Source organism: Lepisma saccharinum, chromosome 1, assembly GCF_977018435.1.
Source record: "Lepisma saccharinum chromosome 1, izLepSacc3.1, whole genome shotgun sequence".
NCBI lineage: Eukaryota > Metazoa > Arthropoda > Insecta > Zygentoma > Lepismatidae > Lepisma > Lepisma saccharinum.
Genome location: NC_139229.1, coordinates 16,029,493 through 16,144,706, shown reverse-complemented (window position 1 = coordinate 16,144,706; position 115,214 = coordinate 16,029,493). Strand labels below are relative to the sequence as shown.

The 115,214-nt window shown below is 39.7% G+C and overlaps 1 protein-coding gene across 1 annotated transcript; it reads right to left on the bottom strand.

The window, feature by feature from the left end:
* Positions 1 to 8,855: 8,855 nt before the first annotated feature.
* HLH54F (basic helix-loop-helix domain-containing transcription factor HLH54F) lies at positions 8,856 to 66,679 on the bottom strand. Its single transcript, XM_083119454.1, has 3 exons — positions 66,447 to 66,679; positions 50,670 to 51,031; positions 8,856 to 9,981 (listed from the first exon to the last, which is right to left on the bottom strand). The coding sequence occupies exons 2-3, from the start codon at positions 50,955 to 50,957 to the stop codon at positions 9,820 to 9,822; spliced, it is 450 nt and encodes a 149-aa protein (XP_082975580.1). The 5' UTR covers positions 50,958 to 51,031; positions 66,447 to 66,679; the 3' UTR covers positions 8,856 to 9,819.
* Positions 66,680 to 115,214: the final 48,535 nt, after the last annotated feature.

Genomic DNA, 115,214 nt, shown 5'->3' with positions numbered 1-115,214 from the left:
TAATAATCCGTCGCGCAACAGCCCATGAAGGGCCTAGGCATACCTACCTACCGACTGGCGGTCTCCCTCCCACGCTTTCCTTCGTCACCTCTAAGCGTGGAGATCTTCAACCAGTACTGGAATAGTCGGGGGGTCGGCCCGACGTATCCCCAGCCGTTATAGTAGGTCTCCGTGACCGGGTTACGCTCACTCACTCGGAGCTCACGATGGTGGGTTGCCACCGGCCCTATACGTAGGCCGAATAAATTCGACCAGAGCCGGATTCGAACCTACGGCGTCCCACAGCGAACGATCTCTAGACGAGTGAAAGCCTTAACCCGCTCGGCTACGGAGGAGGACATATGACATACATAGTCACCATAAATACAAGAGATGAGCAAGGAAAATAGAAGGTAAATTTTTTTTAGAATATTTTCTTTGTATATAAGATTTACCATAGTGCGGGGGCAAAACTGAGGAAAAGTGGGGGACTGCCCCCTTCGTCCCCCCTAATCGCCGCCACTGCAATTTCAGATTTGAAAGACTTTCGGAACCTATATGAAGGGACATCATCGTAAGAAGAAGGTCGTCTGTGTCTGTCAAGTCGGTGTCCGGACTTGTTTTGGGAAAGCACAACCTCCATCATCATTACTTGGCCAATTTATACTGTAATTAAAATTCATATATTTAAAAAAAAAGAAACTCCCTAATTGTTGGAAACACACTGTTCCAGCAACATAAGAGAAGGAGATACACCTGGATATGTCCAAGAGATAGCAAAAGATGCCAGATAGATTACATACTGGTACAAGAAAGATTTCGAAATTGTTTGAAAAATGCGAAGACATTGCCAGGAGCTGACATTAATTCAGACCACATCTTGCTAATAGCAGAAGTCAATCTTAGATTGAAGAAGATAACACAAAATCAGGTGAGCAAGAAATCCCACTTAGAGGAAGCTAAGGGAAGAAGAAAGACAAAAATTTGCAAAAAATTTCCAAGAAAACTATACTAAGTTTAAAGCTAGTTGTAAGAATAAGAATGAGATGTGGGATGGAATGAAAAGTTGCTTACAGAAGGCAGTGGATGAAACAATAGGCTACATGCAAAGAAACCATGGATTACTGAAAGTATGCTGGAAAATTGGAGGAACGGAGAAAATGGAAGAATGTAAATACAGAAGATGGGAAGGCATAATTACAGGATACTGAATAACCAGCTAAGAAGAGAAACTGACAGGGCAAAATAACAATGGATGAAACAAAAAATATGAAGAAATTGAAGAACTGGAAAAAAGAGGAAGGTATGACTTGTGTATCGTGAAGTAAACTGCCTGGGCTTCCAAAAGAAGAAACGGAAAACTATGTTGATGATAGAAGACGAGGGAGGATGTGAAATCACAGACAAAAAAGGAATATCGAATGTGTGGGGAAAGTACGTTGAAGAGCTCTACCAGAAAGAGAATCGCCCAGACAGTCTGAATGTAGAAAATGAAGACGACGTGCCTGATGATGGGAAAGGATACTATATCCTGAATGAAGAATTTGAGCAAGCACTCATAGAAATGAGGAATGGGAAAGCAACGGGCACTGATGAAATTCCTGTTGAACTTATCAAATGCGTGGGAGATGGATAAAGATAAATACTACACTTATGCAATGAAATCTATGAGAAAGGGGATTGGCCACAAGATTTCACGGAGACTGTTTTGGTACCTCTGCAGAAGAAAAGCAATGCCAGAAAATGTTGTGAGTACAGGACAATCAGCTTGATATCTCACTCGGTAAAAATTCTTCTAAAAATTCTGAACAGACGCCTATACTCGAAGGTCAGTGGTGTGTTAGAGGAAGAACAGTTTGGTTTCAGGAAAGGAAGAGGTACAAGGGATGCAATTGGTTTACTGAGGACCATTGGGGAAAGATATTTAGAGAAAGGAATGGAGGTGTTTGTAGTATTTGTAGACTTGGAGAAAGCCTTTGATAAAGTGAATTGGGTTAAACTTTCAGAAATTCTGAAGAAAATTGGTGTAGATTGGAAAGTGAGAATACTTCTAATCAACTTATACATGAATCAACGAGTTAAAGTGAGAATAGGAGACGAAATGACAGAAGGCTGTGAAATTGGAAGAGGAGTACGACAAGGATGCTGCCTATCACCTACTTTGTTTAATATCTATTTAGAAGATATAGTGAAAAATTGTTTCCAGGGCACAGGAGGTGTCAAATTGGGAGGAAGAAGAATAAACTGCATAAAATTTGCTGATGACATGGCATTATTCGCTGAGGATGAGAGAACCATACATAGTATGTTAGAAGAGTTAAACAAGAGCTGTGAGCAGTATGGGATGAAGATTAATGTAAACAAGAGAAAGGCAAAGGTTATAGAACGGAAACCAAGAAATATTAATGTGAGAGCAAACAGTGAAATAATCCAGCAAGTGGATAGCTTCAAGTACCTCGGATGCACTATAAGCAGTGACATGAGCTGCAACCAAGAAGTGAAAATGAGAATCTCAATAGCAAAAGAAGCTTTCAATAGAAGAAAAAATGTTTTTCTTGTGTACCCATGGACATAGGTCTAAAAAAGAGATTAGTGAAATGTTTTGTGTGGAGTGTAGAACTATATGGTGCAGAAATCTGGAAGAAATAAAGTAAAACGACTCAAAGCTTTTGAAACTTGGACATAGCGAAAAATGGAGCATGTAAAATGGACGAACAAAGTAAGAAGCGAAGCCGTACTGAAAAAAGTTGGTGAAAAAAGATCTATACTGGAGACCATCAAGAAGAGGAAAAGAAACTGGTTAGGACACTGTCTAAGAAGGAACTGCCTCCTAAGGGATGCCTTGGAGGGATTGGTTGAAGGAGGAAAAGTCCGTGGAAGAAAGAGGTAAGTAAAAAACCTGTCAATTAGGCAGTAAACAATCAATGAATGAATGAATATTTAAAATACATTTCAAACTCTTTTGTGAATGTAATATTTAAAAAAAAAAAAAAAACTATAGCCCTACAGCCCAATATTGGGCCAAAGCTTACCTACCGACTGCTGGCCTCCGTCCCACGCGGGCCACCAAGGGGCTTGGAGTTCTGCAGCCAGACTAGGGTGACGGGTGGTCGGCCCGACAGATCCCCAGCCGTTGTAGGACTTCGCGACCGGATTAGCTAAGCTCACTCACTCGGAGATCCCCAATTTCCTCACGATGGTGGGTTGCCACCGGCCCTATACACAGGCCGAACATTTCCGGAGACTGAACCAGGGATCAAGCCCATGCTGTCTTGATATTTTAAAGGTATGATTCTATTACAATAGCAACACAACCCTATTATATAGTTTTATTCAAATGATATAAGCTGATTTAAGCATTATTAATAACTGAAACTTCTTATTTGTAGAACTTCTTATAACGGCTGGGGATACGTCGGGCTGACCCCCCGACTATTCCAATACTGGTTGAAGATCTCCACGCTTAGAGGTGACGAAGGAAAGCGTGGGAGGGAGACCGGCAGTCGGTAGGTAAGCCTAGGCCCTTCAGGGCTGTTGCGCAAAGGATTATTATTATTATTATTAGATCGGTATTTATATGTTTTGAGTGACTTTGTCAGATTATCGAATGCTGAATTACATACTGCACAATAACATCGCTCTTCTCGTGATTGGCTGGATAATGTCCGAAATATTTGAAATTTGTAAAAAGATTAGTGTGAAAAAAAATCATGAAATACGTATAACTATGTCATAGCCCCATTTTCAGTGAAAGGTGATCAAAACTCTGATTGCCAATATATTAAGCTTCATTATGTACGCAAAAGCGGGTGTATTTCACAGGGGTTGTATAACACTTCTAGACTGAAGTGCACACCCATAGAGCCAGACCACGAGCCGCCACTGAGTCGAAGTAGTGGCAAGTATTTAGAAGATTCTCTAGACTATTCGCGATTAAAATTATCCGATATGCCATCTGGCGAGATTTTCAAAAATCACTCCACGTAGGACACCTCGCTGTCGTGTGACGCCGTTCAAAGCATGGGGAACATGCGAAAAAGTAGCGTAGCGTATACTGTTCCGTTTCTTGCTCTAAATCGTTTTGTGGTTCAGGACAAGTGAAAAGCTTACATGTGTTTCCCATCCCGTGGAATCAACAAAATGAAATGTTTAAATACATCAGAGAAAACAACCGATTCACAAGATTGGCATAACTGAAATGCGGCAAGGAAATTACGAATCTGTTCACTCTATTTTCCGAAATAATTTTTCGGAATGATGATTTTATTGCCATGAAAGTAAGCTTTAAATTGTTCTTTCTGAATATAACATTTTTTTCGAAAACAATGTATTATGTATGTAATTTGGAACACTTGCAAGTCGATTAAGTGCAAAGATGAAAATAGTTTGAGAATTAATTAATGTCCGTAATCATAAAGGTAAGTCAGAAAAACATAATTGACATGCTAATGTTGCTGTTTCATTCAGTATGTCAATTTTCAGTGAAGACTGAAAATAGCCTCAATGAAATTGTTGTTATTATTATTATCACTATCCAGTGTTGTTATTAAACCAGCCTGACTCTTTGAGGAAAAAAAACTGCAACAGCATGTTTTCATTTATTTTCTCCCAAGCTTTGCAATACAGGTGAATTGCTTTATTTTCAAATCATTTCTGAGAGCCCCAGTTAGGCAGTTACAACCGAGGTGCAGTGCAGATGAAACAGCACCGCTTTCAAAAACCAGTGCGTATACATTAGTTTCGTGTGCGTTTCCTGTGTTATTTTTATTTACTAATTAAATGCTTCGCTCTCAGCACAGCTTCACCTTCGTTATAGTTCCTGGAATTCACATCGCATTCGCAATCTTTAAATATAACGCGTAATTTATACGTTTCTTCCATACCAGAAATGACAACACGCTGCTATTACGTACTACTACTGAATGTAAACATAGATCTATCCTACGTAGAGCGGCCATATTGGAAGCGACACTAGCGCTCAGGTGGTAATTTTAATCGCGAATAGAATGTCCTTTCTTTATCCGTACCTTTGCTGCCCCTGTTGCGGTCTCCTGTTTAGACAGAAATCTGTGACTTTGACGTCATCATCCACATTCATTCCATATCTGCATCAAAGGTCAACAGTTCCTAAGTTTTGGGAACGAAGGGAAGTTTTATTCCTTCAGCTGGGGGTGGAATGTACGGTAGGCACTATGATTGAATATTGTGCATTCTTTTGTACGATATAAATATCTGTATCATTAAAAGTAGTGTGTAGTATGTAATAAGGGATGATGACAATAGCAATTAACACTTCAAGAGATGTTTTAGAAGATACCTATAGAAAAATGTACTATTTGTGTGATATTTCTAAACTTTATATTAACTTAATGACCCCCCCCCCCCCACACACACACACAAATAATTTACCCTTTAACACTTTTAAACTTTTGAAAAATGGACTTGGTTTATACAAAGCACCCCCTGATAACCCGTGAGCCCCCCCCCCCCCCCGGAGATCAATTCTAGCTACAGGCCTGGAGGAAAGGGAGAGGTAACGTACACAAGTAGACAGCTTCTACGTTGTTGCGCATGTAACCAGAAATACGCATAAGCGTCTTCGCCTTCAATTTGCACAAAACAAAACGCAGTCTATCTCTAGCTTCCCACTTACCAAACCAAGTTTCAATATGCGTTGAACTATAGGGTTTACTTAGCAGTCAAGTGGCCATTCATCCACCCCCACCTCTCAAATCTATTCCTGAATCACCGAATCGCTGCCCCAGTCAGCCAGCTTTGTAGACATGAATACAGACTGCTCCCCATAATATTTTCCCGTCTTCCCTCTACCGCCCCTCCACTCACTGGTGCTACAAGTCGGCGAGAGAAAATTGCAATTTTGAGGCAAAACAATGTTTTAAAACCCTTCCTCCAGTACATGCACGAAAACTTGCTGCTGTCAAATGATAACAAAGGATAGAAGAATAAAAGTTATTTACCTTGTTTCAGTTCAGTCTGTGACGCCTTGCTTCCCTGTTTTCGTCCGTTGGGCATGACAGTCCATTTGACCTAGCAATGAAGTTTGGACACTGCTGTAGTTACGTTAATAATGGATCATCTTTCGTTGTGGATGATGGTAGGTGAGCGGATAAAAGTGCAATGATTCTACCTCAAATTCTTTCTTTCTTGGAACAACAACGAAATAAAAATATCAAAACATAAACAATCCATGAACAATCATAACAAAAATGCCACAAATTATGGGCACAGAAAGTCTTTGGACACTTAGTAAAGAACATTAAAAAGGTCCTCTGTGAAACACGATCAATAAACCTGGACTGTCATACACGTAACACTGACCCATTCAACCTCTGCGCTCACAGCTATTAGTTCGGAAGTCTCAGTACTGGCAGTAGATCCGCCTCATTGAATACGATAGTGCAACATGGGTCCCGGAAGGAGAGAGTTCACCGTTTGCAAGTTATCCGGCTACACAACCAGTGCAAATCGTTAAGGGAAATATCACGCTTGTTCGGAATTCCTAAATCAACAGTGCACGTGATCATATATCGCTTTGGCGAAAGAAAAACAGTAGAAAATAAGCCGAGGTGTGGACGACCAAGAGTGCTATCTGTGCAAGACGAACGGTTTATTTTGCGAACTATCAAAAAGGACTCCAAAACTAGTGCTCCGACGTTGGCTGCAAGCCTTCAAGACCGAGGTAAGCAAGTTTCCTCCAGTGCAGTTCGTAACGTATGCAGACGAAATGCCTACCATGGACGCGTGGCAAGGAAGAAATTTTGTGATAGTGCAATAAACAGAAAGAAGCGCCTCGAATTTGCCCTATACCACCGCAATTACGATGCAGACTTCTGGAACAAGGTCATTTTTTCGGATGAAAGCAAATTCAACTTATTTTGGTCGGATGGTAGGCATATGGTATGGCGGCAAAGAAATACAGAGTTGGAGCCGCGAATCTTAATCCCAACTGTCAAACACGGTGGCGGTTCACTCTTAGTAGGGGGTTGGTTGAGTGCTCCCGGGGTCAGCAAGTTGCATTTCATAGAGGGGACGATGGACCAGTACATTGATATATTGAAGAATAATTTGAGCGTTAGTGCGGCTCAATTGAACTTGGGTAATGATTACTTGTTTTAACAGGACAACGATCCTAAGCATACCGCCCTTAATACAAAAGTGTTGCTGTTACATAACACCCCAAAATAACTTCACACACCCCCTCAATCCCCAGATCTGAATCCCATAGAAAATTTATGGAGTGTATTAGAGAAATAGATAAGAAAAAGAAACTTATCCAACAAATCCGACCTAAAATTAGTATTGCAGGAAGAATGGAACGCCATTTCACCTCAGATTACTGCAGATCTGGTTAAATCTGTATCAGACAGGCTCCGGGCAGTGATTCGTGCCAAAGGAAATCCAACAAAATATTAAATGCTTGTGTTTTTTGCAGAAAATATGGACAAGAATGGCAAGTGTCCAAAGACTTTTTGTGTTCAAAATATGTGACATTTTTGTTATTGTTTATAGGTGGTTTCTTTTTTACATTTTGTATTTTCCTGTTGTATCAGATAAACAAGTAGATATGAGGTAGAATGATGTGGTTTTCATTCCACTCGCCTACCTGCACCCACAACCCTGAGCGGATCCCCTGTTTACGTGCCATCAATGATGTCCAAACAGTTTTTACACTCACTGTAGATATGCTGCACTGGCAAGGAGCCGTACGTAACACGACGCTACATTCATCAAACATTACGCCACAACATACACAGAATGCACATTACTCGTACACCAGTCATTTCCTGCTAAGATAAACAATAGCAAATATAACGCTTGAAATTAACAACACAAGAACTTCGATTACGCTGCTACGTTCGTTCAATCCCCGCACAAATTAGCAAAGTGCTTTCTCATTCTGCCACCAGATCGAGCTACGTACTTCAGTAACTAGCTTTATTACGTGTGTTCAGAAATGTCCACTCTGTAAAGATTTAGCATTTGTTCCAGAATTAATTAATAATTTTCTACTTAAAAACTTTTTCACGAATTATATTATAAGAACAGCAATATATTTCAAGTAATCGTGAATCACCTTACAGAAAATAGACACAATTGAAAACATTATATTTGTCGAAATTCACATTCTACATAGTGCTTCAAAGAAAGTTACCCCAGTGTTGCCACATAAAAAGAAATTCAAGTAAAAAATACCAAAATTTCAGAGAAAATGTAAAGAGATTAACTCAGTATTAGTTCACATTACATCAAGTTTCAAATTCATATCGATATATATATATATATATATATATTACTGTTTCGTGTTATTTTCACTCCTTGGAGTATACGTCTATTTATATTCCCTTTGGTTTACGTCGCTTTTCTACAACTTTAATTAATAGCAACGACGAGGATAATTAATGATGAACTTATGAAATGGGGATAGAACAAACACAAATGTGCAATCATTCGTGACCATGGTTCGATTCTGGACAGCGAAGACTGTGATTAATTTGTTTAACATTCTTCATATATACAAACATGGCCAGCATAAAATTGCAGACCAGTAAAGTAGCATATGTTCGTAAGAAAGACTTAATGTTATTAATCACAATATGATGGAACAAACAAGGGCTTACACAAAACAGTATATGCAAATCACCTATTACTAATAAAATGTAAATTGAACCGTTATAGTTAACCATTGTGTATTAGCATAAAATTCTGTAATAAAAGGGAGGGGGGGAAATCCCGGCTTTGGCATGGGTGTTCCTTGTGAGTGTATCTGCATCGATATTATCATATCACTCATCCTCATCGTCGCGATTAGCCAAAAGTGGCAGAAAAGTGATGCTAAATTTCAAGAAATCAAATCAAAGCCAAAGTATACTAGGGTTGGTTTCACTGCTTTTGTGTAACAAAGCAACGGATTCTTTCTGCACACCTTTCCATTTCAACTTGCAATAGAGGAACAAGGAAATCCAGTGACGTGGACATGGAAGGTTTTTTGTTCAGAGCTATTATGCTTCTTAAAGACTCAACTATTTTAGGGAATTCGTTCACACACTGCTGAGGAAAGGAAAGATGTTCTGATTTTATGTACTATCAGTCGCTCGTTTATTATTAAGGAAAGTAGAGATATTTGTAGTTTGCTAATAGCATATTTGTACATGTAACATACAAAAAACAACAATATTACAACTGAATTTCGCTACACATTACATGAATTCGTTTCACTTATGTTTCATTTTGTGAAAAATCTTTAACTCTTAACAAGAATTGATTTGTTAGTGATACATTATCATTGTAAACTAATATGAACTTTGCTTTTAAATGACACTTCTACTTTTAATTATATTTTAACTTTATTATTTTTCATTCTTAAATTTTATCAACACATTAAGCTGCTCTCAATAAACGAACCAATCTGGTAGTTACCTAAGTTAATGCATTACCTTTATTTATTATGCTAATTTCTTTTACCTTCACAAAAATATTTGTATGAAATAAGGTTCGAACAAGTACATGAAACAACATGAAAAGTATTATCGCCAAGATATTTTATCGTTTATAGATTAAAATGATAGTCAGTGAGGCTTATGCATTCTTTAAGCACAGCGCTTTTCAAATAATTAAGCAACATTACATTTTATTGTTGTTGTTACAAAACAAATTACACACACGCACACTCACACAAGAATTGGCACTAGCATCAGTCTCTTTCTTCATTGTTACAAGTCTTAAAGATATTATTTGTAATAAATTAACTGTTAAATACTTTCCAAGGCACTACATAATGTCTCTTGTTATTAAAGTCTGATTTTCTTTTGTTTGGAAGATCTAGCTCATTTGCAGCAGAGCGTCGGAATATTGTGTTTCAAGGAAATGCTGCGCAGAAGCACAGTGCGCAGGATCGGTCATTTGAGGGCAGCACTGTGACGAATCCTGATTGGTGGACGGTGACCATTCCCCAGATGACCTCTGGAACGTGAACGGCCATGTCTGAAAAGAAAGAAAAACAGAATTTTTTGGAAGTTAATATGACTCAGGTTAATGTCTGAAAAGTTAGAACACAAATTTTATGAATTAATGTGACTTAATTTAATCTGAAATTTTAAATGAGAATTTTTAGACTTAGTGTGACTCAGGTTGATGTCTAAAAAGTTGAAACACAATTTTTGGGAGTTGATATGACTCAAGTTAATGTTGACGACCGTAAAACATATTTTGGGTCTTTCAAATTTCACAACAGTTGAACAGAAAGGTACTCGCTGGAACAAATATTTTATTAGCAACCAATAATACAACCGTAAATCATTCGTAACTTATCTTATTAATAAAAAAATCAAAACAGGATTTACCTCCATAAATAATTTATGGTGGGGCTACATTTACAAGCATAACTGCATCGAAACCAGCTTGTAAATATGCTCTGAGTGGTCAATTAGTTTAATCGAGAAGAGATGGTAACACTATGATACAAGGTTAAGTGACAAGAAATTGGAAACAGGCACCAGTGGCCTTCACTGAAGGCACCAATCCAGAATTCGCAAGGATGGATTGACGAAACCACGGAAAAGACTCAATCTGAAAAGTCGACAATGGGATTCGAACTCAAGACCTGGTAAAAACAATAACTAAATCAGATTTTTTTTTAAAAAAATCATCCCTGATTATTCACTACCCAAAAGTTGAAATACGGAGTCGGTGAGAATCATTATGAGGAGGGAAAATTTTTCATGAAACTGTTTCTAATTATGGTTTAATTTAGTATAATATAGTTAATAGGAAAAATTGTACCTCTCTTTTTAATTTTAGTAAAAGTTTTATTCTGGCTTATAATGTCTTAATTAGACATTACACATGTAGCTATAGCAGACTCTTGTAGATTTTAAAAAGGCTATTAAAGTTAGACAAGCCGTAATGGTTTGAATAATTAACGTAACTCCTATTGATAGTGGGTGCTTTAGTTGTAATATTGTTAGTGATAGTAATAATATGGTGATGATGATTATGAGTTCTATTTTAATATCAAAATAAGGTAAAGTGCTCCCTTGTGCTTTGCACCACGCCATGAAGGCGTATGGAGTTAGGGACCCACACTTTCTTGATTAAGGCCGAAGGTGGGGGTGATGTGATCACCACCACGCCCCGGCCGCCTTTACCCCCGCAGTTTCCTCCAGGTATCCAATTTTTACTACTCCTCCAAGTTTATTTGGAATTGATCGTAGAATGGCGTATGCATGCTGTGTGGGCGCCGGAGTAGCTTGAACAGGTGGGAAAATATTTCGGTTCTCCCCCGCCCGGGATAGAACCCGGGTCTCTCGCATGGTAGTCAGACACATTTTTTCTTTTTTAAAAGGAATACCCCTATGCGGAAGTATTACCAATCAGTCACACGACTTTCACTCATATCAATTGGACTATTTTCTCGATTTTCCTCAGGACAGACAAACACAAATACCCATGACTTACTCGGGACTCGAACCCGGAACCCCTGGCGTTGTAGCGCGCTGCGCTAACCACTCAGCTACGGAGGTCGACTAACGACTGAGATACCGCGGCTACAATCTACTGGCTTCTGTAATATCCTTTAATATGAAAGGATAGTTTGAATGTTAATTCTGGGAATTAAATTAAACCATAATTAGAAAAAGTTTCACAAAAATCCCCCCCCCCTCATAATGATTCTCATCAATTCCCTATATAGAAACAAGAAACTATGTTTTCACATCAATTTATTTGTTAATTTTATGTACTACGTAACTTTTGCATATTTTTTTTACATTTTTTCTTGCACTCACTGGTAAAATAAAGTTGAGTGTTGCTGGTAATTTTCTGTTCTTTTTTAGTGGAAAAAAATTCTAAATGCATAAGTGTGTTTGAAATGTGTAGCGAAAAGTTCAAGCAACAGTGAATCGTGGCACCGTTGAAGAATGCACTGTATCATATCCAAAGTCTACAGATCCTCCTTTGAGGCTGTGGTACGAGAGCGTTATTCGTTTGTGGTCACATGCTGAGGGTGTAACACTGTCCTTTGATGCCTCAACCACCAACTCGTACTCTTGTGGCAAACTGAGGACTTTGTAAAGTTCATCTAATTCGTTGTCATCGCAGGGAGATGAAGGAAACTTGAGATGTAGGTAGAGATCCAGAGGTTTGTCACCAACATCATAGTTCCTGTTCACCACATGTTGCAGTATGTAGAGTATTCCGGTGATGGTTTCGCTGTCTATTATCCTCGAGTCGAATGAAAAGTATCTTCCTTTTGCCTTGTCGGATGTGGTCGACATGAGGTACTGCAGATAGTCCCTGTTATCTATCATGACAAGAAGGGACAATATCCTCACGAACCCCTTAAACATTTCCATGAGCTTCACTTTTTTCAAGTCAGAGCATGCACTCCAGTTCATCTGCGCATGTTTCAACGTGCAGCGTGCGGATAGATGGAACTCCTTTCCTACAAGCTCTCGGACGAGGATTGTTTTTCCAAAGATGGAGCAGTTTAAGATTTCCAGAACGTCCCAAGCAAGATTTCTGTTGGGTATGTTGACGAAGGAGTCGAACTTGAACACAAACTTTCGGATGTAGCTGAAGAGAACGCCGAAGAACTTCTCAAAGTTGAACAACTCCCCACCTCCCCTTTGAGCTTGAATGAAGTCAAGCATGTAGATGAACTGCTCCAGGATTTGCCAGGCAAAGAAGTGACACACATTGCCTTTGATGTATCTCCAGCACAAGGCCCTAAGTACCTTGTACTCGGACTGTAGAGTCTTGAGAAGTATGGATCGCCGGAGCTTGAACTTATTTGAGGACTCTGGTTCAGTACGAATATCGGTCACCAGCGTCATTAAATTATTGTCTATGGTCGACTCCAAACTGTCGAACACAAGGTTCAAGATGTTGTTGCTGACGTCACGAAACCGCGTGCACACCAATCTAGAACCTGCGATTTCAGCCAATGAGAGATACCTGATTATCTCTTCTAGCATCTCATTGGGTAGACTCATGATGTTGGTTGTGACAATCCTCCTTGCTATCTTGAACAGGCGTCTTGGTGATGGCTCGACCTTCGTTTCGACGTGGTTTGCATCAACGGCTTGTTCTTCCTGTTTTGGTGCTTCAAGAGGTATCTCGAACCACTCTGTGGTATTATTCCTTTCCACAGCGCACTTGGCGGTAACCTTTGAACTCTTTGACGAGCTTTTGTCTCCATGTTTCCGCGAAAATAGTTTCGTCCATTTCTTACCCATGTTTGCATTTATCTGTTTCTATGATCACCCTGTGCGCTGAATAGATATCAACAATCAATTTATCAAGTGTTCGATACGATAACAATCTTAACGTTAAACAACAATGCAGAAAGGCGTGTGCAATTGTTATTTCTTTTTTTAAAAAAAAGCTGTTAAATGGTGACATTTTTTAACTGTAATCATAGGCGCCGACTCCATGGGGCTTGGGAGGCCTCGAGCCCCCCCCCCCATGTTAACGATGTGGGGCAGAGCCCCCCAAATAATTTATCTTAAGAGGATCTAATGTATTATTTTGCTTCTCTTGTAAAGTTTACTCTGATTTGTGCCACATAAACTTAACTTTAAATACACATTTGAAATATTCTAGGCCATCAACTTTTTTTGGGGGGGGGGCTATGGTCATAGACAGCAAAACACATCACTTATTACTATATACTAAGTATGTAATTATGAGTATTGTTAACATTTTTAGTAAAAAGAGTTTCAAAAGACGATGTGCATGAACTAGGGTAGTGGATGAGACGTTCGAGCTACAAATGGCTCTCACATGACAATCACAACGAGATGATTGAGATCTATTTTGCGCTCCGTGGTAGCAGATATTAAAAGTCGGGAATATTTTGCTATTATGGTTGACAAAACTTGTGACATATCCATCCGTGGACAATTAATATTCGAACTTTCAAAAAAATTGATATTTTTGAGGAATTCATGGGCTTTTATGAGATTCCGAACACTGAGACCAAAACTTAAAAAAGGGATCAGAGCCCCCCAATAATTTTGACAAGTCGGCGCCCCTGACTGTATTGTTGTTTTGTAAAGATAGACTCGAGCAGTGTCGAAAGTATAGGGATTTATTTTGCATTTTCTGGTTACTTTACGTCACTTCTCTATCTAAGTTAATCTAGACGATAAAATGAATGATGAGTCTTGAAAATAGATGAACAATGAAATGTTATGTTCACTCCACTGTGAACCGTATTTATAGGGAAATAAAGGGAGAGATTCAAATTTCAGTAGTCTGAGGATAATAACATTTAAATGTCTATAGTATTATTAATAACTATCGATTATGGATATTATTCACTAACGGTAAACTGATAATTACATTAGTTGCGAAGTAATACAACCTTGGTGACAATGAAGTTCGACCAGAAAGGAATATGTAGATTAAATGCACAGAGGCATAGGCGGTGGAATGGGTGACCCGCAGAAGTGACGCATGTGTGTAAGAGGAGGCGTGTGAGCAGGCAAGAATCGTGATCCCAGCATGTTGCACCCAAGGTCACGTAAAGAACGAAAACGGGGAACTATACGCGTGACATTGAACTTCGACCAGGCACCGGACCCATACGGTAAATTCCGGATAGTGGCGCATTCGACGGAAGCATGACGTCACGGACACGATAAGGGAGTCCGCCGTATATAAGCGCGTGCTGTGCACCGAGGAACCGCAGTGCATCATCACCATGGCCAGGGGCAAACCTATTGACAACACCGTGAGGAGAAGAGTGGTGGAGTTGCAACGGGATGGACTCAGTGAACGGGAAATAGGGCGCCAACTGAACTTACCCAAGTCAACCGTCCACCGCATCATCGAACACCACCAAAATACGAGTACTACAGAGCCAGGTAAGACCCCCGGTCGAAAACGCCTGCTGAGCGTGCGTGACCTACGGATATTTAGGCGCTATATCCAGACCAACAATCATGTTTCTGTGGCCGAATTACGACTGTGGACTCGAGAACGCTTTCACATTGAAGTGTCAACCAGAACCATTGGCCGTTACCTACAGCGATGCGGTTACCAAGTGTACAAGGCGAAACGTAAACCCTTCCTTTCCATGTTGAACAAAGGCAATCGACTACGGTGGGCACGAATGTACCGGGGATGGACATTTCGGCAGTGGAACAGGGTTTTGTGGACGGACGAATCCATTTTCAATGTTGTGTACGGGAAAATACGGAAAACAGTCATTTGTCGGAAGGAGGAACAGAATGAAGGAAAATGTTATGCACGTCGGTACAGAAAGCTGCGTCAGTGATGGTATGGGGATGCATGACGGCATCTGGGGTTGGCCCACTACACGTCTGTGAGGGCATTGTGAATGCACACGCCTATACACGCATACTGGAGCGGCATCTTCCCACGGTGCGAAGGCACCTGTTCCACAGGCGGCGTCTCATCTTTCAACACGACAATGCCAGGCCTCATACAGCGCGGCTGACAAGAGAATGGTTTACTCGCCATCACGTGCGAACTCTGCCATGGCCACCATCGGGTCCCGACCTCTCGCCCATTGAGAATGTGTGGCGTGTTCTTAAGCGACGTGTGCAACAGAGGGGACCCACGACAGTGGCTGCTCTTATCGCCTGCCTGCAGGAGGAATGGCACCGCATCGATGTAGAATACCTTGAACGACTCGTCCGCAGCATGCCCCGACGCATTGCCACAGTTATTCGCCGACGGGGCGGCGTCACACCATGGTAAACAGGATCCCCTCTAACAGTGGTCGAACTTCAATGTCACGTGTAGATGGACGAAAATGTTTTATTTTGTGTGGACACCATACATTGCTGCGTTGCAGCGGAAATTTATGTCTTCCTTTGTTCCATGTAGCCTGCTGAATAAAATATGTTCAGCATATGCATGTGTTCTCCTTCTTTCACAACGCACTCCTATATTTGTGACTGGTCGAACTTCATTGTCACTAAGGTTGTATTTATAAGATATGACTGTACATATCTACGTGTACTCATTATATTAGCAGTTACAATCTTATTTTATATTATGTACATTTAGATTTTCGTTTTATGTAAAAATATATTTGTCCGTTTTTATTTATTTTATAACTTTTTACGGGTTAATGTCATTTTACAGTTTATTTTGAACACAATGAACGCTGCTACATATCTGAAGATATTAATAAAATTATCGTACATGAGGAATATCGGTGGTGCAAAATGCGTTGAATTTTCAAGATGATTTCAAATATTATAGTCAGTGGCGGCAATTGGGTGCCAAAACTTCGGGGGAGGTATGAACAGTTTACTTTCTCTTGATAGACAATGCTTAGCATTAAGATGCTATGGTGAAGAGGAGAAAGTGGCATTATCATTTGATCAAATGATGCGATTATTCAATTAAAGCATAATGTTTATTAAACCAATGGAAGGGTAGGGCTCTGGACCCATTAAACCCTCCCCTTATGATGAGATAAACGCCAGATCCCCGTTAGCCTGCAATTGAGCATTGCCGACAGTCAATTTATCTTTCAGAAGATAGCCCCGGAAACCCAAGATTAAGGAAGCAAGGTATAATAGGGCCCAGTGGCGGCGATTGGCTTCCAAAACCGGGGGGGCAAGGTGCCAAAACTGGGGGGGGGGGCATAGACAGTATATTTCCCTTTGTAGAAAAAAAATTAGCATAGTGTGGTGGCAAAAGTGGCAAACAGTAGGGGGGCATCTGCTCCTGGTTCTGAATCCAGTCGCAAGATCCTCGATAGGTTTTAAATGTAAGTTCCTTCGGCTTGGTCACCCTGTATAGAATTTTCTACATGCACCACCGTGCCTTTATAGTTTAACACAAAGAACTGAGTCCAGAGAAAATAACAGTGACGCATAGAAACCCATGAAACTATTTTTTTATCCTCCACACTCACAAAAATATATATAGATGGTGTCTCAAATCTAATGGACCATCTAATCTCTGGCGCTTTAACTGTCACTGTTCACACTCCACTGTGTAACGGTATCTACAAGCTCCTATAATGCGAAGAAACAAATTACAATAAAAAAACCAACAGGCGCCAAGCCACAAAACGTCGCACATTCATCCAACTTGCGGTTACGCAGAAAATTCCGACGTGACAGTGATGCCATATCACGAGACTTTGCTAAGCCCAAGTTTACACCAAAGCTGGTTATGAATTTGTGTGTTAGGAAATAGTATGGAAGAAGCAATTGAAGACATCAGCAGTGTGCAAGGTCAAATGGCGTGATGACGTAGCGAGATGAATGAACGAAGGTTTAGGATGAAGGTAGGAGAGTGTTGTGTTGGAGGGAACATTCCCAGAGATGAGAAGGTTGCTTTGTAGGTAAAGTCCTGACAGCCTAGCACCGAATTCCGTGACATCTGGGCAGTGATGTGCCGTAGACTATAAGTTTACGTCTACATGCGTTGTCTACACGTAATCTACGCGTAGATTACATTGGGTTGTAGTTTACATAGACTACGTAGACAATCTAAAGTACAATAAAATTAATTTTCAAGGGTTTCATAAAAGGAAAGTGACATTTTCAACTATATTGGTTCCTAACGAAATGAAAAGAATCCTATTTACAACAAAATTTCTCTTCTCTTCGTATCAACTATGGAAGAAGATAAATAGTATGCAAAACACAACAACAGATGGCAGTCGTGATGCAAGAGTAGTCTTTTTCTCATAAAACACTAGAATATTTCCTATATTAGGTATTTTTCCTAGGTGAGAAATTGTTCGAATTTGGAAGAAAGAGTATGAAAAGTTTTCCTCACACATCAGCAACTGATACGCAGTATAATTTTCTTTTAATTCCACGGCGCCCTTTGCTAAGTTATCACCTTTCGCCATGTTGCTTACATACATTACGTAATCTACGTGTATAAAAAAGTCTACGTGTAGAATGTAGACTATCGTTGTTTACGCGTAGACGCACATCACTGCATCTGGGTGATGGGGTTAATAAAGGGTTAATTAACTAATAAAGGTATGTTATTTCTGTTTCTGCCATGATATTCATCGGCGCTCCCTTACTTCTCTACGATGAACTATCGTGGAGAAACATCCCAATTTGTGACAACCATTTCCTATCCCTTCCAAACTTTGGGTCTCCCTTTTTGGCTAGGTTACGTTACCTAGGTTTAGTTTAGCATAAACAATAAATTTTCTGTGTATATGTGCTAAGAGGACGAAACCTTACCACTTTGGCATTCCTCGTCTGACGTCAGAATACAATGTTGCTCTAGTGTTGGGCGATAAGGGAGACCCCCGAAAACTTTGGGCATCCCTGATGGCGCAGTGGCAACGTCGTCGCAACGAAAGGAGTCGAACCTAGGAATTTCGAACACGGCTGCCGATCTGGCATTGCAAATAGGATTCAGCATTGTGTGTGATTGTTGGGATAAGGCTTATCTGAGTATCCGTCAAGACACTCGCTCGTTGGGACTCAAGCTCAAGGCGAGGTATCAGGTTTCAATCCGTCACACGTGATGAAAGAAGACGTCCAAACAAACCCGAGAAGCTTGTGGTCTGGCCGCTTTCCGACAAATTGAGGATGAAAGGAACAAAAAGTGGGGAAGAGAGACGCGAGACGTGGATGGAAGAAGAAAAAAAAGCAGTCAGAAGACGGAAATTCTGACAATGAAACACGAGTCAAGCATATGCAGATGTCAATTTCGAGGCAGGAGTCTTAATGCATTCGCTTCTGAAACTGCCTGGTTGTCGCAATGCATGCTGGGATTTTTTTTAACGTATCCCTACGACCAGAGCCCGGAAGTTCAGGCATTTATTTTGGTTAAAATTGGCACCCAAAAAGGCATTTGTAATGTGGAAAATAGGCAAAAAAGGCAGAATAAATAGTACAAAATTGTCAAATTCCAAGTAAATTATATATTCATAATTTCATTCAAAAAGTTAAAATCTACATCTACGTTTTTACTTTTCTTTGTTGCCATGATTTCACATCCACTAGATTTTTTTAAGAAAACATTCATAGATGGCCTACTATCATAAAGAATGCTTCTTCATAACAGAGAATGATATTTCTTCTTCGACAGAAGTAATTGGAACATTCGTGAAACACGTTATTGTAACCTGATTCATATCGTCAAGAAAAGAATTTCCACCATTCAGAATATCACAAATTGTTTTCATGTTTTCCAAGTCTACATTTGCACTCATTGCACGTTTGCACTTTTCTGCAGCAAACCATTTTCTCCTGAAACTTCAATCAGATGGATGCAATGAGTTTCACCCTGTTTTCCCAGCTTTTCAATTGACTCTGGCAGCCCCTCCCCAAATGTTCTTATAAATAACGTTTTTAAAATAAAAATAAGTTACGTACATTTAAAAAAAAAATCATTGAAAATTGCAAAAAAAGGGCATTAAAATTAAAAATAGGCAAAATTAATGAAAAAGGTTTTGAAACATTAGCAAACTACATAAAAAATGTATATCAAGAAAATTTCTTATCAATAAATGCAGCAGGAAAATATGGCGGTTTTGCAAGACTCTATCTCTACCTATGACAAATAGTGTTGCTCACGAGACGAGACGAGTCAAACCAAATTCTCGTCTCATGGGAAACGCAAGTGTTGCTTACGAGACGGGACGAGATATTTCCCATTTTCAAGACAACACAAGAGACAGAGCAAACGAATGTTTTAGAGACTCGTCTCGTTTCGTCTCGTATGCAACACTTTGATAGCTATCAACTGGAAATTATACACTAGCCACATTAATTGATTGATTGATTGATTTGGTTTATTTTACTTGGCTAATCGCGAAGACAGTGGTGTGTCCAATGGGGGTTGAATATACCCCCCCCCTTTTATTCCTTAAATAAACGCCAAAGGCTGGAAAAGAAGGTAAAATGAGAGATGACTACTAAAAGACGTACACGTAACTCTCCTTTCGAAAATCCTGGACACACAACTGCGCATGTTATGGCATTTCAGATGCTATAGCATATTTCATGGCTTTTCTCAAGGATAGGCTCGGTCCGTAGCATTTTTCGTAGCGTAACCAATCAGAAGCGACCTCTAGGTCACGTGTGCAGTTGTAATGGCGGTCGCGTGAGATGTAAACAACGTATCACTTCACACTTTTAAACGACGATAACTATTCAACAGAGAGGAATGTCGCTCCGTATTAAATGGTTTTAGGTAGAGAAGAATGGCGCTGATTAAATACATACCTTACAACGTTTACTGTGCACGTAGGAAGAATAGTTTAGCTTTTTTTCAATTGTGAACACCGTGCACACAGCATTGATGGTGTAACTCGACGTGCCTTTCGTGCTGTATGTATTGTATATTGTAATTGAAACAGCTAACCGGAATGTTCCATAAAATGCTTTCGTGTAAAGTACTACAGTATCTGTTATAAGATTTTTGGAAGCATTTTCGTAGGATTTATGCTAGCAAAAATGTTAAAGGAAATGCTTTCGTCTACAGCCGGCTTAAGCGAGATAACAGCTCTTCTTGGATGTACAGTTTAAAGTGAAATCCGATCCCTGTGCTTATGTTATTGAATTTCCTTACAACATAATAATGATTCAACAGTTAATAAATAAGAAACTAATTTCTTTTAGCAGGCACCCTGTAGCAGTTTAAGGAACCAATGACTTTCGAACTGTCTCAGAGTCAACCGATTTGTCTCCTTCACTGCCCCCCTTTTTTTACAACTTTCTGGAAACGCCTATCCGAAGTCAAACACCATCACAAACAAACACAGACCTTTGTGTCTCGTGTTTTCCTCTAACACCAAAGCGGATGTTATCCCCGTTCATTTGTTTTCATTGTTCCTGTTCCTCTTTGGGCCCCTCTTTCCTCAGCGCCCCCTCTTCCCGTGGAATCCGAACATGGCGAATTTGGCATGCGCCACACTTCGCTTGAGATGATACACCTGGTGTCGAGACTACCAAAATGGCTGCAAGCCAGATTTAACAGTGCTGCCAGCTTTTCCTGCGAGAGACGGCTCTTGCTATATATGTTTCTGAGTGTATATTTGCAAAAGTTAATCCAGGACTCAGAAGTTGATGAAATATCATTTTTTTTCTGGGCTTTGAAAACATTTCTAAACCTGATATGAGTCCGTTTCACTCCAGTTAGAACCAAAAAATATTGTTTATATTTTCTATTTTCGGGCCTTTTTTTACCTTTAGGTCATTTTTCAGAATTGTTTGCCGCTTTGATGCATTTTTAAAATCACTTTTGGAGTTTCTTTTTCTCCTTCCTTGTTGTTTCGTGAATTTTGAATGCATTTGCTAGCATAATTTACGCATTTAAATTCCCTAACATGGTCTTTGTACGTACAAGCACAATATTATTTTTAACTGAAATCTTTTGCAATGGATTAAGTAATTAATTGTGGTAAGTTTACTTTAACTACAGCAAACTTAAAATACACTTTGAGTAAAGCGTATAGTTTGAGGTTCCCTTGCTAGCCACTATTGTCGCTCTAATATGTGGTTTTAAAGTAAAATGAGTCACAACATTAAAAAAAATGTGATCTGATGCATGCGAAACAAAACTATTTTCAGATGCTGTCCGAGTACTATACCTATCGTGCTAAGCCCACTCTGAAAGAAGGTGAATGACTTACACAAGTGGCGGCGATTATGGGGGAGGAGGGGGGCAGTTGCTCCCCCCCCCCACTTTTCGCCACTTTTGTCCCCGCACCATGCTAAACCTATCTACCAAGGAAAATATACTCTCCTTGCCCCCCAGTTTTGACACCTTGCCCCCCCCCCCCGGTATTGGAACCCAGTTGTCGCCACTGACACACAGAAAAAAAACATTGCGGTGTATTTTACGTAATCTTGAAGTAAAAATATAGAAAACTATATTAGCACTTTATTGTCTTTTCCTTTGCTTAGGTTTAAACCACCAAACAATAATTCATCAAGTCTCTTGTATCAAACATTCATTTTAAAAGCGAAAATTATTTTAAGGTAATTTTTTAAAATGTCTAGGTCATTCTTTAAGGTTTAAGGTCATTCCATGGATTATATTTTTAAAATTATCAGGTCATCAACTTCCGAGCCGTATAACAAACTACAATAACTATGAATTTCAGTACACTAACTGCATAAAATGAAAAAAAAAAAACATGCATGAAAAACAGTTATTCTGGATATTCACTCATCGAGTAGTAAAGTTTTTCCATTTTTGTAATAATAGCTGAATATAAATTGTTTGCTCTTAATAGTTTATAATAGTTATTATTATGTAATAACAATTATAACCGTGGTAATAATAATTATTATTGTTATTACTTCTACTAATCAAGTTTCATCAATTTCCTGACCCCTCCCTACAAATATTTCTGGCAAAGCTAATGCTGAGATGTGTACGTGACACCGCGTATTTCTATGTTTGTCCTCCTCGCCCCCCCCCCCCCCCCTTTTCTCCTCCCGGCTCATTAGTCGCGATCGAGGATCCACGGTGAGTCAAGAGGGCTCTCTGCAGGGTTGCCCGGTCAACCGAAGTGAAAAAAAGAATACGATATTTCAAGAGTAAAATTTATTTATTTATTTTCGGGACGTTTGTTCAGCAAATGAAAATATCAATCAGTGGTTCTCTAGAAACACCCTTTCTCAGTGTTCTGTTGAAATTTTAAAATTTTCTTTCGACTGGTTCTCGAGAGAATCGTGACCAAAGTTTACATAAACTTACATGGAAAATGCTCAAATCTTATCCGGAGTAGAAAATGGCCTTAAGTCTACGTTATGCTCATCGAGATTGGGTCTTGTAAGACCACTACTCTGAGAAATAGTGCACCGACTAGTGACACAGTTCGGACTAAGTACATTATTCACACCTTCTTACCGGACATGTGGCGTATTATATCATTGCAATAATACAATAATTATAATTGTTATTGTATTATATATTCGAAAAACATTAAACGAGAGTCTTCTTATTGCCCGTGAGAGTGTAAGAAAGTATAACCATTTTTATAGTCTCAATGAAAATATAACGTACTCATTAATTTTAAAAAATATCTAAACTTCAAAACAAGTATGTTGTTTGAGTAATTTTTTTTTAGAAGTATAGATATATTACAATATTCACAGTGGCATCTAGGTAGCGACTTTCAACTATCTAAATTATATGTTAAGTTTATCAAGAAATTAACAACAAATATTGCTGTTGCAATTTTGTACAAAGTAAAGCCTGAATCACACGGAACTGGAAATCCAGTAGGAATTCCCTACAGTTGGCGCTGGACTGGCAATCCATTTGCTAGTTTTCGCCTCACACGATACTTGTTACCGTACTTGTCGATAGACTTTTGTTCCCATAAGACATTGCGCAGAGCAGACAATCTGTAAAGGTGTGGGAGCAATTTGAAGAATGTTGTAGGATTGTGATTTGATTTTATTAAAGATTTAAAAAGAAAAGTATGGACTAGAGATTGGCTCGAAAAAAATATAGTAATCAATGCGTAATTAAAAAGTTTTTTAATAAACTCGGGTATGCATATTCATGCATGAGATTCGCATGATTCATTCTCGAATAAAAAGAAAAATCAAACATTTAATTTAATACATTTGTAATAAAGGAAGGAAAAGAGGGAAGACACTTCAAGAAAGCGTAAACAACGATAGTTTACATTCTACACGTAGACTTTTTTATACACGTAGATTACGTAATGTATGTAAACAACATGGCGAAAGGTGATAACTTAGCAAAGGGCGCCGTGGAATTAAAAGAAAATAATACTGCGTATCAGTTACTGATGTGTGAGGAGAACTTTTCATACTCTTTCTTCCAAATTTGAACAATTTCTCACCTAGGAAAAGACCTAACATAGGAAATATTCTAGTGTTTTATGGGAAAAAGACTACTCTTGCATCACGACTGCCATCTGTTGTTGTTTTCTGCATACTATTTATCTTCTTCCATAGTTGACAAGAAGAGAAGAGAAATTTCGTTGTAAATAGGATTCTTTTCATTTCGTTAGGAACCAATATAGTTGAAAATGTCACTTTCCTTTCATGAAACCCTTGAAAATTAATTTTAATGTACTTTAGATTGTCTACGTAGTCTATGTAAATTACAACCCAATGTAATCTACGCGTAGATTACGTGTAGACAACGCATGTAGACGTAAACTTATAGTCTACGGCACATCACTGCAGCCAGGTAGCCAGTTCAGCGCCAACTAACTGGATATTCAGTTCCGTGTGGTTCGGCCACATGTATGTGCGTGTGTGTGTAAGGAAAGACAAAGTTCCCCATGCTTATAGCACACACAGGAGGAAGTTGATTTTTTTAATTTTTATAGTTTTTATAGTGTGGTGTGGGCACAGGTAGTGACGGTGACACAAATCACACCATTCATTAAGCATTAGGATTACTTTGTTTGACGAATTATCACTCAAATTCTGTAATATCTTTACGAATAGTACTATTTGTAGTGATTTAAGACACACTTTATTGTCAATATTTTTCCATATTTCTAACTTTAATACATACTTTTACATATTTAAGAAAAACATACTTAATTTTACAGGTTTATTTCACACATTGTTCATATTTCATAATTTCAGAATTGTTCAAAAGAAATAAATTATGTGGCTATATGAGCATTTCAACTCTCGGTTCCGGCACGTGTTTTTGTAGGAATTGTATAAAGGAGGCTGTCGTTTCTGCTACTTATTGCGGTGCATATTGTTTTCTTTGTTAAAACTGCCATGCTTTGATAGATGACAAGTTCATAGCAAAGGAAAAAGCCACGCTGCTTATCGACTGGTGCAGTGGCGGCAATTGGGTTCCAAAACCGTGGGCAAGATGCCAAAACTAGGGGCGGGGGCATATTTCCCTTTGTAGATAAGGTTTAGCATAGTACAGGGGAAAAATTGGCAAAAAGTGGGGGGCAACTGCCCCCTCGCACCCCTAATCGCCGTCACTGGTCTGGTGGTATATATACTTGTTTTCGGTATTGTTGTGTAGGCATCGTTTGTAAATGTACAACAAAGGCAGGCGACTATCTACCATCACAGCGAGGCAACAATACTGCTGAAGGAGGAGTGTTGTGGTCTAATTGTCGAGGATTAACACATTCGCATTGTATTAAAAGTATTTAAAAATGAATAAAATTAATGACTATATCAAGAAGTATATTCTATCAAGAATGTTTCCCTAAATTGTTTATTAAACTATCATTTAATAAAAACTCTGTAAAAATACTTCTTATTGAAATTATTATTATTATTTTGTTAAATACATATCTTAAATTTGCAACAAGCTGGTTTTTACAATCTTACTTATGATAAGTTTCGTTTTCTGGGATTTGTCATTTTTAAGCTTTAGTTGAAATCTCTTGACATTAATGTATGAAGTGCCGTTTCCTTGACTTCTATATCCATTTTCCCCATTTTCATCAATTTTATGCGATCTTCTTTTGTTTCCCTCTGCAACTGTCGCTCGAGGGCTCTATCTTCTTTTATGGTTAATTTCAGCTTACTCTGGCCGTGGGGTGCGGTGAGTATTATGCCTCTAGTAGTTCATATGCGATCCGAGTATTTTGGTCCTTAGAAGGGCCGAAAATATTTTGGTCCTTAGAAGGGCCGAAAATATTTGGTCCTTACAAGGGCCTATCATAATTTTGGTCCTAAAAGGACCGTTTTGCTATGACATTTCGTGTTTTATCTGAGTTGTTTTGGTTGTCTGTTTAGTTTATTGCTGTGGCGATGTCGACTAGTGCCTGTAGGACTATGCGTAGTCTATCTGTTTCGGTCTTTGCGTTTTCTATCTTGTCTTTTACCGTTTTGATGATCGTTCTTATTTTCTCGTCTTGTAGTTTTTCCAGTAACCATTTGATGTTTCCATTTGCCTCCTCTTGCTCTTCAGTTGGAGTCTGGAGTATCTGGCTATAATTCATGGTTGTCGGTGTTATAGTTTTCGCAGGTGGCTTTTCTCGTGGAAATCTGAATGGTAGTTGTTTCTGTTGTTCCTTCCCATCAACTGGCTTTGGTTTTGGTTTCATCTGATGTACTGATTGGAACATTTTGCAGCCCCTGTAGTTGGCCGGATGGCTTCCTCCGCAATTGCAGCATTTTGCAGGAAGTTTTCTGTCTTTCTTTTGGCATTCTGCTGTGAAATGATTATTTGCACATTTCACACATCTTGGTTGAGCCTTGCATTGGCTCTGGGAATGCCCTATCCTCTGACATCTATGGCATTGCAGTACTCCTGGAGAGCGGTAAGGTTCCACTTTCATCTCGTAATTCATGATGTGGTCTTGGCTGTAGATTTTTCTTGTTGTCTCGCTTTTGCTCAATGAGACTAAGTACAGTGGCATCGGTGTCTTAATGAAGGTCTTTGGATCTCGTTTCTTCATCTGCTGTACTTGTTGTACTTTGTAGTTTTGCGCTGCTAGCTCTGTCTGTATTTCTTTTGTTGATAGGTCAATCGGCAAGTGTCGGAGTACTACTTTGACCGGCCTCTCTCGGCGTGGTTTGTCGGTGGCGTAGCTGAGCGAATGGTCTTTGCAGTGATTGATAAGCTTGTTGTAAGCTGGTCTGTTGTTGGCTTGTATCTTCATTCCATCATGTAGAATTCGGATCTTAGCTTGTTTATCTTCTATTATCTTTGTCACCGAAGTGACAAATTGATGGCTTCTATCTGTGTTGTAAATGTAGACTGCTGGTAACTTATCAGTCAGTCGATCAATTGTCTCTTCATCATTGTCTGAGAACGTTTGATACGTGTTGGATGTGCCAATTGGCTTGGCTATCGGTGGTGATCTAGCACGTACTGGCTTTTTAGGATGAATGAATGGCTCGTCTATGAATTCTTCATCATCGAAAGAATTGCAGGGGTATTCCCTTTTCTTGGTTTGCATCTCGCATGGAGTTTCTGAATTTGGCTGTTCTTCCATGGGCTGTGGCATGAAATTTACTTCCTTCCCTCCGGTAGGCTGGCCAGGTCTGGATGTTGATTGTGCCTGTTCTTCTTCTTCTTTTCGCTTCCTCTCCTCCTCCTTCTCTCGGTCTCTCACTTTCTTCATTTCCTGCTTCCGGAGTTCAAAGGCTTCTCTTTCTTTTCTGGTCTTTGGCCTTCTTGGTTGAGTGAATGGCGTTCCGCCTCCTCGGCGTTGCTCGTAGATGTTTCTTTGCATCTGGTTTCCTTTCTTCTTGCTGCCCTTGGCAAACAATACGTCTGTCAGGATCAGAATCCCAAAGAAGAATCCAAGCTTTAATGCAATGGAAAATAATAAATTGTTTATTTTATTTAAATCACACAAGTGATGAATCAATATGAAGAAGTCTTCTTTGCATCGTTTTGGGTCATTTTATGCATGTGTTAGTCCATATTTTAGTCCATATTTAGTCAATTTTAATTCATATGTATGCACGTACGCCACTTGTTAGTACATATTAATCGCAGCCCTGAGCATGACTAATATGGCAGTTCCTCCCTCTATTATTATTATTTATTAGTCGAAATTAGTTTGTTAAATAGTGTTATTGCGTGGTCATATTTTAGTATCGTTGGTGTTAGCATTCTTTCCTTCTTGAGTGCTGCTTATAATTTATATTTATAATCTTATGCTCAGCATGGGATATATTATTCTGGTGTATTTTCTTATTGAACTGGTAATGCATGTGAATATTTTAATATTATTTTGTCATTTATTTCTATTGAATTTTTTGTTTCTTGTCTCCTGTATTCTCTTGAATTGAAAGTTGCATGGGTAGTTTAAATTGAACATTAAGTTGTGGGCTTAGAAGTGGAAACCTCAGACCAATGATTTTTAATTTTTCTATCACGGTTGTAAGTTCAGAAGGACTATTAATTAGTAGATTTATTTCATTATTATTTGGAATAATATTTTTAATAAAAAAATATTAGGATTTTTGTTGAATGAAATGTTATTAGTCTAAATAGTTATAATATTATTACAACAATAATATTTGATTTAATGTCTATAATTTTTTATAGAGGTAGTTAGTCATATATTTGAATCGGTGGGGTGTTTGTTCTTGTGACACAAATTGGATATAAAAGTGTCATCTTTCAGCGTGATGGTACTCCTCCTCATTATTGAAATATCATTCGTGAGTTTTTGGACATGACATTTCTACAGCGATGAATTGGAAGGGGTGATGGAAAGTATGGCCACCACGATCGCCGGACCTCATGCCTTTAGATTTCTTTAATCTGGGACTACATCAATCAAATCGTGTACAGTGTTCGCGTTGAAAGGTTTTGAGTACTTGAAGTAGAGAATTAGAGAAGCTGTTCAATCTGTCACGGCTGATGTGCTTAATGTTTGCACACAATTAACCCACAATTAAGATGGAAATTTCTGGATGAATCTCTGAAAATAATTATCTAGTTGCAACTATAGTGTTGACAAATTCTTATAGCCCTACGTCATCCTCGCCCTCATAGTAGCACAAATATCCCGCGCGCGGCACTCAGTGCCGTCCTATCGAAACCAAAGTTATTTACTTCAATCATTGATGCAAATCGATATTGAATTACACTAGCACTTACTGGAAATCAGAAGAAATATATATGAACGCAAGCACGTTCATTTTTGACATTTTTATTAGCTAATAAAGGAAACAAACTAATAAAAATGAGAGAAAGTGTCTCATAGAATTACAAGCTTATACTCTTGTAGCAAATGCACCAAAGTATTATTCTAAAAATAATGAAGGAACTAAGAAATGATCTCACCATTTACAAAACTTTCAACCTATTCTTCAAAAATTCTCAACGCATTTTTCAAAAAATATTCAATGTAATTTTCAAAACGAATTGAAATCGTACAACTTATATGGGCTTAGAAAGGAGCTATTTGTTCCAAAATTCTCAGTCAAGATCTTACTGACTCGTAGAAAGAAGCAATAAAATGTATGAAACATAACTCGACGAAAGTTACAAAATATTTTGAAAATGCACAAATCTCAATACGTTTCTCCTACTTTTACGAGATATACGTAAAAAAGTCACTCTGACTCAAATAAAAGGGACCAAATTTTATCACTTTTCAATATCGTAATTTTGACAACTCTGACATTTCGTATGGGTGTTCCAATGGTTTCTGCATACAACAGTGGCGTATGTTGAGTGCAAGCCCTGGACTAGCTCACTATGACACGTGGTTCTAGGCAGAAGAATAAGCTCATAAATAGTTAGACACATCCATTTTGCTAGTTCTTGACGTCTTCAAGGAATTCACGTTGCCATCCCAAGGACAGCCAGGTTGCCAACTTTTAATAATTCAGGTTGCCAACTGCTAATAATTCAGGTTGCCAACTCCTAATAATTCAGATTTCCAACTCCTAATAATTCAGGTTGCCAACTCCTAATAATTCAGGTTGCCAACTCCTAATAATTCAGGTTGCCAACTCCTAATAATTCAGGTTGCCAACTCCTAATAATTCAGGTTGCCAACTTCAGAATCACCATTACCTGTATTTTCTTATTAAAATGAGAAAATTTTTTCAGAGTTTCCAATGTTTGTAATGGTTGCTCCTGTATTTTACTTTCTAGGCTTCAGGCTTCGCAGGTAGCCTAGGTAGCCTAGAATATACGCTCATGGCATACAAATAATTTGCATTCTGAACAATGTACCGTCGTTTCATTCTTCTTATTTCCGCCAAATTTATGGCTGACATGCTATGATTTAAGGTAGGAAACACTCCCCCGCGCGGTACTGAGTGCCGCCAAAGGGGGACCGGTCACTTCAGAGGCGTGTAACTAAGCAACTGAAAGAACTCCAGAAATTAGGCGCGAACGCCTCTATGTTTAAGTGGGAATAGTGTAGATATGTTATGATTTCCCAGCCATTATTGCACTGGTAAGGAAAAATGAATCAAAATATATATAGATATACAGAGTGTCCCACTCGTTAGGGGCCCCGGAAAAATCTTAATAAAAGAGGATATGAAACCAAATGTGTACATGACATACCTTGATGGTTGAGAAATGAAGGTACATTACAAGAAGTGCTGGAAGTGACCCCCCCCCCCCACCTGTATACACAGTTCAACACGGCGCTGCATGTTCGTGAATGTTCGCACGTAACTCGTACACGTGGTACAGTGATGAAGCGTGGTTCCACTTGTCAGGATACGTGAACTCACAAAACACACGTTTATGGAGTAGAGACAACCAGCATGCAATCATTGAGGAACCCCCTCATTCACAGAAGGTGGGCGTGTTCTGTGAATTATCACAGCGGCGCATCATCGGGCCAATTTTTTTTTGACACTAGTGTCAACGGTGATGTGTACCAGGTATTGTTTCATGAATTCGTGAACCAGTTGGATGACGAGGAACTGACACGTGGCTGGTACCAGCAAGATGAGGCAACATGCCACACGTCTGACGCGAGTATGGCTGCGGTGGAATCATTTTTCCCTGACCGACTGATTTCGAAAGGATTATGGCCCCCAAGGTCACCGGACTTGTACCCCTTACTTTTTTCTATGGGGTCACCTTCAAGGTAGTGTGTACAAGAACAAACCACGCACCATCGACGAGTTAGGTGAGAACTTCCGCCGTGAAATCCAGGCAGTCAAGCCGAATACTCTGGCAGCAACATTCACGAACATGCAGCGCCGTGTTGAACTGTGTATACAGGTTGGGGGAGGTGACTTCCAGCACTTCTTGTAATGTACCTTCATTTCTCAACCATAAAGGTATGTCCTGTACAAATTGGTTTCATTTCCTCTTTTATTAAGATTTTTCCGGGGCCCCTTACGCGTAGGACACCTGTATATTGTGAACTAGAATCAAATCTGGTTTCTAGTTAGAAAATACATTTTAACTTAGCATAAGACATCCAAATGTTTCTCCCACGTAGGCGACCTTGGAAGGTACTCTGAGACAATGGACCCAAAATCCTCTCTCTCGGCACGCACTTGATATTACACTTTGACAATAACCGAGACTTGGTGGTATTCTTTGGTAGTTTGCAACACTGCATCAGCCCCAACAATTTGACTGCCAAACTGCCGCTGAGATGCTAAGAGACGCCTGACGCCGTTCACAAAGCAATCGCCGACTGCAACACCGTCAATCCGAAAGCCCTCTAAAATAAACAGACTAATTTGAATCATTAAAACTGCTGCCTGAGATAAGATGTGGGAGTTTCTTGGCAAAAGCCTGGAAGGTTGAGCGCCTGGGGCAGCGGTTGGGATGAGAGATCCCCCCTCTTTCCCTCCCCTCCGATCTCCCCACCCCCTCCATGTCTTCTACCCTGTACCCGTCTCCTTACGTGAATGTATCCAGCTGTTGTATGTTTACACGCTTGTCGTAAATTCCAAACTGAGAATAGAGTTAGAAGAGGTTGGAGATGAAGGGGAAGCGGGGAAAGGGGTGAGAGAGATTTCGGAAGGATGAGCAAGAATATACTCTGAAGATTTTGTTCTCCAGATCAGATTTTTTCATGAATTGAAACAATGAAAAAAGGAAAAAGAGACAACGAGCGAATGATAGAGGGGGAGAAAAATGTAAGGAGGGAGAGGAAAAGATGGAGAAAGAGAAGGAAAGAGACAAGAGATAGGGAAAGGGAAGAGAGAGGGGGCGAGAAGAGAGGGAGAAAATGTGAGTGAGAGACAGAGAGAGAAAGAGAGATGGAGACAAGAAGAAAGAAGAGGAAGAAAGAGAGAGGGGAAAGGAAGATAAGAGGGGAGAGGGAGAGAGAAAGACAGAGGACAAAGAGAAAAGAGACAGAGATAGAGAGAGAGAGAGAAAATAATGGTAAAGGCGAAGAGAAGGCGAGGGAGAGATAGAGTGAGAAAAGAGAGGAGATATAAGAAGAGAGATAGAAAGAAGGGAAGGGAGAAAAAGAGAAAAATAGAGAGAAGGAGGAAGTAAGAGAGAGAGAGGAGAGAGAGAAACCTATTTATAATCACTGGAAGGAAAGTACCCAATCTCTTTATAAATGTAAATAATAAATCATTCATTATACACGCCAATCCCAAGTAGTCACGGTTGAAGGCTGTACTGAAGGCAACTGAAGTTAACTTTTCGATAGCAATTAGCGGCACCATTGATGTTCATTTCTCGTATACATTACTAATTTTGATTGTTAAATCAATAAATTACCGTTTGCTGGATTTTTGCATGAATATCAAGAAGAAGTTTGTCGCAATAGAATGAATACCCTGCCCAAACTTTAGTTTCGCCAATAAGTGCATGGATGGGTAACTAAGTGAAGCGTGATTATTATTGACGTCTGCAGTAAACTTTACAACCCACATTTAACGAAACCATAAAATCACCCCTCTTTTACACACATCCTCGTTACAATTTAATTGCACGCTCATCTCTTTACACAATGGTCTTGAGTGCTACCAGCTTCTTTCAAGACTTGAGACGATTGTGCTTCCATCTCGTGTTACAATTGTTACCCATATGAAATCATTTTCCAACAAAGTTTGGCCTCGAACTTGCCACACAATGGTTCATCCAATCGTGGAATAGCGAAAATTGCGTTCTTTCCCAATACCTTTAACTTCAAGTTCTTTTCTTCTGATCTTCTCTTTTAGTTTTCAATGTTCCATTCTCAGTTTTAACATATCTTTGTTCGTGCTTACTTGTTCTCTGCCAGATAATTTATTTTCCTGAGTTCTTCCTCCCTTTCGCTTATTTTCTTATTCATTCTTTCTATTGTCCCTGTTTTTCTCTCTTTCTCTCTTTTTCTCGCTTCATTACTTCTCTTTTCTCTCTCTCCTTTTCTCTCTGCCGTTTTATATTTCTTTTCGTTTTTATTTGTTTGTCAGTGTATGTCTTCTTTATCTGTCTTGTCTCTGGCTTCATAATTTCTTTTCTCTTTCTCTCTGTTTCTTCTATATTTCCCTTCTTTATTCTTTCTCTCTCTGTGCCTATCTTGTGTAATTTTCCTTCTTCTCTCTTATTATTTCTCTTCTCTTTCATCTGTCTAATCTATATTACTTTTCCCCTTCTTTTCATCATGTCTTTCTTTTCTCGCTTCAGTATTCCTCACGTATTTCTTGTCTCTCGCTCGCTCTGTGTATGTTTGTGGGAGGGGGTGTCTGATTTCTTGTCATTCCACATTCCTAAAGATTTCTTACCATTAGGTTTCCCTGATAAGGTTCCACCAAACTCGACCTAGATATTATATTGCTTGCTCCTTCATTTATTCTTAATTTAATTATTGTAATAATATTAATAGATTAACATCTACAATTCCCGTTTCGTATAATGGCTTACCTGACCACAAATGAAACGGCTAAAAGGGAAACATTCAAGATCGAAATGTGTGTCTATATATCTCTTTATCTTAGTAAAATAGGCTTACGTAACCACGCAACTATTGTGAATTAGGCAACAGCCAAGGACGTATGTAGGGGGAGGGTTCAGGGGGTCCGGACCCCTCAATGAAATAATTATCAAGTGCATAAATTAAATAATCAAAATGTATTTGTTTAGCATTTGTTGTATAATCCTTTCAACTTACTGGAAGGCATATAATGTGATCATATGGTTTTCAAGAGCAGTACCAAAGTTAAAAAAAATAACAAAGAGATTAATACTCTATTCTTAATACTATATTAATATTTTAGTTTAAACATTATTATTTCTGAGGCATAGATCCGAAATATATTTCTAGATATGTGCCTGGCAACAGCGAATGCAAATCATACGAGGATTCAAGTGAATGGTCTAGAAGAAATTCTATGCAGATGATATTTTCCAGATTTTCGAAAATCATAGCGAATTTTCAAGAACGGCTCGGCCCAAGGGCCAGCGCCATCTTAAGTCGAATTTATGCACAATAGCGTAACTGACGTACAGTTTAAAGTAGGGCCACTATGTGCCTACGGCGGGTAATGAACCTGGGAGCCCTTTAATACAAGTGGGTAGCGTTACCACAACGGGGAGACATGTGACATTGATGTGGCATATAAGTAGACGTCGGATTTTAGGTTTTTAATCTATTTTTTCCTTTGCAGGTAAATAAGAAATAACAAGTTATGTCAGCGTTTCATTAAAAAAAACGCAACAACTGATCAAGTTTTATAGAGCCTAAAATAACCTATTTTGCTTGTTAGAACCTATTTTAGGTTTTTGTGCCTAAATCAAACGTTGTTTTAGGTTTTAATATATATTTTTTAAGGTTTAACATTATTTTTACATCACACAGAGGTATTTGTTTTGTTTGGTAATAATAAAATCCAATGACCAACTTGTTTGAAACATACTCTCTGCCGATTTCCCTCCAAGTTCATAATGTTTTTCGAAGCTCTAAACAAAGTCTGGTGCCACTGTTTCCTGCACAGTCCAAAGTGAAACCTTCTGATCCACTTGCTTCTTGTGCTTTCTAGCATTCAAATTAGCATCATTGACTAAGCATCCGTTTAAGATCATTTTCAGCATATAAGATGATCCTCATAGATAAAAGGCGGGGTTTTGTCTGAGAATAATGTGAAAAATATTGTTATGTATTGTGCAAGAAATTATACATAATTCATTTATCATATCCATTAGTAACTTTTGCTAACAGTACAAGTATTAGTATTACAATAATTTGTGGATCGTTTTGAAAAAGATGCATAGAAATGAAAATTTGGTTAGAAAATTAATATTTTTGATGGTTACATATTAACATTTCTCACGGTTCCTTTGGAATTTTGTTTTTTTAATAATTGTACCTAATAAGTATTTTTCAGGATCTTTGAACCATTTTAAGTTTTTTGGAACGTACTTCAGGATTTTTAAAGGCTAATTTAATATTTTTAGAACCTATTTTAGAATTTTTAGAACCTATTTTAGGATTTTTAGAACCAATTTTATGAACCTAGAAAAAAATCCGAGGTCTACATATAACACATCTAGTTTTTGCTCGAATTCCCGGAACGAGTCATTTCTCTCCGGGTACCACGTTCAATAGTTATAATAAATAGCTATGAATGTCCTCTTTATTACAGTTTCGTCTACTGCAAGAAAATATTTTTGGCAACGCTCCTGTTTCTTTCGACCACGTCATTGAGCAATTAACTTTGGCGCATGGAGTCGACGCTCACGAGGTGTTGGAGGAGAGGATCCACCTGGTGAGAACCGCATGTAAACAGAACAGGCATTTAGTCGCACAGCAACACTCACAAGAATGTCTCTATAACGTGATCTTGATCCGCAGTGATTCGGAAGAACTAGCTAGCATTGTGACCATGGGACAATCACCCTTCCTGAACACGACAAGCCAGTTGTAATTTTCATCAACCCTTTGGCAATATAATGCAGACAACGGTGCACGTAGGAAGGGGAAAATTGCAAAAAATGCCTATTTATTCTTCCCTTCCCCTTTTTACGTATATATCTATTCCGTTTCTCTTTTCTTGTATCCCTCTCTAGCTTTCGATATTCTATTCTCAGTTTTAACATATCTTTGTTCCTAGTTAATCCCTCTCTACTACCAATTTCCTTCTCTATGCTCCCCCCTCGTATTTTCTACTCACTTCCTTCTCTATTCTCTGCCTTTGTCACCCTCTTGCTTCGTTATTTCCCTCCCTTTTCACTTATTCCTTGCTTCTTCTCCCTCTCTCTGTCTGTCGTTTGTATATTTCACTTCTTTTCCTAACTCTCCCAGTTTCAATCTCATTTATCTCTCTTTCTTCTTTCGCTATTTCATCTCTCTGTCACTTCCATTTTCTTTTTTCTTTTCTATCTCTCCCCCTTTCTATCTTTGACTCTTTTTCTTCCTTCTTGATTATATCTCTGTCTTCTTTCGCTTTTTCATCTCTCTATGTCACTTCCATGTTCCTCTTATCTTTCCTTTCTCTCCCCCTATCTATCTTATTTATCTCTGTTTCTACTTTCGCTCTATTTTCTCATCTCTCTCTGTCGCTTTCATGTTTCTTTTATCTTTCCTCCTTCCTCCTTATCTCTCTTTGCTCATTTTTTCATCTCCCTCTGTCGCTTCCATGTTTCTCTTCTCTCCCCGTGCCTATCTTCTTTCTCTCTTTTTGTTCTCTCGCTTCATATTTATCCCCATCTCTCTCTGTCACTTCTACATTTTCTTCTTTCCTTTCTCTTTGTGTCTAACTTCTCTTCTCTCACGTTATTATGTCTCTTGTCTTTCTGTTCTCTCTCTTCTTGTAACAGTTGGGCTGAAAAGTTCGTAGGCTAACATAGTAAAAAATATTTTTTTGACAAAATTCGATTTTATTATTCAATATAGTTGCCTTTGAGGGCGATACAACGATTATAGCGGTCATACAATTTTTCGATGCCATTTTTATAGTACGATTTCTCTTTAGCCTCAAAATAGGCCTCAGTTTCGGCGATTACCTCTTCATCAGTGCTAAATTTCTTTCCAGCGAGCATTCTTTTAAGGTCTGCAAACAGGAAAAAGTCACTGGGGGCCAGATCTGGAGAATATGGTGGATGGGGAAGCAATTCGTAGTCTAATTCATATAATTTTGCCATCGTTTTCATTGATTTGTGACACGGTGCATTGTCTTGATGAAACAGCACTTTTTTCTTCTTCAAATGGGGCCGTTTCTTCGTGATTTCATCCTTTAAACGCTCCAACAACGCTATGTAATAATCTCAGCTATCTCGATCAACTTCACTTTACGATCATTTAAAATTATTTTGTGGACTTTTTTGATGTTTTCGTCGGTAACAGCCTCTTTGGGGCGTCCACTGCGTGCATCGTCTTCGATGCTCATTTCGCCTCGTTTAAATTTAGCAAACCACTTCTCAACGGTTGATTTTCCTGGTGCAGAGTCCGAATAATGTTTATCAAGCCAAGCCTTGGCTTCAACAGTATTTTTTTTCGCCAAAAAGCAATGCTTTATTAACACACGAAATTCTTTTTTATCCATTTTTTCACAATAACAAAAGCTGCTTCACTCACAATGCTATATCTCACGAACTAATTATCCGGCAGCTGTGAAATTTATACACGTATCTTTTGAAGGTTAGTACTAAGTAAAAATCACATGGATTTAATTCTAGTAACGCCATCTATGAGTCAGCCTACGAACTTTTCAGCCCAACTGTTATGTGTGTGTGTCTTGTTTCTTTAATTGTTCTTCTTCCGTCTTTCCTGAATTAACACTTTGTACCATGAATTGAAATGTTTCATTTTAACGAGAAAGTACATTTCAATCTATTCCATATACCCGACTGTAGCGTACTAAATTCCCTTAGGAATTTCTCTCGTATTGGAAATGAGAATATCCAAACATGGGAAAGATTTAAGTACGGTTCATGCACAAATAGAATAGAATATAATGTAGGTTTATTTCAGTATGAGCCTTTGCGGCTGTACACACATTCCCATACATCAATGAAGTTTTTCTGTTCCATATCTCCTCTGCTCATATGTTCAACTTTACCTTTCATATTAGTTAAGGGTTTTTTCTTCACTACAATCTATCAACCTAAGTTTTTTACACTGATAGCAATAGTTATTATATTGTCAGCAAGAAGCTTTCTGCACACCGCCCTGAGGCGCTTTCACTACCGTCCCTCATCTTATTCGACCTCTTTGTCCAGACGTAACGTAAGAAGGTTCTCAGGTCCCTTATTTGAGTCATTTCCCTCCCCGTAATGGCCCTCATTAGCCCCTCAATTTTAGATTCGTTCACATCCCTTATGTATTTCCGTCTAGCCTCTGCTGTTTTTTTGCACTAGAGGAGAATATGGAATTTCGTCTCGGTCCTCCCCACACATTGGACATTCGGCACTCCCGAACGCGCTTGAATTGTGCCCACCCCCCTAGCCTGAACCATGCCGAACCCGTCAAGTCACTCGCTCCACACACGTTTACTTACTGTCGCCTTCCCCATTGCCTACCCCCATCCACGATTTGTGCCGAAGTTAAAGATACTTTCCCCGCACATTCTTCCAAAATGTTTTGTTTGCTATCTGTCTCGAATGATCCCCATTTCCTGCATGCCCGCCCTCCCCTTGCCTCCTTCTTCCCATATCCACCCCAGCTCTATGGTGTATAGTTCCTTCTTTATCATTGTTACCCATTGGCGTTCCTGGGGTGTAAGGGGTGACCTTCCACGTAGGCGCCCAGAAGTCAACCTCACTTCCATGTAGTACACCCAATTGTCAACCTCGCTTCCACGCAGTACACCCAATTGTCAACCTCACTTCCACGCAGTACACACAATTGTCAACCTCACTTCCACGCAGTACACCCAATTGTCAACCTCACTTCCACGTAGTACACCCTGGACTGCATTTTGCAGACAAACGAGGCTCTGGCGACTGGCACTATGGCCAGTATAATTTTATGTGTGTTGTCCTTATTTTTGTCCTTGTGTGTGCTGAGAGCCCCTTTACAGCCTCAGCTTTTAACGAAATTCAGAATATTTTAGGTTTATTTATGCAACGCTAAATCTCACTTCCACGCAGTACACCCAATTGTCAACCTCACTTCCACGCAGTACACCCAATTGTCATCCTCACTTCCACGTAGTACACTCAATTGTGAACCTCACTTCCACGCAGTACACCCAATTGTCAACCTCACTTCCACGCAGTACACCCAATTGTCAACCTCACTTCCACGTAGTACACCCAATTGTCAACCTCGCTTCCACGCAGTACACCCAATTGTCAACCTCACTTCCACGCAGTACACACAATTGTCAACCACACTTCCACGCAGTACACCCAATTGTCAACCTCACTTCCACGTAGTACACCCAATTGTCAACCTCACTTCCACGTAGTACACCCTGGACTGCATTTTGCAGACAAACGAGGCTCTGGCGACTGGCACTATGGCCAGTATAATTTTATGTGTGTTGTCCTTATTTTTGTCCTTGTGTGTGCTGAGAGCCCCTTTACAGCCTCAGCTTTTAACGAAATTCAGAATATTTTAGGTTTATTTATGCAACGCTAGAGTTGTTACCAGGCTGGCCCAGAAGTCCTGCACCATACAAAGGGGAAAATGAGACACAGAAGTACAGGCCTCCATGTTCAATTACCTTCACCCATCTCTGCGAAAACAGTTCAATCTGATGGCGATACCAGGTGGCAGGTTTAGAATTGAAAAACTCGCGACAGGCAGAATTTACCTCATCATATGAATTGAACTGCCGACCACACAGGAAATGTGAGAGAGAGCAAAACAAACCGTAAACGATGGTGCAACGTCTGGACTATAGGCAGGATGAGGTAACAACTCAAACCCGTCAAGCTCAGTCAGGGTGTTGGTCACTCTTCGAGACCGGTGACTCGGAGCATTGTCAATTTGCAGCAGCAACCTCTTCCTCCTCGTTAATGCCGGGTATATCTTGTTCAGAATGGTATACACTCGGCGTAATTGTTCAGAATACAGTTCACCTGTTACAGCACGCCCTTCTGGAACAAACTGGACAATCCCGTCAATATTCCACCACACACTCAGCATGAGCTTTTCCCAAATCTGTCCTGTTTCACACGGGCGATGGCCTTCTATCCTCTTTTCACCCACTGTTTACGTGTATCAGAATTTTTCAGAAACAGCCACTTGTCATCTCCTGTCACAATTCTCCTTCAAAAACCAAGATCACGCGGTTTTTGTAGCAATGTCTGGCAAATTGCAACTCTGCACTGGGCCTGCACCTCTGTCAGCTCATGCGGACTTTGTCGGGGCTGTTTATTGGTGTAATCCATGTCATGCAAGCGACGGTTTATGGTCGATTTGGATGCTCCAAACACTCTTGCCAACACACGTGTGCTGGGTTGTGGTGCAGCATTCACAGCATCCTGCAGACTCGGTAATGTCCATCGGAGGTCGTCCCGTGCGGGACTTGTCCGCGAGGCGTAGATCACCTGAAGCGAATTTTTTAAACCAACGGGAAGCTGTCAATCGATTCACCACTTCTTCGTTCTCCACACGACAAATTTCCTCCGCTGCCGCTTTTGCTGTTAGTTCTTTTTTCCATTAAAAAAAACGTAGCACTGCACGAAGTGCAATTTGGTCCTCACTCATCGTGACCACTTTAACTTCACGGGAACACTCGCTACACATGCAGTGCGTGCCTTCACTTCATCCCACGAACCTGTCCTCTATGCCTGGCAACAGCTTTTCATCGGTGGCGCCACCTACCCTCGCAAACCTCACCTCGTGGAGCTCAGTGTGCTGATGGTGCTGGACTTCTGGGACACCCTGGTATTTGTAACGATAAGGGGCTAGCCTAAGTGCTGACGCACCCAAAATTTTAAAATCAAAATTAAACCATTGGCGTTCCTTTGGGTCATTGTTCTGCGCTTGTATCGCAAGTTTTTTTTAGATTTCCATCCCACATATTTAGCAGTCTTGATGCGCAAATAAGCTAATTGGACATACTGACCCAACAGCCGTTTGAGACCTAAAGCTGCGTTTACACCGAATGTTACCAACAAATGTTATCAACTTTTTGTTACCAAAACGGTTAACAACAGATAGATGTTGTCAACAAATGTTGGTAACCAGAACACTAGTTTGACTTTATTTTTGTTAATAACATTTGTTAACATTTTGGCTGCAAGATGCCGACTGTGGAGGATGTTGTATGCTCTCTGTGGCAGCATGTGTCATTTTGGCGCAAGGTAGACGACCAAGAAGATTCTGGGTGAGACCTTCACTGCGGCAAGAGCTAATTATAGCGGAAGTGACCTGCTGGTTTTTGTCTTTAAATTGTGGATAAGTTTGGTCCCAAAGGACATGCTTCTCGCGGATCAATTCAACAAAGTTCAGCACTTGATCCTTTGACCACTCCATCTCACTCAAAAGATTTTCCATGATAAATAAATTACAAAACAAAACGCACCTCGCCCGAAACGACGCTTTCGCACTCGCTGGCTGGCTGTCACTGGCGTGATGGTGGCGGGAGGGGAAGCGGGGGAAATGTTGCTAACATCGAAGTTGGTAACAAATGTTGCTAAAATTCTTTGATCTTTATCAACTTCTTGCGGATAACAACATTTCCTGTGCCAACACGGAAAATCTGTTGCTAACCTGAGATGTTGATAACAAATTCACAAGCGTTTTTCGAAATGTTACCAACATTTGTTGGTAACATGTGTTACCAACATTTGTTGGTAACATGTGTTACCAACCCCAATGTAAATGCGGCTTAAGACTATCAAACGGATTTTCGTTGGGTGACGCGTGGTCAGCACATCGGGTTTTTTCACCGGGCAGAAATAATGTAATCCAATTAACCATCGAAATGACAAAGCACTACACAGACAAGTACGAAGGGAATAAATGAGAACATAAAAGTAATTGGAGAAGGGCAAGACCGTTGCAAAGGTCACAGATTACGGACTGGAGTAATTACGAGAAGATATAGACTTGATAAATTATATTCTTTCTCTTTATTAATCCGTAAATAAATAGTTCCAATAATATAAATAAATCTACAAAGACTTTAAATAGATTACATTTTTATGCAAGTTTTACATGTCATTGTTATTTCGTGAACGAAGTTGCACGGTATGATCTTGATAACTTGGCAGAGAAGTTGCAAGTCTGATGTTTTAGTTGCTGGAACAACTAGTGACACCTGTGGTGAAATTATGGAAGTTCCTTGTATTGTGCTTCTGTTCAGGTGTGCGAGTTCGATGTGCCTCAGCTACGGTTGAATTGTTTTTTGTGAGTGTTTCAACTGTTTCAAAGAATTTAAACTTGCGTGATTATTTCCTAAGACATATACGAATGTGTCTGAACTAGATAATGTTTGTTTTTTCGTTCCACTTACTACGGAAAACATCACTAGATGGGGCAATTCAAAGAAATAAGGTAAGATATCAATTTCTTGTTACGTTATTAATATCTCACAACTCGTTTGGTCTGCGTTTATGTTGCTTAACTTTTTAATTATTTATATTGCAATGAAAATTGGTAAACAAAAGGAATTTCAGTTTTGAGTTCTGTTTGTAGTACACAGCAACGTATGAGATATGTAAACTTATCAAGTGATGACTGTGAAGTTTCATTATATATTCTATTAACGTTGACCTGGTGAATGCCTTGTTAAGTAACTGTTTTATACGAGAACTGATGGGTAATTCTAAATAAACACGCTTCCAAAAGTTAAGCACGCGATGGTAAAATCAATAAAAATGGAAAAGTAAAGCTTTGATTAACACAAAATTGCACATGAAGGTAGCAAATGTGTTTATGCATTAAAGAAAACAAGAATTGTGTACAAAGATGAAAAAAAAAATTACTTTTCGTAAGTTATATGATGACGTCACGTTAGGGTCATTAACATAATGATGTTTAAAGGCAAACAAACCAGACAAAACTTACAGTAATATGGTAAGTGACCAAAACAAAACTTACATTAATATAGTATGTGACCACTCCGGACCTTCACACAAACTTTACAACGATTTCCCATGCTTTCAATGAGGTGATCAACCATCGAAGATGCGAGCAATGGCCATTCCTCCATCAGGGCAGTTTCCAACTCAGAGGAGACTGGCTGGAGGAGGTAAACGTGCAGAGACAGCACGCCAGAGGGCACCCCAAAGGTTTTCAATGGGATCATGGTCGGGGGAGTACGCCGGCCACTCCATACGAGAAATGCCCTCACTTTCCAGGTATTCGTTAACGATGATGGTTCGATGGGGACGGGCATTATCGTCCATAAGGGGGAAATCAGGACCAACTGCTGCAGCGTAGGACTCACAATGTGGTATAGGACTTCATCCCGATACCACACAGCCGTCACAGAACCGCCTTTAAAGATGTGCAGCTCGGTGCGATATCCCATTGAAATTTCCAGCCCACACCATGACGCTGCCACCTCTGAATGCGTGATGTTCGATGATGTTCTTGGCCTGATTGCGCGTGCTTCGTTCTCTCCAGACCCTTACACGCTTATCACCTGATTCAAGAGCAAATCTGGACTCGTCCGTGAACAGGACGTTGCACCAATCTGAGACAGTCCAATTGACATGTTGACGACAATACTTTAATCTTGACCTTCTGGCTTGGACGGTTAGTGCAACACAAATACGTGGTACTTGGGAGTACAATCCCTTCATGTTGAGCCTTCGGCGCACAGTACTGGCAGGTATTTTCTTACCAAGTGCCGCAGCAACCATGGATGGAAGGCGCTCGTCGATTCCGCTTGGCTACTATAGCAACATTTCGATCATCAGAGGGGACGGTAACCCTTGGACGACCGGGCACAGGGCAACTGTTTGACTTGTTTGGAATTGTTTCCATAATCGAGAAATTACTGAAGATCAACGCAAAAGAAAATAGCTACATCTTTGATTGACTGTCCTGCTTCAATGCGTCCGACAGCACGCCAGCGATGACTATCTGCCATTCGTCTTCTTTCAGCCATAGAAACACGAATATTATCAAAAATAATCCACAAAAGCTATAAATACTTCGTATCCGCACCTCAAACCCTTCAGAACGCTGGCGTCTTCAAAGAAAGTGTGATGATTCTTGCACGAAATCTTCGCTTTTATGCTATTTCAAGAGCACAGATTAAGCACCAGGTACAGATGATTCACTCTCTACTTACAAAAAGGAAGCTACACATAAAACTGACATCTACATCAGCAGCGATTTTCAACCACTCAAATTAAAATACGCTTTCGAAAATTTGCATTGCGTGCTTAACTTTTGGAAGGCAGTGTATATTCTAATAAGAAAGTGTACAACGCGAGGTGCGTGCAGAAAGTGACTATTTTTTTTTCTTTCACTTAACGAACCTTCCGTGTTTAAAACTAACCTATTTCTATCTTTCCCTTTTCTTTCTTCTACGAAAATGACTTAGTATGGGATCTCTAAGTACAAGTGCTCTTTAGTACTCTTTAGATCTGACCCTAAATATTATGCTCTTGTTAAAATGTCTGGGGAGATAATTGAAAATTGATTAGTGTAAGGAAGTGCGCCGAATTTACACACACTGCAAAAAAAAAATTAACGTTCGCTTCATGTAGAGGGAAATATGCTTTATTCGATTTTAGAAAGTCGAAACCAATACCCTTACGTCAATCGCGACCACGAGAATTTATTCATTTATTTCGATTACATGATCTAATTGTTAGCATAACACGTCACGAATGCATAGGTCACAGGTAAAAATGATTGTCCAGGTATTGATATTTCGTTCTCGTCCTCTTTGTATATTTGATAAATTCTCTTCATTCTAATTTTTATGATTATACATATTTTACGTCGTTTTCGTGCCACTTTTGGCTAATCTTGACGAGAATGAATGACGATAATATGAAATTGATGAAGAACAGGTAAACACATTGTCCAGATATTATTACAATAATAAAATCAAGAAGACTTAGGTGGGCAGGCATGTGGCACGAATGGGAGAGGAAAAGAGTTTACAGGATGCTTGTTGGGAAACCTGATGGTAAGAGTCTCGTATCAAGACGAAGATGGAGGGATAACGTTGAGATGGGCCTAAAAGAAATCGGTAAAGATGGAAAAGATTGGATTGATCTTGCCCAGGATAGGGACAGATGGAAGGCTTGTGTTGCTGCAGCCGTAAACCTTCTGGTTTGAGAAGGCTAGAGAGTTAATTAGTTAGTTTACAGTTAAACACACAACTCGAACCCGGAACATTCGTATCATGTAAGATTTGACCATCACGTAACATTGAACTGGTACATTCAACTGTCTGTCAGCCTAACAGGTAGAAAGAGGTAGGAACGTTCGCCGCACGAAACTGCTTACGTATCGTAAGCTGTGGAGTTGGAGGAAGTCGTTGGGTCTCGAAATTCCACTTCAATTGCCATTCATTCTCTTAAAATCTTACACATTTTCTTCCATCTGCTTTCACCCCCTTTACACATTCTTTTTATTTCTTCCTATCCTCCATTTACTCAGTTCTGTTTAATATTTTCCACCTTTCAAGTTTTCCTTTTCTGCATCTTCTCTTTGCACATTCACTTTCGTTTCTTATTTTCCACATTCATCCTTTTTGCTCAACTTGTTAATTGCTGCTTGTTCTGCGTCTTCCTTCCTTGATTCTTTTGTTTCTATTCCCTCGTCTCTCTTTTACTCTTTCTTCATCTTGCTTGATTATTTTCTTTTTCTCATTTTCGATTATTTTCTCTTCTTCTGTCGATTACTTTTGCTTCCTCTCCCTTGATTATTTTCTCTTTCTCTTCTTCGATTATTTTATCTTCCTCTTTCGATTACTGGGCATCCCCGATGGCGCAGTAGTAGCGTTGTTGCCTTGTAATCAAGGGGTACCGGGTTCGATACCCGGTGGAGGCACATGGCACAGTGGTTCGGATCGCACTTTAAACTGTAGGTCCAGTCCCGATTAGCCTTACTGTGCATAAAGTGGACTTAAAACAACAATTCAATCATTCAATTAAATCTTTCGATTACTTTTCTTCATCTCACTTGATTATCTTCTTTTACTCTTCTTCGATTATTTTCTCTTCCTCTTTCGATTACTTTTCTTCATCTCACCCGAATATTTTATTTTTCTCTTCTTCGAATATTTTCTCTTCCTCTGTCAATTACCTACTTTTGCTTCCTCTTCCTTGATAATTATTTCTCTCTTCTTCGATTATTTTCTCTTCCTCTTTCGATTACTTTTCTTCATCTCACTCGATTATTTTCTTTTGCTCGTTCTCGATTATTTTCTCATCCTCTGTCGATTACTTTTGCTTCCTCTCCATCGATTATTTTCTGTTCTTCTCTCGATTACCTTCTCTTTCTCGATTATTTTATTTGGCATTTTTGGTGGCTAGAAATCCGGGCTGCATAACTTATCTTCTTTTCTTTAAAACCTACCAGCCTCCTGGTGAAGTGGTCAGCGTAATTGTTCACGAAGCCAGAGATCGTCGGTTCGAATCCCGGATAGGGAATGGGCGTATTCAGTGGTACAGGGGTGCACTGTACCCCCAGAATATACCTGCATTAAAATGAATAGATGAATCTTTATTCTCAATTTTCATATTACAAATTTCTGATTTTTCGTTCCACCAAGTTCGAAATGAGCCAAGAATGCAGATTTCGAATAAAAGATAGGACATTCATTTGTACTGTTCTAAAATCCCATCCCCCCACATTACACACGCACACGGACACACGCCCACACACACACATATACGTACGTACGTGTGTGTGCCAGAGTTTCCAGGTTCGAATCCCGGTCTGGGCATGAGTGTTCTATGTTTGAGTCCCATCATGGATTTCATCGTCACTCATCCTTATCTTCGCAATTAGCCATAAGTGGCAGAAAAATCAAAGTAGAATAGATCAAATAAAACAATCATACACACACACACACACACACACACACACATAAATATATATATATAGGGTAAGTGGGTGAAAATGGGCACGTGGGGAATATGGGTACACGTAAGGTTTTTACGTCACAGCACCAGCTGGGTGTGGTGAAAAAAAAATCTACTGCAGGTTGGCAACATCAGTGGAGACCTAGTTGTCGTCTGTGTTGGTTGTCACGTCGCAGCTGAAGACAAGGAAGATTGTGTGCCTATTGAAAGGTAAGTGCTGTTCTAAATTATAGTCAAAAATGCACGTGAAGTTATTGTAGAGTAGTTGAAGTTAAGATCTGAACAGAACATAACGTAAAATAGCGGGAAACTGACATAACAACAACGAAACTACAACAAAGGAGCATGCAATGCAAATGGCATCACCCGGTGTCCCGCGTTCTGAATGCAGTAGTATACAAACTTACGTAAAATGTTGCAATTTGTGGAAATATGAGCACAGCAAGTCGGGGTAAAATGGGCATAGGAATTCTGATAAGGGGAAGATGGGCATTTCATATACAAATAATTCAGAGACATGGAATATATTTCCAAACCTCAGAAATCTCATTACGCTGTAAACAAAAACTGCATCCTATGATATGTTGCTGCTTCTAGTATAGATTCTGTGTAAATCGTTTGAATTGAAAACTTTAAAAAAAACTGTGGACTGCTAACGGAAGTGTATCGAAATGCAATCTCGCTCGCGGTGGGCACGTTCGTATCAAGCCTACGTATGTAGTTATTCTTTGCTGATTCTTCATCCTAGTGACCTCCTGGCATAGATATTTTCTTGCCCTTGCTAAGAGTTGTGTTACATTCATCCACGTCTCGTGTTCCTTAGTTTTGTATGTTAGTCATTGTTTCATTCTTGCATTCCAGATGCCACGAACGTACAGACGAACGTCCAATAGGCAAACCTGGCAAGCAGAGCACATGGAGAACACATGATGAAAGATCCTTATTGCAAGACGACACAGCCTCGTTCAACCAAGAAGATAGAACTACACCGGCCCAACCAATTCCAAGCGGAAGCTCTCAAGTGGTCGTGGAACAGTCTGTCAACAGTCCATCCTGCTCAGGATCTCAGAGGTGCGAATCTACAGTTCCTGGATCGCTCAATGACGCTGCTTCTACATCTTCACATGCAGTAAGATCAACGTGTGCAAACACGCTTGCACGCACAAGATATTCACCTCGGAAACTTGTGCGCACATTGTCACCAATTTCTGTTCTTTACAAGCCACCTGTGACCCAAGAGAAGCAAGGGAGCTTACCTCATCAGAAACTATTTCTGCAGTCAAAAAGTAGCGTCTCACTCATGTGTGTGCACGATCCATGGAAAATTCAGGTACTATTCCATCTACAGTTGCATCTAGCGGCGAAGATAGCGAGTGCCGTATATGCAATGGTTGGTATCATTGAGACAATGAAGGTGAAGAGTGGATACGTTGTGAACACTGTTCCGTGTGATATCATAATAATTGCGTTGGCATAGAGAAGGAGGAAGTTGAAGAATCATTCAGTGTTATATCGTGACTTTCCTTTAGTGTATATTTTGTAATATTTACTTTCAAACTCATCATGCTCATATTCCCCAATAGTGTGCTCATATTACCCCCACCGTTCGGGGTAAAATGGGTTTTGTAGTCGTTTTGTTTTTTTATTGTTTCTCATTTGCATGAAGAGAGTTTCGCTCATGTGTACTACTATGTATTGCGGTAAGACTGTTCTAAATTTTGCAATATGTAATTTTTCTGTATTTCAATACATCTCTGAAATATTATAAATTTTGTCTTAAGGTGGTCATATTCCCCCACTTACCCTATAGGCTATATATATATGGCGTTCACTCGTCTTGAGATCGTTCGCTGTGGGAAATTGGGAAGCTCCGAGTGAGTGAACGTAACCTGGTCAAGAAGACCTACAATAACGGCTGGGGGTTCGTCGGGCTGATCACCCGTCACCCCAACACTGGTCTGAGACCTCCACGCTATAACAGGTGACGGAGGAACAGTGTGGGAGGGAGACCAGCAGTCGGTAGGTAAGCCAAGGCCCTCCAAGGTGCTGTAGAGCTCTGGGTTATATATATATATATATATATATATATATATATATATATATATATATATATATATATCCTATATAAGACATACATATAACCTATGTGTATATATTTGTGTGTGTGTAGAAATATACATATGTATGAGTATGGAAGTCGAATTTTGTACCCCCCCCCAAAATTAAAAACTTTGTGTTGGTTTCATTGTATCATTTACTGTTAGTGTTGCCCACGAGACGAGACTTTGGCCTGTCTCGTCTCGTGGAGTCTCGTGGAAATGCTGTCTCGTCTCGAAAATATTCGTTTGTCTTATGACACATGGTCAATCTCGTCTCGTCTCGAATTTTTAAAAGCCTGTCCCGTCTCGTCCCGTGGGCAACACTATTTACTGTCGTCCTCATGATTAATTCAAGACGTAGAAGGCATAAAACTACCGAAACAGAAAGAAAGCGATTATGCACTTGGAGTCAACACCACAGCTCCCAGCTTTCACTCCACTCTTCTGTGTCGGGGACGCAAGATTCGCTGAAGTGATAAACTGCTCTCATAGGAGGTCCAAGTGCCAAGCAGTCTAGCGCGTGGTTAATTCCAAGAAACTGTCTCCAACTCGACCTCTTCCCCCCTAATTGTGTTACCCATTAATTGTCCACTCTCCTCCCCCCTTCGCTCAAGGCATACGAAATGACGTGTTACACGGTGTAATTTTCTAATCGGATCGCAACGCCGCTTGTGGGAAGTGCACGTGACCGCGATCACGTGTGTGTTTCCCCGCTTTGTAAGGAGAAAAAGACGCGTGCTCTAATAGAAAGATTATACTGCATTAAGAGGCAACTTCAAAGTGAGGGTACCGAGCCGCCACTAATGCCTTTGTTTTAGATAGCGGTTGCTCAAATGGCGGTGTGTGAGTGTGTGGGCGATAAATGGGCATCGAACGTCCTGCTGTGTGTTTTAGTGTGTGTGTACGTGTGTGATTTAATAGCGCCCACCTCAGACTTACCGAGGAGCTGGGACTATCAACAACCTAGAAATGGAAGATTGTTTTACTTTGAATGTTCAATCAAGGGAACTTCGGATTGGATCAGATTTGCCAGATGGCGTAGTGGTAACGTCGTCGACTTGTAATCAAGGGTTTCCGGGTTCGATACCCGTGGAGGCATATTTTGGTTCGGTCCCACTTTAAACTGTAGGTCCAGTCCCGATCATGGACGTCAGCAGGCTTTTTTCCAGGGAGGGGCAAGGAAGGTATTTTTTCCAGGGCGGGCAAACAACTCACATTTTCTACCAAAAGAGTGTAGTTCCCTAAAAAAAACATTGCTTAAATTTGAATTTATGGTGTTAATGCAATAATTAACACATATTATTGTGGCTAAAATGAAATTATATGTATGAAATACATAATTTTTGATTGACTTTTATTTTCCAGGGGAGCCACGCCCCCCCCCCCCTTGCCCCCCTTCCGGACGCCCATGGTCCCGATTAGCTTATATGTGCATAAAATGGACTTAAAACACATATCAATCAATCAATCAGATTCGCTAGGCGTCCCAGATTTTAAGGGACAGTCGGTTGTCAATTGTCCCTTATTTGAAAATTGTATTTTTCTCGGCTGTGTCCATATTTCTGAACGCCTAGATCATCTATGGTAGCACTAGACAATTGATAATGTCAAATTGGAGAAATTGTTCATCTGAAAACGAGAGAAGAGGTACTTTGTCTGTATATGTATTACAGAGTCTAGGCAATGGATAGTATTCACTTAAAATTACATGAATATTCAAGCTCTACATATGCTACAGAATATCCGGAGGTTCTTATACAGGATGTTTCATAATTCCCTCCGGGGTTTCAAACGTTTATAGTACAAGAACTACAACAGATACAGCAAATATCAGTACATAAAAAATCTCTCCAAGTTTGGTACGTCCCTCGTTGCACGGCAATCACTCGCCCAATATATTACGATCAATACCAGCAATTGCTTGCGTGATCCTTTCTTACAGATGCGTTAAATCACGTGACAAAAAAAGCACGAACACACGATGTAATCCCACAAGATAAAATATAACTGACTCACATTCAGCGAAATCTAGAACGCAGAAAGTTTTGTGTTCACAGTCCAGGTCATGTTTATGTTAACTGCGCTATTCTGCCACCTAGCGGCTAAATCTACAATGACGATGTGCCGTATTACGAATGCAAACTTGGAGATATTCTTTATGTTCTGATATGAACCTTTTTGCTGTATGTGTTATAGTTTTTGTACCATAACATTGGAAACCCAGGATGGAAGTGTGAATCACCCTGTAGATGAAATTACAACCCAAGTTAATTTCTTCTTCCCCAACGATACGATAACAAGCACTCTCTGCAAAGAAAAAGAATAAACAGTGTCGGCACTTACCAAGTTCAAAGGATGGATTGCAGGTACTTCCGAGGCCTCGTCGGTGAGTATCGCTCGTAGATGGGCGATGTAGCTAGTCGCCAGCCTCAAGGTGTCTAGCTTGGACAGCTTCGTGTCGGGAGGCACCCAGGGAAGGGTCGTCTTGAGGCGGCAGAACGCCTTGCTGAGGACCCTCATCCGCGCCCTCTCCCTCGCATTGGCGGCGTTCCTCTGCTGCGGTTTCTCCTTCATCCCTCCACTCGAATAGCCCCTGGGTCCGTCGCCGCTGTCCTTCCGTCGGCGAGGCATCGGCCGTCAAGCTGGGTCCCAATTGCTTGCCCCGCGGTTCCGCCACTGAAGCTGGGGTCTTGATTTCGAAGCAACTAGAATATAACCCCAAAAAATGTAGATTTAGTTACTACAATTGGAAAGTTAAATACAGGGTGACCCAAAGGAGGAACCGAAAATTATAATAGAGTTTCGGTTACTTTTTTGGAGGACACCCTGTATTTCTAACATTACTGAATATTGCGTATACACTTTGAATATCTGTTAAAAACAAATTCTACTTTCATTATTACATCGAAAATGCTTCGGTGACCAGGCAATGGGATACCTGTTGGGCAGGCACGTAGTCATGGGGGCTGAATACCCCCGAAATGCTGCAAATATCTAATTTAATCCTTAGCAGGATTAAACATCTTGTTGATTGATTGATTTTTCTTAAGTTCACTTTATGCACAGATAGGCTAATCGATACTGTACCTACAGTTTAAAGTGCGCTCCGAACGACTATGAGCCTCCACCGGGTGTCAAGCCCGGGACCCATTGATTACAAGGCGACAACGTTATTTAAACATATTGTATAAGTTGTAATATACTGATAAATTCATCTTCAGAGCTTCTACCCCCTACTTTTTCGGCTTTATATTGCGACTGCTGATAAGGGATGAGCCCCCTTCCCCCTCCGAAATAAAATTCTGTCTCCGGGACTGTGCTAACCAGTGGTAAGAAGACCAAGACAAAACTAACATGAGGGAACTGATATGAATTGTAAAGATTGGATTGTTCTTGCCCAGATTAGGGACAGGCACAAGACATATCTTCGGGTTTATGTTATCAGAATGCTAATTACTTTAATATTATGATAATTGGAGTATTTCAGCAGAACAAAAGATATCGGCGTTGCAACATTTCGAGATAAAGGCTATGTTCTAACCTCTCCGATTGTGTACTGGGTAATTTTATCAATCTGCCACTATCTCTGTGCATAGGGTGTAATTTTCTAGGAGGCGCATTTCATTTCTAGTTTAATATGTTATCCGATTTGGGAGACTACAAAGAACGTTTTGGAAGTATTATTGATTTGGTTATCTTAAACCCTCCCTTTGTTTCCTTTCTCTTTCTCTCTTTTATCTTTTCCCTCTATCCCTATTCATCCTCTCCCTCTATTTCTCAGCTTTCTATCTTTCATTCATCCCTCACATTTTTCCATTCTCTCTCCCGTTCTATCTACCGTTTCATTTATCTTTTTTTTCCTTTTCCTCTCTTTCTCTGCTTTCTACCTTTCTTTCATCCCTCTCTTTTTCCATTCTCTCTTCCGTTCTATCTACCCTTTTCTCTTTATCTTTTCCTCCTATCCCTTTTTCTTCCGTTCCCTCTCTTTTCCTCATCTTTCTACATTTCTTTCATCCCTCTCTCTTTCATTCTCTCTTCCGTTCCATCTAACTTTTTCTATTTATTTTTTCTTCCTATCCCTTTTTCTTCCGTTCCCTCTCTTTCTCATCTTTCTTTCATCCCTCTCTTTTTCCATTCTCTCTCCCGCCTCTTTCCACCGTTCTCTTTCTATCCTTTCCCTCTCCTTCTCATCTTTTTATCTTTCTTTCATCCCTCTCTTTTCCATTCTCTCTCCCGCCTCTTTCCACCGTTTTCTTTCTATCCTTTCCCTCTCTTTCTCATCTTTTTATCTTTCTTTAATCCCTCTTTTTCCATTCTCTCTCCCGTTCTATCTACCATTTTCTTTGTATCTTTTCCCTCTATCTAACTTTTTTAATGTTATATTAATAGTAGAATGGGTTGAGTATTTCACGATAGGGGATAGGCTAGAGCTCACTATCGCTCATCTATTGGCCATTCTTGGTTTGCATGTATCGGTATAACTTCTGAACTATTTTACTACAAAAAAATTGGGCTCCGGTACCCCATTCTACACCCTTGATTTCAGGCACATTTCAAATATTTTCGTGAAAATATTTAGTTCCTCATAACAAACAGTGTTTGCAAATAGCATGGAAGTTAATTTTTTAGGTCTGCCGGCTACGAAACTTACGTCTTTTATAAAATTAAAATTCCTTGCGTAACGTCAAAAATGTTTTTCAGAACTTCTATGATGGCGGATCATGGATTCATGTCACAGGCGCACGTCTGATTTTTTTTTCTTTTTCTTCTTATGATTGACTTGTGCAATAGGAACATTTGCGATTGCGATATGTTATTTGTGTGATATATTGGCGGGTTGGACATATCAGACATTGGATTTCATTTATGCGACTTCAGAAATTGGAATTAATTATTTTTTTTGGCAACTGCAGGCCGTAAGGGGGAGGGTTGTTTTTTTCTAAATGACTTGTGGGATGGGATAATTTGCGACTTCTTATTTTTATATGGGAAGGGAGTGGAGGGTGGTATTCTGTGGAAAAGGACAACAAGGACTTTCAACGTAGCAGTTACTTCATTTTTGGACTAACAAATTTTACTTCGACCCGCAATTCAGTAAAAAGAGGTAAGTTACCTTCTTAGGTTTAATTTTAGCCTTCATTTTTGGTATCTTCATGTGTCAATGCGGAAAACAGTGAGAAATAGTGTTGGGGGCAGGTGGCTCCAGCCAATTTCTAACATGCCTTTAAAAGGGACTCTATAGATAAAGGCGGGGCCGCGGTAACGGTAGGGGCCGTTAAGTCAATTACACCAGGGGCGGAGCCCGGAATCGGTGGGAAATTTGGACTCAACAATTTCAAACGACAAAATCTCAACTTTAAACGGCTGTACAGTCGTAAATACTTGTTTCGCGCTCCAATTGTTTTAAATTCATAATTAGGATCACATAATCTTCATAGAGAAAAAAAAATGAAAATTCGAGGGTGTAGAATAGGGTACCCGACCCAACATTTGTTATTGGATTTGAATATTATCTTATGTCCCATCTGTATATACCGATACTCTACAGCTTCGTGTAGACATTTTATATAATGTTGCATGTGCAGCTAAAGAGAGGGCACTGTAAACTGAAAGACAAATTATCTTAACGTTTCGAATCGTTCAAAAATTGTAAGAAGTCTTGTACTTTGGAATGTTAACCAGCTATTATTCTTCTCCTGTCTTACATAGCAATTACCATGCGTAAAACATTACTCTTACTAAAGTATACGTGGTCTGTTAGGAAATAATGAGACTGATTTTCTGTAGCTAAACGATGAATTTTATTATTTTTACAAATCAAGGTTATCCCCTTCAAAATAGTTTCCTTGGGCAGCAACACAGCGATGGAGGTGTTGCTACCCCTGTTCGTAGCAGTGCTGGAAGGCTTCTGCTGGAATATCTTTTAGCTCGTCGGTTACGCTCTTCTGGATATTATCCAAAGTATCAAAATGGCGTCCTTTCAAGTGGTTTTTGAGCAAGGGGAATAAAAAAGTCACAGGGACTGAGATCCGGCGAATAAGGGGGCTGAGGAACCACAGGAATGCTTTTTTTTGGAAAAAATTCATTGACGGAGACTGCCGTGTGACATGCTGCATTGTCGTGGTGCAGCATCCAAGTGCGTGCAATGTCTGGTCACCCTTTCCTGGTTCTTGCAAGGACTTCATTCGGTACACACGTTCAAATTTAACTCACTACTGATCATTCTCACCGTCAGTCGACGATCTGACCTCACAAGAGACCTCACTCTTTCCACATTGTCATCCGTTTTTTAGGTTGAAGGTCTTCCTGCCCGAGGTTCGTCTTCCACTTGTTCTCGGCCTTCTAAAAAGGACTTCTGCCATCTGAACACTTGTGCCCTAGATAGTGCATGTTCTCCATAAGCCCTTTGTAACTTTTCATAAGTCACAGTGGCGGATTCGCCAAGCTTAACACAAAATTTGATGGCAGAACGTTGTTCAAACTTTTGCCAGTCCATTTTCGTAACGCACCTCACAAACACAACTACACGTCAGACGCTCTCAACAATCGTGTAGCAACTGTAGCAAGTTGAAACTTGTACTGAGTCAACGGCAAACATTCACCTACCTGCCGTGTGAAGGTGGGGGCAGCAGCGTTGCCGGTTCGTGCACAGTGTTGCCAGTCTCATTACTTTCCTAACAGACCACGTATACACGATCTTTGTTTCGTGCAAATGCTTACAAGAAATCTAACTTCATATGTAGGGTTAATGCCAATTTCCTTTCACACATAAAGGTTGTACTGAGATTTTTTCACTTTTACGTTGGAATATATATTACAGTGTCAATATAGGCAAATTCAAGATTAGATTTTTCAAAGTCATGACGATTTCGCCACCAAAGGTTCTGAATTCCAATCCCGGGCTGAGTATGGATGAATGTCATATCCAATCGCCCACCAGGGGTCCCGGGTTCGATCCTGGGCACGGGTGTTTCTTGTGAGAGTCCCTTCATCAATTTCATCATATCATCTTCGCGATTAGCCAAAAGTGGAAGAAAAGCTATGTTTAACAAAACATACAATCACAGATAAACGTAGAATAGTTTATATGTGATACAATCGTTCTGATGATAGTAAGACCCAGTTCGTGGATTTTCATTGTTCTCGTGCGACGTACGGGATGCGTGATGAGTGATGGCAGCTCATCAAGCGTCAGCCTGCAATCCTCGTTCAAGTGGAATCCTACTTGGAGACTTCACGCGAAGCGACCGGCCTCCGTTTGACGGCAAGAACCCTCCCACGCCGCCGCACTCGGCCCATCATCGCCTCTCCCCTCTTGATGCACTTAACTGGAAGATGAAGCGACACCCGGCGCAATGATACATGTGCATCTGTGCTCGCAATACACCCACGGGTGTGGATTTGCACGCCACGAAGAAATAGCGGGGAGAATAAAAGAGAAAGAAAGAGACTAGAGAAGAAAAGAGAAAGCGGATGACTGAGAGAAAAGGAAATAGAGAAGGTGCAAGAAAAGAGGAAGAGGAGAAGAAAGCGAGAACGAGAAGGAAAAGAGATAGAAGAAGAATGAGAACAAGCGAATGAGAAGAGAGAGAAAGAAGGGGAAAGTGTAGGAAAATCCTTGTCGTGTCGCTTGTCACTTTGGTCTGCAATCTCCTTAGGGCAGTCAACTTCCGCTGCCTATCCAACTACTGTAAAAATATGATCATGACAGTTTTCTAAACATTAACGGCCATTTCAAATCCAAATTAATGTATGTATGTTCATCATGCATTCAACTGTAATTTACGAGTATAATCATTATCTATCTGTATACATGACAAAAATACTAACTTAAAATTAAAAACTGTTGCGTCCTGTATTTTAAATTTACAGGACTGTTTAAAATTGAACTGTAAAATATTGTACAGGTAACTTCAAACAGTGGTCCACTGTAAAAGCATCCCTTGAAGATTAAAAAACCACTAGCAACTCACTTCTTAATTTTGCGCCCTGACTCAAACTCGGCATTTTACACTTCTCTTGCAGGAAAGGAAGTATTTCTCGTAAGTCACGTGATCTTGTTTACATAAACTTCGTTCTTACGGTGGATGGAGAATATGTTTGTTTTTTATAACAGTACTTGCCCAAAAAATGCTCCTCCGTGGCTGTGCGGGACGACATGGGTTCGAGTCCGCCTGGGTTCAGTCTCTGGGTTCTCGGCCTGTGTATAGGACCGGTGGCAACCCACCATCGTGAGGAAAGTGGGGAGCTACGAGTGAGTAGCGTAACCCGGTCTGGTAAATCTCCTATAACGGCTGGGGGTTCGACGTGCTGACCACCTCCACACCTCTGGGTACGATTGTGGGAGGGAGACTGGCAGTCGGGAGATAGGCCAAGGCCCTTCAAGGGCTGTAGAGCCACGGGTTACTTGCGCAAGAAACGAACTTTAACAAATTACACAATATATTATTACTTACTTCTTAAGTAAATTAATACCAGTAATAATTTTTATGATTCTTTTTTTTTAATAACTGGCTTATTGCGCACATACTCAAATACAATATGCAGAAAATCTTTCTTTTCAAACTCTGCTGCATTTAGTCAGTGAACGATCCATATTCGTCAAAGCTCAAACGAGTATTTACATGTTTGACCGCAAGATGATGCACTTTTTAAAATATCACTTAACTACAAGATAACGGCAAAATAGACACTTAAATTTCATCAATATGTCAAATGGTATCTCAATATTTCATTATTTATTAAATGTAGTAAATTTAATGGCTACTTACTTGTGTGCTTAAGCAAAAATATGTTTAGACAGAAAGTGGCACGATATTATTTTTCGTTACACGATATATTTAACTGAAGTTATTCTATACTTCACAGCTCCACCATCACGAATTTTGAAAGTTCATTAACGGAAGTATCTTAAATGTATACTCAAAATGTTATTTTCTACATTATTATATATAAATTTATAAACATTCAGCACCATGAATTGCTCGTTTCTTCGAAAAGTTTGCAACATCTTGCAGAGCAACGTGATAGGCGACAAATTATTATGTACTAGTACTACAATAATAATAATTATTATTACATTACAGAAACTTTCACAGTATCCCATAAAAGGCGAAGTTGGAGGTAATCGTGAGTGGACGTACAGTTTAAAATGGCATCCGAATGGTTCCAGTGCCTGCATTGGACATCCACAGAGTTTTAGCTTGGATTCTGAGTATCCACCGGCGTACTCAGGGGGGGGGGGGGAGCTGATGGGGCAACATAAATTTTGAGAGAAATTTTTTTTTTTCAAACGAAAGCATACAAGATCACGGGAAATCCAAAGTGGCAAATGATCCTCAATTAATGAAGGTTACAAATGGTAATTACGAAAAACATTATGGTGTTTCCATCCCCTACCTAGAACTCAGCTATAAGATATCCACTTTTACCACTCCCGCCCTTTCATATAGAAAATCCTGCGTACACCCATTGGCGTCCGGAAGGGAGACAAGGGGGGGGACGGCCCCCCCCTGGAAAATGAATGTCCATTTAAAAATTACATATTTCACACAATTTCATTTCAGCCTCAGTAATTTAGTAATATGCCTCCTTTGCCCCCCTGGAAAAAAATTTCCTTACTTGCCCCTCCCTGGAAAAAATCCTGCGGACGTCCATGCAGAGAGTGTATCCGCAAGAAATTTGGTGCACAGTCAACAACATTCCCGTAAATGCTTCCAAAGGGTTATTCACCTTGACAGGGTGCATATTGAACTCTGCTGTGCTCTTTCGACGTGGTTGTTACATCAGCGCCACATTTCAACCTGGTGGTGAAAATTTGAACTCGTTTCTCGCCAACATTCGCTTCCCCGTGGTCTCCAAAGCCTCCATACCAAGTTTCAGCGCAATCCATTGCTTCGAACGGTCACCAGGATACATGTGTGTGTGTGTGTGAGTGTGTGTTTCATCCAGTTTCAAAAAACAATTTCCAAGTGGTGCATAAAAAGGACAGACTGGATGAAATATAGCTATATAATGTTATCAGCTTTAATTGAAAACCTGAAAAGTCCAATAAAAATTGAAGGGCAGACTGTATACAGCTCAAATTTACATGGGGCATCAACTGTTATTGTTCTCCTCCGTGACCGTGCGGCTTTGGGTTCCGACTGCGGGACGCCATGGGTTCGAGTCCACCTTGGTTCAATCTCTGAGTATTTGGCCTGTGTATAGAACCGGTGGCAACCCACCATCGTGAGGAAAGTGGGAGCTACGAGTGAGTAGCGTAACCCGGTCACGGATATCTCCTATAACGGCTGGGGCTTCGATGTGCTGATCACACGTCACCCCATTACTGGTTAATGATCTCCACACCTCTAGGTAGGATTGTGGGAGGGAGACTGGCAGTCGGGAGATAGGCCACAAGTTATTATTTACAGTATATCAACTGTTATTTACAAAATAGCCTTAAGCCTGCAACACTAATTAAGTGAGCTTCAAAACGCCAATTTTGTTATTTTATAAAGATTACAAAAATTTCTCGGCCAATGAAAATTCAATATCTCTGTGTATGCTTAACACGCCACGAAGTTTACAAGTAGAGGAGATTGTTCGACAATGGCCTGAGATGGGTGGAAAGACCTTTGCAATGGCTCGTAGGGAGCTGAAGTTGATGAAATGTCATCTTTTTTTTTTACATCTCGGACACGATGCTCATTAAATATACACAATATTACACTTCGTCTAGAACCCAAGAAAGGTTATTTTAAACTGCATTTTTTGCCAATTTTCAGGTTTTAGGTCATTTCTCCCGATTTTCGGCAGTTTTCCGTAATTTTTCGCAAATATTCGGTGTATTGTTGCGTCATATTTTGTCACTTCTTTCATTTTGTTAATATTCTTGAGTCTTTTCACCAAGGTGAACATAGGCCTATATATATCTCGCAGGATTGCAATTTATGAGGAAAAGAAATGCTGAACTTGTGACAGCGTTGTGTCGGGGGAAAGCACCAGGTGCCCGTCTGAGGCAAACTAAGATTTAAGATCAGATAAGGAGAGGCTGCAAATACCCTGGCCAGACTGGCCTGATTTTGGTGTGTCTATTTTTTATACAATTTGTTAAATTTCTAAACAAAAATTGTCTTACATGTATCGTGATAATTTATTTTTCTTTACAGTGCCACGGAAACACACCACACTACATCACCAGGCCAAAGATGCGGGAAATTAATGCATTTTACACCGATTCATTCAGTGTGTACGACTTTTTCGTTAAATTATTTTAAAATTATTCGGTTGTTTCCATTGGAAATCCTCGTTGCATATGTTAATTGAATGTACATGTGGTATCATATCGTGCCTTTTTTGAAAGCAAGATTGCATTTTGTTTAATTTCATTTTCATTTCAATTTTTAACCTGAAACTAACAAATTTAATAGTAATTTTTTGCATTTTTACGTCATTTTTTCCCATTTTTTCGGACATTCTATAGGTCATCAACTTCTGATCTCTACTCATAAGTTACTGCACGTGAACCCCAAAGACTTATTCTTCTTAAGGTATACAGGCACTAACTGAAAGTTGAAAATACACTGGTCAAAACAATTAGGGGAGCAAGCAAGAAATCCCAAAACCAAAGTTGGAAAGTCAAAAGTAGCAATGTATGTTGATGAAGTGAGTGTGTCCTCAACCAGTACAATTCATCTGTGATGAATCATCAGCATGAAGAGCTCTCTAGTGACACCATAAGGCACGTGGCAGAATTAGTGATATGAGGAGCAATCACGAGGTCACTTGGGAACCCCGGTTGTTTGGTGCTGGCAGACCGTAAGTGCAGGTGGGAATCAGTTGAGTAGTGTTGAATAGGAACGATGGCAGAACAACACGATTTAGGGGAATCTAGCGCATGGAGAGCCATTGGGAGGATGGAAGCAGGGCAAACACAACGTGAGGTGGCTGCAGCCCTTGGTGTGTCACGCAGTGTCTTTTCCAGGTTTTGGACACGATTTCAACAGACAGGTACAGTACGAAGGAGGCCTGGGCAAGGTCGCCCACGGTCAACAACAGTTAAGGAAGACCGGTACTTAGCATTGTCGGCTCGCAGGAATAGGCAGCAAACTGCAACTGACTTGCAACGCGGCCTTGTTTTGGCAACAGGACGAAGAGTCTCGTGCCAAACTGTACGAAATCGCCTGCGGGAAAGGGGTCTTTATGCAAGAAGACCAATGGTGTGTGTCCCTCTGAATGCCCAACACCGTAGGGCCCGCAGACAGTGGGCTGTGGAACATCGTGAGTGGGGACATGGAGAGTGGAGTTCAGTTCTCTTCTCGGATGAGTCGCGTTTCAGTCTCCAGTCAGATAATCTACGCATTCTCATCTGGAGGGAACGTGGGACTCGCAATTATCCCGCACATGTGCGCGAAGTGTCTCAGTATGGTGGCGGTGGCTTAATGGTATGGGCAGCGATCAGTGTTGGTCGACGTACCTCCCTGCACATTATCCGGAACGGTACTTTGACAGCCCTACGGTACCGGGATGAGATCCTCAGGCCTCATGTTGTCCCAATGGCTGCAGATATCGGTGATCGTTTCATTTTTGTGGACGATAATGCCCGACCTCGTCGAGCACGTCTGGTTGACGCCATGCTACGGGATGAGGGTATCGAACGAATGGTATGGCCAGCGTCCTCCCCAGACTTGAATCCCATTGAACATGTGTGGGACACACTCGGAAGACGCATTGCTGCTCGGCCAGCGCCGCCTACAACTCTGCAACAGTTGGAAATGGCCCTTCTGGAGGAATGGGTGAATATCCCGCAGGCTGTCGTTGATAACCTTATTGGTTCCATGCAAAACAGATGTGCAGCTGTCATAGCAGTTCATGGCGACCACACGCCTTATTAGACGTATGGATCTGTTGCGTATCTGTCCATTTCTGTTGTCCTATCACCGTGCTGTTCTCCTGATTTTGTGCAGTACCTTGCAGAAATCACTCCTAGAACTCTGTTGTGCTAATGACTCAATAGACATGTATTGTACTGGTTGAGGACACACTCACCTAATCAAAATACATTGCTACTTTTGACTTACCAACTTTGGTTTTGGGATTTCTTGCTTGCTCCTCTATTTTTTTTGACCAGTGTATATGCAGACCAGCAATAGGTCTGTGCTAAAATACAACAAACTTGTGCAAGCCTACGTATAGAAATCTACTAGGTAAGAAGCAAAGACAAATTTTTCATATGGCTCTCCTTGTATGTTGGTTCGAATCCAACTGGAAGCTGTAGGTCTAGTCCCATTTACGCACACAAAAGAAAATGCTTCAAATTGTATTATTATATTATTATTTATTTATTATTATATTCACTTCAAGTGTGTCAATTGATACAACCGTGCCCATTGGTTTCGTGGTTAGTCGTTGATTGAAATTTCTGACCGGATGCATTTTTAATGCATCAAGGAGAAATGAAATGTCAAGATGAACCAAGAATGACACTGAAATGTTCCTTTGCACTTCAATGCATTTTCTTGCATTTATGCATTTCATCCGATCAATAGTTCAAATGATTGATTTACTTTCATTGCATTTTTCTTAAAATTATATTCTTGTAACTCGACACCGAACTCTGTGTCGAAGGGGATAGCACAGCGCGCTACGACGCCAGAGTTCGAATCCTGGCCTGGCACCTTCACACGTTTGATCATAATATTAGCCGAAAGTAGCAGAACACCTAAGTAAATCAAACTAAATCAATTAATCTAACAATCTTGTAAATTGTGTTGCTAAAGATATGAAAAAATGTCACTAAAAATTTCAATACATTTGCGCAATAGACAAGATTTTTTGCAACATTGAAAAACAAATATTCTAAATTTCAAGACGGGCTAGTTCTACGTATCTTGAAGTCAAAATGGCATAGTTTTGATTGGAAGCAACTTTATAAAATATGTTATGCATTTTAGCGGGTCGAATAACTTGATTAATCATATTTTCAAAAACGGATGCATATTAGTGCATATCCAGAGCTTCTTGGACCTTCCCGATGGCGCAGTGGTAGCGTCATTGCCTTGCAAACAAGGGGTCCCGGGTTCGAACCGGATGGAGGCACATAGTAGTTCGGATCCCACTTTAAACTGTAGGTCCAGTCCCGATTAGCCTTACTGTGCATAAAGTGGACTTAAAACACCAAATCAATCAGTTCTACATTATGTAAACTTCTCCATTCACCTGTCTCCTCATCGCTTTTTCGTAGGTCGAAATATTTTTCTAACGATTTTATTTTCAAATACTCTTCTCGTATAATGGACCAAGTTTCACATCCACATAATACTACCTACATTATTGTATATTTTAACTTTTAATTTATTAGATACTGTACTAGAAGATGGAAATTTGTAAAGAGAAATTTACTTATTATCCCATGAAGCATTCTTCAAGAGGGAGTAATATTCGCGAAACATTCACAGAGATCTATACTTCTTTATAATTGCGTACGAAACTATTGCTTTGACATATTCATTAGATTTGGAACGCCACGAATAGAGAAGATTTTATTTTCAAAAAGATAAAGCAACACGTTGAATGTAAGTGTGAGGGAAACTGATAAAAAAAATGTATTCTTCACAAAACACCTTTGGTCAGCAAGATCGCAAGATCTGACTCCATATGATTACTTATGGCTTATGCGAATTTACTGAATTATTAATATTATTATTTTCTAGTAGGGTTATACTTAAGCTTACAACAGTTTACTTTACACTGATTATATTACTATAATAAAAAAAACAGAATATTGCTTCTATTGAGGTTATGTTACGTTAGCTTCGCAAATTTTAAAAGCAATAAATTCACGTAGAAGGAAAAATGGAGAATGAATTGGAGACATTAATAAGCTGAGAGAAAGTGCCAGAAAGAGACACAGAAAGAGAATAAGGAAGATATGGATAGGAATATATAAGAAGAGGGGAAAGAAAGAAAATGAGAGACAGATAGAGGTAAACAGAGGAAAAGAAAGGAAGATGTGTGTGTGTGTGAGAGAGAGAGAGAGAGAGAGAGAAGGAAAGAGAATGAGGGAAAGGAGAAAGAGAGAGAAAGATAAGTTTAGCGTTCATGGAGCAGACCTACTTCGTTATTCAGCATCGCTTTTCTACTACTCTTTGTCTATCGCGACGATGAGGATAAGTGATGATAAGATGAAATTGATGAACGGACACTTACCCATGTTCAGATAGGGACACGAATGCGGATGCGAGATCGGAAACAACAGTAAAATAAAAACTTGTTGAGAACTGTTCTACACCCTGTGTGGGGGAATGGAAGACATATGTTTGTAATTAGCAAGTAATTAAGCCTCCTAGGTGGCTGGTTGGTCGATTGACCATCTCGCTTCGCAATTCCTGACATGATCATGTTCACAATCAACAGTCAAACTTGTTTTATGTATTGTATAATTTGTACTCTTATGTAGATTTTGTATGTCCTTATATAATGTATTGCATAAAAATATATGACTTTCCAATCTAGAATTCACAGGTAAAATTGTTGGCCAGCAGTTCCTCAGAATGCTGGATTTCTATTACATGTCATACTTCTTCGAGTGCAATAAAATTGGAAGAATAAAACAAGGAGATCATGTAATAGAGGAAGGCAAATGACGTCATAGTTTATCTATGAAAACTCAGCTTTGTGACGAGCACAAAAGTTACCATGTTGAGTTATGATGACTTTGTAATGTAAACTTACGAACGCGCTTGTCTTACATTGTGAATTTGTGAACGTGCGTGTCTAAAAAACAATTGACGAACGGAAAGAAGTTAACAGTTTGAAAGAAAGTAATAAATACGGAAATATTACGATTGAAATCTAGTTTATTTTATGTTGAAAAATTTGTAGGATTCAGCTGAACCTTTGTCCGTCGCAAGCAAAACTTCCTCTTATTTCGAAAAGTCGCCATAAGATATTTCACTGAAAAAAATATCTGCTTAGAATTTCTTCCAGAGTATCACGTGAATCTAAGTGTATTTGCTTGTGGTGTTGGCTAGCTTTCGTTTCATTAATTTAGTTCATATTACGTCGCTTTTCTGCCACTTTTGGCTAATCGCAAAGATGAGGGTGAGTAACGATATGATTACATTAATGAATTGACACTCACCCATGTCCGGGACGAGACTCGAACACGGGACCCCTGAGCAATAATTTGGTGTGTACGTAAGCGTACTATTGTGAATATCTAGACAACATCGGAAGGAAACCACACGAAGATACACGTAAATGCTCTGGATGGAATTTCCAAGCAGATGTTATTTTACAAAACTTACAGTATCATAGCGGTTTTTTGCAAGAAGAGGAAATCTCGGAAAAGGCTTTGTTGGCACCGGCCCTGGGTTCGAGTCCCGGTATAGGTGACTGTGCTTCGAAAACTTTTTTGCTTAGCCAATGTTTATTTAGTTTCGCTTCAAGAGGGGAGTTACTTCAAATCCATTTGACAATTGTCCTTGAAGTTAATTGTTGTTTTTGAAGTTATCATTCGACCTCAGAATTTAGGTTTATAACCTTTTTTTCCCCTTTACAGGTATGTAAGAAATAATAAGTTATGTCAGCGTTTCGTTAAAAAAAAACGCAACGACTGAATAAGTTTTATAGTCCCTGAAAAACTATTTTGCTTGTTAGAACCTATTTTAGGTTTATGCTCCTAAATCAAGCCTTTTTTTTAGGTCTTTATATATTTTTAAATGTTTTACAGGTTTTTTATGTCATACTGAGGCATTTGCTTTGTTTGGTCACGAAAAAATTCAATGACGAAAGTGTTTGAAACGTACTCTGTCGATTTCCCTTCCTCCAAGTCCATGGTGATTTTTCAAAGCTCTAAACAAAGCAAAATGTCTGGTGCCACTGTTACCTGTACAGTCCAAAGTGGTCTTATCTGTGCGGTCTTGCTCACTTTCGCGTCATTTCGGTGCTTTGTGGCATTCACGACTTGCAAACTAACATTTCAGCATTGAAGTTTGCACAACCGACTATGTTTTTGTTGAAATATTATTTTTAGCATATAAAATGGTCCTCACAGACAAAATTGCGAAGTTTCACTGTGGGTAACATGAAAAAAGATTTTTGCCTAACCATACGGCGAAGAGTGGATTTTAGTAGCAAATTTCCAATGGTAAGTTCTGCCATCGAAGTAGGGTTAGGCAACACACATAACGTTATGCAAGATAGTGCGTATTTCAGGATGTAGGTGTCTTTTCATTGCCGGTGACTATACATAATCAGCATTTCTCAGGAATTTTGAACTATTTTAAGATTTTTTGAACCTATTTCAAGATTTTTCGAGCCTAACTTAAGATTTTTAGGACCTATTTTAGGATTTTTCGAACCTATTTTAGGATTTTTAGAGCCTATTTTAGGGTTTTTAGAGCCTATTTTAGGGTTTTTAGACCCTATTTTAGGATTTTAGAGTCTATTTTAGGATTTTTAGAGCCTATTTTAGGATTTTTAGAACCTATTTTAGGATTTTTAGCCTATTTTAGGATTTTTAGACCCTATTTTAGGATTTTTAGACCCTATTTTAGGATTTTAGAGTCTATTTTAGGATTTTTAGAACCTATTTTAGGATTTTTAGAGCCTATTTTAGGATTTTTTGAACCTATTTTAGGATTTTAGAGTCTATTTTAGGATTTTTAGAACCTATTTTAGGATTTTTAGAACCTATTTTAGGATTTTTAGAGCCTATTTTAGGATTTTTAGAGCCTATTTTAGGAACCTAAAGGTACGCTATTTAGAGCCTAAAAATCCGAGGTCTAGTTATCATAGTTGAATTTCTGTGTTTTAAGTCCACTTTATGCACAGATAGGACTGGACCTACAGTTTATGGTGGGATCAGAACCACTTATGCGCCTCTATCGGGTATTGAGCTCGTTATCTCTACATTACAAGTCCTTGACGTTACCACTACGCTATCTGCAAAGTAGCCTTGTTGGAAGGAACCAGGGTTAATCATCTAGAGGTGCTAAGGGGGTGCGGTGTTGAAAATAGAGAAAACTTATGCCAAATCATAATTCATCCTCATCGTCGCGATGTGACAAAAGAGGCAAAAAAGCGTATCTAAATTAGGAAGCGATTAGGATAAATAAAACCGGATGTACTTACTATGGAAGCTGCTTCTGTTTCAATACTGTCGCGAAGTTCGATCGAGGTCAAGCCATTTGACCCCAACCCGTGGTAAACATCCTGACCTGGACACTGAGTTAGTACAACATAAAGAGGTGAACCCAATTATCCCCACACGCACACGCACTATCTCGCCTCCCCCTCCCTCTCACACGCATTCACGCATCCTGGTACGCTCCTTTGGGGAGCTCCTGCTCCGATTCACGCACTGTCCCAACTGGAGTTGACGCGGCTTATCCTAAAAGACTTCTTCCTCTGGACGTTTTAAATTACCCGTCGCTGACAATTAGCACTCAGCGTCTTCCCCCCTCCTCCTCTTGCCTGGATAAAGGGAGATGCTCGCTCACCCTCCTCTCCCCTCCCAGATGCTCGGTCCAGAGTCGGGATGCTGTAGGGGGCGTGGCCGTTTCACAGGAGCGCCGAACATCGCACCCATGGCGACGGGAATTGGTCCAAAATGGGCGGAGCGTAGTCCCGGTTCGGACCAATCCTAGACGATACGGCAGTATCCCTCATGTCGCCAAAGAGTTACGTAAAATCTACCGGAAGCACCTCGATTACTAACATCATGACCTGTTTATCACATTACCATGACCTTTCCATTGTCGAAAGTGTGTACACATAGGAGGGAATAATACAGGATGATTCAAAATGAATGGTGCAACTTTACGCAGTTATTAAGACGTTACTATTTACGATAGAAAATCAGACAAGGCATCAATATAATGAACTCTGGAAGTTTTATTCCCACTTAGCGGGCTTATTCTGCTTAGCCGATGCTCCACCAGGATCGCCAGTATCGCAAAATGGCTAATAACCAGTAGAAGGCGTGTTGTGTGTTGGAGCTATCGAGAACTGATTCACTCACAATTGTGCAAAGACATTTCCGCATGCGTTTTGGTAGTAATGCAAATGTTTCACCCTTCCGAAAGATTTGCCAAAGTTACAACTGCGAATTGTTAGTGCCTTCGAAACCGTTGACAACGACTGACTGTCTCGTGCGTAACAAGTACTTGATTATCGTTTGGACCTTTTCCACATTACACGTGGTTCCCATGTTGAATCTTTATAATGCGAGTAAAACGTCCAGAGTTCTTCTTTATATTGATGCCTTGTCTGATTTTCTATCATAAATAGTAACGTCATAATAGCTGTGTAACTTGCACCATTTACCAATTGCACATCCACTTATCGATGGAAAGATACAGGCTTTGAAAAGAAAATGTACTACTTGTATTAACATATTCACGCTAAACACGCGAGTCACGTTAATTATGAATATCATCCTGCAAGAATTTCATATAATAATAATATTTATGAATACTTTCATATTTGCAGGTAAAATATTTACTTCAGAATGATTTTATAAGCTAAGGTGGGCTGTAATTAACGTTTAAATATGTCTTCCTCACACTCCTGCCATCTATACGGCCCATATGAGAAATTTTCCAAGAACGTTAATAATTTTAACATAATCATTAATGGTTATAACGGTTATAAATTCACGCGTGTACGCACACAGACAGAGAGAGAGAGACAGAGAAGAAGAGAAAATGAAGCAAGAATGAAATGAACAATTTTTATTCATTATACTTCCACCACAGCAAACTCCATTGAAAATATTTTGTTCACCCTTCAACCAACCTGACCGAAATTGTATGGATACGCCTTTGTACCTTTTTGCTATTTACATGTTTTGGGGGGAAAGTTATTCACAATATTGAAATACATTTTATTGTTCGGTTACTTTTTCTGTGAATTAAAAGAATCTGTTTGAAAGTTTGTAGTACCTAAAACTATCTCTAACTACTATAAGAACGAAGATCTGGTTTCTGAAAAATAGTTTCTTTGCTGTGTGTTAGTTCTGGTGGGAAAAATGAACTTGATATTTACTCTTATAGTTATGTATATTGTTTGTGCTTTCATTATTTTGCATATTTTGTTATGCTACTTTTGAATGATGATGACTTTACGAAGGTTCTCGGTTCGGATTCAGGCTTAACCTGTGTCAGTGTTTGTGTATGTCTCCGTAGCGGAGTGGTTAACACAGCGCGCCTCGACGCCAGATGGTCTCGGGTGTGAATCCCGACCTGGGCATGGGTGTTCTCTGTGAGTGTTCCTTCATCAATTTCATCATATCATCAATCATCCTTATCGTCGCGATTACCAAAAGTGAAGTAATATAATAATAATAACCCGTGGCCCGACAGCCCTTGAAGGGCCTAGGCCGATCTCCCGACTGCCAGTCTCTTCCCACAATCCTATCTAGAGGTGTGGAGATCTTCAACCAGGAATGGGGTGACGTGTGGTCAGCACGCAGAACCTCCAGCCGTTATAGAAGATATCCGGGACCGGATTACGCTACTCACTCGTAGCTCCCCAATTTTCTCACGATAGTGGGTTGCCACCGGTCCTATACAAAGATCGAGAACCTAGGCGGACTCGAACCCATGCCGTCCCGCAGTCGGAACTCAAAGCACAGCGCCTTAGACCGCACGGCCACGGAAGAGAACAAAAGGTGAAGTAAAGAAAGTGAATCAATCAAGCATACAAATAGCGAACAATAATAAACAATTTAACGCACACAAGAAGTGAACACCAAAGGTTTCGGGTTCGAATCCCGGCCTGGGCATGGGTGTTTGTGAGGGTCAATTCATCAATTTAATGAGATCATCACTCATTCCCATCTTCGCGATTTGCCAAAAGTGACAGAAAAGCGAAATAAAATAAACCAAAGCAAACAATCAAACAAACAAACAAAAGGTGAACAATAATAAACAACAGAAAGCATACAAAAGTGAACAATAACAAACAACCGAACGCATACAAGGAGTGAACAATATCAAACAACCGATCGCATACAAAAAGTGAACAATAACAAACAACCGAACTCATACAAGGAGAGAACAACAATAATCAACCGAACTCATACAAGGAGCGAACAATAATAAACAACCGAACTCATACAAAGAGTGAACAATAATAAGCAACCGAAAGCATACAAACAGTGAACAATAACAAACAACCGAACGCATACAAAAAGTGAACAATAACAAACAACCGAACGCATAGAAAGAGTGAACAATAACAAACAACCGAACGCATACAAAGAGTGAAAAAATAACAAAATAAATAACTAAAATTTAAAAATCGTGTTTGTGCCTGTAGTTTTAATTTGTTTCATCTAATCATCATTCATCCTCGTCGTTACAATTAACCGACAGGTGTGAAAATGCGACGTTAAGTAGTAGTCAAACACACGAGAACCTCAGGAGTTGAAAAGCACTTACGTGTTTTGAGATGCATTGGAGAAACCCTTGAAGAATCCATCCGAGGAACCATTCTCTCTCCCTCTCTCTCCTGTCGCTTTGAGCTTCTCATCCCGCTTCCTGGATGCTGGCACGGTGAACGATGTTGTGTTGGCGAGGATTCGACACCAGTTGGTCCGTATCACCAGACGCCATCATCTTTTCTGCGTCCCACATCCGCGCCGTTCTCTGTACCTGGAAGGATGTTGACATGTGTAGAGAGACTTCCGTTTAAACACTGGAGATTCAAACCATCTCTTTTCTAAGCTTTCGTATTTGAATCAACTATTACTTCTGGTTACGTCTAATGTAACACACACTCAATATTTTTTTTGTTTCGGGTCAGAGTGCAATGATATATCAATAGATCTGTGGCGTAAGATGAGATTTATTTGGGCAAGCAGGCACATAGTGGTTCGGATTCCACATTAACCTTAGAATACAAAAGCTATTAGTTTATATTTTTATCATTTTAAAAACATATATTTTGATAGTTGTTAGGCTATTATTTATAAAAAATATTTTTTACTGATGTGTCTTGGTAAATAATTAAAAAAATATTTTTTTGATTTATTTTTAAAAATTAACAAGAAAGTTTTTTAATTGATAGTTAGTTGAATGTTATGAAACGTATATAATCATGTGATGCTTATCCACAAACAAAAATATTGAAAAAAATACATCACGAGAAAAAATTGATTGATTGATTTGGTGTTTTAAGTCCACTTTATGCTCAGTAAGGCTAATCGGGACTGGACATACAGTTTAAAGTAGAATCCGAACCCCTATGTGTCTCCACCGGGTATCGAATCCAAGACCCATTGATTACAAGGCGACGACACCACGCGAGAAAAAAATTAGTCACCAAACCCTCGCAAATATTACGACGCACCCTCCCGTGCAGACGCACACGAACAGCGTACACGATTGTCCGACTGTTACGTGCCTTGTTTTAGGAAGATAGGAAGGTACTAGGACGGGGAAAGTGCGAGCTAGCGCCGCTCACTCTGCACACCTATATCGTCTATGTTGTTTCAAAATAATTACGAAGGTGTTGTGTTCTGGTTACACTGTAGGTCCGTCCCGATTAGCCTTTCTGTGCATAAAGTGGACTTGAAGAAACTGAAACTGGGTTGTTGTTATTTATGTTTCAATGTAAGGCATTTACGCAGTGGTGTGCCCAAGTGGGGTTCGATGGGGTCATAACGCCCCTTTCATCGGGACAGTATTTTAAAAAAAGAACAGGAAAATATAGCAAAATGAGGCTTGGCTACTAAAAGAAATATACGTAAGCTAGTATATTAAATTAAATTAATTAAATTTTATTTATTTAATTAAAAAATGTAAATGTAATAGACACAAGGAGCCGCGGTGGTCTAGTCAGTGCTTCTGACTGCTATTTGGGAGACGTGCGTTCGATTTCCGGGGTGGGTGATCTAAGTCGAACATTTTCCGGCCTTGTCCCCGCATAAAGCGGCTCTGGGGCTCAACAAGCCTCAAATCAATGGGTACCTGGGGGCAAGCCTGGTCGGTAAAGGCAGCTGGAGCGTGGTGCTGATCACATCGCCTCCAAAATGGACGAGATCGAGAATGTATGGGGACTTCCCACATATCCCCTAAAAGTACCTTCATGGCATGGTGCTATAAGCCCATGCACGGAAAAGTTTACCTTTCTACCTAGTGATAACGTCGTCGCCTTGTAATCAAGGGGTCCCGGGTTTGAAACCCAGTGAAGACACATGGTGGGTCGGATAACACTTGAAACTATAGATTCGTCCCGGTTAGCATTTCTGTGCATAAAATAGACTTAAACAAACTCAAACATTTGTTATTTATATCGCAATGTAATGGATTTATCGTTACTTTTACAAAATATATAATTGTAATAGATACTCAAAAATTAACTATACTCTATCCCCGAAATCTATAGAGCAAGGCCATGCATAACGTTAAAGCGTGTGGGCGGAGCGATGCTGTACACGCGTATGCAAACAGTTGGTAGCTACAGTTGCTTTCTCCCCTCCACACAATCCCTTTCCCTCTCGCGCTCGTTAATTGGTCAGGTTCTCTCGAGTCACTACTTGCGTAGAGACTTGCTTTCGTTCTCCAGAGATTCCAGGGACAGAGTATACGTTACAATTCCATTTATCTTGAAAAGTAACAGGTTACAATTGCTAATCTTTAAAACATACCTAACCTTCATTCCAACAATGTTTCCAAAGATGGAAAAACTTTCACAAAGTGGGTTTCATTGTCAGTTTACACCCCTCTAAAGGGAGTGTGTATTTTGCAATCCCTTGTGTCAGAACGAACAAGAACAATGTTTGTGGTTAGCGCGTTAGGGATGACCGCGGGTCGCCGGTGTCGAGTTGCATTGTGCAATTCGACCTTTCCACCACACTTGACCACTGACAGCTTTGTAGCCTCAGGAGTCAAAGGTTACATGGCGTTTCAGAAAAGGGAAACATTTATGTCAGAACCATTTTAGGTAGAGACAAATACGTTTGTGTATCCTCTTTCCGTCTTGGACACGTGGTGTTGAGATTTGTCTGCGCCTTCTGTCCGAGCTGAAGTATGGGCCGTGCCCGAAAAGATTTGTAAGTTTCGGTCAGAATTGGAGCAGGACTCTTAATCGTTTTCGACAGGGAGGCGGGATTTTACAAAAATGGAGACTGTGCTTATTTTTTTTGCTGTTGGAGCTGCTCGTTCCAGCTTCAGACATGACAATGAGTGATCCTGCAGCGGGGGGTCTCTGTAGAGAGGAGGGGTGCTGCGGGCCATAACTCCATCGTCAACATAGCTTTCCTTGGAAGATTACAGAAAAACGGGGCAAAGTGTAGGATCGGTATAATTGGAAAAACCTTACGGGTAGGGCCCCAGAATATTTATCAATAAATGGATAACCAAGCACTAAAATATCAATAAATCCAAATAGACGCGTAATTAAAATAACAATCTGCAGACACTCATCTTTATTATCCTCTCAATATATTAAAACTAATCAATTCACGCAGAAGACCTGTTCTGGGCACATGGGCGTATATATAGTTCACGTAAGGGGGGGGGCTTCTACTTTAGGTATGATTAGCGTTGCTATTTCATAAGTGAAAATCCGGGATACTGCTGACCGGAAGCTTGTTGGGAAGCGGAGGGGGGGGGGCGAAGTGCTGGACCCGATGAAGTTGTGTGATGTACATATCCATTATCATATTCTTTACACTTCTTAAAAAGTCTATATACTACTTCGAGGTATATCATTGAGATAGGCCTGCGCAGTCCCTCTGATTTGAGGGGGGGGGGGGGCAAAAGCCTTGATGAAAGTTCAGTCTGTAAAGAAAAAACCTCATTTTTTGTCACTCTTTTAGTTTTATTGCACTGAGGATGTGTGCGAATATAATAATATATATTATATCCATATTATTTTAGTACATTACATAATCAATTCATCCTCCCCATAACAAATCAACAGCAAAAATGATATAAACTCCCTCTGGGATGAGCGCGCACCATTTCCTCCGAACAATTGTTCCTCTATTTAAGACAAAACTGTTTAGGAGCAACAGTCTGGTTCATATTTCTCTCTCTCTCTCTTTCTCTTTCTCTCTCTAGTAATTTACAATGCAGTATACAAAACAATCAAATTTTCTGATCCAAATTTTAGCAAACTAAAAACAATATTGATTTATTTGGACCCAAAAAAATCATGGGGTGCAATGGCATTCTCTTTACATTTTTTTTTATTTACATTGTTTGGCGCCGAGGGCCAACTCCCGATAAAATTTAAAATCGAGGGGTCAATTACCCCTCTGTGCCCCATTGCAGGTACTCTTGACCGTCTGGAAGAAATAATGCAAGAAATACGTAAAAACTAATACCATCTTGAGTGTTCTCTTGTCCTGCTACTCTTAGATTCTGCTAGTCTTTTTCTCTTTTACTTAAATGTTTGCCCCCCCAGAATTTATTTCCATCCACTGTACCCCCTTACCCTGTAGTTGCTTTGAACTTTCATTAGCTTGAAACTACCTCATTTTCTTTAAAGTATAACATCGTTTAATAACGGCGATAAGATTCCTTTATCCTAAATTTTTAGGAAAAAGTATAATATAGAGGAATGGACATCTGGAAGGGGTACAAGGATGGCAACACGTCCCCCTTACAAATCGAATGTCAATCTAAAAGTATAATTTCACACGTATAATTTGACTTCAGTTACAGTAATTTACATTAATTATTACAATGGGGATGCGGGAATGCGATAATTTCAAATTCAAGTGACGTTTTTGAAGGAGCAACACTATTATCGGGGTAATATGCCCCAAGGAAAAACACCTTGCTTGTCCCTCCGTGCAAATAATCTGCGGACGTCCATGAAACTGAAGAGCTTGCTGATATATTTCTCTTATACTAGTAAATTGTAAAGTCCGTAAAGTTTCTACAATTAGTGAATACGATTCCACAAGTCAAGCTACTTAATATTGATACTTTTCTGTTCATCTTGTGTCAAACAACTTGAGAATGTTAAGGTGTTTCCCTGGTTTTCTTGCACTGCATTTTTAGAAACCAAATTCCTTTAAGAGGACTCGAAGAAAAAAAATTATAACTGATTCGACAGTCCCAATGCAGTTTCTTATCGCAGAAATGTCAAAACTATCACGAAATTGTAGACGTTGGTCTGCAATCCCATCTGGTGTGTGTGGAATTACGTAATTTCCTTCCCATCCGTATCCCGTCCTATACGTCTCGAATTTAGGAGAATAAAATAATTGCGAAGAATTTTCTTATGAACAAGTTGATAGAACAGGTAATCTGGTAATTTTACTGGACCTAAGGGGGGGGGGGGTTGGACCCGTTAAACTCCCCCCCTTAAATACGCCCATGTCTGGGCACCAAAATAGGTCTACACTCTGTACTGCTTCTATCACCTTCATATTATGTATTATATATGTTTTATTTGTATATTATTTATATAATTAAAAAATAAATATGAAAAGAAATAAAAAGTCAGGGGAAACGATTTAATTCAGAGCAACTGACGTCCTGGTTTATTTAAAAGCAGCAGGGCGCATACCTTCGAATGGAGGCGGGTGGAGGCGGGCTTACTCCCCCCCCCCCACTGTAAAACATTACGGTACCAAAAAATCCACATATTGTTTCTTTCTCCCTTTCTGTATCCCTCTATCCGCTCCTTTATTTCAATTTCCCTTCTTTCTCTCTTAAAAAGCAGAGGAAAGAGAGAGAGAGAGAGAGAAGAGACAAGGACAAACAGAGAAAGGAAGATAGAAAGAAGAAGGGAAACGAAATAAGAAAGAAAAGCGAAAGAAAACAACTAGAGAGAGAGAGAGAGAGAGAGAGAGAAGAGACGAGGACAAACAGAGAAAGGAAGATAGAAAGAAAAAGGAAAACGAAGTAATGAAAATAGAAAGAAATCAACTAGATAGAGAGAGAGAGAAAGAGAGAAAATGAGTGAGAGAAGAGACGAGGACAAACAGAAAAGCAGAAAGAAGTAGGAAAACCAAGTAAGAAAGAAGAGGGAAAGAAAACAACTAGAGAGAGAGAGAGAGAGAGAGAGAGGAGACGAGGACAAACAGAGAAAGAAAGATAGAAAGAAGTAGGATAACGAATTAAGAAAGAAAACAACTAGAGAGAAGAGACGAGGACAAACAGATAAAGGAAGATAGAAAGAAGAAAGAAAACCAAGTAAGAAAGAAGAGAGAAAGAAATCAAATAGAGTGAGAGAGTGAGATAAGAGACGAGGACAAACAGAGGAGGGAAGATAAAAAGAAGTAGGAAAATCAATTAAGAAAGAAGAGAGAAAGAAAACAACTAGAGAGGGAGAGAGAGAAAAGGAGGAGCTTCTCTTTGTCTTGATTCTTTATTTTCTGACTCGCTTTTCTTCTTTTCTTACTCTTCCTCCCGTGTCTCTTTCATTTTCATAACCTCTCTTTCTTTCTTCCTCTTCCTTCTCTGTCTCTCTCTCTTTGCTTCATCTTTCTCCTCTCATTTCTCCTCTCTTTTCTACTCCTCCACGGAAAATTTTCCCCAATGGAATACAAGTATATCAAAGCTTTCGGAATTAATAACATTAATATGTCAGTTGCGAAGGTAAAGTGTGAAATGGTGAGCCATCCCAGTTTTTCACCCAGTTAAAAAAAATTGACAACTTTAAAAACGCCTTTGTCATTGTCGCCCTCATTTCGATAAACAAGGGCGCCCCGTGAGTATCAGCATATCTAAAATAGTTGGATGTGTCTAGACAAGAATTAATTGAAGTTACTTCTGCATAACATAATAAGGATAGTATTGAAAAATCACGCAGCAATTTAAGCTAAGACATTACTGCTATTTTGATATCATTATTTGATATCATAAATTCATACTTACAAAAGATATGATCTTTAGAGTTATAACTTTTTCCTCTTTAGAACTGTAAATAGTTATAACATGGTCGTTTTCTTTATTGAGAGGTGAGAGGGGAGTCAGAAACCCTCCTCGCCCGGGTGAAAATTTTATCTACCTACCACATCCTATCTTTGCCCCCCCCCCCCCTCACCAACTCTTCAACTTTTATAGAAATGTAGGTTTTATCCCCTTGGAAACCACGGACAGTTTCCAGAATGTTCAACCCAGCCATTAACGAACATTGCTACCCCAGAAATATGAAAGGGGTTCACTAGGAGTAAAGGGGTTGATTGGGGGTGTATCGCTTGTTTACAGGTTCCTTTGGAAGGGACAACAGAGGGTTCTTGATAAGAGCAATATAACCCCCCCCCCCCCTTTCCTATCCCCCCACGGAATGCAGCTGCCCAATATGATCAGGTTTCTTAGCAACGTCAAACAACAGCGGCGACCGACGATAGCACACAGAATGCACAGTGACCTCTTTGCAGAGAGAATTGCCCTTGTCGGCTCCTTTGATCTTGATCAGATATAAGTAGTTCTGTTGTTTCAAACTTTTTCATCAATCTGGAACAGAAGAGAAGCATAGATAAATAGGGAGCGGAAATTTAGCTGCGAAAAAACTTCAAAATATTTTTTTTCTTGTTCTAAAAACAGCGGAAATATGTGACTACAAGTAAAGAAAATATTTTCATTCAAAATTCTGTCAAACAAATAAATAGAGATACTCACTAGTGTTGGGCGCGCGATATTGCAAAAATATCGACCATGCGATATCAACTAGACGATATATCAGCGCGATATATATCGTAACGGTGATATATCGTTACGATACTTTGGTGATATATATCGTGGAGACGATATATCGCTGATATCACGGTACGGAAAATATATCGTATTGTATCATCTGTAACGATATGTTCTTGACGATATATTACGATATCATATTTCCGATATCGTCCATCTCTAATACTGATTTTAAGGCATTAGTTGCTTGTCGCATTCTGTTCATTACAATGAACAACAATAAGTACAATTCCATATTGTTCATTGAAAATGCACGTCCATAATCTCCGAACAATGACTTGCATTGTGAAAACTACCTTTCCACATCAAACGTAGTCAGACGAGTATATTTGAAGTGCGGGGTGTCATGCACACTCATACCATCAATATCATCTAACTGTTTACTCTCCAGAACCTCGCAAATACCCCATGTATCTTTCGAACAGAATTCGGAATTTGTGTCTCGAAACACTTGCATGCGTTCAATTTCCTTACTACAGCAATAACTCCCTTCACTGTTTCACAAGGCAGTTGTGTGGAAGTTTTCAGTTTTTTCTATCACGCCACACAAAAAGAGGTTTGCAAACAAATCGTATTGTGAACGTCAACAAATCTTGAAGTATCGCAATGAACGACGCGTTAGTTTTGTCAAACTCATTCACGACACAGGCAAAAGCTTCAAACTTATTTGTTGTGGAGTTCCGAATAGAATAGTAATTTACTAATTTACAGCCTGTTTCATCTATTTTATGCATTAAATCCAAAAAAAATGCATTTACACAAATAATTCGGAGATTATATTTTGTCTGAATGCATAAAATATGTACCTTTATTATTATGGTGAACTTCTTTTTCTATTTATAATTTTGCTTTTACTATTTTTAAAAGTCTGCCACGTAGAATTGGCAAATACAAATGTAGTTTTTATAATTGTGCAGCTCTAAAGAACACTCTTTCATATAATTGTTTCTAAAATCATTCACTAGGAACAGGCGCAGTACGTTCTAACGTTAGAAACAAATACACAGCAGTTATAATGTTGTTGTAACCAGCTATATATAAACGCTCGAATTGGATGCAGCTTGCTCAATGAAAATTGCTATTTTACACAATTGTAAGTCCATTAATTTCATATTTTGACTGAAATAACGTGGCATAAAATTGCTTTTTAAAAATGCAACGAAACTTATACTATGAAAATACAAACACAACTACATCCAGTATTTGATACTCGTCTGTCATGGGTTGAGCATATTATCCACCAAATCAATATATAATTTGGAACACTTAGATTCCTGTTTAAATTTAATAACCATTATCTTCAGAAATCAAGCAGCTATTAGTTGAAACACTTATATATCCATTTCTTGACTATTGTGACATAGTGTACTCTGGTGAAATAAATAAGAACTTACAAGTAAACATTCAAATGTGTGAAAATGCGTTCATGCGGTTCATATTTTGTATCCCAAGGCGTGAACATATTTTACCTTCCATAAATAATAAGAAAATTCTGAATATGTACTATAGGCGGCTACTAAATCCCTCGCACCAGTGTGCGCAGCCACCACACATGAAACAATTTCAAATTTAATCTTCCACTCTGCAATACACAGGCATACCAGTCGTCGTTTTCATATTTTGCTGCAAAAATATGGAGTGCCCTACCTAAGAGCAAGTCGAGTGTATCTAAAATAGAATCTTTACGAAATGAACTAAAGAGTTTTCTTTTAGCAGAGCAGAGGTTATGTTCAAATACTATGATGTAACTTGTATGTTTGTTATGTACAGTGTGACCCCAAAAAAGGTAACCGAACACACAAGTAACGGTTCTACATTTTGGTTACCTCTTTTGGACCACCCTGTATATTGCCTATATATTTTTTTTATTATTATTTTTCTGTTGTCTTTTCAGAATTTCTGTATCATTTTATTCATACAACATTTATTACAATTACTTGATCAACAGTAGCATTCTGTAGCTAAATCGTACATTTTATTTTGTGCTATATTAATATTGTAACCACATATCAGAAATGTAAATTTAAATATAATATATGAACAGCGGAACAGAACAGCCTCAGGCTGAACCTCGCCCACGCAAATCAAGAATTTGAATTTGAATCTTTAAACATTGCCATTTGCTAAATATGTACAGCCGCGCTCATATTTTGAATATTTCGTCCCACAGTTGAGACCACCATTTCGCCGTTGATACTCGAACAATATCCGATTCTGTCCCCTCAAAATTAGGCTGTTTGATTCTGACCCCCTGAAAATTAGGCCCAGTTTGATTGTGTCCCTTCAAAATTAGGCCCAGTTTGGTTCTGCCCCTCTCGAAATTAGGCCGTTTGATTCTGACCCCCTCAAAATTAAGCTCAGTTTTATTCTGTCCCCTCAAAATTAGGTCCCAAGTTACGCCCACGGCTACAACACGTTAAGCTCCGCTCCAGCGATGTCTGTAAATGGTGTACCTTGGTGACGCTACTGACAGTCAGTGTTGCCAACACCGTTACACAAACTCTCTCAACGAAAACCAAAAGACCCATTTTTTATGCTACACCCTGTATATATTTACATATCTACAACTGTTTTAGTACATACAAAGCCATTCTCTTCTGATGTCTCGCTTACGATCTTTCCTGTTGTCGTAGGCTCCCCTGTCTTGCAAGGAAACAAAGACAGAGGCGTCCTATGCAGATTACAAGAATATAAACAATCATTAATCTTGTATGGCCTGCTGACTCAGTCTAAACACTATTACGCTAACATGGAACCATTTCAAAAAGGTCTACTTTTTTCATGCCCCTTTGTGAACATAAAAATGCAATATTAATTTTTTACGTCTGACATAAAAATGGAATTTCTTCCTGCATGAGAGATAATAAAAGGCGAGAACAAACACACCAGCTGTTAGCCATGTGCACGCGAGCTGCGATTGTTTTGAATGGCGAAAGAAACGTCCCCATCCAATTCACACTCAGGCACAAAAACTGAACGTGCACCACGAGACGGTTACATACAGCTTTCTTTTCTCATTTCTTTGTTATCTGTGATATTTGTTCTTGCGTTTTGTACTTTAAAAATGAGGATGAATGATTAAAGAAAGGATGAACGGACAGACACAAGAAAAATATACTTGTGCTAGGATCAAATCTATTTGATGCACTAAAGTGTGTTTCTTGTTCTTTGGCAAGAATCAGGTGTACCGTTTCATGCATTTTTGTATCGTTTGGAAAGGTAACTTCAAAGTACGTACATCATATGATGCAAGTAAGTGAGCAGTACTTCAATGCATCAGTTGATGTATTTCTTGATGCAGCTTCCTGCATCTTTCTCGATGATGCGCTTAGACATTTGGTCTGAACTAAAGACTTTTTGCATAATTTTGTTTCAACTGTTGCCTTTACTTGTTTTGTGTATGGCGTTGAACGTTTATCCACTCCACCAATTAGGGAGGTTGGTGTAAATTGTATGTTGTCAAATTGTCGTTGGGACGTCGCCAGACTATGGGCGAGGTGAGATTTAATTTTCCCTCATACTCCTGCCTAGACTGCCTCAACGAGACAGAAAGAGAGAGAGAGAGAGAGAGAGAGAGAGAGAGAGAGAGATAATTCCATCAGAGGGTTATAGGGGGGAAGACATGAAGAAAGACAGAAGATGGATAGAGAAAGAGAAAAGAAGAAAAAGGGATAGAATAGACAGAAAGAAGAAGAACATGGAGGAAGAGCAATAAGTGACAGCGAGAGAAGATAGAAAAGAGAGGAAGAGAGAGGAAGATAGACGATAGATAGAGAGAACGAGGAAAGATAGACGAAGGAGATAGCAGGAGGTGATAGAGGTTGAAAGTGGAGACAGAAAAGCAAAGGGGTGCGGATGAGAAAGAGAAAGAGCAAATGTATAGTAAGAGAGGTAAGAAGACAGAATAAGGAAAGAAAATAGAAAAAGAAGTGAAGAGAGATAGAATATTAGAGAGACACAGAAGAGCGAGAGAATGACAGAGAGCAGAGCGAGAAAGGAACAGTCAGAAACGGGCCTAGAGTCTAAAATGGAATCCAAGACTATACCATGTGTCTCAATCAGGAATCGAACACGGTACCCTTGACTTAAAGGTGACTGTGTTAGCCATTACGCTATGGGGAGAACCCAGAAACAGAGAATGGGTGAAATATTGAGATGTTACCGAGACGAGACGAGACTTGGAATTGTCTCGTCTCGTCTAGTGTCTAAGGAGGTTTGTCTCTTTCTAGGTTTCGGCGCGATTTATACTGAACAGACTTGTTTTCCTTTCGGTCTAGTTTCTAAATGTAGCCTATAACATGTGACTTTGCAAACCTGAAGAGGCCATTGAGGGAAATAGCTTTCCTTAATTACGTATTTTCCTGTTTGATGCTCTGCTTCGACGCTACGAACGCTTGAAATATTCAATTTTTTCCTTAATGTATGCTACCGCGCCGCACGGGTTCCCAACCAACTTTTTAATTAAATTCTCTGTTCATTGCTCTGTAGCTGGGAACACACCTCTTCTAGCCACTCTTTCACATCAGGCAACACCCTCGCCTACCTCCACCAAGCACCACGTACTCCGGTGGTAGAAGCGTTTCCTTCTTGCAGGGACGTAGCTAGGTTGATCAGTTTGGGGGGCCCAAACGTAAGATTTTTTCTATCAAACTATTATAAATTAACAAACTATTTATACACCATATAGGCCTATGCTGTATACATACATTATATATGTATGTGTGTGTGTATATATATACCGCGTGAGGCACCTAAAAGTACCACCTGAAATAGCGAAGAAACCAGAAACAGTAGCGATGTGAGGTTTGCGGGAAACAATAATATCAAATGGGGCTCGTAAATCGGAGGTATGGGGTGGGTCGAAAAATATCGACAAATGGGGCATCTGGAGCAAAGTCATATTTTTTTTAAATGGAACGATATACAATAACATGCATAATATAAAAGAGCACACGCAGAGAAACACAACGCCGTTGGTCTCATGCATCTACTGCACATAGGAACGAAGATATGGCCATGTGAAAATATGTAAACAAACTAACAAGTGGCCCACTTGACCGTCAGTACCACGGCATGTACAAGTATGAGATGTCGGAAGCCATTGGACAAGATGAAGACAGAACGTGTTAAAGGAAGAAAAAATGCAGTAGACATCGTCTGCACCATGTATTTGACAGTGTTACAGCATAATGAAAATGACCATGACAGTATGTCGAAGAACCACTGCGTAAGAAGCGAAAACCTGTCAAAGTGTGTGTTCAAAGTGGTGGCCGTCAGCTACGATACAGGCAACGAGGCGCCAACGCAAAGATCGTTGCACAGAATGTAGCATCTCGTAGGGAATGTCCCTACAGGCCGCAGTAATGCGGTGTTGCATATCCTCTGGAGTTGTTGGCACATCCCGGTAGACAATGTCCTTCAGCTTTCCCCACAGGAAAAAGTCTAACGGTGTCAAATCTAGGGAACGAGCCGGCCATTTGACAGGCCCTCCACGTCCAATCCAACGATTTGGAAATGTATTTTCCACACCCGTCATGTTGGTACCACATGTCCCTCCTTGTCTGAAGTGGTATGTCCTCCAATAGTACAGGCAGTTCATGTTGTAAAAACTGTATGTATCGGTCAGCATTCAGTGTCCCTTGTATAAAAAAAGGGCCAATGAGATGTTCACCCACTATACCACACCACACGTTCACACTCCATGGGCGCTGGCGTTCCACTTGGCGAAGCCAATGTGGATTTGTCACCGACCAATAGTGCATGTTCCTTAGGTTGACATTTCCATGATTGGTAAAGTTGCCTTGTCAGTGAAGAGGATACGTGACAAATCGGGTGTGTCGTGTCGTAACATCCATGTGCAAAACCGAACACGGTCCACAAAATCATTCCCGTGAAGTTCCTGATGGAGGGAGATATGATATGGGTGAAACTTGTGTGTGTGTGCAGAATGCGCAATACACTTCGCTGACTCATCCCAGCATCCCTGGCAATTTCACGGGAGCTAACGTGCGGATTCACAGCAACAGCGGCAAGAACATTTGTTGCACCTGCCTCACCTGTAGTTGGCTTGTTCCGCACACGTGCTTGTGGTGTTACACTTCCGGTGTCTCTTAATTTAATAAATAACTTACCAAACAGACTTCGAGATGGCTGTCGTCTGTCCGGATATCTCTCTGCGTACACACGGTAGGCTTCTGAGGCATTCTTTCGGCATTCCCCATAAATCAGGATCATGTCCGCTTTTTCTATGTTTGTGAACACCATAATCTTCGCTCTTACCACTACGACTGCTTGCTATGAACTAACACGATCTCGTGGACCTGCTATCAAAACTTGCTCTGCGTAAAGGCAGTTCTGTCAGGCACCTGAGAAGTCTTACATGCCGTGGTACTGACGGTCAAGTGGGCCACTTGTTAGTTTGTTTACATTTTCACATGGCCATATCTTCGTTCCTATGTGCAGTAGATGCATGAGACCAACGGCGTTGTGTTTCTCTGCGTGTGCTCTTTTATATTATGCATGTTATTGTGTATCGTTCCATTAAAAAAAATATGACTTTGCTCCAGATGCCCCATTTGTCGATATTTTTCGACCCACCCCATACCTCCGATTTACGAGCCCCATTTGATATTATTGTTTCCCGCAAACCTCAGATCGCTACTGTTTCTGGTTTCTTCGCTATTTCAGGTGGTACTTTTAGGTGCCTCAAGCGGTATATATATATAGTCTTGGAAAGAAAAGGATCAAGGGCCTCCTCGGTGGCGCATGGTAGCATCGTCGCCTTGTAATCAAAGGATTCCGGGTTCGATACCCGGTGGATGCTCATAGTGGTTCGGATCTCACTTTACACTGTAGAACCAGTCCCGATTAGCCTTACTGTGTATAAAGTGGACTTAAAACACCAAATCAATCAATCAATAAATTGGAAAGGGACATCATTTTCTTCTGTAGCCCCCAACAGTCTACGGATATACTCTCGCGAAATACACAGCCATTATTCGGGAAAATAAATGCAGAATGAACTCATTAGCTTAATGGCTGATACACTAAGAACAATGTTATTAGTCTTTAGATTTGTAAATTTGCTGGAAAAAAATTGAGAAGTAGATAAAACCCTTTTCCGTGGTTTTAGATATAAAGTGCTGGAACCAGGTTTACAAGTATTGGCAACAGTGCAAATATGAAATATGTGCGTAATGAGTTCAAGCTAGGCATCTCATGTATACAGTTCATACCGGAATCGAATCCGGTATCTCTTAGTTCAAGGGCGGGCCCGAGTCTTCTATGGCATCTGATTGTTCACTTGGGAAATGATGACGATAAGAAATTATATGCACACGTCCAATTTCTTAAAATTAATCTTATTTGTGTGTGGAAAACTCAATATATGATGGCACTGCATAAAACAAAGTTCCTACACGCTCAAATAATTATGCTCTCGTCTTTGGTTCGACAGGTTCGACAGGTTCAACAACCTGCCCGGGTTCGATTCCTGATGGAGGCACATAGTTGTTCGGATCTCACTTTAAACTGTGGGACCAGTCCCGATTAGCCTTACTGTGCATAAAGTGGACTTAAAACACCAGTTCAATTAATCAATCAATCGAAAGGTTCAAGGTTCGATCCCTGGTGGTCAGGCCGGTAGCCAGAATTTGATTTCGGAAGAAGCTTATCCCTTATCGGCAGCCGCCATCTAAAGACGAAAAGGTTGGGGGGAGGAGTAAATGCGCTGAAGATGAATTTCTTGGTATATTGCAACTTACCATATACAAGATGTTTAATCCTGTTAATGAAGTAAATTTAATTACTACTACACATTATTAAAATAAGATATTTGTAGGATTTCTGGATAGGACTGCAGCCCCCGAGCCCCTTCCCTGGGTACGTACCTGCTTGTATTAGTTCCAAAATTTCTGTGCTGTTCCAACATCGTGAGGACAATTTGGGAAGTACTTGAAAGCGATATGGAAGCAAATTCTGCTCTCGAAACTATGGGACTCGATGTGATGACCACGCGCAACCGAATGAAAGAACTCTTCGCAGGCCTTGTCCTTCAATATTAATTTTACTGACTAATTGTAAGTTTTTCTCGGCCTCCTCGATGACGCAGTGGTAGCGTCGCCGCCTTGCAATCAAGGGGTCCCAGGTTCGATACCCGGTGGAGACACATAGTGGTTCGGATCCCCGATTAGCCTTACTGTGCATACGGTGGACTTAAAACACGAACTCGATAATTGGAAGGTTTTAGAAGAACTGAACATGGCTTTTTATGCATCGTACAACTTTGCTTCTTTTCACCCTACTTTTACAGTTCTTCTTCCTAAGAATTCCACTGAGTATAACACGCTACGAAACCAGAGGTCCAAGGTTCGGACATGAGACAGGTATGGTTGTATCATGTCTGTCCCATCGCCATTCCTTCGGCTCATCATTCATCCTCATCGTCGCATTTAACCCAAGAGATAGAAAAGCGGCGTAATATAGAAATATATAAATGACTGATTTGGTTTATTTTACTTCGCTTTTCTGACACTTTTTGGCTAATCGTGAAGATGACAATGAGTGATGTGAAATTGATGAGAGGGACATCATAGAGAACACACACGCCCAGTCCGGGATTCGAACCCAGGACCCCTGGCATCGTAATGCACCTTGTTAACCACTGCACAACAAATAGAAACAGAAAATGCTTGATAAGTTATTTGCTTCTCCATAACTCATGATTATATTATAAGTATTATTCGCTGTATGACTAGGGATTAATTATATTTGTATGTCTAGCCAACCTAGCCACCTAAGCAGCAGCAGATTCCGCATTTGCAGGTGGGGGCTAAATGAAGAAAAATCACAGAAAGTCAGAAATATATACAAATTTTATAACATAATACTTATAGAGCATGCAGACGGCTGTAAAAACAATTGCTACATACCTAGTTTTCTTCCTTAATTGAAACGTGGTTTATTCTTCATTATACATGAGATCAACCACCCTGGGAGTCGAACCCAGGATCTTGTGTGGTAGTCAGACTCTCTTTTAGAATGTCATTATGTTGGAAATTTGGTCGATCAGTCGATCCTGATCCATTGTATCCAGAGGAAGACAATCTGGCAGCTTCTCATTCGACATTTTACTCGAGATGTAGTTGAGTGCATGTGAGAAGAACCGCTATGTCATTCATTCCCGCGCCGAAAAAGGGACAAGCAATAGAATTCTGTTCTTGCAATTTGAAACGCATGGGGATATCTTTTCTGAAACATAAAATAATTAAAGCCCGTAGCTAAATCTTCCTGTTTGTGTCGTCCCTTCGGCGACCATGGAGCCAGCGCAGGGCCAGATGAAGAGAAAGTGCGGGTTTTGGGGGGATCCTGGATCTGGTGTGCAGCAGGAAGGAAAGGTGCATTTTCAATAGATCTCAGACTTCCCTGACCGGGGCGGACCACAAAACCATTAACTGCATCCCCTCCCAATACATCTGTTTGTCTTCAACAAGCAAGAAACAGGGAAATAAGAAATAAATGCCTTGCTTAGGTTCGTGCTACTGAAAATTGAAGAAGTGCTTCAAACTGCAAGCAAAATTTACTGAAGAATTATTTTGCAATATTTGTCATCAAAGTAAAATTTCCAGCAAATACAGAACAGTTTCCCGGGGCCACGTGGACGTTTGCCGGGGCTAGTGCCTCCGCGTGCCCCCCTAACGACGTCCCTGCCTTCTTGACAATTAAATATGAAAATTAACTAATAATTTATTATTACTACTATATCGATAGGTAAAAAGAAGGTGTAAGAATAGAGATACAGCAACATGTAGCCTATTTATTATCTACATGTAGTTTACATGTAGTTAAGGTCGCAAGAATTTGTGTAAAAAGAAGTCTCGCGGCTATGATATTAATGTCAAATAGATAAAGAATTTAATATTTATTGAATAACAAAAACTGATGTTAGATTCAGTAGAAAGTAAAGTTCCTGATTAATATTTTATGCATGTTATTATAAATAGCAGTGTGCAAAAAATGTATTTGATACTGCACTTCACAATCATATGATCGCAATATAATCCTAGCCTTCCAATAAGTTCGGTGGAAATAAATAACGTTTAGTTGTACAGTGGGATCCATGAGTATTATCGTGCAAATTGTCCATCACCATGTTCGAGCACTTTATTTGACCAAATAAGAGCTTCAAGAATTAAAAGAAAACTCAAAACAAGCTGTTGACAACTTCTGCACCAGCATACATAAAAATCCATCGCTTAAAAACACATAGGATGTAAGAAAAAAATTAATGAAAATAGTCATGGACAATTTGCAAGGTAATACTCATGGATCCCACTGTACAACAATGCTAAAAAAGTATATTTTCATTATTAAATTTCAGTACTTGGTAGCTCTTTCGGTGGGAGGGGGTCTGAATTCCCTGCACCTCCCCTAAATACGTTCTTGTCTCGAAGGATCTAGTTTCGTTCTCGTAAGAATATTTAAATGAATCTCTCGGTACCATGCGTAGAGAAATAGACCAAGAAACAGTGAAAGAGAAAAATAAACAAAAGAGAATCTTAGCCGACATTATCTACTAAATAAATTTTAAAAAACATTCAGAAAAATATTTTGTTCACCCCTTCCCCTGCCCTACCCCCTAAAAAATCTCTGGCAATGCCACTGAACTGTCATGATTTCAAAATGTTTTGGATATGAAAGTTCAGTGTCGACAGAGCATGAAGTGTTTCGGGAATTCTGTAAGAAGGATATTATTTACTTCTATCTATGAGATTTTCGCGAACTAACTACTGCTTGTTTTTTTAAATTATTTATTTAGATATTTCATTAACATGACAGTGATTTTGGATTGGTTATACACACATATATATGTTGGTTGGCAGTGTTTTACATTTGTGTTTCTTGTACTTGACAGTAGCTTCTTTCAATTTCAGGTTTTGCGCATTATATTCCATCTTGTAAATCACAATTCGCCTTCGTTTTTATCCACTTTTTAACCCTAGGTAACAGTTTCACAACGTTCATCAAAAGTGAGAACTTATCTAATCTGGGGATTTATCCGTTTTTCATTTAACGCCTTGTATTTTTATGACCTGGTACCACGTTCGCTTTTGACGGTTATCTTCAATTTTAATTGTAGCAGTTGGCGCTTTGCAAGGCGAGTGGCCAATCAGACAGAAGAAGAAGAAGAAGTTGGTGCTTTGGCAGTATTTTACGCTTGTATTTCCTGTGCTTGACAGTAGCTTTAAATCCTGTTTTGACCGTTATTTTGGATTGATAACTTTGAATTGAAACCTTTAGTCCAGTGTATGTGTCAGAAACGGATAGCGCGGAGTATGTACGGGTTTCAATTTTGTAAAACAGTAGAGTGAATATTCATTTCTGCGTTGTGCTATAACATTCAGTCTGACGTGCGCTGCTTCATTGGTTCGTGTTCTGACAAGTATTGTGATATTCCTAGGAGAGAATGAACATATTGTCTGAATTGTTAATACAGTAGCTAATCAATTGTGCAACATATGTGTCATGTTGTGTTGTCCACTGCTTGTGGTAAGTATTGTCTTTTCTTGACTTATCATTTAATTATACCTTCTTTGACGTAAAGATCGTGTTAAGAAGTGTGCATTCAATGTTACTTTCTCTGCATAACCTTATATATTTAATCACTTCATCATTCATCCTTATCGTCATGATTAACATTGTAAGGCAGTTAAACGTTCGGCGTTATGAATGCTGATGTGGAAGTGAAGGTTGGCTAAACCGAAGTTGAATGTCACGTGACATGTCATTGCTCATTCGACGAGGTGCGTAAGGAAGTTAAACAAAATCAAACTCATTGCAATAACCAACAGACTACTCGATATCTTTTTTTTCTTTTTCACACCGTGATTATATCGTGATTATACAGTTAACGAATGTTAACCATAGCACAAAAGCTGCGCAGGGTCTGTACTTAATTTATTTCATGGTTCAGTTGGGGTAGCTTACGTTCGAAAATGGAAAAGAAATAGCGGATATATACGGATACATTGTTGTATGCTGTAGGGATATTTTTTACAGAAAACTTTCAAGTAACCCCCCCCCCCTCCCCGTATCAACTATCATTGAAGGGAAGAATCAATTGTTTTCTGTACACAATGCATAAGATTTACTTTCGGTGACGTTCATTTGTCTGCTACCCTTTCACTCTCAACAGCACGTTGACAGCATTTTAGGAGAAAACCAACACGAAATAATGTGAATATGAAATTCATAAAGTTAGTAGGTGTATTTCGCATGCTACATTGTTTTGATTTAATCTTTAAAAAAAGATGTAGGGAAGGGTGTGTTTTCATCTATTGTAGGTCAGTAGGAAGCATATTAAATCCCAGGTGGGGGAGGGTCTTTCCTTCCAGACAGATAGGGTTTTGTCGAGCAAATGACTGTGTTGAACAACTTCCCCCACATGACGCGCTCGAATGCGCAGGCGAGTGCAGAACCGGTTTCGCGTACACTGCACTGCTAAATAAACGGTATAGATAGAGTAATACACCTGCGTATAGGTGTCGAGAGGGAAAGTACTGATTGCTTTTAAAGCACGTGTGACTAAATTCCAAGAAGTGCAATTATAAATCAAGGCTGTAGAGCAAAAGCTCATACATGATTGATTCGCGTCTTGTCTGTAGAGCACAGAGGCGTTAGATCGCGAGTTTGAATCCTGTGAAAATGATATATTTTTTATGTAATACCAGCGAATTTAGGTAAAAATGGCAACGGTAGAAATGGCGAGAATAAAAATAGCAAATACAATATGTTATGATTTTACATGAGAAATTATATGGCTTGCATTTCACAGTTTAGAAAGTAAAAGTTGATATAATTTTGGTGTCTTTATCACTAATTTGTCTTTGAATTTATACATTTTATTTGGTGTTTCCAAAAATAATTACAATGCCATTTATTTATTTCTTCTGGCAGAAGTTACTGACGCTATAAAATCACATGTTAATAAAAGGTAACCTTTGTAAATAATTTGAAGCATGTGTGTTTCATGAAACTTAAGGGAGGGTGCAGCATCATTCATCTTGACTGAGAACACGTTTACGCGTTGCGCACACCTGCTGACCAATCACGCGTGTTTGTTACTAGCAGGACTTGAAGCCAACCTTTATCTATCACCTTGCACTAATTTGTGTCACTGATTTCTCTCAGAGTTACGAACATGTTTACTTTTTCAAAATGAAAATTGATAAATCTCGGAAAGCTGCAGAGAAGCTCTTTTATCTACGAGTGTACAAAACAGTCTGATCTGAAGAATGTAATAAGGTGGAGGAACAAATTCAAGTATCGAGGAATTCTAAAAACAAATTTATTGAAACAAAATCATGTGTGTTCTTACGACCATAATCATCCACCTGATTACGATGCTGTAATGATAGCCAAGTGTCCTAATGATATGAAGATACGAAATCAATGGTTAGCACATCGCGCTGCGACGCCAAGGGTCGCGGGTTCGAATCCCGGTCGGGCTTGGTTGTTTGTGAATGTCCATTCATCAATTTCATCACTCATCCCCATCTTCGCAAATTAGCCAAGAGGCACAAAACGCGAAGTAAAATAAACTAAATCAATCAGTCAATCAAATCAACATCCGTACAATCCAAGCGAACCTAAAACACTACATTTGATTTTGAACGGTATAAGAGAACATTTCATACTATATACTTGACAACTGCCAGAGAAGAAAACTAGGATAATTGAGGACTAAAAGTGGTAAACGTTGTAAGTGCCAAAAGCGAAAGTGTAGGGAAATCGCATCGTTCCGCACGTCAGCCCGTAAGAACGTTCACACTAGTGACCTCTTTACACGTCCTTTGAACTATTTAGAGGGCTACCAGCCACTTTTCACTTTTACCACATTATAAACCATGGCACACTTCACAGTTTAACGTGGATTTGATTGATTGATTGATTTAGTTTATTTTACTAAATCTTTTACTAGAGGCGTTTTGTGCCTCTTGGCTAATTTGCGAAGATGGGGATGAGTGATGAAATGATGAAATTGATGAAATGGACATTCACAAACAACCAAGCCCGACCGGGATTCGAACCCGGGACCCTTGGCGTCGCAGCGCGATGTGCTAACCACTTTTTTTCTTTTTTTTTTTAAAGGAAAGCCCCTAAGCGGAAGCTTTCCCCATCACACTTCATTCACTCATATCATTTACATTTCTATTTCAGGACTTTTCAGGACAGACAATCACAAATACCCATGCCTTACCCGGGACTCGAACCCAGAACCCCTGGCGTTGTAGCGCGCTCTGCTAACCACTTCGCCACGGAGGTCGACAACCACTCGGCCACAGGGTCGGGCAGTTTAACGTGGAAAACGGTGTTTGAATTATTTTGGCACTTACAGCATTTACCAATTTTAGTCTTCAAATTATACCGACGGCGCGAGGGGTGGGCAAGCTCCCACCCAAAAATTCCTCTGCCCACCCGAACTAAATCAAGACACAAGTTTTTAGGAAAATGTCAATGCTCCAATAAAAAAAAGGATATTCTTGTATTGTCTTCGTACACGATTTCTCTAAGAAGTTTTGCTGTTTTTGAATTTACATTAGTTTACTAAGATAAGGAAATTTGGTAGAAAATACGTTCATGAATATTACCTGTCAATTTTATTTTATTTAAAACTTTATGATCCAGTTAACACTTCTTTGGCTTTCACGTTTTCCGAACCGAGGAGTACAGAATCGTACAGGATAAAACCAATATCTAAAAACAACCAAACGTAAATAAAAACACAATTTTCGAGTTATTTCCATGTCGTATGAAAATAACTTCGATCCACGACAAGGCTTCCTTATCCGAGCGTTTTTGGCCATGGATGTCTGTCTGATTTCGATAGTGTGATAATCCGAGGGTGCCAACTTCATATCAGTGGCGCAACCACAAGGGGGCAGGGGGCATTGTCCCCCCAATCTAGGGGGCCAAAGGGGGGGCAAACATTTAAGTAGAAAAACAGCAAGACTAGCAGAATCTAAGAGTAGCAGGACAAAAGGATACTCAAGATGAAATTAGTTTTCACCTATTTCTTGCATTTTTCTTCCAGATGGCCAAGGGCACCTGCTAGGGTCAATTGTCCCCCTCGATTTCAAATTTTATGCAAACAAAAATACATTTCGTAAAATGTTCTTGCTTGCTTCGCTCGCAATGTGTGCTATCCTTACAATCTTGTCAAGTTCAGAGCCATAGCTAGGAGGGGGCGGCGGGATTCAGCTGTGGGAGCCGAAAAATCTAAATGAAATACAAATGTCATCCCGAAATCAATGCCTCCACCTTAATAACTCCTCACATTGTTATCGGATTGCAACGAAAGTTCACGCACACATAAAATGCGATATGTTACTAATTCACACATTTTTTCATTTGCGGGTAACTAAGTAAACAACATGAATAGCAGATAAAAAGAGCTGTAATCGAGTTCTTGCAAATAGAGGGTTGTCGGGCACCGGAGATCCATAGCAGTCTGCAATTGGCATATGTAGAGGACGCAATTGACATTAGCAATGTTAGAAGATGAACGAAGAAGTTCCGAGAGGGGGAATTTACATCTGAATTATTTGGTTAAGACTGATAACACTGACGCGAAATGCGCAGCTAAATTTTCCATTCTTTACTTCAGTCTTTGCCTCAGTCGTTCTAAAAAAAACATGGATGAAGCAAGAATCATTCCAGTGTATACGGAGAGAATGAAAAAATGTGCATCGCTCACTGAGGTCTCGATCCGTGAGTTACGGCAGGAACATGAGGATAGGCATAGTTAATTACGTATGGATGTGGACACCTACTGCAAATTAACGCTAGGAACCCCAGAAATTGAAAAACAAGACATTACTCATCCTACAATAATGCGAGACCCGTCGCAAAATTATGCGAAGTCTCAATGCAAAGCTCCACCTCATCCTTCTTTCAAGCGGTCGCCAAAACTCATTCAATTCTTGCAAGACGTCAAACTTGCCGTCCGCACGTAATGTTTTGTTTGATCCGTCTGACCTAAAACATTACGTGTGAACCAGGCAGGCTTTACCGCTCCGTCCGAGTCCCCCCTCCCCCTTTCTCGGATATTAACATAGTTTTTTTTCAAGTTACAAAAAAGCTGTTACGTTCTTATTTCTACTGTTAATAACAGAAATAAAGATTAGTTAGTATTCAAACAGAATAACCGAAGTGAAAATTGTATAGAATGTGAAATAGAGGAATCGAGTTTTTTTGGTTTCTTTTCTACCATTTAATCCAAAGAATGAATGGTTCCACAGTTTTCGAAATTCCAAGAATAGAGTTTTTGTGAGAAGTCAAAGAACATGAACTTTATGACTAAAATTTCCCCTTAGTAACAAACATTTAAGGTTTTCCTTGAACGAAGTATGTAAAGGTTAATAACAAAACAGAACACAAAAATAACAATAATACGCATTCAGTATTTGTATGAAATGTAAAAAATAATGAAAAACAGTCACACGCAATATTCACTCATTTGGTGAATAAAGTTCAAAACGGTGGAGGCACATTCGTGGTTCGGATCCCACTTTAAAACTGTAGGTCCAGTCCCGATTAGCCTTATTGTGCATAAAGTGGACTTAACACCGAAACTCAAGTTGAAACGTCTCCAACGATACGATAATAATAGTATAAATTTGGAATAAACGTGTTTATTTTTATAAAAGAGTATAACAATTGTTGTATTAATAATGTTCAGCCATGATTGTGCGTCCATTTCGATCTTCAGCCGAGAGATCGGGAGAAGCGTGGCGGGCAGCGCTGATGGAGATGCCGACATTTGCGGCCTGTAATGCCCGCTTATTTTTATGGACATATGCAGACATTTATATAAATATTGCAAAACGAGCACTAACCTGTGTTATAAGAGTTGTTCAAACTGATATCCACCAAGTGCCAAGTGTGTAGACTTTCGGGGAGAATACGTTGAATAGCCTGAAACTTCCTTGCCTGTAGCTAAAGTCCTTCTGGGTCGGGCCGAGAACTTATCAGCCCCCTCGTAACGTGAACCTTGCGGCTGGCATTCCAATCCTCTCACTGACACAACACACATACACATTGCAATAACAAAAACAAGTAACCAATAATAACACTCTTGCGCACAGTACGAAATTAACACGCTCTTGGTTTACATCTGCTCGCCACTATATTCATTCATAGCTCTGTCACGAAGGAACAAAAAAACTCGAGCTCGGAGATTTCGGATTGCAAGGAAGCTCACAAACACCATTGACTTTTAACGGTTTCGTCTACAGCGTAATCTTGATACAGTGTTGCACATTCGAAACCTCCAAACGATCCCCATCGGCACAAAACTCTTTCAAGGATATCAACTTAAGCAGGACGTTACTGGTCAAAACTATGATTAAAATGTTTTATTATCTGTGGCTCTTTACATTGTTTTTTAAAGCGTATTTTTTGTGTATATAAGGGCAGAACTTGGATGAATTACAGATGATAAATTATAACACAGGTTAGTGCTCGTTTTGCAATATTTATATAAATGTCTGCATATGTCCATAAAAATAAGCGGGCATTACAGGCCGAAAATGTCGGCATCTCCGTCAGCGCCGCCCGCCACGCTTCACCCGATCTCTCGGCTGAAGATCGAAATGGACGCACTGTAATAATAATATTGCTATTATTCAAGTTTTATTTAATGGTCTGACTCCCTGTACAAACAATTCTGGTGACGCTCATGCCTTGCCCAAGAGTTACCTAACAAACACTAATACAAATTCACCGGCAAGTTTAGAAGCATTTAGAAAACAAAATCAAGCCATTGGGATCATAGCAGGAATAAAGCCTATGGAATCGTGGAAAACGTTGTTTAAGAAATACAAAATACGAGTATTAACCCTACGAACACTGTACATATGTGAAATGTCATTATATGCGAGAAAAAATATTACACCAAGAAGCTCAATAGAACATAACTATAACACCCGAAACAAAGAGCTCCTAAAGCCATACTTCACCAGGCTAACATTAGTTCAAGAAGAACCCGAACAGATGGCAGTTAAAATATTCATAACCTATCAAATTATATAAAGCAGAAAATATGACAAGTTTCAAAAATAAATTTAAAAAACTATTAGTTAATTAAGAATATTATAGCGTTAGTGAATATCAACATTGTAAATTATAAAAATTTTGTCTGAACTGTACTGAACCCTCCAAATACTAATGTATGTGGAGTAACAAAATTCAAATTGAATCAATTGTTCGGAAAGGAAAGTTCTCTGATTACACAACGCAATTTTTCAACAAAAGATCTGCTATGAATATGCTAAGGGGAAAGGGAAGGGGGGGCAACCTTGGACAGAAATAAGTTCCAGAGGGGGGCAAGGGGGGCAAACATTGACGGCCAATTGCGTCTGCAGGGGCCAATTACCGCCCACAACTTCAAATGTTATGCAAATAAAAATACTTTTCATAAAATTTTCTTGCTCGCTTCGCCTGCTTTTCTTATTATTATCAAGTTCAGAAACGTAACTAGGGGGCGGCGGGAGTCGGCCCTGGGTTCCGTACGATCTAAATGAAAATAAGTTGTAAAATTGATTGATTGATTTGTGGTTTTAAGTTCACTTTACACACAGAAAGGCTAATCGGGACTGAACCTACAGTTTAAAGTCGGATCCGAACCACTGTGCCATATGCCTCCACCTGGTATCGAACCCTTGATCACAAGGCGACGATGTTACCACTACACCATCTGGGAGGCACAAAAGTTGTAAAAGAGAATAGATTGGCGGCCAGTGAAATTATTTGCGCCCTATTAAATCAATATTGATTTTAGCCTGCAAATAAATTGGATCCAAAAATGTTCTTGCTCGCTTCGCCTGCACTTTATCATTGTTCTCTGTAATGCATTGTAAATTACCAGACAGAGAAATAAGACTTGTCTTAATTGGTTTTAAATGTATGAACAATTGTTTTGAGGAAAGGGAGCGTGCACATTTGATAGACAATTTATGTAATTTTTACTGTTGGTTTATTGTGAGATGGATGAATTTATTTATTTTATTTATTTATTAATTCCTTGTTTTGGATGGCGAAGTTAAGGCACAAGCCTTTTCTTCCACTTAACCATCTCTACTTTACATTTTATAAATTGATTTTTATAGCTAACTGTATGTTAAATATATAAAAACTACAAACATTAAGATACCAAGAAATGAAATAGACACCAAAAAAGAAAAACACAAGAAAAAATAAGAGAAAAACACGCAAAGAAACAGGAAAATAAAAACAGAAAAATACATACACACTAAGAAAAGTAAAACAAACACACACAACAAATACTCAAATTACAGTAAAAGTCGGTGGGTGTTGGTCCTACAAGTTTACACGAAGGTTTCATTTTATTTTATTTCCCTGTTTTCAGCACTGGTAAGTTGACTCCAGAAGATAATTTCTTAGTTTTGATTTGAATTGGCCGAGGGAAGAAGAGTTTCTTATGTCATTGGGGAGGTCGTTCCACGCTCTTGTAGCAGTGACCGTTAAGGAATTTCCATAAAACGTTGTCTTGTGGGAGGAGATGGGTCAGCAGAGAGTTGTCTCTCGAACGGGTGGCAAAGGTGTGTGCTGCACTTAGGGGTTGAAATCGAGAAAGTAGGTAGGGGGGCTCTCGTGAGTTTATTATTTTGTAGAGCGCTGTAAGAGCGTGGAAGCGGCTGCGAGTGGAAAGGTCGAACCAGCCTAGGTCCTTGAAAGCCGGGGTCAGGTGGTCAAAATAGTTGATATTATAAATGTAGCGCACACATGCATTTTGTATTAGCTGTAGACGTCTTGCTACTTCACCGTTGAGCTTAATATACGTCAAGTCACAGTAGTCTATTAAGGACAGAACTAACGACTCCACGAGTGATTTCTTTACCTCTTGCGGTAAAATGTTTTTTAGGCGATACAGCGAGTGTAATGCTGCGTAGGATTTTTTGCCACGTGGTCACTCCAAGTGAGGTTTTCGTCCACAACGACTCCCAGGTCTTTGACCGAAACCGACAATGAAATGGGGTTTCCTTCGACATGAATGTCAGAGATGGAGAACTTCTCTGTTGTGGAAATGAGCTGACGTGAGCCAATTAAAATACATTTCGTTTCCTCAGGATTTACTCGCAGACCGTTTGCCTGAGACCACTTGCAGACGTTCATAATCGTTTAGGGCTTTTATGACCATATGAATGCTTGTTTTAGGGAACGACAAATAACATTGGACGTCATCAGCGTACAGGTGGTAATTTGTCGATTGAAAGTTTCCAGATATATCATTTACGTACATTTAGAACAGCAGCGGAGGCAGAACGCTTCCTTGGGGTACACCGCAATTCGTCGGCAGCCACGACGACTTATTTTCAGAAACAAATGTGCATTGCTGTCTGGCTGCTAAATATGAGCGAGCCCAGTCAACAGCGGCTTGGGAAAAGTTGAAATAAGATGACAATTTCGCCAGTAGGATATCATGATCTACGGTTTGGAAGGCTTTTCTGCAATCGAGGAGAACAAGCATTGTCAGATATTTCTTATCCATCGCCGACCTTACATCATCCACTACTTTAATGAGCGCTGTGCTGGTGTGTAATGTGTAATGTATTTAAATAATATATACAGAAACTTCGAATACGTACACAATTTAGTGTCCACGTCGCTCCATGTTGCATATGTGTGAAACATATATCGTGCATGAAAGTTATACATGTTCATGTAAAGAAGAATTATATTTGGAACGCATTTATCAAGCACTTTTTGTCTTTTAAAAATAGTATGTGTGCTTAGTTTCCATTATTAATGTGAAATTGAACATCTTGAAAAAATAATTAAAATCGTTTGTTCCAAACAAATGCTTTAGCACCACCTTCTACCCCATTTTGCATAATTTACAAGGGTAATAACGTCTTTGATACTACTACTACTAGTACTATTACTACTACTAATAATAATTATACTGTTGGTCCCGGGTTCGAATCCCGGCGTGGGCATGGATGTTGGTGAGTTCCCATTCATCATATCATTACTCATCCCCTCCCTCGCAAATTAGCCAAAAGTGGCGCAATAAGTGAAGTAAAATATAGCAAATCAATAATAATAATAATATGTTATAATAACATTATTACTACTATTATTATTATTATTGGTACATTTATCCTAGTACCTGCACTCCCCCAGACAAAAATTCTGCAAGTATAGTAACAATTGTCAATTTCCATTATTGCCCCACATATTATATTATCAATAGTTAAAACACAAATCTAGCATTTGAACGTAGTGTATGGGGGCCTAGCTCTCCCATATGCCTCCATAGCATGTTGCAATGTAGCTTTACGTTTTTACCTTTTACCTGAACATTTTAGAAGGATTAAGTGTAGGAGGGGCCTAATTATTATTTTTTTGAAGCCATTGCATTTTGTTTATGTACCGAAGGAGGTGCCATCTTTTGTCACCTTTGTGTTCAACATTTCCTCATGTAATAACGTGTTCGTTCATTTTTCCCTGCCATTAATGCATGCGGTACCTTCCATTAAACTTTAAAATAAAAATACCCGTCTAGGGAGAAACGAGCCAATATCTTGTTGAATTAGTAATAGTATTGGACAATATATCGTCCAGACGATATATCGCGATTGAAAAAAGTATCGCCCAGGCGATATCAACTAGACAATATATCGTCACGATATTTGATGATATGTCGGCGATATATCGTCATTATATTTGGCGATATATATCTTGTTGGCGATATATCGTCACGATATTTTATAGATATATGTCGTGTCAGAGATATATCGTCACGTTTTGGCGACATATATAGTGGAGACGATATCACGATACGGAAGAATATCGTATCGTATCGTCTGTGACGATATTTTCTTGACGATATATCGCGATATCAAATTTCCGATATCGTCCATCCCTAGTTAGTATCCGCAAACATTCTTGCATTTCGTAATGCAACAGTCTGATCCTTTCCTTGCAACTGTATTATTTTCAGTAACATTGCCTGAAAAATTGTGATGAGAAATGGACGTGGAAGGATGGGTATTGTGCGAAGTACATGCTGACTCTTCTATATCTTTCTCCCAAGTTTTATATTTCCTTTCAGTCTTTCTCTCTCCGTCTCTTTATCTCTATCTTCTCTTCTCCTCTCTCTCTTCCCTTCTCTTTTTCATCTTTCTCGTTCCCTCCCTTTCTCTTTCCCACTCTCACCCATTCTCTCTTTCCCCTCTCATCATCTCCCTTTTTCCATCATGAATTTTCTCTCTCTTTCATTCTGTTTCCATATGTCACTCTCTCTCTCTCTCCAAATATTTCTTTCCCTCCACTTGTCTTCCTCTCTCTTATTCCCTCTTTTTCTTCCCCCTTTCTTTCTCTTTTCACTTTCTGGTTTACTATTTCTCTCTTCTTTATCTCTTTCCTTCTCTCTCTTTCTCTCTGCTTCTGTCCTCTCTCTATTTATAATTTTATTTATTTATTTCTCTCCTTCTTTCTCTATTTCTCTCTTCTTCCCCCTCTTTCTCTTTTCTCTTTCTGCCTTACTATTTCTCTATATTCTTTATCTCTTTCTGCCTTACTATTTCTCTATATTCTTTATCTCTTTCCTTCTCTCTCTTACTCTCTGCTTCTGTTGTCTCTCTATCTATATTTATTTCATTGTCCCTTTCTGCAGAACTGTAGCATAAGGCTAAACAGTTATCTGCGTGTTTCTTTTTCCTTCTTCTGAAAGATCTGAATTTGAGTCCTCAGAAACGTCCATGAAGACTTGATTTCTGTGGTCAGAAAAGGTTAAGAGCTGTGTGTTTACCTTTGGACCAATCACAAGCGACCCCTGCAGGGCTAGGTTGTCACCCGTGTGGGAAAACCGAGATTTACTACCGTGAGAATTCTTCCCGGCCAGGAAACGTAAGCTGTGAAAACAAACGCCACGAGAAAAAGAGAAAAGAGGAGAGATAAATAATTGGTTCTTAGTTCTCCTTTATATTAATAACTCTGTGTGGGTGATACAGTTTGGGGAGGTTTAGAAAAATATATCCACAGTTTCCCTCTATTCATAAATAAACTAGATTTATTTTTCCTTGTTTCTGTACCGAATTGTACGTGTTTACTGCATCACAGATACAAATATTTTTTTCTTAGAACTGCTCTTTTCGAGCACTTCAGCCCGGTCTAAACATGAGGAAAAGATATGACACAGGGACTTCCTCCCCCCAAAGAGACACAAATAACCCTTACGATTCAAGATGGCGGCCTTTTTTTGTTTCAGAATGGAGGATTTATAATTGTTGCCAACCTGATAACTGATGTCTGGAAAAAGAATACAGTGGAAGTAAAAGGCAACTTAACAGGAATAACAGTAGGTGCCAGCACACAAAACAGAGTAACTTTAAAGTGGAACAACATTTTTAGTAATGAATATTTTTCAATAGGAGTAGAAAGAAGTAGAATAAAAATGTGTTACATATAGACTAATACATCACTAAAATAAAATGGGATTAAATAAAGGCGAAATTTATGGACACTTCTACAGTAGCGTGTATGGAACATAGACCTATGAGTTAAAATTGAGACCCTGGGAAAGAAGAAGTTATGCACCATTCTTTATTTTTAATTAATTTCAAGTTATTAGATGCATGTTCCTAGCGCAACCACCAAACTAAGTGGGTTTAATTTTATTTTTGTTATTTCGCGTCGCTTTTCTTCCACATTCGGCTAATCGCGACGATGCAAATGAGTCATGATATGAAATTGATAAATGGACACTCACAAAAATCGCTCTGGCCTGGATTCGAACCTGAGACGCCTGCTAGCCATTCCTTTGTTTAATATCATGTGCGGCCATAATACAAGTGGCTATACGAAGAATTATATGCCAGAAGCACATGCACATGCACAATTAATGATCTTTGATTGAGTGTAATTTGCTTGCAAAAAAAATTCCTTCAGAAAATAACTCACTGAGTTGCTTTTTAATATGAGTAACTCTAAGTTTAACTCCGTAATTTTTAAAAAAGTTACTTTCCGAACACTGGTAACTTGTTACGCAGCAAGACATGTAACATGTTATATATATATATATATATATATATATATATATATATATATATATATATATATATATATATATATTATCAAAACAGTAGTATTACTGAGCTGTAACCATACGAGACGCGGCATAATGTGTAGTTATTCCATCAAGGCTTGAATCTAACACACCAGTCATGCAAAATATGATTTTCTTTCTGTGGAAAGGACAAAGTTTACCAACAGCGAATGATGAACCTGGAAAATGAGCTAAAAAATACCATGTGTACTACTAGATGTATATAGGTACAGTGTCCCGGACTAATCATCATCTATCTTTATAGCCGCGATTCACCTGAAGACGCGGAAAGCATCGTGAACACATCCAGAACTTTAGAATCCCCTCCCTTCATGGGCGTCGCCAGAAATTTTTTGTGTGGGTGGGTCAGGCCGTTGATAGAACTTAAATATTAGAAATAATAAAAATAATAATAATTATCAGGCTGAATTTCATTATTATAAAATAATAACTATTCTAAACTAATGAAAATAATCAAAGTTTATTCCAAATTTATTATATTCTTGTGAAGACTTTTCTACTCAATCCACCAGATGGGTGAATATCCAGCACAGCTGTTTTTCATTATTTTTTTACATTTCATACAATTAATGTACTGTAATGTTTAGTTATTCTATTTTGTTATTAACCTTTACGCACCTTGTCCAAAAAAAAGCTTTAAATTATGGAAAAATTTAACTATGGTGTTTATATTGTACGATCTCTCACATAAAACTGTGAAACCATTTATTATTTATTTAAATAGTAGAATATAAACTGGTTCGTATTCTTAAATCCAGTATTTCGTTCGAATAGTAACTAATTAGACTTCATTCTTGTTATTTACAATAAAAATAGCAACCTCTCTGATTTTTAATCTACGGGGGCTTCCCGACCCCCATGTCCCCCTTTCCAACCATTGAAAGCCATTTTGTGACATGGTCCAGCCTGACGAGGAATCCACAGGGCGCACGTTCCCTCGGCCATAACTCTGTTGCTGGATCTATTACCTTACTTCCGATTTTCCAGCAGTGCTGGAGATAAAAGACACCTGGACATTTTGCTGGAGACATTTGGCCATTCCGGAAGCTGTGCTTTTTTTTCAGCATTGTCCAAATCACACACGAGATGCTTGCTTCCTGCCTTCACCATCCAAAACCACACCCCCGTCGACTTGGGTCAGCAGCAAACCCTCAGCGCAGTGTTGCCACAACGGGAAAAACAATTTTCCCTTTTTCGAATGCAAAATTTCCCTTTTCTCGTAAATTTCCCCCTCAAATGCACAATCAGAATATAACTACGACTAGTATTTCCATTCTATCATGTTAATGGACCGACCTCCATGCCAGAGTGGTTAGTATACAGCGCGTTACAACGCCAGGGATCTCTGGTCCGAATCCCGGGCCTGGATGTTTATTTATTTATTTATTTATTTATATGTCTCTTATTTATTCGTAGCGGAGATTAAGGCTCATGCCTTTTCTTACACTCAACCATATACAAGATTTCATAATATAGAACATATTCATAAATTGTTTCATGTATAAACATTGTAAATAACGATCACACATATACATTTCATGTCAAACCAACAGCGGTAAAAATATGTAATTCAAAGAAATACATAAAACATATATATACATGTACACACACTCATACATAGGTTTATATACATAACAGGCTACTACAAATATTTATTAAACATGTACTAATTTGACAAAACAACAACAAAAAGAAAATCACTCCATGAAACTTTCTTTTCATCTTCTTTTGAAAATACCTATGGAACCACTGATACAGTAAAAGAGTTACTAAAAAATTCTCTGTGAGTTTGATTTGATTTGACTTTTCTCATTTCGCATCACTTTTCTGCCACTTTTGGCTAATCGCGACGATGAGGATGGATGATGATACCATGAAATTGATGAAGGGACATTCACAAAGAATACCCATGCCCAGGCGTGGTAGCGCGCGGTGCTAACCACACCACCATGCGGTTTGACGTTCTTTTTTAGTGTCCCTTCATTAATTTTACCATACCATCATTCATCCTCATCTTCGCGATTAGCCGAAAGTGGCAGAAAAGCGAAGTGAAATAAACCAAATCAATTAATCGTTTTAATGGGTGTGCAAAATACCAAACAAAAGATTAATTGTAAATTCCCGCAAGGAATAAAATTTGAAAGGGGAGAATGAAAGAATGACGATTATTTCGAAAACTACTATACGGAATGCAGAAATTGTGTTACATTTAGCACTCAGCTTCTTTACCTACCGTGCTATTGTAGTGAGGAAGTGGTCTAAAGCCGAACTGAAATTTGTAATTATGGACACATATACGCCACAAAATGACAAAAACCCTCACATTCTCAAGGAAATTTGAAACTTGTCACAAAATATCCCCTTTTTCCCATCAAGGGAAATTTTCCACCATGTGGCAACACTGCAAATTTAACACTTTTGAGTTACAAACTAAAATGTGCAATCCTTCAATTTTCGAGTGAAATTGTCGTGTCATACAATTTGCATTGGACTCAGTGAAGCCTACAGGAAACCAATTTATCTACACAGTATAGCTTAAAATAACCTTTTTTCTTAATGAACTCAGAAATAACCAGAATGTCACTTACCATATTTTACACCCGAGCCCTTCATTTTTTAAAAAAATACCCTTTTCCTAATAAATTCTATCAAAATTTCCCTGCACCGAGGGAACTTTTCCTTCGTATGGCAACACTGCCTCAGCGAACATCTCAAAAACCTGAAGACAGTGGCTTTCCCCTCGCTGAAGGGATTTGTCCAAAAAGTTCCTTTGCAACCTGATCCCGGTTAAGCTGTTGCAGAAACCAAACTTTCAGCCGAAGCTGAGTTATTGCCTGCGTTAATCATGTCCCTCGTTTAACCTCTGACCCAACTCTAATACGCAGTCGCTGCAAAAGCAAAACTTTCTGGAATCCTGTGCAATGTCTTTTTTTTCTTTCCTTTCAGCTTTCTTTTTTCACACCGTAGGAAACTCCCCTTTCTCTATTCCGTTTCACCATCTACTAACGAGGCATCTAATTTGCGGCAGTGTTGCCATATATAGATAACTATCACCCAGAGTAGTGAATAGAGATTTTTGTGTACAGGTGGGTTCTGTTTCGGTGGTCATGGTTACCACGATTGCTTATATTTCTCTATCTTTCTTTCTACTTCTTTCTCGTTTCCTTCCTTTCTATATTGCTATCTTTTTCTTTCCTTTTCCCTGTTTCTCTATTTGATTCTCCTTCTGTGTCTCTCTCTCTCCCTTTTCTTCACACTTCTATCACTTTTTCTCTATTCCTGTCACCCTTCTTCTCTTATTATTTCTGTATCTCTCCCTCTCTTCCTATATGTATCACTTTCAATCTTTTCTCTGTCTCTATCCCCCTTTATTTCAATCATTCGTTTTCTCTTTACCACGCTTCATTCATCTGTATCTCTTTGCACTTTTATCACTTTCTTTCTATTTCTGTTCCTCTACCTTCTACTGTTTTTTTATTTCGGTCTCTCGTTCTCTCTCTCTTCCTCTCTTTTCTTCTTTCCCATTTTCACCTGTTTAAATTTTTCTCTTTCCCTTCCTTTCTTTCAATCAATCGCTTTCTTTTTACCATGCTTCATCTGTTTCTCTTTGTACGTTTATCACTTTCTCTCTTTTTCTGTCCATCAATTTATCTCTTTATTCCTGTCTTTTCTCTGATCTCTCTTCTTTCGCCTCTCCTCTCTGTAATTCTCTCTCTCTTCTATTCCCATTCCATTTTCATCTCTTTCTTTCTCCTTTCGTCTCTCTATTTCCTTTACTTATTCGTTTTCTCTATGTCCTCCTGGGCCTTCCCGATGGTGCAGTGGTAGCGTCATTGCCTTGTAATCAAGGGGTCCCGGGTTCGATACCCGGTGGAGGCACATACTGGTTGGGATCCAATTTAAAGCTGTAGGTCCAGTCCCAATTATCATTACTGTGCATAAAGTGGACTTAGAACACTTATTCAATCAATCAGTCTATGTCCTTCTATAACGTCTTCTTCATTTCATCTGTCTCCTCGCTCGTTTCTTCTGGTTTTATCTGCTGCTGAAAAGCAAAACAATCAAATAAGAATATTTCGCAGTATTGTTGACATCTACAATCACCCTGTTTATTATATTTCCAAATATACATTTTTCCTGACAGAAAACACGCTCAGTACTCCGTACCGGTGGTGGTTTTATAGTCCTGAGATCGAGGGAAGTAGGGGAAGAGAGATGACATTTAGGATGAATTATATGGGGAAAAAAGGAGAAGAAATGCTAGAAAAGGAAAGTTGTAGAGAGAGAAAGAATAAGATAAAAGGTTTGCAGAAGAGAGATGCGGAAAGGACAAGAGATTTGAAGTAGAAAAGGAGTATGAGAGATAGAGAATGGTGAGGAAGAAAAGGATACAGTAATAGCGACACAGAAAAAGCGAAAAATTAAAGTTCGAAAGAGAGAAAGAGAAGAAATAGAAAGAAAAGGAGAAAGTAAACCAAGCGAGAGAGAGAGAAGTGAAGAAATAAGAACTACAGAAAAGTAGAAGCAGAAAGAACGAAACAGAAAGAGATAGATAGAGAAAAATGGAGAGAGACTTCTAGGCATGGTAGCATAGCAACACTGCTTTGCAGGCGAAGGCACGGTCCAGAAATTGACATGTGGGGGAGCCGAGCCCCTCCCCCCTCCCTTTTCCGCTTGCTGCAGCCGTCTTTCGGCGAATCGATTAAGCAATTTGCACTGTCGTCACTTCATGATCGTTACGAACCCAATCTCCGCAATGCCTTTCCCCACATAACGAGGTGGCTGGTGAGGATGACCACGCCACGACGATCCACACCGGACCACACAAGGTGAAAGAGGTTACGATGCACGTTTTAGTGTGTGTGTGTGTGTAGATAGGCAAAGAATAGGGGAGGTGTAATTGTTATCAGGGAAAGGATGTATATGTATCTCTTCGCACATTATAAAGTTGATTAAAGAAATGACGATCTATGACCGTTAAGTTTCGCTGCCACAAATTATAACCGTTTATATATAATTCATAACCGTTTTTAAAGCAGTAACGGCTCATTGCCCTCATTAATGTAATTTGAATGATTCAGTTTTAACCATTTGATTACCAAGCCCATTTTGCCATGTAAGCTCCCCTGTACAGGGCCAATTTTAAGCAAAATGCAGAGTTTCGTTTAAGTGACTGTAGATCGGAGGCTAATTGCGCTAGACAGACGAATGATATATGGTTATACGCGGAATGAACCATAGAATCGGTTTATATAAAATCATTGAGTCTATATATGGATGCTTGGGGGGGGGGGGCGGAAAATTCCAAAATGTCTGAAGAAAAATTACACTTCCTTCCTCCACCCCTGGACAACAAAGTACAGGACATTGTCAAAATACACATGGAAATGATCGCTGGCATGTCTGGAACAAGAAAATAATTGCACTATTATTATACGAGTAATAGAACACGACTTGTACCCCCCAAACGACATGTCTATGCGCCACTGACTCAGTTTCAAAAGAAGCCGCCATATATCCCCCCTTTTTATGGAAGAACAAGACGTGCAAGAGTCTTTACCGTGCAGAATATGTGTTAACAATAATATAAAATAAGAAAATCTCAATTCCAGCAAAAAATAGCGACATTATGACGTAAAAACTACGAACATGACAAGGTATCTTTTTAAAAGATAGGTGGTACCCCGGGGGTTACCGGAACCTATCTTTTAAATCTTTTAAAAGGTAGGTGGTAAACAAAAGGTTTAACAATATATTTATAGTGTAAGCAGCTGAAATTTATAATAATTATTTATATTTATTTACTATTCAAATTTAAATAAAAAAAAGTTGCGTCCTTTTTTTATAAATTAACGGACAGGATGTTAAATTTTTAACGGTAAAATATTGTAAATTGTACAACAACAGTGCATATTATGCTAAAATCAACGTTAATTAACGATGTCCTTTGCGTACTTGATAGCACAGCAATCTTCGACGCCAGGGATCCCTGGTTCGAATCCCAGCCTGAGCATGGGTGTTCTTTGTAAGCGTCCCTTCATCAATTTCATCACATCATCATCATCACGATTTAGCCAAGAGTGGCAGAAAAGCGAAGTAAAATAAACCAAATATAACAAACAATGTTAGCGAATCATCGTACGCAAGCTCGAAAAATGCTTTTTTAGCACATATTTTCCCAAATTTTTACATAAATTTTCAATATTTTCCATTTTCCGTCATATATTCCATATTCATGCTATTATTACTTACTATTATTTTCGGAAATCTGTTCATTTTGTACTCGACTTTTATTTCAAATCTTGACAATGGACAATGCATTTATTTTCCTAACATTCAGAAATTAGAATTACTTTTTTTTAACTAGATTTCGACCTTTTTCTAAAATTGCTGTGAGAATTTTCCAGTTTTTTTTTTTTTTTTTTTTTTTTTTTTTTTTTTTTTTTTTTTTTTGCAAACTGAACTTGCTATTTATTTTTCGCAAGAGTTCGTGAATGTTTTAGCTTCTGATCTTGGCAATTATTTAATCTGGGCAAACATATCCAATACTCTTCGAGAGATAGCCTAATTTAATTTTAATTTTAACAATTCCTGCAACCAGCCTATTGGTTGAAAGGACATTCTCTGATTTGAAGAAGATTTAAGGGGCTCCAGGGAATCCGGATCACCCGAAGGACTTATCAATTAATTTAAATAATGAGAGTATGTTAGTTTATCCTTTATTTCCTCTGGATTTTTTGGAAAGCAAGGATTATATTGGGATCATACGTTCTTGAAGAACAGTACAAAAGATTTATGCACCCTACTACTTATGATAAAGAATTGAATGTTTATTAACAAGAAATCCAGTTGACGAAAGTAAAGTTCCTGATTACAAATTTTGCCTCTACACGTAAAGTAGATAATGAATACGTTCTGTTACATCTCTTGCCAGCTCGGGCTGCATGTCGCTTCGTCTTTCCGGCTCGTGGAAGTCCCAACCTTAAACCTCCAAATTTGGAGGCGGGAAGCAGCGCGCACTCCTGTTAGATCGCTTGATCCATCACCGCCACTGTGGTTGCCAGCTCGGGCTGCAAGTCTCAAACTTCAGGAGAACCTCTCACGGCCTGGTGGTTGATAAAAACTGGTCTACAGAATGCGCAATGAAATCATACAGAATTATGGAAGAAAAATGTGTTGATAGTAAACTGGAAACAATCCGGTAACACAAATATTGATATTTCTCGTAAAATCAACTTAATGATCAGTTTTTGTACACTACCGATATTATGCCATGCCACGGTGGCTCATTCGGTTGAGTTCCTCCGTGGAAGCCGTTGGTGTTGGACGTGCTGATATCGTTCTCTGCTAGTGCGTTCCCCGAGTGCAGCTAGTGAGTCAACTACGTCTAAAAAATTGGACTTGTAAAATAAGAGACAAATCAATAAACAAGTAGTACTATAGTGCCAAGGAAGAATAACGAAATGAATGGGTTAAATACGATAAAGATAAGCTTTCCAGTGAATGTTCCTAAACCGAGGGCAACGGATATACATGAATTTATTCACGGACAATTCCGTCTGCATGTTGACGAATTTATGGGAATACAACTCCCCACAATTTTGCGTTGTGTGTATATTAAATTTGTGAGAGAAGCGACAATGAGAAAACTATTAGAACAAAATGGAGTTTCGTTACGCTGACGGCAATAGCGTGAAAGTGTCATTAGAAGATGCGGGAAGGGAAGTGAAATTTGTGCGTGTCTTTAATCTCTTGGAAATGGACGATGATAGCGTGAAAGAAAAACTGCGAGAATTTCGAATTGTCGATAGTGTAGACAAAGAACGATGGTCGGGGAACTTTCGATACCCAGTGTATAATGGAGTGCGAGTGGCTAAAATGGAAGTCACAAAACCAATCCCTTCGTTTCTAGTAATACGCTCGTTTCAGTGTCACGTTATCTATGACGGACAGCAACGGACGTGCCAGATTTGTCACCAGCCTGGTCACGAACGTAGGATGTGCGACCTTCGTCAACCCACTGTCTTGAGAGTTCCGCTCAGGCACGGACGAAACTACAGTCAAGTGGCGCAACAACGAGAAGGACCAAACCAAGAAGTTCCATCCAGTGAAACACCTTCTACTAGCCTTGAGAATCGGCTGGAATCAACTGAAATACATACGGAAAGACACCCTAACCCCCAGAAGGACGGAACACCTATTAACCCCGTAGAAGACACCATGAAGGAAGCAGAATTGGCAGTGGCAACTTCGAAGATCCTAGAGGAAGATGGTACACCATGTTTGGTAACTAAGGAAGAAAACTCCAAACCGGAATCAGTGAGAGAAGTAGTCGTAGAGGATGGCGTGGTACGCACCAATGGCATTAAGGAACAGAAGACAGCAGAAAGACAGGAAGAACAACAAAACGCAATGGGAGACGATATGGATAGTGAGTTGATTACTGATGAAGATAGTGAGAGTAGTAGCGTAAATATGAAAATGGTAGTGGAAAATGTAACTGGTACAAAAAAACGGACTAAAAGTGCGGCGAAAGTGAGCGACATGAACTTAGCGAAAAGAAGATCTAGGCACAGGGTAGGTGATTTAAGTAAATCAAAACAATAATTTAACAAATAGTTTGGCCTTGTTAATTGGTGTGAAATATTGCATATACCGCGTGAGGCACCTAAAAGTACCACCTGAAATAGCGAAGAAACCAGAAACAGTAGCGATGTGAGGTTTGCGGGAAACAATAATATCAAATGGGGCTCGTAAATCGGAGGTATGGGGTGGGTCGAAAAATATCGACAAATGGGGCATCTGGAGCAAAGTCATATTTTTTTTAATGGAACGATATACAATAACATGCATAATATAAAAGAGCACACGCAGAGAAACACAACGCCGTTGGTCTCATGCATCTACTGCACATAGGAACGAAGATATCGCCATGTGAAAATATGTAAACAAACTAACAAGTGGCCCACTTGACCGTCAGTACCACGGCATGTAAGACTTCTCAGCTGCCTGACAGAACTGCCTTTACGCAGAGCAAGTTTTGATAGCAGGTCCACGAGATCGTGTTAGTTCATAGCAAGCAGTCGTAGTGGTAAGAGCGAAGATTATGGTGTTCACGAACATAGAAAAAGCGGACATGATCCTGATTTATGGGGAATGCCGAAAGAATGCCTCAGAAGCCTACCGTGTGTACGCAGAGAGATATCTGGACAGACGACAGCCATCTCGACGTCTGTTTGGTAAGTTATTTATTAAATTAAGAGACATCGGAAGTGTAACACCACGAGCACGTGTGCAGAACAAGCCAACTACAGGTGAGGCAGGTGCAACAAATGTTCTCGCCGCTGTTGCTGTGAATCCGCACGTTAGCTCCCGTGAAATTGCCAGGGATGCTGGGATGAGTCAGCGAAGTGTATTGCGCATTCTGCACACACACAAGTTTCACCCATATCATATCTCCCTCCATCAGGAACTTCACGGGAATGATTTTGTGGACCGTGTTCGGTTTTGCACATGGATGTTACGACACGACACACCCGATTTTTCACGTATCCTCTTCACTGACGAGGCAACTTTTACCAATCATGGAAATGTCAACCTAAGGAACATGCATTATTGGTCGGTGACAAATCCACATTGGCTTCGCCAAGTGGAACGCCAGCGCCCATGGAGTGTGAACGTGTGGTGTGGTATAGTGGGTGAACAGCTCATTGGCCCTTTTTTTATACAAGGGACACTGAATGCTGACCGATACATACAGTTTTTACAACATGAACTGCCTGTACTATTGGAGGACATACCACTTCAGACAAGGAGGGACATGTGGTACCAACATGACGGGTGCCCAGCTCACAGTGCAAGACGCGCTACAGCATGTGTGGAAAATACATTTCCAAATCGTTGGATTGGACGTGAAGGGCCTGTCAAATGGCCGGCTCGTTCCCCAGATTTGCCACCGTTAGACTTTTTCCTGTGGGGAAAGCTGAAGGACATTGTCTACCGGGATGTGCCGACAACTCCAGAGGATATGCAACACCGCATTACTGCGGCCTGTAGGGACATTCCCTACGAGATGCTACATTCTGTGCAACGATCTTTCCGTGGGCGCCTCTTTGCCTGTATCGCAGCTGACGGCCACCACTTTGAACACACACTTTGACAGGTTTTCGCTTCTTACGCAGTGGTTCTTCGACATACTGTCATGGTCATTTTCATTATGTTGTAACACTGTCAAATACATGGTGCTAACGATGTCTACTGTATTTTTTCTTCCTTTAACACGTGTAGAGGTATATTTTGTGCTTTTAAGCTGATTCTCAGCAACATACACAATATACACAACCATACATTTTTGAATCCTTGTCCCGAGGTTCAAAACTTACATTACCTGAAGTTCTGTGGATGCTAGTTTAGGCAATAGACACGTACTTCTTCAAATTATAGCTTAACGCCCATTTCCTTTTAGATATATATAGGTTTATTCATAATATATTTACAGAAGTTAATTCTTGGCCGTTATTCACAAAATTATATTCCGGTGTACCCTGTCCCCCCTTCCTGAAGAGAGTGTGTAGACTCGCGTAGCCACTGGCTCCACGAGTAAAAAAAAATATAACCCTTAGTACCAAAAAATGTGGCTGAAGGTATGTGTGTTGTGTACCCGGTTTCCCACATGAAATGAACTATTGGAATAATGTGAAAAGAGCAAGTGTGTGTATTAAAAGAAAGAAAGTTAACATCCCCGTCGGTTCACATAGTAAGGAAAGAAAGCTCGCCCAGCCGCTCCCCTTAGAGAAAAAGATACCTCTTACATTGCTGTACTCCGCCAAATATCTGAGGCCGACTGCTCCCCAGCCCTTCCTATTTATAGGCCCCGCTAATGACCTAAACCGTTACTGGAAACTTACCGCTCCCCAACGGCCAAGAACCCAAAAGTACAGGAATACATAGCCATACACAATTTATAACATAAAAAAGGATCCAGTAATGATCTCATCATTACATAGTCCCCCCTTCCTGAAGAGAGAAAAATCAAAGTTCTGTAACCTAGAAAAATAATAATAATATACACAAAGCACTTGTCCGCAGTTTCTGTTCACTACTAACACACTTTCATTAGATCACACGACAATGACAGTCAATGTTCACGCTAATTTTGTCCACAAGTGTACTTCGAGATCCGCGATCTTCCCTCAGTACTGGAGCTGGTTAACCCACGTCGATTCTTCCCCGCTCTGCATCTCTTCCATCCTTCCTCCTGGACCAATGAGAGACAGTCTCCTGGAAATCCATCCAAGTCACCAAGGCTGCTGGTTCGACTCCCGGCAACGCCACCGAACTGCGGCTTCTCGATGAAATTACACGGTAAAAGAATACGCACTAACTTTGCGTTACTTTCTCGATGAAATTGACTGCGGAACGACACTTTTGTATGAGTACTGTATGAGGTATGAGGTAGAGAAAATAAGTGAAAGAGAGAATAAAGAAAAGATAGATAAGTCCCTATGTACAATATTTACAAAAAATCCCCTTTTGAAATTAGACTAGAATCTGTCTCTCAGCTTGTAACGCATCCGAGATATATCTTCGTCTTGCTCCTCCTGCCGAAGTTACGTGCGTTCTCTTTGCTGAATTGGGTTCGGCTACTTTCCTTCCAAAATCAGGTTGCGAAGAATAAGGCTTTAACTGGTCACTGTTGGCTCTCAATATTCTTCCGTCCTCGCTGTGTTTCATTTTGAAAGTATTTGCCGAAGTTTGCTCCACAATTACGTGTGATCCAGAGGACTTCCCCGAGAATTTACTGGTTACTCTGCGGGCCTTACCAGAGATAGGATGTTCCTTAAGCCAAGCTTTATCCTCCACCTCAAACGTGCATTTGCGGCGTTTCCTATCACAAGCATTCTTCTTGGCGTCTTCCATCCTGAATTTTGTTTCCTCCTTACTTGGCATGAAATCTTGCTTATTCCTGTCATCTTTTAATACGCAGCATGGCTGGCACAACTTACAATACTGGATAACGTCTTTAGTTAGGCCTATCCAAGTGTATTGTTCCCTAAACTTCGCTAACGTTTTCAATCTCCCAGGATGACAAGCGAATGCATTATCATGCAACGACACGAGAATTTGCGAACGTAGAGAAGTAGGTGCCCATATTTTCCCTTTTCCCTTTTCCCTTCTCTTTGTACTTTTCCGTAGGCAAATTTCTCCTAAGAATTCCCTCGTTGTCGAAATACGAAGATTTGGCCTTGGTCTTCACCTTTTCCTTGTACTTCTTCGTTCCTTCCACCTCCTCATTCCTTGTAACCCTCGCTACGTCAGCAAGAAACTTGTCTTTCATTTGCTCGGAATTGAGGGAGACTGTGTCCAGAAGCCTACGTGGCTCCTCAGAATTGTATTCTTCATTTCCCTCAGTGGCAGAGAATGGCAACAATGAAGAATCTTCCATATCTTTACTTCCCGAGAGACGAAGCATGGGCAGTTTTGTGCTTCGAAGCAAATTTTCCCTCTGTTTCTTCCTCATTTGCTTCGCACTTTCTGCAGTACATAAAGCGCTGAAATCTGCAACTGATTTCTGCACAGTGTCAGTCGAACATTCAACACGGTCAATCATGTCCTCAGTTTCGGGGTGTGGTTTGCAATTTCCCATCGTCGCGGTTGCTTCAGGAACAGTTTCATTTCTTTCCATCGTCGCAGTCATCGTCGCGGTTAGCCCGGCTCCAGCTTCCACAGTCGACGTTCTCCCCTGCTGCGAGAACGGAAGCCTCTTTTCCACTTCCCCCTTCTCCGCAGAAAATAAATGAATGTCGTTACTGTTCTCAAAACTGTAGCCTCCCTGCTTCAAATGTAGCGATATGCCGGCCTTCCTTATGAACCCACGACCTGCGATAAATCCCGTGAAACAATTGCGCAAAACGACGAATTTATGCTTAAATTTCATCCCATTCAAATGTACAGTAAGATACATTTCCCCACATGATTGTACAGAGCCTACTGCCAAAGAAATATTAATACGTTTATTGTTAATCTTATTTCCTTGTTTTTCCAGTTCTCTTGCGATCTCAATAGACACGGTGCTCACAGACGCACCAGAATCCAAATATAGCGAGAAGTCCTTTCCCTGAACCTTACAGGTGACTAACGGTTTTTTGTCGCCAAAAGTGAAATTTCTGCAGTTGCGTATTTCCCTATTCCTCCCCCTGTTTTGCTTTCCTTCTACGTGTGCAAGAACCGGAGTTATCTGTTCTGGTCTAACGGTATCTTTAGAAACGGCACAGGTGGCGCCTTTCTGCGGACCATCATACACCCTTCTCCTCGCCGGTTCTTCTGCTCTCGACGGGGTTCCAATATTCCCGGAAAGGCTCAAGCGGTTGGAAATACCCGGGTTTATGGCACTCATTGATACTTCTGTTCCCACACGACCGAAAGGGTTTGTTGCCCCCGCAGCTACTAATTGCCTTGCGACACTCCCTGAAGTTGACGCTAGTGGTAAACTGCTATCTCTTAGTTCAGGACAATAGTACAGAGCTTCTGAATACAATCTCTTTTGAATGTCCATAGAATGGGTTTCCAAATCTTTGATTGTTGCGAATGTTCTGTTGTACAAGTGTGTTCTGAATTTAGGATGGGAAAATTTCAAAACATGCTGGATGACCTCCTCTTCCCAAGTTTCTCCCTCATTTCGAAAAGCTTCCTGGTGTGTCGAACAAATGCAAGAAGAGACTGGTCTGGTGACTGGTAATGGTTCTGAATGATCCTTGCTATTTCCGAATCATAATCGACACTAAAGTATTCCTCAAGAAAAGCCTTCTCGAATTCCCTAAAAGTGCCGAAAGGTCTCGAAAATCTGAACCAATCTTCAGCGATTTCCTTCAACGAAAGCGGCAAGATTCTATCTAAGAGAAAAGTATCCCCAATTTCCATGATTTCCTGATAACTGCGAAATTCATACAAATAATCGTGTGGACTTACATCGCCGACGTTTCCCTTAAGAGCCCGTATCACCACTGGTGACGATACCTAAAAAATAGGTTCTTGCGTCGACGTTCTGTGCTCGAACAGTCAAGTGTGTGGCATTTAAATTTTACT

Coding starts and splice junctions, on each gene's coding strand:
- HLH54F (XM_083119454.1), bottom strand. CDS start 50,957: ATGCCTCGCCGACGGAAGGACAGCGGCGACGGACCCAGGGGCTATTCG. Junction 9,982..50,669: donor CAATCCATCCTTTGAACTTG/GTAAGTGCCGAC, acceptor CTTTCTTTTCAG/ACATGGCCGTTCACGTTCCA.